At 52.4% G+C, this 115,303-nt stretch overlaps 1 protein-coding gene across 3 annotated transcripts; it reads left to right on the top strand.

Annotated features, from left to right (window-relative positions):
• The first annotated feature begins 1,571 nt into the window (after positions 1 to 1,571).
• PPARGC1B (PPARG coactivator 1 beta) lies at positions 1,572 to 112,287 on the top strand. 3 transcript variants are annotated; one of them, XM_047729266.1, is made up of 13 exons: positions 1,578 to 1,981; positions 79,770 to 79,943; positions 86,505 to 86,726; positions 90,111 to 90,227; positions 91,271 to 91,456; positions 91,997 to 92,396; positions 93,292 to 93,328; positions 93,914 to 93,978; positions 95,102 to 95,885; positions 98,915 to 98,990; positions 101,021 to 101,142; positions 103,573 to 103,727; positions 104,652 to 112,287. In XM_047729266.1, the coding sequence occupies exons 1-13, from the start codon at positions 1,904 to 1,906 to the stop codon at positions 104,750 to 104,752; spliced, it is 2,517 nt and encodes an 838-aa protein (XP_047585222.1). In that variant the 5' UTR covers positions 1,578 to 1,903; the 3' UTR covers positions 104,753 to 112,287. The 3 variants fall into 3 exon arrangements, 2 of the variants coding, with proteins under 2 accessions (XP_047585221.1, XP_047585222.1); XM_047729265.1 differs by having other exon boundaries at positions 1,577 to 1,981; positions 91,271 to 92,396; XR_007127356.1 differs by lacking the exons at positions 98,915 to 98,990; positions 104,652 to 112,287 and having other exon boundaries at positions 1,572 to 1,981; positions 91,271 to 92,396; positions 103,573 to 103,710.
• The last annotated feature ends 3,016 nt before the right edge of the window (positions 112,288 to 115,303 follow it).

Here is a 115,303-nt window from a genome sequence, read left to right on the forward strand (position 1 = left end):
CAAAGAAACAGAGGAACAGAGTGTAGCTCTTTTTTCTGTGAGGTCAGGCACTGGGCCAAGCATTTTGCATATATTACCTCTTCAATCATCATAACATCTCTATGAAGTAAGTAATTCTATGATCCTCACTGATGCAGATGAGGAAATCGAGGCCTGAAACTAGATGACTCGCAAAGGTTCAAAATTGGGCAGTTTGACCAGGGAGCCCATGCTCTTGACTTCTTGAGATGCCCAATATGGAGACAAGATATAGCAGGGCTGGCCCAGGATCCAGGAAGCATGACTCCCAGGCTAGTGGTCCAAGGCTAGATGGAGGCTCTCTGTTGGGAATCATTGTTCCTTAAAAGCCCGCTGGCCTAAAGCCCAAAGAGTGAAATCACGCCCTGCGGTTCTGGGAACCTCAGACTGGAAAAGAAGGAAGTTCTTGCTCTGGTGTTCAAGTCTGAGCAGGTGGACTGAGGACTCTCCCCGTTTCCTCCTCAGGCTGGGAGGGAGCCCACGCAGGGTGGGCCGGGTGGGGCAGCCCTCTGGAGTGCCAGAGGGGAGGAGAGCAGGAGGCAGGCGTGCCCAATGAAACAGGCCTAAATCTTCCCGCCTTTATGCCTTTATTCAGGCGGTGCCCTCATCTGCTGCCTGGCAAACAAACAGGAGAGTTCAAGGTTGCAGTCAGGAGTCTGGTCCTGGCACCACTGACTCTGGGCAGTTTTCTTATCTGTTCAGTGTGCGGTGCCAGTGGTGGGGAATCCTAATCCTCTGGGTTTTACAGTTAGCACAGTATTTATTAAGCACCTACTATGTGCCAGGAACTGGAGACACAGCAAATGCAAAGCAGATTCAGTCCCTGCTTTCATGGGTCTTAGAGTCTAGTAAGATCTAATCTTCATGGGAACAAATGTAAAATGGTATCTGTGGCCTGTGTTTAAAGGGAAAGGCCTGCAGAGCTAAGGGAGCCCATGACACCCAGGGTTGGGGGTGGGGGGAGAGAAGGAATGGGTTGACTGTCTGAGTGGCAGTAGGGAAGGATACGCTGAAGATGTGGTTACTAGGTGAATGGGCCCTGTGCAGGGGACAGAACTCTGTGTGTAAACCTGTTGTGAGATGGTTCATCAAAGGAACTGGGAGGCCAGGGGGCCTGGGGAAGCCGGCAGGAGCTTGGGCACCTCAAATTATTGTGAGCCATGGTAACAGAAGTCACTGAAGTTTGGTGGGGGGCGGGGGGGGCGGTAGGGGAGTGAAGGAAAACTTGAGGGAGACGGTCAAACTTAACAGAATATGGATCAATGCGTCCTTCTCGAGGTAAAGAAAAAAAAGGCCACCCCCTCTTTGAGCCTTCCCTGATTTCTCCACCTTTGACCTATGGTGTTCCTCCCTCTCTGGGCTTGCAGCTCAGGTAGAGAAACTGGAATCGCTGAGGCAGTCAGACCTGAGCTTTGTCTTTCTGCCACTGACATGCACCGTGGCTTCACACACAGTCTACCTTCTCGGGCCTCAGTTTCCCCAGCTGTGCAGAAGCAGGTTGTCTCAAAGGACCCGCCCAGCGCTAACGCAACGTGATTCGCTCCGGCAGGAGCAGGGGGCTGCCCGCATTGCTGCGCAGGCATCGGGCTGCTGTCTGGGGCATCGTCACCGGCTGCGGGCGCTTTCCTCCCGGCCTTGGGCTGCGGGCGAGGACAGCGGAGACAGACGTGGCGCAGGAAAGTGGGGGCGCGACCCCCGGCTCGCGCGGGCACCGCGCGGCCCCGCCCCCGCAGCCAGAGGCCCTGCGGCAGCCCGGGCCTGAGCTCCGCCCTCCGCCTCCCGCCGGCCTCTCTCCCTCCTCCCGCCTCCCTCCCTCCCTCCCTCGCTCCCTCCCCCCGGCCGGCTCGGCGCTGACTCCGCCGCACGCTGCAGCCGCGGCTGGAAGATGGCGGGGAACGACTGCGGCGCGCTGCTGGACGAAGAGCTCTCCTCTTTCTTCCTCAACTATCTCGCCGACACGCAGGTACGGCCAGCAGGGGCCGTGGGCCCGGGGCCAGGGGTGCTGAGCTGCGGGGGCTGCCGCCGCAGCCGCGGAGGCCGGGAGGCAGCGGTGGGCGCATTGGGGGGAACGGGGGTGCCCGCTGCAGAGCCCCCCTTCCATGCGCCTTGCGATGCTCTGTTACAGAGGCAGGGAGTCGGAGCCCCCCCACCCCACCCCCCCGCACCGCGCAAGCCGGAGCGTGGGGGCCGCTACGACCGCCGGGGAGGGTCTAGCCTCGCTCGCTTGGAGTCCGCTCCCCCCGCCAGCAGAGGTGGGGGGTTCCGCGTTTCCTTGGGGAGGTGGAGCAGCGCCAAGGTGTGGGGGACCCTGAGGCTGGCCCTGGGTGCCGGAGGCGCGCCCTCAGACTCCCGGCACTTGCTGCCGTACTTTCACGTGGACTTGGGGCCCGGACTCAGGAGCCTGTCCCCGTCCCCGGAGTGCCCTGGTCCTCGGGTCTCCCGTACCCCGCGTGCTGCTGCTGGCCCCCCGCGGCTCCCCGTCGGCGCCCGCAGCGCGGAGTTTCCTGCCAGTTGCCGGCTAAGGGCTTAGGGGGCTGCGGGGCACGTGGACATGCCGGCAGAGATAGCACCTTCCTGGTTTCGCTACCGGCGGAGCCCCCCGGGAGGAAAGCACGGCAGGATGGGGGTGGAAAGACTGTCTGGGGGCGCCTGGGTCCCCCTGCGGCGCGCGGCCCCGGTGCGCGCTCGGCGATGCTGGGGGAAGGGAACGCGAGGCGGCGTCCCGGGCTCTGGCTGCGCCTGGGAGCCCCACCGGCGACACGCGCGTGACAGGAGAGGGTGCTTTGGTGTGCCGTGGCGGGGGGGGGTGTGTGTGTGCGAGGGCGCTGATGTCTTAGAGACGAGGTGGGGGGCTGCTCCTGGGACAAGCCACCACCGAAAATGCCCGCGCTAGGCGTGCGCGCCCCCCACCCCTTCCTTGGTTTTCCCCACCTCATGCCTGTTGCAAGCATAAAGTTTGGCCCCATAGTTAGGGTTTTTTTCTCTGGGCGTCTGGCTGCGGGTGGCCGGGAGGCTGGGGATGCGGCGGAGGCGAAAAGGAGACCCCGGATGCGGGCGCACCGCTGGACGCGGAGAGGGCCGGCCGGGCGGAACCGGGCGCGGCTCGCGAGGGCTGGTTTGGTACCTGGAGTCGGAGCGCCGGTGCCGGCTCGTTTTGCATAACACTGGAAGGGAGGGGGAAGGCGGAGGGGGGGCGGGCGGTGGGAGGAGAGAGAGGGAAACTTTGCTTCTAGTTATAATCTGCCTGTCTTTGGGCGGCAGCAGCTGTCATGGGACCGGGTGGGCGGGGAGAGGCTTGCAAGCTGATTCCTAGCCGTGAGACGCGACTTGGAGGGGACGCCGCAAGCCGAGACGTTCAGCTTCGGGCGGCGACTCCCGGCTGGCGGCTGGGACGGCGCGGCGTGGCGGGTGTCGCCGAGAGGAAGCCCGCCACGCTCCAGAGAGGGCCGGCCCTCGTTCGCTGCAGACATCCATGCGTCAGGGAGCCGCGGGGCCTCGTGGTCGGTGGCGGGCGTGCTGGGGTGGTTTCGGGGCGGGGGCCGAAGGGCTGGTGGCGTGTGATCGCGCATTCTTCGGGCTGGGGGGGTAGTGTGTGATGAGCGGTCTGCGCGCGCGGGTGTGTGTGTTTGTGTGCACACGCCGCGCGCACCAGGCGCGTACCTTTACCTCTGACGAAACTGCAGTGGAGCTCCCGCGGCGGTCACCGGGCGCTGTCGCTAGCCCCGCGCCCACGTCTGCTCGGATGGCAGATCTCAGTCCCAGCACCACCACCGCCCTGCTGCCCGTCTCTCGTCCCGCGTCCCCTGTGCCCCCACTCTCTACCCCCGGCCGGCAGCCGGGGCTAGAGGGACTGGGTGCGGGTGGGACCGAGTTCCCCCTGCGAAAGTTCTGTCCTCAGCCCTCCCACTTGCCTGGGGTGGGGGGGCGCCAAACCTCTGGACTGAGACTCGCGTGAAGGAGGCCTGAAATAGCTGGAGACTCGTTCAGGGACCCCTAGCAGGAGCTGTCCGTTCTGGACCCTGGTTTTAACTCCATCTTTGGTGTTCTTTGGCTCACCGATAATTAACTATTTGTCCTCTTAGGCGCCCAGCGGGCTTACTCTGCAGGGATATTTCACCCAAGGAAACTAGAAAATTGGGTAATCAGGTGTCAGCAGAAGCAGCGCAGTGAAAGTTAATCTGGGACGTTTGCTTTTTTTATTTAACCACGTGACAGGCTGAGGCTCCTCCGGTGATCTTTGCCGGCCCAACTTGGGAAATGTAATTGATAGGGGAGCTTTGCAGCCACCCCTAGAAGGTTCATAGAGCCCAGCCGGAAGAGGACCTGGGCGGGCCATCACGTGCCTCCTCATTTTACAGTTGGGGATAGAGGCTGTGAGGGGTGAGCAGCTTTGTACAGGACCATGCAGCCAGCGGGTGACAGAGCCACCCAGGGCTCCTGACTCCAGGTCCTGTGTGTTACCTCGAAATAGCACTGGACTTGGAGTCAGAAGGCCTGAGTGGAGTCGCCTTCCCCACTCTCTGGCTGGGTGACCCCAGAGCAAGCCATTTTAACTCTCTGAGCCTCCTTTCCTCCATCTGTCAAATGGGGCTGGTGTTGCGGAAGAGAAGACCAGGTCGAGGTGGTGGGGGTGAGCAGTGCTTGCATGTGAGATGTCTGGGTGTTCTGGTGACTCCTCCTCCTCCTCCAGCCCCTCCCTAACCCTCCCCTCCATCTCCCCCTAGGAAGTGGTGGGGAAAGTGAATAAAAAGGTAATTTATTGTCTTTATCAGAAAGACTTGTCTTCGGTGGCTAATCCAGAGTCAGATAGAGCGAGGACTTCTGTTTAGGAGACTTAACTTTTACTCATTCAGGCCAAAGTTCAGAAATTCTGCAGACCAGGGATTGTGAAAGTTTCTTGGACAGGTTTGGGGCATGTCTCCCAGAGGACTTTGGGTTGGCTTCACCTTTGCCCAGCCTGTGCCCCTTGCCTCCAGTGCCCTCACCCCCCCCCATTCCTGCATGGCCATCTCGAGCAGGCCTTTCCAGGCTTGCCCTGCTTTCTTTTTCTTTTGGTTTTCTTAGTCTATGTTATGCAACCAAGTACTTTTTTGTATGTGAGTCCTATGGCCCAGTAGAGGAGTCTGGAACTAGAGTTGTGCCTTTTATCTCTTTGTGCCCCCATGGCACCTGCCACCATGCTGAGTTCCTTTGCTCAGCCCTTGGCTAGGCATGTGAATTACAGACAGGGGAAGAGGCCAGGGTGGCCCCTGAGACAGCTGGGCAGTGAGTATGGGTAGAGAGGAATGCAGAAAGCTATAGCTGTGGGCCATGACTTTGGCTTCAGAGGCCACACAGTAAGCCCACACTAAATATGGGTTGTTTGAAGTCACTTGGGACATCAGCCATAGATGCCCCAAATGTCAGAGTCGGCAGCAACTTTATAAATCATGTGGTCCAATCCCTTATCGCTGAAAAATACTTAATAGTAGAGTTAGAAACTACTGGCAAGCATAAAGAAAATATTGAAAATATGTAATCTTATCCAAAGGTAACCACTATTAATTTTTATATATATTTCCAGACTTTTCTTTCCTATCGATTCCTATGGATTCTGTTGGTCGCACAAAAATGAAGTCTTTCATTATATATTCATTGTAACTTGGAATCATACTGTTGTATTGCTTTTTTTCTCCTCCAGACAATATGCTGTGATTGTCTTTCCACATCAATAAATATTCTACTTCATGTCATATATCTGAATGGTTATATAGTATTTTATTGAGGGTTGAACCACAATGAATTTAATCAGCCCTTTGTTGTGAGTCATTTAATTTGTTTATAATTTTTGTTGTTATGCTTGTAAGCCACGTTAAATGAATGTCTCTGCATATGTCTTCTTTCCTTCATTGAAATTCCTAGAAGTGAAATTACTCTGTCAAAGGAACTTTGCAGGCGTTTGGTAAACACATTTCTGGATTGCCTTCTAGAAGGATTGTGCTAATTTACACACTTAACCAGCGTTGTGTGGGAATGCCTGGTTCCCCATAGCCAGATAACTCTTGATATTTTAATTGTTTTTCATTTTTGCCAGTCTGTTCATCAATAAATTCTTTGACCCTTTTGTTTTAATGTGCATTTCTTTGATCATTTGTGATGCTTCCCACCCCCCCCCCCCCGCCCCATAATTATGGGCCACTTAGGTTCTGTTCTGTGAAATGTCATGTTTGTGAATTTGGCCCATTTTTCATTTGGGATCCTGTCCCCCTATTATTCTGAAACTGGATCTGAGTACTCAGAAGGGGCCCCATCACTCAGAGAACTGGGCAGGTGGCTTGAACATCTAGTGTCCAGTTCCTGGGTCTGCAGTGCTGCTGTTCCCACAGCCCCTGAAGCCGGGGCTAACTTCTTTTCCAAGCCAAAGTTCCCGGCTCTGGAGGGGCAGGTGGAAGGGTAGCTGGCTACCCTTTGGCTGGCTGTCTTTGCCCACCCTCCACCTGTGTGAGAACAGGGGGAGTCACTTCTTCAGACCTGAGCCCAGAAGGGGACAGGTTTGCTGGCCTCTTGTACCTGAAGCAGGGGCTCTGCTCTCACTGGGGCTCCCTGGCTGGTACTGATGGTGAGGAAGAACCCAGAGAGGCGATGGCCCAGCAGCAGGGCCCTGGGGGCTCCTACTTCCCTTTCACCTTGGGGCTCTGCTCTCCCCAGCTGGTGCAGGCCAGCCAGAAGCTCCACCGCCATTGCTGGGGGATGAGTCACCCTTTTCCCTCTCTCTTTGGAATAATAGAAGGGATACTGGTTTGAGTCAGAAGCAGCCTTGCAAATGGGGGCTTGGGCTTGGAAGTGAGGTCATGACGTGAGCATTGCAGTGTTCACAGCTAGCTCCTCCTGCATGGTCCTCCACATTAGAGCTCCCTTTAGATGCCATGTGCACCGCCAAGACTTTTTGCATGGTTGCATTTTATCCTTGTACAGATTTTACAAAGTGGAGGTGCCACGACTGTTACCATTTTAGAGAGGAGGATTTGACAGTTTCAGAGAACTCATTGGCTTGCTGCACATACCCTACTTGCTACCCTGCTTTGGAGTGAGTAGAACAGCCAGGATCAGAGGCCCGGTTCCGGGACCACATGACTCCAAGCTCAGAAGGCAGGGGCTACTCTGTTTCTGTGCACTGTATTTCTAGCACCTCGAGCAAACGAAGGAACATTGCACAGAGAGAAGACAACTCATAGGCCCTCTGCTTCTTTAGGCCTCAGTGTCTCAGTCTCTGAAATGGGGATCAAAGGCACTCTTAGGGTTGAGACTTAAATGTATGTAAAACGAGGAGCAGCCAGTTGGCTGCTGAGGAAACTTGAAATTCTCTTTGAACGCCCTTTAGAAGGGCAGGATTAAGTATAATGCAAACTACCCTTCGCGCGGTCTTTTTTATGCAAAAAAGGGAAGCGTAATTCCTTGCAATCTTTTTTTTTGTAAAAACGGGAAGCATAATTCTTATTCTGTGAAGGTAACCCAGATAAAGTCATTTGGAAGAGAATGAGCTGGGCCATTTCCTATTTCTCTTCCAAGGTACTCAGGTGTCACTCATTGATGCACAATCAATTGGATTGAATGGCTTTCGGTTCCTCTCCCCTTCCTCCCATCTAGGTCCTTGTCCTTTCACGACTATGGGAGTCCTGCAGTTATTAGAGTGAGTGTCTGATGTCACTCCCTTTCTCACACATCACCCATGGCTCTCCAGCACTTTTACATTCAAGCCTAAACTTGAACCCTGATGTTCAAGGGCCTTCGGGTACTTGAAGTCCAGAGAGTTAGGCACTTTATCCTGATGGGTCTGCTTTCTCTTTGGGATGTGCCCACCCCAGGGGTGTCATCAATATTCTTCCTGGAAGTGTGAGCTTCTCTGTCTCCGTCCTTTGCGTTGGCCTCCTCACTCCCTTGGAGGGCAGCCTCTCCGGGTCTGCTCTTTGCTGGCTGTGAGACCTTTGGTGGGTCACATAACCTCTCTGCCCTTCCATTATTTAAAACTGTTGTGAGAAGTCCACGCAAACCCAATGGCGACTGGATTTAAAGCACTTAACACAGTGCGTGCCGTGTAATAAGCCCCAAATAATAGACATCTTTCCTGATAGAGGTCCCATGAAGTTTAGACATTTAGGGAATCGCTCGGGATTGTCAGGCTCCACGAGGGCAAGGGTTTTCATCTGTTTTTGTTCTCCGTTTTTCCCCCCACAGTGAATAGACAAGTGCCTGGAATTCAGTCATTCTACGTCCTCGATGAGTGAATGAGTGTGCTCCCCCCCGCCCCGCCCGAGTCCCTACAGGGCAGACACCACTCCTCCCTTTGTTATCTGTAGCCGGCTGTGTTCCTGAGACGGGGCAGTGTGATAAATGGTTGTGGAATGGCCTGGAATATGCCCCCCCCACAACTCCACCCCCACCATTTAAAGGCATTCATAGCTCACCTGCACTTGAAGCTCCGCCCCCCCTCCCCATCCCCACACCTGTCCTCTAGGGAGAGCCTAACACCAAGTGTTCTGCCTCTGACCCTCACGTGGACGGCGCTACTTCCTGTCCCTTTGGGGTCTGCGTGCTTTTCCCCTACCGCTCCGGTTGACAGCCCTGCGAGGGCAAAGAAGTAGAATTTTTATCCTGAGCTGACTCTGTGGTTACCCATTAAGTAGATGATTTTGGGGGCAGAAGAATGTTTTAGATGATTAGATGTCAGGCTCTCTGAAGAAGAGTTTTATGTGAAACACGTTCCTGTGGCAAATGCCCAGCACGTAGAGAAGGAGCGGCGGGGTGTGTGTGTGTTTTTGTGTGTGTGTGTGCAGAATGGTGTAGTGAGTCCCTGTGCTCCCATCACCCGGCTTCAGCCATTTTGGACGCATGGCCACTCTTGTTCATCCACCCACACACCGCGTCGTGTTATCCGTGACTGTCTTGGCGTGTATTTGTGGAGAGACTTTTTAATACTAGCACACGGTTTCTCCCTACAGCCAGGAGGTTGGTTCTGTTGTCCCCATTTTGTAAACGCGCAGGGATTGGATCCACACATTGGGTTTTGCAGCACGTGAGGGTCTAACCTGGGACGTTGGCCCCTGAGCTGCTCGGAGGCTGGCTGGAGAGGATCAGCTCCCCTCCTGCCTTTTCCAGAAGACGGTCACTGAGGCACAGATGGAGAAGCCATTCTAGCTGGAGGAGGCCCAGGTGCCAGGCTCTCAGATCCTTTCTGTCCTAGGATCAGGACTTGGGGGTGGTAGTGGGGTAGTCTCCGCTTTGGGGGATAGACAGGTGGATAGTCCTCAGAGAGACACTGTTGCCCAGGTGGCCCGGTTAGAAGTCTGGGTTCACAGGACCGACGGGAGGCGTCTGACCTGAAGCCCACAGCCAGGCGGGGCACAGGGTCTGTAGGCCCACGATGGCAGCTAGGTTTCCTGGGGTCCCCACCCTGCCCTTTCTTTAGTAAAAATTTCCCCCCACCCTGCCTGTTCTTCAGGGCAGACACTGATTTGCTGCCCAGGGGTAGGGTAGGAGACCAGAGAGACTTATAAATAGGAGGCTAAGGTCATTGATTAATTATCCCCAAAGGCCTGTAATTACTGCTTGGTCTTTTAGGTAAGAAAACAAACATTTGCTCTAATTATTTGTTTAGGTGGCTGAGAGGGCTTTGAGCCCTGGGGTCTGGTCTGGCTCTGCTTGAGGCAGTCCTGTGCCCTTGACACAAGGCTTCTTTGTGTCTGGAGCATCCCTCCTGGGAAATGGGACTCGGAGTTTGGAGGGCTTCAGGGCTAGTTGAGATGATGCCTTGTAAAGTGCTTAGGGATGTTCAGTCAGGAGGGGCCATTGTTAGTAAGAAAACCGACACACACCTTGTAGAGCCTGCCATTTATCTTCCCACTGAGCTGTAGGTCCTTGATCCTGTTGAGGCCCTGAGGTTTCTCGTTGAGAGTATTGTGTTTTCTCTCCCCCTGTGCTTCTGGGGGAGCTGAAGAGGAATCCCATCCAGCCTTAACAAGGACGCAATATTGACTTTTAGAAAATCAAATCCAGTTAGATGCTACTTGAAGAGAGAAGTATCAGAAAGTGGTTAAGAGCTCTCTTACCTTTGGGGCTTAACTGCCAAGGATTTAAATCCAGGCGCCTACCACTTACTGGCTGTGTGACCTTGAGCAAGTGTCTTAACCTCTCTGACCCCAATTGACAATGTAAACACCCATGTAAAATTGAGCTCTGGGGGAGCTGGGTGGGCCTTACAGACTGTCTGACTCAAGTGCCCTTACCTTGAAGTGAGGAAACAGGCTGGGAGCAGACCAGGATTGGCTTCAGATCACCTAGCCGAGGCACAGGACCGGACTTCGAGCTCCTGTCTGCGTGGGCAGGGCTGGCTCTGGATGGCAGACACTCAGCTGTCTGGGACCCACTGTCTGGGAACTCAGCCGGGCGAGCCCTGCTCGTCTGAGATGGATGTTCCCCAGCAGCTCTGCGGCCGTGTTTTTTCCCTGTGCTTGCCTGGCAGAACACAGCCATTTAGCAGAGGGAGAGCGAGGAGATGTTAGAAACCAGGCCCTGAGCAGTCGCGGCAGCCGGCCCACGAGTGGCTCCCTGAGGTTGCCATGGCAAACAGCCTTGGCAACGTGGCTGCTGGAGCCTTTATTTCTGGTCCCAACTTCCTCCCAGGAAGAGTGGTACCCAGGACACCAGGGAGGGCCCTGTCTTGGCTCCTTGACACCGAGGATGACCGGGTCTCGGTGCTGCTCGCAATCCCAGGCTGCAGCCCCGACAGCAGAAAATGTCTGTAGGCCCACCCTGCACAGCCTGCTGAGGCGAGCTCCTAGGTCTGGCATTCAAGGCCTCAAATGCCTGTCCATCTGTCAGTCTATTCCTCAGCTAGCGGGAGACCACACAACACTGTATCCCCTGCTGCAGGGACAGACCAATACCATATTCTTAACATGGGCCTGGGATCAGGGGCTGGCCTCAAGGTACTTGGTCTGGCCCTGAGCTAAGTTATTCACATAAAGTATTCATAGTCACAGGTCATCTCCAAGGAACCCCACTAGGTAGTCCCCACTCTTCTCTTCATCTCACAGTTGAGTTGGTTGAGGCTGACTTTGGAGGTCGTGCTGTTGTGCCACTCAGCAGTTCCTTCCCTGTACCAGGGGGCCACTAGGACTCCTCCCACGAGGTATCTGTCTCCTCTCCCCACCCCTTCCCAGCCCAGCGCCAGTGCTGCGGCCTCTTCTCCTTACCCCTCTTGCAGGTGTGCCTTTTCTGCTCTGCGATCCCGAAGTCTGTTAGAGACCTCTCGTGTGCCCTCCCTGTGTACTCTGTCCCCCTGCTGAGTTTAGACCTGCCCTCCCACCACTCCAAAGGGTAGACAGGGAAGCTGGCCCAAGGGGAGAGCTTTGACCATCCTGGTCAGGACTTTGCACCTGGCAGGCAGTGAGGAATCAGCTAAGGTTTTCATTAATATTGTTATTAATTGCAGTACTCATAGAAGACAGCTCACGTTCGATGACCGCTTGGTACGTGCCAGGTGCTAGGCTGCGCCCTATGGGGGCATCATCTTGTTAAGTCCTCAGGTTGAATCCATCCGGTGAGGTTGGAACTATGACAAACCAAAAATGAGTGACTTGCTCCATATCCCTCAGGCAGAGAGAGGCAAGGCTGGGACTTGAGCCTCGGGGCACTGTCTTAACCTCTCTGAGCACTCAGTCTTAACCACTGCAGTGTGGCTAATCCTGCTCGGCCCAGAGAAGGGGCTGGAATGGGGGCATGGGTGACATCTGCACTTGGCCTCAGTTGGGGCGGCTGGGCGGAAGTGATGTGGGATGTGGGAGAGATGGTACGGAGTGCAGGGGGCTCTGCGGCACCCCTACAGTTGAGGTAGGGGTGTGGAAGAGGAGTCGCTCTGGGGGAGGATTTGTGTGGGGAGTAGACATTTACTCTCAGGGCCCACTGTCCCCACCCCTGGCCTTCCCCACAGCCTTGGTAAATGTGAAACTCTGGTCCCAGCTTGCGATAACCTTTGTTTATGGGTTTATTCTTGACTGTTTCTCTTCTACCCACGAAGGACCGGAGATCGCTAAGGAAAGGAACCTTATCCATCTGGGTCGCCATCAGATCCCCCCCCCACCCTGGCTTAACGGCTGCAGGTACACCGTAGGCCCCCAGGAAATATTGGTCGACTGACTGTCTGAATGAACAAAATGCTATTTGCTCTTTCAGGAAGTTCACCAACCGTTTGCTTGGCCCCAGAGGCCTTTTCTCTGCTTGCAACAGTGCTAGGACATGTGGGTGAGGGGAGTTGGGGGAGGTTTTGTACCAGTCCCCACAAGGGGCCTACTGCCCTTGTCTCCAAGATAAGCGTTGCACACAAAGAAATCAAAGGCAAATATTTTTTGGAGCCTCCAGAACCCCCTATCAGAACATGCCTCCCGGGGACAGGTCTTTGTAGAATGTTAAACTGCTGTTAGGAATCCAGTCTGTTCCAGGGCATTGCTCTGGTTCAACTGGGGAAGGCCTCAGAGTCTTAGAATCTGCAGGGAGGTGTCTGGTCAAATTTTTCCACATCTTCCAAGGAGATTGAAACCAGCACCTTACACTGGGCCTTATGTCCCTTGCCCCTCTGCTTATTCCAGAGGGCCTGGGGTGGCTGGCCTCCACTCTGGAGGAAGAAAAGAAGAAATGCAGGGAGGTAAAGGATGGAGGGCACACTTGGGGACCAGTGACCACACTCTGTGCCCAAGAGGATTAATTAATTCGATGTCATTATCAATCTCGCCTGGCTCAGAAACCACTCAAGGACCCTATTCTATATAATATCACCCCTCACACTTCCTACTTAGGGCCAACTCACTCTTAGCTTACACACAGTTCTAACAGGCTTGGCGGTCCTGTCCACACCTCATGACTTCAGGAGCAGTAAGACGGTTCTGTTACTGTGTGTCTGGGCAGGCATGGGATGGGCAGGGGGTAGGGGGGTACAGTTCTACCAGAGGCAGAAACACGTGGACTGTAGCACTGGGGGGCAAGGAGGCCCCTTGTTGCTGAATATCCCATATGAAGTTACAAATGAGCTCGTGGGTCGTAGAGACAGGGTCATCCCCAAGGACAGGTACATTCTGTTCAGTGTTCTCTTTTGGAGGAAGCAAGGGAAAGTGAAATAGATTTTGGTGTTACCATCTATAACAGGAAGTCAGTGAAAAGCGGAAAGTTCCAGAGTTATCTACAAATTTTGCTTCCTGTGAGCATAAGTTATCCCCCCCCCCCCGAATAACGCCAGGTGAATAAGGATTTGGTCTAGCCATAACAGCTTTGAAAGTTAATGTCGTCTCTTAATGTGAGATGTTCTTTTTTGTATTTACAGGGCTGTATGGGGTAGCAGAAGTATGTAAGACTGGTTTCAAGAAATTATGTAGCCTTGGGGCACCTGGTTGGCTCAGTCGGTGCTACTCTTGATCTTGGGGTCGTGAGTTTGAGCCCTATGTTGGGTGTGGAGATCACTTAAAAATACTTAAAAATTGGGCGCCTGGGTGGCTCAGTGGGTTAAGTCTCTGCCTTTGGCCCAGGGTCCTGGGATCCAGCCCCACGCAGGATCCCCCTGGGGTCTGGCTCTGCTTGAGGCAGCCCTGTGGCCTTGGCACAAGGCTTCTTTGTGTCTGGGTTGTCCCTCCTGGGAAACGGGACTCAGGAGCGGAGTTTGGAGGGCTTCAGGGCTAGTTGAAGGCCACCCCGTCTCCCCCGCCTCTCTGCCTACTTGTGATCCCTGTCTGCCAAATAAATAAATGAAATCTTAAAAAAAATACTTAAAAATTACTTTAAAATAACATTTAAAAAAAAAGATTATATAGCTTTATGATTAATGAGAGCAAACTCTCTGCTTCAAATCTTAGCTGTGTGATCCAGGAGTTAGACGGCCTCTCTGTGTTCTAGTTAGCCAGCTCCCACATGGGAATACTAATACGTCCTACCTTCCAGGGTTGGTAGAACTAATCAGTGGTTCTCAACCATGAGTGCGTATCAGAATCAACTGTGTAATTAAAAAAAATAATAATTATACGTCTGGAGCTGTCTCAGCCTTGGTGAATGAGAATCTTCGAGAGCAGGCCCTTAAGTTTTTGTGTTTTTAGAAGGCTCCCTCTCATGACACCTCTGCTTTGGTCCTAAGCAATCAGATACTATTTGTAAAGTGTCTGGCATTTACTCTGTCATTCCCTCCCATCTCCTTTCTGCTTAGGCTTAGGCCACAGGGTAGCACTTAGGATACAAATGATCCAGAAGCAGATAGAAGCCCCTTTCTAATGACTGTATAAAGCAGGGTGGCTTCCTTATCTGGCATTTCCATTTATCTTCCCATCAAATTCTGCACAGTAGGCAAGAGGAAGAGAGTATTCCCATTTTACAGATGGGGAAATGGAGCCTCAGAAAGTGATTTGATAGGATCCTGCAACAAATCCGCTTTCACATAATTGCCTTCATCCCTGTATCTGTCTTCCTTGATCCCCAGCCACCTACCCACTCATGGGGCCAATTAGGGAGTGGGGAGTTAGGGAGCTGGAGGAAATCATGATTACTTCGAGAGGTGGGTGGGTTGAAAGAAGGAGAAAGGAAGGAGTTTGAGGGAGTGTAAACCATCTACAGACCCTCAGATTAGGGATCATTTAGTTTATCAGGATGCTTAAAGATCAGAGTGTTGTTCATGGTCCCAGACCATATGGTATTTAGGAGAAGCAGTGGGATTTGAACCCACTTCTTCTGATGCCCAGCTCGCTGTCCTCCCAGCTGTACGTGCTGCTTCTATGGAGTGGACAGGGTGTGGTTTGAGTGATAATAAAAGTAGTCTTTGAGTTAGTGTAGTGAGGTCTTCGCAAAGGCTGTTCCCTCTGTCAGGAATCTTCTTCCCAGGCATCATGGCTTGCTGTTCCCTCTCCTTCTAGATCTTCAGAGACATCATGTCCTCAAGAAAGACCTTCCCTGACTCTCCAGTCCTGTCCAGTTTCTATCCCAGCACCATGTTCTCTTTTTTTAAAGGCATACACCACTCCCAGATACTTTCATGTTTATAAATTTATACTTGTTGGTTGGTGGCTTGTCGCCCCGGTGGGAATGGAAGGCTCCATAAGGTCTGGACATCGTCTCTCTGGTTCCCACTGTATCCCTACCACCAGGACCCAGCACATGATTGGCACTCACTGAGTATTTCTTTTTTTTTTTTTTTAAGGTTTTATTTATTTATTTCACAGACAGATCACAAGTAGGCAGAGAGGCAGGCAGAGAGAGAAGGGGAAGCAGGCTCCTTGCTGAGCAGAGAGCTGGATGTGGGGCTCGATCCCAGGACCCTGGGATCATGACCTGAGCCGAAGACAGAGGCTTCAACCCACTGAGCCACCCAGGTGCCCCTCACTGAGTATTTCTTGAATAAATGAATGAATGGATGGATGGATGAATGAATTTGTACTGGCCACTGTGGTAAGCTCACTTAAGTCTCCCAGCAACCCCTGGAGATGAAGCCCCATTTTTCAGGTGAGGGACCTGAGGCTCAGAGGGTGAGTGGTGGGGCTGGGGGATAGAGCTCCTTTACTGATCAGGCCCTCCCCATCTGGGGCCAGCAGATAGGTGTGACCAGGGTCCTGTCCTGCAGGAGTCAAGCCTGGTGTTCCAGTGACCTCAGACCACTTTCTCCCTAGGGTTGGGCAACAGCCCTTCTTTGTCCCATGACTACGGGCTCAGCAGCACCCTGGGCCTCCAGCCTTCTCCAGCACTTGCTCTTTGTTCCAGTGGCTGAGGGAATGGGCTGCCTGGCTTATACTTTGTGGACCAGCCGCCAGCAGGAATGTGGCGGTCTTCCACTTCTGGAGGTGAGGGCGGGGTGTTCTGCACCCTGGGCAGTGTAGCAGGTGGGTCTAGAGGACAATGGTGGTCTCTTGCCAGAAGCTTCTCTCCCTAGAGCCACAATTGGCCCAGATTAGTGCATCAAGTCATGCGGAGAACAGAGTGGGCTCAGGGATGAAATGAAAAGCATGAGAGGGAGTAGGGAGGTTTAGAATCCACCCCAGAACCAGGAGAAAGGCCTCCTTTGCTCAGATGACCTCACAGTAAGTTTTCAGTGATCCAGTTGCGGGACAATGAGAGAAGGAGCAGTACCAGCTGGTTCCAGGGGATGGACTCAGCCTGGGGTTTGGGTTTGGGGGGTCAGCAGAAGGCAGACTTGATTAGTTAAGACTACAGTTTCGAGTCAGTCTGAGTGCAGGATCTTTAGCAGCAGAGCTACCTAGAGCATGTTACTTAATCCACCTGGGCCTCAGTTTCCTTACCTGTGCAATGGATCAAACTAAGCATTTCAGTGGGTGGTTGGAATGAGAAGGTAGTGATGTTTGAAGAGAGTGCTGGGCCTGGGTGGTAGTGGTATCAGTAGTAATGACAATCAGTGACAGATTGGTGGAGGAACCTGGAAGACCCCCTGGATTACAGACCGTAGGTTATCATTTGATGCCTCTTTCTTTTTCTATCAGCGCAGCAATCACTCCCTCTCTGTAGGAAGCTGGGATCGCAGATTTGCATAAACCCTGCTCCTTGGCCTGGGGAGAACTGATCTGCAGATGGCCAGTGCAGAGGGAGTGTCCAGACAGCCTGTGTGGCAGACGGAGTGTGGAGGGGTGAGCTGGAGCTGGCTGACACGGTGTGGAGGGGCATCCCAGGGAGAGACCAGCCTGTCATAAGGCCCAGCATGTCCTGCGGCTGGTGAATGATCAGTGAGTGACTCCGGGGAGACAGGACCTCCCTCCCCACAGGTGGAGGATTTGAGTTGGCCAGAGGACTGCTGGGAGGGTGAAGAGTATAAGGGATGGTCCAAGAGTCTGGAACCGTTAGAAGTAGGAGCTCTGAGATTTCCAGTCTGGGAAACTAGCGGGAGGCTGCTCAGGGTCAGGTGCCTAGGGCCTCCCAGGCCAGATGGATGAGCGGTCTCACCCTGTGGTCTGCAGGCGTTCAGGCCCTAGGCATGGAACGGAGACACAAGGCGGAGGCATAGCTTCTCACCTGCAGTCCTGACCAGAGGCCTTTGCCCAATAAAGCTGAGGTCCCCATCGCGGTGGGGCCAGGCCCCACATACCCACCCAGGTACTTGCTGGACAGGGAGAAGTTTGGTAACTTAACACAGTAAACCTTGCATAGATTTAATGATGATAATGATAGATACTGCCATAGTAATAAGTATTCTTATTCCTCTCATCACTATTGATTTTTTTTCAAAGATTTTATTTATTTATTTGACAGAGAGAAAGATCACAAATAGGCAGAGAGGCAGGCAGAGAGAGAGGGGGAAGCAGGCTCCCTGCTGAGCAGAGAGCCCGATGTGGGGCTTGATCCCAGGATCCTGAGATCATGACCTAAGCTGAAGACAGAGGCTTTAACCCACTGAGCCACCCAGGCGCCCCACCACTACTGTTACCCCTTTTAGCATGCATATTGCTGTGAAATTCTCAGTGCATTTCACATGCATAATCCATGTCCTCAGGAGGTTTTCGTTTCCATTTTACAGATTAAGAGCCTGAGGCCAGGGGTGTTGAAATATCTTGCCCAATAAGGTCACCGTTGCAGGAACTGGGCAGGAATGTGGGACTTGTGTCCCCCGCAAGGGGAAAGTGGACTCAGGGGACCATAAGACCCACCTGGTCAGGATGGGATAGTTTTAGAAAGGGCCTCTCAGCGCTTCCTGTCTGTGCCTTGTCTTAGACTGAGTTCCCAGGATTATTTTGAATTCCTGGAGCAGTGATCCCCGGTCTTCTCGGAGTTGCAACATCCTTCCGTGGTGTGATTTTGCAATAGTTGCAACTCCCCCAGAAAAGTGTAATTTCCATTGATTCCTCTAAGTTAGAGTTAAGGAAGAGAGTTGTTTGGAGAAGTTTGTACGGGTTCCTGGTTGGCTCAGTTGGTTAAGGGTCTGACTCCATCTCAGCTCAGGTCTTGATCTCCTGGTTGTGAGTTCAAGCCCCATGTTGGGCTCCATGCTGGGTGTGAAGCTTACTTTAAAAAAATTCTATATATATATTAAATAATTAAAAAAATTTTAAATTAAAAATTATATATATACACATATATATGGGGAGAAGTTTGTAGCTGGAGATCAAATGCCATGGTGACAGCATTGTACTTGGAAAAAGGTCTGGGTTCCATCCCTGCCCATCCCTCTTTGCTATGTGACTTGGACAAGTCTGGCCTCCTCTCCAGGCTGTGAGTTTCCCCATCTCTCCCATCTCTGCCATGCTGTGACTCATTATTTTTCTACTGTGGGGGCTGTCTTACCCATTCTGCTTGGGGTGGAACTGCCAGGTACTGAAGAGAGAGGGAGAATGTTTGTTCCTGGAGACAGATGGAGCTAGGCAACTGTCACGGTGGGCAACATGATTTCCCTACATCCAGTGAGCAAAGCCTGGTGCAGGTTCCTAACTTCCCAGGTTGTGTCCCCTTTCTGGGTGACAGGTGCTGACTTCTCTTTGAACTGCACGTTGGAAGAAATTTATCATGGGATCATGTGCCTTAAATGAGTGGGTTTGGAAGGAGGAGAAGGCGGCGGAGGAGGAACTCTAGGCAAGAGAATCCCCGATTTCCAACCTCCCCAGTGAATCATGGAACATTGGGCTAAGTCACTCATGGGGGTGGAAAGATTGGGCACAAAATTAAGGAACTTTGGGCCAGGTTTTTTTTTTTTTTTTAAGGAGCAAATTATTCAGAATCCTTTACTGATAGATTATATCTAAAATTGATTTCTTCCTTTTTTCCAGACTACTGTTTTATCCATCTTGAATGATTTTGTAGTCTATAAAATTGTCTTTTATCTCTCTTGGTTTCAGTTAAGAAATATTTTAGCAGGGGAGGGAAGGTGCCGGTGATTTCTGAGATACTGTGGGGGTCTGCAGACACGGCCGTGGGTGCTCTTTGAGGCTGAGATGGCCATCTTTGGGCCCTGAGCCCTGGTGTCTCTCATGCAAGCTCTTGCCCAGCTCTACCACGAGGTCTGTAGTTATTTAAGGAAAGCTCACATCAAGTGGAAAAAGAGCGACCACACTAACCATACCATGTGGCCAATAGGCAATTCAACACCAGAGCTACCCAACCCCCTCAGGCCCTCACCAGCTGCTGGATTTTGCAGCCGCATGGATTAGGTGACTGCTGGCCTGACGGGCAGGGCCATGTGCACACGCTGGGTGCCTGCGAGGGCAGCCTGGCCCACTTCAGCCCAGGAGACAGGATCTGCCTACATCCAGGGAGGGCTCTCTTCTGAGCCTCACAGAGCAAGTTAATGTAAAAGTTGTTTTTTTCAGGTCATAAAGGAAGCTAAAAATTATGAGACTTAAAAACAACCATTTTATATTACTATAACTCAGATTTTTGTTTAACTGCTCCATAATTTGCTGTGTGAACCTCAGAATGTTACGAAGAGCTAACTTCCTGCTTTAAAATTCCTTTTTTCATTTTATATTTTGTTTGTTGGCTCAACAGATGTTTTATATATATATTTTTAAATTATTTTAAAATATATATATTTATAATTCTTAAATAATGTATTTTAAAACATTTTTACATATCATGAATTTATAAATTATTATATTAAAATATATATTTTTCAATGAACATTAAAATTTTTTTACTTAGAACTTTTTAAAAACAATATTTAAAAAATTTCTAACATTTGGAACTAACTCATCAGAAAAAAATAAGGTTGCTGCCCTCCTGTAATCTCTTAAGAAACAACCAGTTTTAGCAATTCGGTGTGTTTAAATGCCTTTCAACCAAATATGAGATTATCTGTTTTAGTTTCATATAAATTGTATTTTCTTGTTCTGAATAAGCTGCAGGTGTTAATTTATTGAAACTTGAGAGAATACAAGTAGGCAAAAGAAAAAAAAGTAATCCCAGCACCCAGAAATAACCAGTCAAAAGCAGTGCCTTTTTTTTTTTTTTTTTCCCCTTTAAAGTAACATTGTAGGTTCCCACCTCCAGCCAAGCTGCCCTCTTTGGGCACACTTTCCCTGCCTTTCAGCTGGCGTTTGTGAGCCAGTTTCTGCCTGTGACCTTGAGAGGGGGAGAACCTCAGCTCCAGGCCTAGTGTGACTGTCGCCCACCATGTGACCTCTTTCAGCCTTTCATAAATGGGAACAGTCCCTGCATTGCTGTGAAAATGCACATATCATGGATTTCAAAGCTCTTTGCAAGTGTTGGAGGCAGGCCACAGTGACTGTCTTTGTTTTAAGTGTAGACCGTGTCAGGTTTGGACAGTATCTGATCACCTCTAAGTATTCCACAGGACCGAGAGCTCTTATCCCAGGATTTGATCACTCCTGAGGTCTGGCTCTTGGTCCACACGACGTGCGCCGCCTCTGTCTATCTGTACATTTGTTAATATGAACAGAGCACGATTAACACCCTTGCTGGTGTAATAAGGTATTCCAACCCAGCCTTCCTGACTTAGAATCTGTTACTCAGCTGGGCTGTTCGAAGTGTTAACTGATCCCCCTTGTGATTCGGGCTGCAGTTGGATCCCGGGTGAGGGGAAGGGATTGGTGGGGGTCCCTCGGAGCGGGCCCCAGGAAGATCCTGCTTCTTGACAAGTTCATTTCGTACTTGACAAGTTTCATTTTCATTTCAACATACAGCAGCAGTGTTCAGTGGGAAAGAGACAATAGATGTGCTTTTGTAGTTCTTTTGAAAAGGTAATGCTCAAGCCTCCTTGAGGAAATTGTCAAGGTTACAAATGGAAGGATCGCTCCTGTTTTGGTGTTCCTGTGCCCTGAGGAGGCCCATTACCAATTTCTAACATGTTCTTCCAGAAAGAAACCGTGCAGACACCAGTATACATAGGGTCTGGCTTCCTACCTTCATTTTTTTGCACCAGTGGTAGCAAGCTAAGTACATCGCCGTGCAGCTTGCTTGCTTCCCTTTATTTTTCTAATTTGTTATTATTTTTAAAGATTTTATTGATGGGTTTGATGAGAGAGAGACAGGGAGAGAAGGAACACAAGCAGGGGGAGTTGGAGAGGGAGAAGCAGGCTTCCCACCAAGCAGGGAGCCCGATGCGGGGCTCAACCCCAGGACCTTGGGATCATGACTGGAGCTGAAGGCAGACGTTTAACCGACCGAGCCACCCAGGAGCCCCTTTCTTCCACTTAATATTGGATCCTGATGATCATTTCATATCAGTATATTAAAAAAGATCTGCTTCATTTTTTTGCCTCGAATGTAGTTGATTTAACCAGTTCTCGGTCGAGCTTTGAAAGCATTCCTAATTGAGGCCTGCTGCTAGTCTGCGGGGAGCATCTTTGTGTGAGCGTCGTTTTGCACGTGTGTGATGGATGTGTGGGAAAAATACCTCCCCAGGGCAGTTGCTGGGTTAAAGGGTGTGTGCATTTAAAATTTGGACAGCTGCTAACGCATTCCCTTTCATGAAATTTTATCAGCTTTACATTCCCAGAGAGATGAATAAGAAATGCTTGTTTCCTCACACACCTTACAGCCTTCAACTTTTTTGATCTTTGCTAATCTTGTGTTTCTTCGGAGTTTTAACTGCCGACTTTCTCTCCTGGTTAAGAGTCACTTGTGTTTCCTCTCCCAAGAACTGCCTGTTGTGTTGCCGATTTTTTCCTTGATTTATATAGGTCCGCTTGTTTTCCCTCACTTACCCTCACAATACCCTGCGGTCTTCTTGGGCTCCAACCTCCCTCTGGCAGCCTGGTTGGAGGAGAAAGCCCACTGGAGCAGAGTTGGGATCCGGACCCTGGTCCTGCTACCTTCTCGCTGTGTGACCTTGACGGAGTCACTTAAACTCTGAGTCACGGTTTCCCACTCTGCAAGTGAGGATGTTAGTTCCACAGCGGAGTTGTTGGATGAATGAGATGATCAGTGTAAAAGTGTTTTATAAACCGTGGAAAGCCATAAAAACACAGTCCTGCATTAATATTCACTTAGTTTCAAGCAACTGATGAGTTGAGATTCCTGAGACTTTAGAGGCAAGTCGTCTGGTTAAACAGGTGGGGAAAGGAAGGCCTGGGGAGAATGGACCTGCCCGAGTCGTAAGGCCTGACCGGGAGTGGGGTCCTGGGTTGTCTTGCTGTCGTCGGAGCCACGGTTGACATGCGGTTTCTTGAAGAGCATTCTGGTTTTTATAGGAAAGGATCCCGACTTCCGTGGGAATGCAGTGTGGCTGAACCCTAAAAGGCTGCCCTTGAGAACTGAGAAATACCTAGATTGGACCCCAGTTCTGCCAGCTCTTTGCTGCAGCCCCTAACGCCGGGTGACTTCACTTTTTTGGGGCCGCCATTACCTTCTCTGCGGCGGGCGGCGGAGGGATTACTGAGACCGCAGTGGTCGAGCCCTGCCCGTCTGGCGCCTGATGGGACTTGGTAAATGGTGTCATTATCTGCTCGGCTTTGCAGGAGGCTTTGCAGGAGGCGTGGCGGCCGGGGAATCAGGGGGCCGGGCTCTGACGCTGGACACCGGGGTTCAAGGCCCTGCTCTGCCCTGCCTTGCTGTTTGGGCCGGTTACTTCACCTCTGACGTCATCACAGAGTCCTCACTGCAAAGCTTTGATTTGAAGAATTAGTGGACTTTGAATACAAAGTGCTTATCACGTAGGAGGTGTTTCTAAATCGGTTATGAAGAAAGGAGGACTTACCGAAGCACCCGGATGTGGCGGGCGGTGGCCCAGATGTTGGGGATGTGGCCGGAGAGAAGCAGGGTCGCTGGCCTGGGGAGCTTGTGTCCCAGATTCTTGTTTATGCTGATCGTTGTTCTCGGGCATGGTAACAGCAGTCTGGTCAGTGTCCGTAGATGCTGCCTGGCCTCTGTCTAGGAGATTTAGAACACATACGCTGAGGGGATCCGGGGATTTTCCCTGCTCCTATAGACTCTGTGGATGACTGACTTCCTACGAGACGCTCTTTTTCCATAACTCTAGGGAACTTGACTCAGCCTGTCCCCCTCACCCCCTTACAAGGGCTGGGGGCTGAAGCTTGTTTGACGTCCCACCAACCCTGGACCTGCCTTCCTGTCCCCTCAGCCTGGGTCTCTTTGCTTCATGCATTGTTGGGCCACAGGAAGCTCCCCTCTCATCCAGCCCCCACTGAAGTCCATTTCATGTGTGCCCGCCACTGGGCTTGGGTTTGGGACACAGCAGCGAGCTCAGTCCTGCCTGCCGGGAGCTGGCACGGGGCGGCAGGAAACAGATGAGATGATTTCAGCTCACGATGCTCCCCAAGAGAGAAGCAGTAAGGCGAGGACCTCACCCTCACCTCGATGGGGGTGTGTGAGCTCCGGCAGGAAGGGTGGTCTGAGGGCCCGTTTGGGTGACATTCATGCTAAGGCTTAGAAATCAGAAAGAGAGCAGGTTGCTGGAAAAAAAAGATGTTCTAGGCAGTGGGGACAGCAAAGGCTTGTCACTCCCAGAATGCACTCGCTGCCTGTGCAAACAGGATCCAAGGGGAGGCCATGTAAAGAGAGCTGGCGTGTTTGAGCATCTTTTCAGAGCAGGCAGTGAGGTTGGTATAAATCAGAGCAGGCCCCGCCTGAGGGCATCTCCACGTCCGCGTCCGGCTGGGTGCGGTGAGTGAGCAAATGCATTCTAGACAGTGCCTTGAGCTTCAGTATTTGGAGCCAGTAGAATCCACAAGGCCTTTGGAAGTGGCAGAATCGAGGCATTCCTGGATTCAGAGCAGCCCTGGCAGGCCCTCCTGACAGATGAGGACTTCCTTGCCTGCTCACCACCTCATGGTGTCAGCGCCCACAGCCACCGTCGGCAAAGTCAATTTCCACTTTTGGATCTGCGATTTAATGCCCCGCTCTGCAGAGAGCTGAGGTCAGGGAGCTAATTGGGGTGCTTTGTAGGAGGGAGGTTCTTAGAATTGGAATATCTGGGGCCCGGGCAGGGTCACAATGCAGAGAAACCAGCAGGGCTAGACTGGGGGCTGGGCTGGCCAGAGCCACTGGTAACAGAGCCAAAGTGACAGGGAATAACATGGAGGCTTTGCATTCTCTAGGATGCCACTGCTCTGGGAAGGCGTCCTGGTGCCCTGGGAGTTTCAGTTCTAGAAAAAGGCCAGATGGGCTGCTTGTTGTATTTTCTGTCCTGGATTATTCTCTCCCAGCAACAGCCTGGGTGGTGGGGACATCTTTCCCTTCCCGCCCCCTTAGACCATGACCCTCATCCCTCATCCTGCACACGTACTGTCTGTGGTCATCTCCAGCTGCTCTTGGGGATAGAACTACCGCATAATGGCCACGTGAAGGTACAGTTCGTGGTAAGGCTGAAGGTCACTCGGCCAACTCCTATCTGTATCTTTCTGGGAGGACTCTGTCTGGCCAGGTAATCCCGCCCTTGTTCTAGGTCAGAATTCACTTGTTCGATCCATTCATTCATCCGTTTGCTAGTCCACCTAATCAGTCATGCATTTGTTCCTTTGTTTATTTACTTTGGAGCCATAGTTCAAGTTAGGCTCTGGGTTGGGTGCTTGGGGGCACAGTCTCGACAAGGTAGACTGTCCACTGTCTCAGAGCTTAGAGTCCCTGGGCTGAGAAAGCAGCAGATCTGTGCCTTGCACACATCATCATCATCATCATCATCATCACGGTTACCCTTGTCACTGAAGCTGCATGTCAGTGACTGCTGGGAAGTGTACCTGCAGAGACTTGTAGTGAGCCCTGGCTGGAGGATCTGAATCCATGTAGGGGATCTCCCTGTGTTCCTGTGCCCCAGGCAGCTACTGCCTTTTGGGAGCTCATTGCCGTGGGATTCCAGGATGACCCCAGGCCGGTTCTGCCCATGGACTTGGGCCTACCTTCCAGTACCAACGGTGTCTTGTGTTTCTCCTACGAGTTTATATCATGCTTTAAAAAAAAATTCACCAGCTATTTAAGTATTATATATTATATATATAAGCATTATATATTAAGCAAATATATTTATTTTTTTGCATTTGACTTCCAGTTTTTACTTTAAAGCAGATATAATTAATTTGAAGAATTGGCTATTAATTTTATACCTTTTTTCACACAGTTCCTTTGGGTTCACATAAGGGTAGCTTGCCCTGCTTTGTTTTAAATTTTATTTATTTATTTAGAAAATATTTTTTATTTTGGGGCGCCTGGGTGGCTCAGTGGGTTAAAGCCTCTGCCTTCAACTCAGGTCATGATCCCAGGGTCCTGGGATCGAGCCCCACATCGGGCTCTCTGGGCAGCGGGGAGCCTGCTTCCCCTTCTCTCTCTCTCTGCCTGCCTCTCTGCCTACTTGTGATCTCTGTCTGTCAAATAAATAAATAAAATCTTAAAAAAAAAAAAAGAAAATATTTTTTATTTTAATTTTAATTTTTTAAAAGATTTTATTTATTTATTTGACAGAGAGAGAAAGATCACACAAGTAGGCAGAGAGAGAGTGGAAAGCAGACTTCCCGCCAAGCAGAGAGCCCAATATGGGGCTCAATCCCAGGACCCTGAGACCATGACCTGAGCCGAAGGCAGCGGCTTAACCCACTGAGCCACCCAGGTGCCCGAAAGAAAATATTTAATTTGTTTATTTATCAGAGAGAGAGCGAGAGCGTGCTCACACAAGCAGGGGGAGTGGCAAGCAGAGGGAGAAGCAGCCTCCCCACTGAGCAAGGAGCCCGGTTGCAGGGCTCCATCCCAGGATCCCAGGATTGTGAACTGAGCGGAAGGCAGCCCTTAACCGACTGAGCCACTCAGGCATCCCTCCTGCTTTTTAAAATATAAAATAAAAATTTATGTGAACATTTTTTATTACAAAAGAATAAAATTTTTATTGAAGAAAATAACAGAAATAGACACACCCTCCCAAAGGGAACAGAAACCCTACCTAATTTCGCTGTCTAGAAGTGACCACCATCAACATTTCTTTTTTCTTTCTTCCCTATACATTTATCCTTAAAAAAAAAAAAAAAAATTAAATCCTGTTGTCTTTGTGACTTTTTCACTTAGTGTTACATTGGATAATGTATTTTCATTAAGGTCTTACTAATCTTTATGAGGGTTTATGGAAGGTGTTTTCCATGGCCTTAAATTTTTTAACTCACCTGTTTGATGACAGCAGTGTAATTTTCCTCGTGGCTTTAGCTTGAGATTCTGTTTTGTGGTTGGTTCTGTCTTAGAGAGCCTGTTAAGTTTTACTCACAACTTCAGGCAAGTGTTTGAGTTCTGTTTGCCTCTTTATTTCTTGGTCAAAGTTGAAACAACTGTTTCTCCCCGTTGGCGTGCACGTCCTGGTCCCTGGCGTGTGCCTGGACCACCGCTGCTATGGGGGAGCGGGCGAGGAGGGAGCAGAACCTGCACTAGACTGCTGAGCCGACTTGAACTTGAGCAGCATAGAAAGGGCAGTTCAGTGTAAGGATGGAACTCCTCCTCCTCCACTTGTCCTCACAAATCAGAGGAAGTTCATTTGGTTAAGAATAACCCAATACTGGGTTGTTTTCTGTCCTGGCGTGCTTCCAGCAGCAGAGTGGAGCAGCTGCTAGGCTGCTCCTTGGGGATTGGTGAGGGGGCCTGGCCTGCAGGGGCCCCCCAAAACCTAGGGCCACCCACACCTCTCCTGCATATGGCGGCTCAGAGAGACTGAGCTCAGGCAGGAGGTTGGTGGCAGAGCTGGGATTTGAACCCAGGATTTTCCTACCATGCCTTCCATTTTAGGCTCCTTCACCCACTGGGACGGCACATGTGTTACATGCAAGGAGCTGTGGGGGGACAGAACTGGCGCACACATCATGCTGGAGATATGGTCATGGTCAAGGACCCAGTAGGGATGTCTGCTGGCTCGTTGCTTCAGCGTGAGCAGTGCCAGGCCCTGTGCTTAGCTCCGTGGACATAGCTGTGAGCACACCGACTGCTCTGACCAGTAAGCAGCAACCTGTCAGAGGGTGGAGGCTGATGAGCCCAGTGAGGGAAAGAGCGCTGTGTAGACGGCGGGAGGCTCTGGGCTGAAGGCCCTGGGAGGAATTGCTGGAGGCGGAACTTCAGCTTGGGGTACTCTAACGGCGGTGCCCCAGCAGCTAGGGGAGGACCTTGGCATTGAATGCCAGCCGGTGGTGGCTGGGTCTGAAGATTCTGTCAGCTGACATGCTGTGTCACCCTAGGCAAGTTGCTTGGCCTTTCTGAGCCTCCTACCCTGGTTTCAAAAGGGTGTAAGAATGAAATGATAATAAATGGACCCAGTGTGTTTGCAGCAGCCGTGCTCGTCATCTCCAGCTTTGTGGCCGCGGTTCCTCGTGGCCATGGCAGCAGGTATGCAGAGTGGACCTGCCACACCAATAAGAGAGGGACTGAGGCCTACACACTTGGCTGCCCCTTGCAAGATGAGGAGAAGAGGAGTCATTTTGGGAATGTGCCCTGAGGTCTAAGAGGATTCCAGAGGATTCCATTTGACCTGGTCCCACAGTGCACACTGAGCATTCCAGGAGAGGCTGGCGGTCCTTGAAGTAAAGGGCAGGGGGCGGGTAGGGAGACGCGGGAAGGCTTCCGGAGCCAGGCAGTCTTCTGCTGCTCTGGCTATTAAAGTCTGGGGTGTCTGGGTGAAATCGTTAGGGACTGATGCTGGCGGGGCGGCCAGCCCCTACCCATGCTCCACAGCGCGGCTCTGTTCTGTGGGCCCGGGAGGGACCCCTCGGGGTCCAGTCCTGCTTCTGTGGCCCACGCACTCTACAGGCTGAGGGTCCCCGCTGTCCGGTCTCCTCACACATAACCAGGGGAGTGCACAGTATTCCGGGGACAGCGGCAGACACATGCCGGTGGTTCTGTCCTCATCAGGGCATGGTGAAGCTCAGAAAGACGGAATTGCTTAAAGGACAGAGCTTAGTGCCTGCCTCCGTGAGCCTGTGGGTTTGCTCTCATGGGTAGGATTTGTGCCCGGACCCTGCTGCTGCCTCCCTAGCTCAGTCTGCTCCCCATTCTTACTCTGGCCAGGCCCTCATCCTCCCTGGGTTCCCATGAGGACTTCTGTGTCTGTGGGGGGGAGGCGGGGAGGGGGGGAAAAGAATCCAAGGAAGAATCCAAGGCTCTCAGGAATGGAAGAGATTGTTTTATTTTATTCTATTATTTATTTGAAAGAGAGAGAGAGCACAAGTGCATGAGCAGGGGTGGAGGCGGAACAAAGGGAGAGGGAGGAGCAGACTCCCCCACTGTGCAGGGAGCCGGAAATGGGGACATGGGACTCAATCCCAGGACCCCGAGATTGTGACCTGAGCCGAAGGCAGACGCTTAACGGACTGAGCCACCCAGGCGCCCCGATGGGCGAGATTTTAGAGGACATCTTACGCAACATCCTCCCAGGCAGGGCTTGGATCTTCTAGCTGCTGCTTGCGCACGTGGAAGGATGGGGTGCTCACTGTCTATGGAGGTCCCTTTTTTGTTCGGAGGACAGTGTTGGTAATGTGTGGGTGGGTGCTGAGCTGAATCTGTTTCTTTTGTCCTCTGTCTCTCTCCATGGACTCTCGCCCCAATCCCCTGGGGTCCCTTCTGAGAGGCGGATGGCCCTCTGGTCCTCCCTCCCTCTGGCCTTTGGTCCTGGTCCTGCAGTTCCCATTCTGGGTTCTTGGGGGGAGCTGAGCCCTCACTGGGGCCCCCGGTCCTGGGGTGACTCTTGAACTTTGCTACTTTTCTCCTATTAAGGATAACTCGATTTGCTTTGGCTCTTCTGTTGAATAGAAGGCCTCGAACACTTGGTGTGATTCTTTCTTTTCTTGTGGAAGGTATGTTGGTCATGGAGTTCAGGGAGAGGTGAGGGTGCTTTAAATCTCTTATTGAGGTCCCCTCTGCTCTGGGTCCTGAGTGTGAGGATTCTGAGTGTGTGAGAGAGAACCAGAAGGCTTTCAGAGACCATCTCCACCTGGGGCTTTGGCTGTTTTGGGGGCAGAGCCCCTTTCATTCTTTATATAAAAAAGTCAAAACAGAAAGGTTAGCATGTGATTTCATGGACCCCGAATGAATGCCACATACAAGCCTGAACTAAGAGCTTCCTTCCACTTTCGTTGTGCAGACAGGGAAACTGAAATTCAGAGAAGTACCCCACACTTCCACTTATTAGTCTGCTGGCAGAGGGGGCCTGGCTGGGAGGAAGCACTAGGGGCCAGAAGTGTGGGGATCAGGAGCAGAGGGGAGGTGGGGGGCTCAGCTTAGCCAGAGACAAGGGCTCGCGGGCGTGCGCACACAGGAGCAATGTTCATGGGGAGATGAATGAGGAGGACTCGGAGGGACAGAGGCCCTGCAGAGGAGGCTGGGTCAATCCTGGAGGCTGGAGAAGGGGTGGTGGGAATGGGCTAGAGATGTGGAACTGGTGAATTCATGGTGGAATCAAGATAGACTCCAGTACAAGGATGATGTGATCCTTGGCCAGTAAAGGTGCCAGACCCAGGGAGAGGCATTGGGTTGGAAGACCTCAGATGCTACCGTTCAGAATTTTCCAGGCGGTGGGGAGCTGAGGCCAGCAAGGACAGGAGGCCGGGATGTGCCTGTGAACGAGTGAACTCAGAGTCTCAAAGTGCGTGGCATGGGTGGTCTGCTTGGTAATTTGGGGTGGCAAGTAAATCATGTTACTTCATTTTTTTTTAAAAGATTTTATTTATTTATTTGACAGAGATCACAAGTAGCCAGAGAGGCAGGCAGAGAGATAGAAGGAAGCAGGCTCCCTGCTGAGCAGACCCCCCCCCCCCCCCCACCTGGGGCTCTATCCCAGGACCCTGGGGTCATGACCTGAGCCGAAGGCAGAGGCTTTAACCCATTGAGCCACCCAGGCACCCCTTTGTTATTTCATTTTTATAGCTAGGGTACTTACGTGCACGTTTGAGAAAATATAGCTAGTACATATAACATACTGCGAAGGATAGATTTAAGGAGGAAACAAATGAGTGGATGTAAAGACATACCAGGTAAGAAATAGTAGAGCGGTATGAAGACAGGGTGGGACTCAGGCAGCTGGCGTGGGAACCTAGCTCTCTAGGATGACAGATGGATTTGACTCAGGCTGACCCCTGAGCCCCGAGGATGGGCCCCTCTTAGGACAGAGGGTACAATCTAAGTAAGTACTCAATGTTCCTCCTTTCTTTCGGGGTGGGCTGCTTCCCAGGAATGGTGCTGAGAAGGAGGGACTGGGCAAATTGGAGCTACTTCGGGGCTTTCCTCCAGGACCTGAGCCTAGGCCACTTCTAGCCCGTTGTTGCACAGTGGGCTCCGACCACAGATGTGGGGGCTGGGGTCCAGTCTAGGTTGCCCCTAGTTCTGCCGCTGAGATGATGGGAAGGATGGGGCCGCACCCCCTGCTGATCTGTGCCATCTGGTGGCTGGAAGAGCTGCCTAGAGCCTGTCCAGTGATGGGCTCAGGTCGGTCTCCAGTGTCTGGGCGTGGAGGGTGCAGGCTGGCCACGTGGTAACACAGGCACCAGAGGCCGCCACCGGATAGATAGCAGGAGAAGGTGGAGGGGCTCTGCCTCGGAGGTCCGGTTGGTTCAGGGGGTCGATTAATTAATCTTTAAAAAGATTTTATTTGAGGGAGAGAGTGCACACACACAGATGCACGCAGAGGAAAAGGGAGATGCAGACTCCCCCTTTCCCCCACCCTTAGCAAGTAGCCCTGTGCCCTGCTGGGTGACCCTGAGACGGTGACCTGAGCTGAAGGCAGAAGCTTAACTAACTAAGCCACCCAGGCAGGCGCCCCCAGGGTTTTCTTAATTAAAAAAATTATTAGTATTTTTTGTTTTTGGCTTGAAAGGGGTTGGCAGAAAGAAGGAGATCAGCTGGGAAATCTAAATTCTTAGGTTACAGGGTAGCCAAGAAGGATGGACTGACGTATCTTTCCCAGGTTAACTACAGAATACCAGACCTGACAGAGACTTAATGATCCGCTGATTTGTGTACTTAAAGGTACCAGTTATTACGCTTTCTCTTAATAGGCCAGGCAGTTTGATTCCAGTTTCCTTCAGACTTGACTCTAAGGGCCCCTCAGAGAGGCCTTGCCAGGCCGTCCCCGTGCGCCCCTGACTCAGCCACATCACCCTGCGGGTCTCCTTCGTTGCTTCAGGACGATGTCTGAGTCACTTGTGCATTCCCTGCTCATCCTCTCTCCCTCCACCAGAAGGGCCGCTTCAGGGGGTGATGGGGGAGGGGGCATGAGAAAATGCGGACGGTGGGAGCTCTGAATGGTGGAATCATGGTTACTGATAGCCAGAATGCAGGGGAGGGAGTTTCCTTGTAGGATCTGATAGAAGGAAACCAAGTCGAATCTTGATTCAAGAAGTAGGGAGGTACTAAGGGCGTGCCCTGAGATAATCCAGACATTTCTTTTTCAGGCAAAGGAACCCGAGGTACAGAAAGGAGGGAAGAGCCTACTTTTCCACTTCTGTTTATTAAGTAAGAGGAGACCCCCTTTGGACTGGGAAAGGACAGACACAGGAGGCCTCACATCAGCCTGGCCTGTGTTGCTTCCCATCTGGAAGGCACTGAGGCAGCCCACCAGCATCAAACCAGGAAGGCCAGAGGATCTTGCCTGGGGCGCTTGGGATTGGAGCCACCCAGAGCTGAGGGCAGACCCTCAGGGCAGGAGGGAAGAGGCTCTCTTTTTTACCTGAGTCCTTTAAGCTATACAGGGTGTGTGGCCTTGGGCATGTCACTGAACCCCTCTGAGCCTTTAGTTCTTTATTTCCAAAAGATTTCCAGAAATGGCAATAATAATGCCAGCTTCTACAGGATTGTTTTTAGGATTAAAGGAGATTAAGCACCTGGCAGTCTCTACCAAGAAGTTGCTGGGTTTTTTTAAGGCTGTTATTTTAATAAAGATGTTTTAATGAATGCATGAAGAAATTTCATGTTGACTGATCTGTGTGATGTGAGCAGAGCTTTACCTCTGAATCATCAAGCAAAGATTGGGTCTTATAGTAGACCTGGCCATTGAGAGATCTGCCACCTTGTGGCCACTTACCCAAATTGCAGGTTCAGTGTTTTTTTTTTTTTAATTAAAAAAGCATTTTTTAAATTATTATCATTGTTATTATTGCATTTTGATTTGGGTTTGAAAGGGGTTGGCTTAAAGAAGGAGATCAGGGCAAGAATCTAAATTCATAGGGTTACAGGGTAACCGAGAAGGATGGGCTAAGGTATTTTTACCAGGTTAACTACAGAATACTGGACCTGGCAGAGACTTAATGTACCACTTATTAAGCTCTTCCTTAATAGGCCAGGCAGTTTGATTAGCACTTTGCATACATCCTTTGTAGTCCGTTCTAGATGGCAAGGATCAGCATTATTAGTACCATTTTTCAAGAAGGGAAACTGAGGCTCAGAAGTAACCGAGTAACTTGCTTGGCAGCACAAAGCCCATGTAGAGCAGAACTGTTACTGAACCAGGCAATCTGATCCCAAGCCCTTGTGTGATCTGAGCCTTCTTACTGTCTCTCAACCAAGAGCAGGCCAAATCCCAGTCGTGTTTCAGGACCCTACACAACCCTACAGTCAAGGGGTTGTGTTCTTGGTTTCTGCCCGCAGCTCACCTCAAGAAACAGTATGTCACCCCGGCACCTGGGTTTATACCCTACAGTCCTGTCCGTGTGCTTTACAGAACACCCATCAGGATTTCACTGGATCCCATGAAGGCGGATGTGAGAAGATGGAATGATCTGTTCATCTCCTCGACTCCCCCTGCAACCCCACCCCCCGCCCCCACCTCCAAGTCAGGTGGCTGGCCTCTTTGGGAAGGTGGATGTTCTGTGCAGGTTTTTTGCTTGCACTTTTGAGAACCTGAGTGTGGAATCCGCCCACCATCAGCGGGGAGGTGGCAGGAGGGTGAGGAGGAAAGAAAACCAGTGTGTTTCTTTCCAAGTCTGTTTGGCGGACGGTGCAGGCCTGGCATAGCCCACGTGGAGATGAGGACCAGTCCTGCGTTGAGTGGGTGGAGAGCTGTCCTGGCAACTCCCTGGCCCCCGGCAAGGATATCCTCCTGGGCCAGGGGAGGAAGTCTGCCCCAGCTAGGTGACAACAGGCTTCTTTCTCTAAAGTTGGACGCCTTTGCCTGTTTTCCACGCTGGCTTGGCTGGCAGGGAAGGGTGTGGGCTGGGGTGTAAAGTTCATGGCAGTGGGCTGGGACCTGAGGGGGTGTTTGTGCAGAGGTTCAAAAGCCCAAGGAGGCAACCCTGTACCTCCAGCCTTTGCGCCTGCTTTAGGAGATGTGTCTGGGTGAGGCTGGCTGGAAAGATTCCCTCGAAATAAAATAATTGTTTAGAAATGATGGTGTATTCAGAGCTCCTAGGGGAGGGGTCGTCTTCCTGCTGTTGCTCTGAGTCCATGGGATGCTAGAAAGCTCTGAGGATGTGTGGAGAGGTGGTACGGGGTCTCGGACTTTATTGAAGGGGAAAGTCAGATTTTACAACTTCAGGGGAATCTAGAGCCTTGTTGTCAAGGTAAAACACCTAGAAATCTAGACCCTCTTAAGTCATGAATTTATGGATCTCCTTTGGTCTGACATTCCTCCCAAAGTGAGAACACTTCTCTTAGCATTCCCGGAAGATGGTGTACCCACTAATCTGTGCGCCTCCGGGGACAGAACATTCACTCCCATGGGGGGGAATCCCGTCCTTTTTGGACATCTGACAGCTTAGCTCTTCCTTTCATGGAGCTGAACTCTGCTCCCTGGAACTTTCTAGCATTTGTTTCTAGCATTCTCTTACATAACAGCTCATACTCCACTTCCCCTCCCGCCACGTGGGGCAGGTGGGTTCTTACGGGGACCGGAAGCCCATCGAGGATGAGGAAATCACTGTGCTTCTCCTTGGGTCCTTGTCCACAGCTGAGTGGCCCTGGGCCTCTTCCTTCTCCCGGACTTCAGTTTCTGTACTTGCACATGGATTGGGGCTTGAATTAGCGTTCTATGCTGCTCTAACAATTTCACACCAACTTATGGCTTAATGCAATACACACACATTGTCTTCTCATTCTGGGGATCAGAAGTCCAGAAGGGGTCTCACTGGGCTAACATTGAGCTTTTGGCAGGCTGTTCTTCCTGGAGGCTGGAGGACAGAATCCACTTCCTTGCGTGTTCCAGCTTCTGAAGACTGTCCATGTTCCTTGACTTGTGGTTGCATTGCTCTTCTTGGTTAATCATACCTTCTGTGACTATGACCCTCCCCTGATTACGTGGGACCCACCAGATAATCCAGGATAATCTCCCTTCTCAAGATCCTGAGCTTCTGTCTGCAAAGCCCCTTTGGCCCTGTGAGGTAACCACATTCACAGTTTCAGAGGAGGAGGACATGGACGTCTTTGGGGGATGTTGCTTGCCATAGGGATGGACTCCGTCCATCCTCTCCAAACCCCCCTCAGCTCTGCGCCAGCTCAGTGCTCCCCCTCAGCTGCTCCTTAGCCTCCTTCCTCTCTCAGGGTTGTGGGAACCTCCTTCCTTTTGCAGAGTCTGGCTTCCTAACGAGAAATGCTACGGTCCTGCAGGTGCCTTCTCCAGCTGTCAGATTTTATTCAGTTTCTTAAGACTCAAGTCAAAAAAGGACTGCCTTCTTCCCTTCCTGCCAGGAGGCTGATTTCTGTTGTCTGGTAGCCCCTCGAGGTTCAAAGAAATACATTATCTCTGCTCTCAAAATAAGCCAATCATCCAGTTAGGAGGAGACGTAGGCCCCCATGCAAAGTCAAGGCCATTATTCGCTATGTGACCTTGGGAGGTAACTGACCATCTCTAAGTCTCAGTTTCTCCATCTGTTAACTGGGAATAGTAGCACCTCCTTTCCCCAAGGGCTGTGTTAAGATAAACATCAGAAAATATTATGGAAATAATAAGGGTTTGTTGGAATGGTGTGAGATCCTCGAGTGATATTGGAGCAGTCGTTAATGACTTAGTGATTAAATGTGATGCAGAATTCCTGTAGGGGAAGCTGGCTGTGGTTGAGGTTAATGGGACCCCTCTTGAAGATCGTCATCATTGCCAGATTTCATGTTCTTGAACCTTGAAGAAATGGGATGGCTGGTTTATTTAGGCAAAGGCGAGAGTACAAATGGAGGTCCCCCGCCTACATATTGGGGGGGGGTCTCGTGCACACACATGTGGTGCCCTTGTGTGTTCAAGCCCCCGTCTGCCTTTCTCCCCTTAGCCAAGCAGTGATTAGTCACCCCTTGGGCCTAATGCGTGCCTGCCATGCAGTTGTCCCCTGGATGGTGGACCCAGGGGAGACGCCTGCACAGGGCCTAGAAGCAGGCTCAGTGCCATTTAGGCAGGACATTTGGGGTCTGGAGGAGGGCCAAAGTGATGTCCTCTAAGCAGCAAAGCCCAGAGCAGGGCCCCTGATTGCCCTGGTCTAAAGAGCTATTCAGGGGCAGGCTGGTGGGCTGAGGCGTAGAGGCGGGCACTAGCTGGGTGTGGTCTTGGGCCTGTGAGGTTGGGATTTTGAGGGTGGGGAAGAACCCACACAAAGGCATAGAGTAACCACTCATCATGTGGCCCTGTGTGCTGCATAAATTATAGTAAGAAAAGTGTTTTCTTTTCCTCCGCCAGTTTTGCATAGAAAGACAGCAAGCTGTATTTCTTTTTCCTTGTTCTTTTTGTTTGCCTGTCTGACAGCACTGAATGGACAGCCCCGTGCTTCCTCTACCTTACATTCACGGGTCTGCTGGGAAATGGGGAGCAGCCGGCTCTGGGGCGGGATGGGGAGGCCCGAGTGTTAGGATTTGCCGTTTCTGTGATGTAAATTTCCCTACTGTGGCGGGTTTCGCGCTGCTGATATGATGCCGCTGAATGGTTCTCCCTCCACCCCGGCCCCGGCTTTCATCTGCTTTACGTGTCATTTTAATCTTTATAGCAGTCCTATGGGTAGGTGCCATTGTCCCAGATTTGCTGACAGGAAAGAGACTCAGAGAGGTGAAGGTTTCTAGCCCAGGCCTGCCAGACTCCGAACCCACGGATGCTATACCGAGCCTTACCCCTGCTGTGGGCTTCATTCCATCCCCCCCATCATTAAACTGAAGTCCTCAACCCCAGTATGACTGGGCCTTTAGTACCTCATGAAAGTGGGCTCTCTGCTGGGCTGGTTATCCTGATAAGAACAGGATGAGACGCCAGGGAAGAGGCCGTGCACAATACACAGCAAGAAGGCAGCTGCCCATAAGCCAACGCCTCCCCAGAAACCAGCCCTATGGGCACTGTGGTCTTGGACTTCTGGCTCCTAGAACTGTGAGAAAATAAACATCGGTTGTGTAAGGCCCCCAGTCTATGGCCTTTTGTTATGGCCGCCCTAGTAAGTGAATCCGTTCTAATAGTAGGGTCCTAAAGCCCTAGGGCCGTAGCCTGGTATTGTCCATTGATTCATTCTGCCAGCTTTTTCCGCAGGAGACTTGGCCTTGCAAGAGGTGCTGGGGAACATCTACGCAGCCGGGACCAACTGGGATGGGCAAGCCAGGATGGCTGTCCCCATTCTATAGTCAGGGAAACTGAGGTCACCCTTTGGGTCCCTTTCTGGGTGAGTGGTGCAGCCTCTGCCAGATGTCAGGCCTTCCCTCTCCCAGCCCACCAAGATGAGCAGGGGCTAGACCTCGCCTCAAAGGCACAGAGGGTTGTAGGGGCATTTCTCTCCCCAGTCTACCCCCTGGCTCTCAGGGAGGTGGATTTAGTGTAGGAGACCCTGGGAGGTTTTTTTTTTTTTTTTTTTTTTTTTTTAAACTCTAACCCTTCTGGTCTGCTGGCTGCTCTCTGAGGTCAGCCTGGGTGACAGACGGCTGGGTGTATCTGGAGAATGTGACTGAGTCTTGGGGTGGGGGTGGGGAGGAGAGGGGAAGGCAGGTCCCAGAGGGGCCAAGAGCAGCACTGGGGGGGGCATCCAGACTGTCTGTGGCTTCTGTGGCCACACAGAAGTGGAGTGTGTGGCCGTGGAGTGTGGTCAGCGTGGACTTCGTCCAGCGGGAGTCAGGAGCCAGCAGAGAAACAGATCGGGGGTCACGCTGGCCCCACACCCGTGATTGAACAGAGAGCCTTCTGAGGGCGGCACTCTCATCGGCTCTGGGTTGGGGTTACCACATGACCTCCGATGTGCAGGCGTGCGGTCGAGGCTCGCTGTTGGGTCCTAGTGTGTTTCAGCAGCTTTGGTGGTGAAGGCCTGTGCTGTGGGCTTGCCGGTTTGCTGAGGGTGTCCTGTCGCTCTGAGGGTGTTTGGGGGGCCCACTACCTGCCTTTTGTTAACACAAACAGACCCCAAAAGAAACACAGCTGTGCCTGCCAAGCCTGACGCCCCCCAGTGCCCTCTGCTATCCTGTCAGAGTCTCTGCCCCGGGGTCTTGGGTACGTGACTGAACCTGGCCGTTGCTGCCCACCAGAGGGAAAACTACTCTGGCTCCTTCTCTGGCTCATGGGCAGGAGTGGGGCAAGGCAGCTTCTCCTCTCCCACCAGTCTGCTCTGCTCCAGCCTGGCCCCTCCTGGTCCCCTCCCTATGAAGGGCAGCTTCCCCTCAGCGTTGGGAGATTTGAAATGACTGTTGAACTCCTACTCACTCTCCAGAGCCCAACTCCTCTTCCAGGAAACCTTCCCTAACGGATTTTCTTTCCCCACCCCTGATTGATTTCTGCCCATTTGGGTTCCTGTCTCCCAGCTCTGCATGTTGCCTCCTCAGTAGGATTTACTCCTTGCCTGAATAAGCAATATTATTGAGTCCCCAGCATCTGCCAGCGCTGGGCAAGTGAACAAGATGGCATCCCGCCTTTGTGGAAAGGGATGAGGTGGGGGGAAGACAGACAATAATCGAGTATCCAAATCAGTGTGCGTGATGCATTGAGTGAGTGCTGCAGAGCTAACAGATGTGGTGGCAGGAGGCTGAACAGCCAGGGAGGTCCGCCGAGGTGGCCCAGGCAGGGTGGCTTTTAGCCTAGTTGGAGACAAAGGCGAGGAGGTGGAGGCGGGTGGTGTGGTGGGATCTACCTTTCTGGGAGGCAGCTGGCTGTGAACTTCTAAAGGAGGAGACCTGATTGCCTGGGAGTCTCTGGGACTGGGTGATGGTGGACAGGGCCTGGTGTGCCAGACCCTCCTGCCCTTCCTGGTGTTTCTCTAGGATGCTGGTGTGCTGTCCCCAGGATCCCCCCGCAGCCCTGTGTGGGGCCCTCTGGCAGCTGGTGTGCCCAGTCCATCAGAAAGGAGGGGTCTGCAGGTGTGACTCAGGGCCCTAGCCCAAGCTCTGCCTGTTTTGGCCATTTTAGCACCAGTTAGGAGAGCAAATGAGGGCTTTGTGTTGGGTTCCCCTTTAAGCTCTAGAAACTAGCATCAGTAGGGGCATCTGAGGCCCAGTGGGAAGTCCAGGGGTGGGCGGTACATCGTAGCAGCCATGAAGTGGAGAGCCTGGTGAAGCCCCCTGCCCGTCTCTGTTGAGAGGGCACCGTAGTGTTGCTGCTGACTGACTGTGTGCACTGAGCCCCACTTTCCCCACCTACAGAGTGGGGCTAAAAATATTACATACTTGGGGCGCCTGGGTAGCTCAGTGGGTTAAAGCCTCTGCCTTCGGCTCAGGTCATGGTCTCAGAGTCCTGGGATCGAGCCCCACATTGGGCTCTGCTCCACGGGGAGCCTGCTTCCCACACAGTTGTCAGAGCTGAGCATTACGGGGTTCTGGGGGTGATCTCGCAGCTTTGACATCGAAGCATTCATTCAGCTTGCAGGCTGCGTCCCACGTAGAAACCAGGCCTTTCAGGGTGCCTGGTGTTCAGGGTTACGCATGACTGAGGGCCTGCCCCACGTGTGAGCTGATGCTGGGCAGGGTCTAAGCCTCACCCCGTGTCCCCTCTGCCTCTCCCCTGCACTGCTTGCTCCCCTCTGTAGCTAGGCCCTGTTGGCTTGCTCAGAAAATGGCTGCAGTTCTCCACTACCTGCTCAGAGAATGGGGTTGCAGGGTTGAGAGCTGAGGGCTTTGTCCCAGGGGTTGGGTTCTATGCCCAGGTCTCAGGGTCCTCTGGAGAACTGGTTTACAGTGTGGATTCCAGGTCCCCTCCCAGGTATTTCCTTGGTCTGTCATCAGGGTTGGCCTGTGTGGGTTTATAAGTCTCATGGGTGGGTTGCTTTCATGTTGCTTCTGGTTCACAGACGGGCCACGAATCTGCACTGAACAGAGAGGAAACTGAGGCCCAGCAGGGGAAGTGGGGACTTGGCCAAGGCCCCAGAGTGGAGATTGACAGAGCTAAAACTTCACTCTAAGACTTGAAGACTCCAAATCCAGTGCTCCTCGCCGTCCAGCATAGCCTTTTGAAGTGGTTCCTCCACCTTCACTCCTGACAGACCTGGGGCTGTGGCCCAGCTGAGCGACCTGTCGCTCAGCTCAGAGAGCAGGCTGAGCTGTGGCTGGTGTTTGCGGCTGCAGGGTGGGCACTGGTGATGAGCTATTTACACAGGCTTCCCCTGCCCTGGCCTCCCCTTTCTCCTTTGGTAGGGCGTGTTCATGCATAGTGAAGGGTGTGTGTGTGTAGGAGTGGCTCCCTGCCATGAGGCAGCTGAGAATGCATTTCTGTGGGGCAGGGGCAGGGGCATGGCAACAAATGGGGGACAGATGGAGTCTCAGGTTCTCGCCTCCTTTATCACCCACTGACTCAGGCAGTGTCCCTGGCCTTCATTTCCTTATCTTCAAAGCGGCTCAATCATCCGTGCCCTGCCCACTGCCCAGGTTGCTTGGAGGATAGAGTGAGGCCTGCAGAGGCTTCCTGGAAGGGAGAAAATCATGTCTGAGATGTCACACAAGGGGAAACTCCCCTTGCAGCGCCCGGGGCAGACAGAACTAATCAATCACTACTCTCTGTCCTCTGAATCTGGACAGATTCCTTTGCCAAAACAGGGCTCTAGGCAGTCTTCCCAATCAATTGGAGCTGGCACTTGAGACAAACAGTTTCTAAGAGATCTAGAAAGGGATGCTGAGTCTGCAGCTGGGCCTGTCTTGTGTTGAAGGCTTCAGCTAATGATACCACTTTTCTTCCTGTCCTAGGATGGGAGCCAGGAAGTACTCAGGGCGCTGGGTCACTGTGGCTTTCTGGTCTGCATCTGTCTTTGGACCCCTTTCTTCCCTTCCCTTGTTCCCTCCCCCGTACCTCTTTCCACAGTTGGTACAGAAGGGGGTTGTGGTGCTACGTGCACTAGACAGCCTATAAGGGAAGTAAGTCAGGTGAGATGGAGATCAGTTAATAAATAAAGATCTCCTTTCTCTCCCCCATGCCTAGCCGCCCCTTAGGGGTCTGCCAATCCAACCAAGCTGCCTGATGCCAACATTGCCCCCTAGTGGTCAGCAGTGAGCATGTGCTGACTGCATCACGTACTCTCCATCACTCCCTTTCTTTGCTATCAAGCCGTGACCCCACCACTTCCCCACCATTTCATTGTTGGCTTCCTTTTTGATGCCTTCTATGCTTCCTTAACTCTGATGGGGATCACAGAAAAGACCGCAAGAGCATAGGCGATGAAGGCCACAAAGGGGTGCTGGACGGGGGTGGGGGGGTGAGAGGAGCTGTCGGCTCATTCCCATTGCTGGCCTTCTGTGTGAACACGCCGGATCCCTCTGTGGGCCTTAGTTTCCCATCTACACTATAAAAAAGTTGGCTTATGCTCATTGTTTCCCAAAAGGGGTGTCAAAGGCTTTTTATAGGCTGGACAGTTTTTCACTGCGCAGGACTGCCCGTGCATTCGGGACATTTATCATTCCAGGGCCCCAAATCATTGTGCCAGCCATGCTTGGCCTCTGTAGACCAGGGGGTCTTGAGATATGTCTGAGGTGGACACCACAGCCTAGGATGCAGCGAATTCACTCAGGGGCCTTGCGAACGGGCCTCCCAGAGGCCAGACTGGAGAATCACAGGGAGACTGTGGCTTAGTGTTCAGATCTGTGTTCATATCTGCGCTCGGCCACTTACCAGCCCTAAGTCATCAAGCAAGTTTGAACAAGACTGTGGTTCTCAGGTGAGGATGGAAATAGCCCAGTAACCTTTTCCCTTTGGCAGCAGATAGGGGGTGAGGCACTCTGGGCTCCCTGTGCTCTTGCCTCGTTCCTGCCCCTGCCTCCTACCCCCCCCCCCCCCGCTCCCCGCTGCCCTGCCCCTCTTCCACAAGAACGACCGTGTCTGGCGTGCTGTACTTTTCACGTGGCCAAGAGGGAGGCTCTTAATCCCATGTGCAGGTGTAGGACCTGAGGCTCAGGAAGGTGATGTGACTCGTCTTAAGCAGCAAGGTCAGGGCTAAGACTTGGTCTGAATTCATTTTTGTTGTTGTCATTATTGCCAAGGCAGTTGTGGTTTGTTTTCATCTCCTAGTTATCGAGCATTGAATGTGTGCCCAGGGCTCTAGAGTACTTTCCCAGTCATCTCAAATACACACACACACTTTCTCTCTCTCTCTCTCTCTTACTCTGCCCACTTTACAGATGTGGAAGTCTCAGATGGATACCAAGGCCTCCCAGGTGGGCACAGCCAGGATCCAAGGCCACTTCCTCTGTCTCCAGAGCCCTCTCCCCTTGCCCCTCCTGCCCCCCATGTTCTTCCTACCTCCTTCCCAAAGCCCCCCACCCCCGGGGCCATTGCCAGGCCACGCTCAGTAGTAAGGCCTGGCCTGAGTGGAGCTGACAGCCAGGGGTGGGAGGGGGCGTGCTGGGCTCTGGGCCCAGGAATGTGTTGGGAAATTCCTCTGCTGTCCCACGCTACCCTCCCACGCTGGAAGGGAAGAGTTAAGAGGCTGCCTCGTCCCTCATGGATCACGGAGGCCTCTTCACTCCTTTTACAGCCTGGGTCTCCTCAGGAAACCGCCTGTGGCCCCCCCTCCCCCTCCATCCTCACTTTTTGCCTTCTTTGGTCCTCTCTCCCCGTGAGTACTGTACCGCCCCACCCTCTCCCGGGGCTCTAGCTTCCCAAGAGGGGAACACTTGGAAGTAGGGATAGAGAACTCTCTTCTGAAAACACACACGTAGCGTCCAGCTGCTCACATGCACGGACCAGCCTCCACGGGCTCCCGGCACTTGCCTCATGCTCATAAGGGGTGGCATGAGGAAGGCCCTTCCCTGGACCCAGAGTGGTTAGGAGGCCCGTGTTCCTGGCAAGAAGGCTTTCACCTCTTTCTTATCCCAGCCTACGACTTGGTGGGAGGGGAAGGCTCCACCTGGACCTCCTGGGACCAGAAAGAACCCTGACGGTAGTGGGAGGAGGCTTAGAGCTGGGCTGCAGGCTCTCGGGGTCAAGGGCATTTTCAGGGCCATCTCATTGAGCCCACCCTCCAGCCGGTGCTTGCCATCCCACCAAGCAGGCTGTGTTTGCACCCGCCCAGTCACAGAGCCCTCACTACCTCTAAGGCTGTCTGGGACCCTCTTGGGGGCAGCTCTGGCTGTCCCGGGGCTCCCTCAGGATCAATGAGCCACAGTGTCAGCTTCTACCCTGGGCCCTGGCTCAGCTTCATGGGAACTCACAGAAAGAAGCTTACCCCTCCCGCTGCAAGTCACAGCCCTTCACACCCCATTCTTCCAGGTCCCCCCACCAACACACTGAGGCCAGACATCCTGGATTGGTAACTGTCTGGCTGTGGCTGACTAATCTCAGACAAACCCTGGCATTCGTGGCCTCAGTTTCCTTGTTAGAAAAAAGGGAAGTGTGACTGTGATCTCAGAACCTTCCCTCCCCCATTTTCTAGGAGTCCATGGAAAGTGATTATCCAGAAGGTTCTAGAAACATCACATAGGGGAGATGGCTGGTGTCTGGTGTCTGTGTTTGACAGACCAGTCTTCTGGGGACTGGTCCTCACAAGACCTAGTGTTTGTCACAGATTTAAGGGCCTTCATAGGCCCCGCCTCAGAAGGGTCTTCCCTAGATTTCTGTCGGCTACTAGATAGTTTCTGGTTCCTTCTCACAACACTAAAGGCCCGTCATGATCTGATCGTTGCCAGGCTCCGAGTCTGAGTACTCTGCCGTGAGAGAGTCCTGAGTTTTGAGTCCTGGCTCTGTTGCATCTTGGCTGCACACCGCAGACAGACCGGGAAGCTTCTCTGACCTCAGAGCTCAAGTCTCCCCAACTTTTAGACGGGGCGGGGGGTGGTCAGGGTTGCTCAGATTCCATGGGATGAATGCATGTTCCTTAGGTGCCCAGAAACTGGAAAGCAGCAGGTGTTCCTGGGAGAGGGGAGCGGCCTCTTCTGCCCTCACAGTCAAATTTTGGTCCCCCCTTTCCACCAGAGTGTCGCTGAATCGCCTCACGCACAACACAGCACTCAGGGCTTTAGGTTTTATTGAGCATATGCTGCGTGCGGGGAGCTGAGGGTCCAGTGATGCGTTCACAAGCTCTCTTGAGGCCCAGAAACGAGGAAACAAATCAGGAGATCGCATGGGGGCAAGCGAGTGGTCAGGGGATACGCTGAGCCCCCTTTGTTGCGGTGTCCTGGTTCTTTGGTGCTCTGTGATGTTGCTGGAGTGTAGCAAGAGCCAGCTCCCAGGCCCTCTGCGTGGGAGCCGTCCCGTTTCCATTGGCCTTTACCAATACTCTGGTTGGCAGCACAGGAGTGACCATTTCCCTGTCCCCAGGCTGAGAGGAGATCTGGGTGAAGGGCCTTGGGTCCTAGGTGGGGTGGAGGGGAGGGACCTGCAGTGAGTGCCTGCCTGGGCCTGCAGGTGGAAAGCCTGTACCTGCGGCAGACTTTGGGGGTGGGTAGGAGTTGGGGAGCAGAGCCATGTGAGGTTGGAACGTTGACAATGCACATGTCCAAGAGGTCGAAGCCCCGAGCACAGATTCTACTACGGGAATGAGCCCTGTGCGGAGAGCAGCTGGAGCCAAGTGTGGCCTGAGGCCTGGCCCCAAGCCTACAGGGTTCACATTCGCATCCTGGCCTGTCAACAGTTCTCAGTATGACCCAGGTTCGCTCGCCTGACCTTGAGTTGGGTGCAGGATTTCAAGTCAAACATTACCCAGTGTTTGGTGGGCAGAGTCCAGGACTGGGAGGAGGATACGAGGGTTCCGGTCTGGCTCCCTTTACTGTCTTGCCATTGAAGCTGATAGGACCCTTCTCACTCATCTGTACATGAGAGGCTTAAACTAGGGATCTCTAAGCCCCTTCTTACTCTGATACCTTATAATTCTGGTTTATTCTAGTTTTGTAGGTTGTTGGCAGAGGAGAGGTTTTTGGGGGAGAGGAGTATATGTAGTATGAAGAATAATGAGTCTCTAAAACTTAGTGATAGTTCTAACATTTGGATATATTAATAGAAGTCTGGGCTCTAGAACTAGGGAGGAGATGGTTCTGTCACCACCATAGGCAAACAGATACGCTGTCAGAGGAGGAACATAAAGCAAGATGACTTTAAACTGTGTATTCTTCCAAAAGGTAGGGCCCATAGCCGTGTGCCACGCAGAGGAAACAAGAGTCCAGTAAGGGCATGAGATTCGCCTGCAAATATTTGACGTAGGAAAGGGTGGTGCTGGTGAGCGGAGGTTGTGAGAAGTTACAGCTCAGCTAAGGAGGAGCTTCCCAAACATCCAGAACTGCCCCCAGGTGGAGTGAACTGGCCTGCCTTGGATGGTAGGGTGTTTCCTGTCCTGGGAGATCCGAGAGAGCAGGTGGGACAGTCACCTGGCAGGCTGGCTGTCCTTTGTCCTTTGGAGGACTGGACTGGATGATTCCTGCCAGTTCTGGATGGCTGCCATTCGGCGAACTCTCGGTTCAGGTTCAGGTCTGAGCCGGCCAGCTCCTCCTGTAGCATGACCCTGGGATATTCCCTCAACCTTCTCATGACTCCGTTTACTCACATGACAGGAGAGAGAATACCTGTGTACCCCTCAGGCTTGTTGTCCAGATCAGTTGCAGTGTAGATAGAGTCCCTTGTGTGGGGCCACCACAGATGTGAGCAAGAGATGATTGTCATTTTTTTCCCATTTGCATTGTCTGCTTGCCACCACGCTGACATTGGGGTGGGGGGCTGGGAGGGAGGAACCCCTCTCTCACAGCTTAGGTGACTGATCTGTATAACCGAGTTTGGGCTTTAGGAATCTAGTCTTCAGGGGTGACAGAGTGAAGAGTAAACACTGAAATGGATAGTAAAAGCTGATCCGAGAGCTGACTTGGACGCTAGCTGAAACAGATATCACCAGTCAATCACCGCATTCGTCCTACTGATTTTGGGTACGGCCTCATAATCCTTACACACATGATGACAGCTAGTACTTTTAGGATAGGGCCTGTGAGCTAAACTCTATTTGCTACTTCTAAATAAAGGAAAGTAATTATTAATGCCGTTTTTGGTCAGTGCCAAGCAAGTGAGTCAGTAAATGCATTAAGGGGAGTGTGTGCTGGCAGGGAGTAGGGATTGGGACAGCTGTAAGCTAAATTAACTTAGGCTGGGATGGCTTCTTGGTGAAGGTGGTAGTGGGCTAAATTCAAGAGTGGTGAGAGTAAGAGAAGAAGAGAAACAGCAGGGGCATTCCAGGCCATTGGCACGGTGCCAGCAGAAACCCAAGTGGTGGTGGGCTGGGAGTCTGGTCAATGATCTGCCACCCTTTCCCTGTGTGGCCTTAGGTAAGGCCCATTCCTTTTGTGTAAGGTATGGAGCACGGGTTTATCTAATGTCCTTCAAGCTGTTAAGAAGCTCTCAAAAAACATTTCTGCCAAGACCAGCATCCCTGACACACACACACACCCCTCTCCCCAAGCAGTGGGTTCCTAATGAATGCCTTGTTGGTGGCAGCATATTAAAGTGTGATCCAAATGACTCAGAAATCCGGGGGCTGGAAGCAGTAAGTACACCAGGATAGTTACTGGAGAAAGAAGCACAGTGTGGGCTGAGTGGTTCTTGGGCTTGACAGATCCCTGGATTTCCAGAGGCTCGAGTATTTTCCCTGAGGTCAGCAGCAGGTTCGGGTCCGGAGCAGCTGAGCTGGGTATCTGGGCCTCGGCTTCATTTCAAGGCGCCCTTTCATTCTTGGCCAAGAGTGAGGGCAGGCTGGGTATGGGCAGGGGGGCTGACCGGTTCTCATCTATTTATAGCTGGGATTTGGGGTCACGCGGTCCTGGGTGCTGGGATGGCCTAATGCCTGGCTTTGCCAGCCAGTCACAGGGCGGCTGGCCCCAGGGTCCTGCACATTAGCAGGTGCCCTAATGTGAACCCACAGGGCTGGCCTGGGCTCTGGCCAGATGCTCAACATTCCCTCCTGACTCCCAGCAGGCCTCTGGGGGGGCTGCCAAATGCTGGCTGGGGTAGAGGTGGGGAGCAGGGCAGAACAGAGGGGAAGAAGGGCTTGTATGAAGGCAGCTGGTGGGGCTGTCCCAGCTGATGGTTCCAAGCTTGCAGGGTTGTCAGAAAGTCAGGGTGCTCAGGGCAAAGGTCCTAGAATGGGAACTAGAGCTCCTGGGTCCCAGTATGAGAGTCACCCTGGAATAAGAGAGAGAGACACACCATAGGCCTACTCAGGCCTTCCTCACCCTTAGACACATCTTTTCCCTTCCTGCAACAGTGAGCACCTCAGAGCCCAGTTAATTAATTTCTGCCAGGACGCACGGCCACCAACAGGATTGGGGAACTTGTCTTGGTGGGTCAGCACATCTAACCCCCATCTTGCCCTGTTGGAAATTCAGTTAAGTTTGTGCAGAGATTTTCATAGAGAGAGTAGCATGTCAGGGTAAAGAGGGTCGGTGACCTTAACAGTGACTGCCTGGAGCCTGGGAGACAAAAAGCATGGGCAGGAGTCGTGACCGAGGGGAACTCGTCCAACCTTTTTGGGTCATAGGCTTCTCATCTGTGAAATGGGGAGAACTCACTAGCATACTCTGAGGACCAGATAAGAGTGTGTGGATCTGCTCCGTAGCATTAGACTGGAGTATGGCTGCAGTCATAGTCCTGTGCGCACGTGCAGTCAGGGGCTGGCCTACCTGGGCAAGGTGGGGGGGAGAGACTCCCGGACGTGCCTGCCCGAGGCTGGCTGCACTGCCCTCCTGCTTTTAGGTGCCCTGCGCTGAGCATGCCCAAGCAGAGCTCCTTTTCCATTTCACTCCCTACCCCCAGCCCTGAACCCGGGAGCCCTCCTCAACTTTCTCTTCTTCCTTACTCCCCACAGCCCAGCTGTCACCAAGTCTGTTCACCAGAACATAGACCACCGTAGGTCCAGGCCATTTGCTCCTCTTCATTTTACTTCTGCCCAGAGGCCACTATGTCACATTGGCCGATAAGACAGTCCCTCATTGGGCCTCCTGCTGCCATTTTGTCCCTATCGCTATGTGGCAGCCAGAGCACAAATCTGTCTTGTCACTGTCCTGCAGAAGTCCCCCTCCACGGAGCCCCATGAGCTCAGGGCAAAGTCCAACCTTAACACAGTGGTTAGAAGTCTGGTCAGGGTCTGTCTGTGAGGACTTCTGTCTCATGCCTCTTGGTCTCCCTGGACCCTCATTGCCGCCAGGTGGCCTTCTCTCAGTTTCCTCTGCTTGTGTTCTGATCACCCAGGCCCAGGTCTGGGAGCGCCCCCATCTGACTAGATGGCGGGTACCCCATCTTTCTATCACCGCTGTATCCCCAGATGCATGGCGCAGTTAACATTAAAATAACTGTTCAGGAGAAAGAAACGTGGTTATATTATATACTCTCAGGGCAACAGGGACTTTGCCATACTGATATCCAGGGTCCGGAGGTCTGGGCAGAAGCCTCACCCGGGTAGCAGGAAGCCTGGGTCTTGTGCAGACCTCATCCTCCGAGGCCTCAGTCTCCCATCTGTACACCAAAGGATTGGATCAGGTCCCCTCATCTAAGGGCCCTTTTAGTTCTAATGGTAGGACAGAAAAAAGGCAGAGGCTGGTGTCATGGACGTTATAGCCAGAGAGACCCAGGTTCAAGTCTTAACTTTGATCACTTTTTGGCCCGGTGATCTTAGGCCTCTCTGAACCTTGGTTTCTTCATCTCTGAAGGGAATGAAGATAATCATTTCTGCTCTCTCCAGTATCAGTGCCTGACAGACACTTAGTACACACAGGGAAGGGGGTCCCTTCCTTTTTAGTTTACAATCCAACAGTGAAACGTGGCAGTTCAAATGACTCATTAAGAAAAATTCTTTTCCCTCCTTATCATGTAGCACTGAGTATTTGTAGAGAGGCTGCTGGGTTCCTGGTCTTGCCCTCTGCTCTGCCTCTCCTGAGATCCCCGTTCCCCTGCTCTGTACACAGGCAAAGACTTTTGTGGTTTCCTGGTGGGGCCATGGGAGTGGTCTGGGTGTGTCTGCGAAGGTAGTGTTGTGAATGTTGGGAGCTGGGGCCACTCCAGCCCAGATAGGCACTAAATGAAGACCAGAGAACCCTTGGCCCACATCTGTGAGGTTAGCTGCCCTAGGGTCTGGGCCAGCCTTGGCTCAGCGTGAAGGTGAGCTGAGGGAAGGCTGAGCCTGACCCCCATTCTTTTTTTTTTTTTTTTTTTTTGGTTAAGGTTTTATTTGTTTATTAGAGAACACAAGCAGGGATGACGGGCAGAGGGAGAGGGAGAAGCAGACTCCCTGCTGACAAGGGAGCCCGGCTCAGAGCTTGATCCTAGGACTTTGGAATCATGACCTGAGCCGGAGGCAGATGTTTAACCCACTGAGCCACCCAGCTGCCCCTGTGACACCCATTCTTGATGGGAAGATGCCCCAGGGGCAGGAGCGAAGACCCAGACAGAGGCCGGTGTCCGTGAAGATGCTTCCCAGACTCCCTGTCACAGGGGTGGCCTTACGTTCAACCACAGCTGCTTGCCTGCTGCGGACTGCAGAAACTGGACGTGGAGGCGGTTGGGGAGGAAAATCTTAGGTAGTAGAAAAGGTGAAGGAGAATTCAGAGGGTTGGAATGGGGACCATTAAACAGCAGTGAATGTCAGCAAAATGAATAAAGGCACAAATGAACAAATGAATGAATAAGAGTATTGTCTCCCTGCCTTTAGAAGCAGAATCCCATCCACACCTCAGAAGCACAACCTTAACCCCCTTGTCTCAAGCCTTATCAATTTTATTAGGTGCCTAGAGTAAAGAAAAAAATGAGAAGGAAGCCATAAAGTTAAGCTCAGTGATTCTCAGACTTTTTACATCCTGTCCAGCGTGCATGTTGGAAGCCCAGGCTTGCTTGCTCTGCATGCGTGCCCAGGTTACCAGTTGTGGCATGGCGAGGAGAAGCCGCAATGGCCATGAACTTGCCAGATTTCTTTCTTACATACTGAGTATTTAACCATCAGGATTGTTTTGGTTATAGGTGACAGACTGCTGACTCAAAGTCAACCCCTAAAAAAGGCATTTGTTTGGTTCCTTCCGTAAGTGAAAATGTGGGGCTCAGGTTCAGTTGGATCTAGGAGTGCCATCTTTCAACTCTACTTTCCTTTGTGGAGGGTACCACTTTCATATAGGTTCTTCCCAGTCAGTGGAAGAATGGCTCCAAGGCTTCTCAAGGATCAGAGTTGTAACCATAATAGGAAAAGAGCATTTCTTTTCCAGTAGCTTCAGCTCATTGTGGGACTGACTCTGGTTGTCTGGACTGGGGGCACATGTTCAGCTCCGAACCAGTTATGATGGCTGGGAAACAAGGGCCTCGGATTGCCCAGGATTAGGTCATGGTGCTTGTGGAGCAAGAATGTGTATGTGGGTTCAGCATCACTGACCTATGGGACGTAGAATGGGAAGGTACTGTTCTCCAGAGAAACGGTTAAGGGATTAAAAACTCCTCATGCCACTGAACGACTCCTGTTTACATTAAAAACCAAATTGTCCTCCAGACTGGGATTTTTAAAAGGATAATAACTAATCATCTGCCACACCTTTCACCGGCGCCATTTGCCACACAGAGGAGGCCTGCCGGTGTGGAATGCTGAGAGCCATCTGCTTCCCCCACCAGCTGACATGACTGCCAGTCACAAAGGCGAGGCTGTGGGGCCAACTCTAAGCAAGACGTCCATGTTGAGCAGTTTCTTGGATGTGGGGAAAGATGGATGCTGCTGGGACCCCATTCTGCCCACAGGGACACTATAATCTATGACAAGGATCTGCAGGGAGGTTGACGTGTAGTGAGTGATGTGATGGCTGTGGGAACCCCCGTCTCCCCATCATAACTAGGTTTGGAAATAACCCAAGTTTGGATAGAAGAGTATCTATACAGTAGAAGGGTTGGGTTTGATTATCCACCATCTGTGATCAATTGGTAATGACTGTCAAGAGTGCTGTGTTGGAGAGTCCGAAGATGTGCTCTGTCTCAGCAGGAAGGAGGTCGGTGATGAATTAGCATTGTCTGCCATGGGCAAAGGCATTGAAGTGGTGGTGTTCGTCATAGGATGAACATTGCTGTACTTTTTTTTTTTTTTTTTTTTTAGCTCTCTCATTTTAGACATGAATCAACAGAACAAATGAGGGCAACGTCCTTCTTCTCAAAGGAGAAACAAATGTAAATGTGGACTTGCCTTGGAAGTGACTTGAGAATTCAGAAACCTATACCATTGGCTATGTGTCCTCGTGGAAGTCATGTTCCCTGTTGAAGTTCTCTTTTCTCACCTGCAAATGGGACAAATGATCCAGTCCCGTGAACCAACTAGGGTTGTTATGAGGATCAGATGAACTGAGAAATGTGGAATCATTCCGTCTTAGAATTATAACAGCAGTTAAGTGACACTTTTAATGTTACCTGTGAGGTAGTTGCTCTCGTTAATCCTCATTTTAAAGGAGACAACACTTAAGCTCAGACATTAAATCACGTAGCCACACAGGAGGCTTCCAGCCCAGGCAGCCTGGGTCCTGGTGGCGCTGCACTGAATCCCCTCGTTATGGTGCTTCTCACTGTAAACTGTGAAGTGCTGTACCTGAAAGGGATTGCCTTCCAGGTAGAAAGGAAGAAGCAGTGCATCTAATTTCTTTCTTGCCTAGGAAATGTCCCACTAACCCACTCCCTCCTTAACACCCATGGAGGTGAAACTGGTCTGTTCTGGTCTGTTTCAGGGCTCGATGACACTTTTCCAAGACTTGGTAGGCAGGAAGGAAGGGAAAGCAGTGTAAAGGGGTTGACCCCTGATCCCCAGTCAGATCTGCTTCTAGCACTCCCTGGCTGGGTGACCTCAGGCCAGTTACCTAACCTCTCTGAGCCTTGGTTTTCTCATCGGTAAATGGAGATGATGATCGTATCTGCCATATGGGATTGTCGTGGGGGCTACACAGTGTAACAGCAGGGATATACCTGGTCACATACTAAACAGTATGGGTCATAGGGGTAGGGACTGGGAGTGTGGGTACAGAGGCTAAAGGGGACCGGAAATGGTGGGCCTGGGCTGCCCTTCCCAGGACTGGGCCAAGGACCAGGGGCTTTCTGCAGCAACATTTAGGATGCTGCCCTGGACAGCTCTGAGCAGATTCTCCCCTCCTAGATGGAAGCGAGCACCATCCACCCTCAGCCCCCAGATATGGGGCTCGCTCACCCCTCTGGAGTGTGCCTCTGCTCTCACTGGCTCTCCCCCTGCAGATGGCCATCCCACCCTTGGTCCATGCTGCGGCAGCCCCAAACCAGCCAAATCCAGAGTGAGCTAGTCTGCAGCCTGCTCTTCCTGGGGACCTTTGAGGCTTAAACAATTCTAATAAAAGGAGCATCATCAGAAGCGATTCTGATACTAGGTGAGGCGTCTGGGAGTGTACGAGTGCCCTTGTTCTTGGACCAGATATAATAAGCAAAGCAGTAATTGTCAATGCTCATTGATGATTTGCTTTCCTGTCAGTTAGTCTGGGTACTTTTCCTTCTCTTGGTGGTGGGGCTCAGCAACCCCACTGTGAAATGGGACCAGGCAGTCTAAGGGGAAGTGTGTGAAATGGACAGCCGCCTCGGCTGGGGAGGATTCCGCACAGTGGACAATAATGGTTGCTTCACCACTCCGGTGCTTGTGAAAATGGACCTTCCTGGGTTGCCCCCAGAGATAGATTCAGGGCCTTTGGCTAGGGCCCAGGAAATTGCATTTTTACCAGTTTCTCCAGGAGATTCTGCAGCAGCTGGTGAGTGAACCCAGCCTTGAAAATACTGAGTCTCTTCTCAAGAATATCCCTTTGATTCTCTTTAGGTTTCTCCTAGGCTCTTCTCTTCTGAGCCGCCCCACCTCCAACTCTCGGGCAGCTGAAACACCCTGCCAGCTGCCCGGAGCTCCTGCTTTAAGAGATTCTAGAAATGAGCCTCTGCTTGTGTGTGAGCTCCTCGTCTCTGGAGGTGTGCAAGGAGCTCCCGAGCATGCTTGCTCCAGACTGGGGCTTGGTGAGCCAGTCAAGTGCAGCCAAGCCTCCCTTGGTGCTGTGATTCTCTGGTCTCCTGGCCTGGAGAGGCTCGTCTTTTATAGCAGGAGTCTGTTTGCAGAATGGGGGGCGATGAGAGAGTGAGCGGAAGGCAGTTAGTTGTTCGCCCAAGGGCTCCTTTTCTCCCCTCTGTGGACAGAACCTTAGCTACAGGCTCGCTGAGTGGGGGAGACAAGCTCAGCTGCTAGGACACACGCCAGAATCCCCCAGCCTGGGGTTCACAGCCTCTCTGTGGGGGAAGCGATGCTAAAGGCACAGAGGGGTATAAGTAGGGCAGAGGGTGTTCTCTGGCAAAATGTGGAAGGGCAGTGCCCTGAAGACGTGGCGCAGGGAGCAAAGTGGCCTGGGGTTGGCGGGGGGAGCTGGGAGCAGGGTGGAGTGGCGGAAGGTGGAACATGATGTACGGAGGTGCAGAGGTGGAGGTGGAGGTGCGGAGGTGGGACCGTTCGGGGTGTTTGGAAAAGGTGGGGAGGGGCAGGGCGGGAGGTCTTAAAACGGCCCGAAGCAAGGAGGCCCTGCTTGGAGAGTCCTTTTGGGAGCCAGCAGGGCTCTTCCAGGTCTCCTGAGGGAGACTTCCGACCCTTCAGGGGAGAGACCTCTTTATTTTTTATTTTATTTTATTTTTTTTTAAGATTTTTATTTATTTATTTGACAGAGAGAGATCACAAGCAGGCAGAGAGGCAGGCAGAGAGAGAGGAGGAAGCAGGCTCCCTGCCAAGCAGAGAGCCCGATGCGGGGCTCGATCCCAGGACCCTGAGATCATGACCTGAGCCGAAGGCAGCGGCTTAACCCACTGAGCCACCCAGGTGCCCCGAGAGACCTCTTTAAAGATGCGGGGTCCCTCACTCATCAGAGCGGCTCCTAGAGGTGGGAGGGCTCCAAGACCAAGACACTTTCCCGAAACGAACTCCTTCCACTTTGGGGATGGGACTCGGATTCTGAGTGTCTTTTCAGGGATGTGATTTTATGGAGACCCTGGCACTAGGAAGCTGGGCTCTACTCCTGGCTGGCTGATGGCTCTGTCTCTCTGTTACAGCCTTCTGAGCCTTCAGTGTTCTATCTGCAAAATGGGATGATAGTAGTTTCTATCCTGAGGATTGTGGTGAAGTCTGAGGAATATGCTGCTAAAACAGAAAGAGAACACAGACTGGTCCCATGGTCATTGATTCATTAAGGCTGTCTGCATTCTTGGGTGTGGGAGGACCCTGTGCCATGTCCATTGACAGCCTCCGTATGAATCCCAGCACAGAGGAAGTCACCGCCTTCATTAGAACATTCTTCCTTGTATGGGAAAAAATGCGATTTCCACCCATTGGTGTCTGGGATCTGCCCTTGGGGCCCCACAAAAGAAGTTGGTGTGTCTTTTCCTTGTCACCTTCAGGGATGTGTGGCGACAGTGGCCACAGCCTTGGGACCCGACATCCTCAAATACGTTATCCAGTCAAAGACACTGAGTTTGGTTGTGGGTGTGCCGTCCATCGCTCTGGACCTCCTGCCCTCAGGACCTCCTGCCCTCAGGGTTGCTGGTCTGGTGACACCCTCACAGGCATCCTGTGAGGAGAGCTGCTGTTGCCTGCTCTTTCCCCTTTGCCTTCCTGAGAACTGGGTGGAGGCAGAGGGGAGGCTTTTCTTCGGCAAGGGAGTGCCTTTCTGCCTGCCAGGAGGAGCCCCTGACTCACGGGAGATGTTTTCCTGTGAGAAGGGAGAAGTGGTTATATCACAACTCCCAGGGGAAGACGGAAGGAAGTTGGTTCATCAGAGCATCCTCTGTCTTCCAAAAATCCAAGTGTGCTATTAATAATAGTCTGAGTGGACCCCTGTTTAAGAGAATGTGCTTGCACGGCCCCATTTGGTGTCTGTGCCACCCATGTGTGTGGGGAGGATGGGTCACACCCTGGTTTCCTCATGCCTCAGACACATGTCATCCAGCAGCCTCTGCCTTCTGGAATCTCATCCAGAGCCTGTGGAAGCCAAAACCGTTATGACAGAGGCCAGGAGCTGTCGCTTCCCAAATGATTCTCCTTCAGAGCCCACTTGTTCTAGCCTTATTATTGTTATTTTTAAAGATTTTACTTATTTATTTGAGAGGGAGAGAGCACGAGTGTAGGGGCGGAGCAGTAGGAGAGGGAGGAGCAGGCTCCCTGCTGAGCAGGGATCCTGATGCGGGGCTTGATTCCAGGACCCCAGGACCACGACCTGAGCCGAAGGCAGGCGCTGAACCGACTGAGCCACCGAGGTGCCCCTTGTTTTGATTTTAGATACAGCCTTCCGCATGGAGATCGGGTTGACCAGTCCGCCGCAGATTAGAAATGGTACCTAAGCAGGGAGGAGTGGAACTTGGCAAAGACAGCAGGTTCACAGCAGGAAAACAGGGACGCCGAGACTCCTACTGCCCATGGGAGCTGATGGTGGAGGGCAGAGGGTGGAGGGCGGAGATGGACCACCCCAAGACCCTGAGTCCTGAGGGAAGGGGCTGCACTGTGTCAAATGGCCGCTTTGAGGGGGTCATTAGTGAAGATGATGGCTCCAGGGGTCAGCAAACTAAGGCCCCCTGGAACGAGTCCAGGCAGCTTTTTGTAAATAAAGTTTTATTGGAACGCATCCACACCCATTGGTTTACGCGTTGCCTGTGGCTGCTTCTACACCCCAGCCTCGGAGCTGAGCAGTTGACTTTCAAGCCCCTAAAGGCTTGAAAGTCTCAAATAGTTCCTATCTGGCCTTTTACAGAAAATGCTTGCCAACATCTGATGATTTGAGCTATGAAGGAAGGGTTAAAGTCGGGCCTCTGTTAGAGCAAGCCCAGGAGGTGTGAAGTTTCTTGGAAAAGGCCTTCCAGACAGACGCGCTGCCGGTGGTGTCACTCACCTCTTGGTGCTTTAATGAACAGAAAAGAGCCAGATTGAGCGTTCGTATCATCTGGATTTCACAGAATTATCAAACCTGAAGGCTAAGACGGATATTAGATGGTGTCTGGTTTGACTTTCATATCCATATGGGGAAACTGAGGCCTGGGGAGGCCTGGGACTTGCCTAGGAGCATGTAGTGGCAGCTCTCAGTCTCAGATGGAGGCCAGAGCCCTTGTTCCGATGTGCTGTGTTGTGGCACACGTGTGTGCATGGATCGCACAAGCGAAAATCTCTAAATGGCAGAATGGCAGAGATGTGTCTGCTGTAGAGGGTAGCTGCTTATTTTCTCTCTCCTGCGCCCATTGCCAGAGCGTTTGGAGAAGCGGGGCCGGGATTCCTGCTTTGCCCTATATAAGGAGGCTGTTGTCCCGGCCAGGCCCATCCCATGGCAACAGGGCTAAAATGGAAACAGGGAGCTCTGTTTAAGGCAAGCTCCTGCGCCAGCCCCCTGCCTGCTGCGGGTGGAGCGTTGTCTGCGAGCACCTGCCCTTCCTGCTGGAACCAGATTGGAACGCAGGCACAGGGGGCCATGGTCCTGAAAGGGGTCCTTTGTGGGGCCGGTACCCCCAGCTATGTGCCACCTGAGTACCCTGCCCTGTGTCCAGGGCCATGGGGAATTCTGCAGAGGCAGCTCGTTCAGGCAGAGGGTCAGTCAGAGACTTTCTTTTCTCTGAGCCTCGGTTTCCCCCTGTGGAAAATACGAGTCTCAGAGGCAGTTCTGTCCAAGGATTCTTCGTGGTATGTTGCTCCCGTGGTGAGGTTCTGAAACCCAAAGGGCTTTGTTCTTATTCTAGCATAGAGGTGAGATAGCATGGCTTAGGGGTTCAGGTTTCTGGGTTCCCATCCCACCTCAATGACTGACTTAGCTGGGTGCCTCCCAGGGAAGTCAGGCAACCTCTCTGGGCCTTCACTCTAATCTGTAAAATGGGGACTCATCTGTAAACGGAATAAAAAGGAAACCTCCCCCGTGAGGTACCTGAAGCTCTTGTTTGGTTAAGGCATAGGGTGGGGGTTGGGCTAATGGCTGTCAAGGTCTTTCCTGCCTGGGGTTCTGTGGTTCTAATTCCAGCTCTGCAGCCTCTCAGGCAGGTGTCCCCCGCTTTCCCATTGAGGACTGGGGAATTTCCAAGCCGAGGACACTCCACAGCTCTGGAAACCTGATCCGGAGATTAGAGGCCCGGAAAAGGCAGTTGAGGAGAAAGGAGCCGTGGGGAGTTTCCAGGGCACTGCGGGGCAAATGTGGGTCCAGGTGTGGGTGCTACATCCCTACTACATCCCTGCCGGCCAGCGCCCCTGGGCGGAGTGGTCTAGGAAGGGCTTCTGAGCAGGACGAGATTGCAGCATTGTGAGCCCTGGGGTACCATCCCTTCAGCCCCACCCCTCTGCATTTTTCTGCACCATCATCCCTCCTTTGCCTTCTTTTTGGGGATGATTTTTGGAGGGGATACAGGAGAAGGAAGGAGTCTTTTTTTTTTTTTTTTTTTTTTTTTGAGCAGTACAATACAGTGATTAAGAACCTGGCTTTGGAGTCAGAGGCCCTCAGCCAGCTAGGGAACCTCACTGGGCCTCCTCAGCTTCCTCCTGGAAAATAGAAATAATAGCAGCTATGAGGATTAAGTGACAGAATGTGTGTCAGCTCAGCCCGTTCTCCTGCACAAGATAAGCTCAATCCGTAAAATCTGAAGAGCGCCTACTGTGCACCAAGATATAGTGGGAGATAAGTCAGACTAGTTTCTAGCGATCTGGAGCTTCCATTCTGGTGAGGGTGGGCAGATAACAAACACATGAACAGGACAGACAGGATCATTTCAGACAGTGATGTGGATCATGAGGAAAAGAAGACAGGGCTGGGTAGTGGACAGTGTGGTGAAGTGGGGGAAGAATACTTTATACTTTATAGAATGTATGGTCAGAGAAGGCCTCATCTGGTCTCAGTGTCAGGAAGGAGCCAGCCCTGCAGAAATGGCTTGTGCAAAGGCCCTGTGGCAGTGACCACCTTTTGAGTTCTAATTTATGGAAGAATGCCAAGATGTGGGGGGCATGGTGAGTGAGTCAGGAAGTGGCCAGAGAAGATGCTGGCAGTGTAGGTGAGGGCCTTATCAGCTGTGGGTGTTTGAATTCCATCCTAAGTGCAACAGGAGAGTCTTTGAAGACTTTTGAGTAGGGAGTGGGGCAACATGGTCTGATTTACATTTTCTTTTCTTTCTTTCTTTCTTTCTTTTTTTTTTTTTTTTTTTAGGATTTTATGTATTTATTTGACAGAGAGAGACACAGTGAGAGAGGGAACACAAGCCAGGGTAGCAGGGTAGCGATATACAAGCAAGGGGTGCGGGCTACGGAGAAGCAGATTTCCCGCAGAGCTGGGAGGCTGATGTAGGGCTTGATCCCAGGACCCTGGGGATCATGACCTGAGCCAAGGCAGGCCCTTAACGACTGAGCCACCCAGGCACCCCTGATTTACATTTTCTAAAGATGATTTTGGCTACTGTGGGAGAGACCTCCGCAGCCCTCTACAAGTCTAGGTGAGAGAAGTAGGTAGCATGGGCTAGCACAGTGACAGTGGAGATGGAGAGAGAATGGACCAGACGGGCCCATGGACTGAGAGTGAGGGAAGGAGAGGTGTGCCAAGTGTTGCTTCTGAGCGGTTGGGTGAGGCTTTTGCCTTACTGACATGAGGAAGGCTTGAAGGAGAAATGGGCTTGGGTGGAAATAGAACTCCATTTGAACGTAAGGTCAAGGTGCCGATAAACCAACCAAGGGGAGATGTCCAAGGGCAGGATTTGAAAGGGCTCCTTTGCTGGAGTAACTGAGGACACAGCTAATGTGGGAAAGGAACTGCTCATTTTGAGCTGAGACAGTCCATGTGCACATCTAACTGGGGCTTAACCCTCTTCCAGTCCTAAGCTTCTGGATTAGCTGTAAAGACCTCCCTTACTCACTCATAGCCTTCCATGACCCATGTCCCTCCCTGGCCATTCCTGGGCTCCGGGCTGCTCTAGCCACTCCCCGGAAGGACTCCTTATGGGCACTCAGGTAAACCTTGGGCCCTGCTGTATGTGGGGGCGGAGCCTGAGTCAGCTCCAGCCAGCCAGGCACCGTATGACAAGTTTTAGAACTGAGCGACTTGACCTTCATGTCCACCAACCCTAGGGGTTAGAATTTGGGCGGGGGGGGGGGGGGTGTCTGTGAATTTCGGTAGAAAAAAAATTATCTCTAACCTCTAAGTGAATTTTCTTTGTTATGCTAACCTCTAACTGAAATTTGGAATTTCCGGGCGCCTGGGTGGCTCAGTGGAGTCCCACATCGGGCTCTCTGCTCAGCAGGAAGCCTGCTTCCCTCTCTCTCTCTCTCTGCCTGCCTCTCCGTCTACTTGTGATCTCTCTCTGTCAAATAAATAAATAAAATCTTTAAAAAAAAAAAAAAGAAATTTGGAATTTCCATTCATTATGAACATAGATGACAAACTGTGAAGACGTCAGTGGGACCTGTGACTTTGTCGCCAATGGAAGGCACAGATATTTACATATCATATTGCAGTTATCTAGAAATATTTATGCTCATTGCAGTTTGAAATGATGGGTAATTATAGGGGCACCTGGGTGGCTCAGTTGGTTGAGTGTCTGACTCTTGATTTCAGCTGGAGTCGTGATCTCAGGGTTGTGGGATTGAGTCCCTGGCCTTGAGCTCCACGTTGGGTGTGGAGCCTGCTTTGGATTCTCTCTCTCCTTCTCCTTCTGCCCCTCTCCCCTCCTTCTTGAAAGAAAAAAAAGAGAGAGAAAGAAATTACAGGTAATTATTATACTTGCTACTAGAGATTATTATTTAAATTGTAATAAGGAAGCATGTTCTATTACCGTAGCACAAATTTATTCTTTTTAATATTTTATAAATGTATTTTGATATTACTGCTTTCTTTTATAATACTGTTTTATTTTATACATTTTGATTACATTATACTTACTTTATGCTCTCATAAACATTCTGAAAAGTTTATAGGCCTCACCAGATTGCCAGTGGGGCCCGCCGACTCAAAAGAGATAGACTCCTGCTTTACAGGCATGAGCTTATCCTCCTCATTTTACAGATGAAGAAGCTAAGTCTCAGAGAGGGTGAGTATCTTGGCCAGGGACACAGAGCTGGTTGAGTGAGCTGAAATGGATGCAGACCTTTCTGATTCCAAAGTCAGCATTCTTAACAGGCCCATTGTTGCCTCCAGAGTAGCTCTGTCAGTTAAACCGACGACTGATTTCAACAGAATCCACAGCATATAAACCATTCATATTTTATCTGAAAAGATTAATACAGCTTTTGCATTCCAGTCCCTGGTATACCTTTGTTTTTTTGTAGTAGGAGAAGGTTTTCCTTCCCAGTGAAATGGCTTAGTTTTCCATTGTGCGAGACCTTGGGGGATGGGGTGGGGGGTAGGGGTGGAGGTCTGAGAAGAGGCCCTGGGCCTGTCCTCCATGTTTGACTATTTCTCAGCCCACCACTGCATCTCCGGTGGGCGTGTGATGAGAGACAGAGATGCCCCAAGCCCCAGCTCAGTAGACTTTCATGCTGCCTGTGGGGAGCTGCCTAGCTCACTGAACAGAGGAGAAAAGTGAGGCCTCGGGCCACTGGGGGGCCTGCTTGTAGTCACAGTGCCCTAGCCCATGGAGTTTTAGTTCATGCTTTTCCCCTTGCTGCAATCTTGGTCTGGTTTCAGTATCACTAACTTAGCTGTGTGATCTCAAGCACCTTACTTACCTAGGACTCCATTTCCTCATCTGTAAAATGGACTGGCCAGTGTGTCTGCCTGCCTTTACTTGGTTATTGGACAGTATCAGTGAGATGTCTGTAAAGTGTGTTCTCAGAGATCCTCAGGCAGGGGCTGGGTACAGAGGAAGGCAGGGACCCCCTTGCTGCCCAGGAGGTGAGATGGGATCATTGCTCAGCTCCCACCAAGGCCAGGAGGCACATCTGCTGCATGAGTCCAGTCTCAGCTACTGCCCAGGGGGCTTTCTAGGTGAGCAGTCAGGAGTGGTTGACAGGGGACAGGCTCCCTGCCTCTCATCTTTGTCTCTCTATCCCTTCCTCAGAGCCCCGGCACCAGACTTGGTGGCTTTATTTCACGCGCCTCTTTATTTAATAAGCAGGACCATGACGAGATTTGGTGACCTCAGGGCCCAAATGGACTGTCTGCTGGCATTAAGCGGTGCTTGAGTCATTTCCCTGGGATGAGTGCTGGGCAGGTTTCCAGGAGCTGAATTTACCCTCCCCGATTCTCTGTTTTCCTCTTCGCCTTCCTGCCCCCAAGCTCCATTTTTGAGTTTCCAGCTTCACTGGCTTTGGGAGGCCATGGACCAAGATAGAAAATGAAAATAGTTATTCATTCACAGAGGCTCCCCAACCCCCCGCCTCAGCAGAGGCTCCGGCTCAGTGTGGGGGAGACCTCGGAGCCCAAGACACTGCTTCAGACTCTGGGGCTCCTGCCTAGCAGGGGTCTCCCCTATCTGTATGCACTGAAGGACACAGGCTCAGTGACCCATGTGCCTGAGAGATGCAGGCAGAATATGGTAGGGAATGGGAGGAGGGACAAGCTGGGATAATCAGGGCAGGCTTCACAGGGGAGGAGGCATATGACTTGGACCTTAGAGGATGGGTTTGCAGCATGTATCTGATCAAATAAAAAGAAAACCTTCAAAAAGTAAAGAAAGACTTAAAATAGAAAATAAATATTCTCGGACCTCCCCTGTCCCCAACCAGTTCCTTGTTCTCATTTCTAAACTCTTAATATTTTCTTGTGTCCTTCTAGCAACACTCTGTGAATATGTGAACTACACATGTATTTTTCCTTCCATCCATCATTTTTTATTAAAAGCACAAACAAGATCGTATAATGTTAACTTCCCCTTTTCACTTAGCAACCTGTCTTGGTCATCTTCTCACGGCAGTACACCTGGGGGCAGGTTGCTTTGACTGGTTTGTGGTCCTTGCAGGGGGCTGGGGACTCAGAGTGTGTGCAGGGAACTTTGGTGTGGGCACGCGGGAATCAGTATTGCCAAATGGTTGGGAACCGAGCCTGATGTTTGCATTTGGAAGATCCGGGGTTGCATCCCAGTTCTGGCACTTTCCAGCTGTGTGACCCCGGGCACATTTCTTCACCTCTTTGAGCTTTGATGTCCCCATCTTTCGACTGGAACTAATAATGCTTCCCTTTGGGAGCAGTAGGCACTCGCAGTGAAAACATGTACCACTTGCAGAGGCACCTGGCAAAATGGAACAGCCACCCGTTTTTATGGCTGTCGTCGTCACGTATCCTATGGGGCTGGGGCAGCCGAGCCCTAATAGGTAGGGCCAAGTGCACGTGGGGTGTTGCGGAGCGACATTGGAAGAGAGGAGGGCCAACACATCGATCCGTAGCTTAAAATAGCCTGGAAGTGCACGAACAACAATAAATAAGTGGGTTCCGGATGCTTTTAAATCTTGGCATTTCCTGATCTCAGCTCAGCTGGTCCAGACAGCTTCATCAGCGTTTACTGCCGAGGCCGGTGGCGCACGCCTCCCCTGGCCATGTCCCAAAGCTGCTTTCAAGAAAATCAGATCTAGAAATGTTCGGATCTCTGGCACTGGGCCAGTGGGTCATGGGTGCAGGTTGAAGATCAGGCAGCCTTGGGGTTTGTTCCATGTGTGTGGAAAGTTAAGGCTGAGGGCATGAGCGGGTGAGGGGGTTGCCCAGGAATGGCGTTACTCATTCACCACCCGAGTGTTTAGTAAGCACTTACTATGTTCCAGGTGCCAAGGATATAACAGTGAGCATTAATAAGATGCCCATTCAAACAAATGTTTAATTACTGACTGTGATAAGCCCTAGAGGGCTCAGGACCTCCAGAAGGCGGTGAGAGGGTGTAGTAGGTCTCCTCGGGGGGCCTTTAAGGGTCTAGGAAAGCTTCCCCTGGGAAGTGAAGAGTGAAGGACAGATGGGACAGAGCTGGGCACAGCAGGTCTATGGGTGATGGTGACGTAGCAGGCAGAGAGAACAGCACACTCAGGACCCTGTGTAGGAAAAGACCCTGGCAAGTGCTGGGGTGAAAAGAAGGCCGGTAGGGCCAAAAGTGGAGGTAGGGGTAGGTTAATACTGGGACAGGCAGGCAGGAGCCAGATCACATGGGGCCTTCCAGGCCTCAGGAAGGATTTAGGAGGATTCAGGGGCAGGCTGGGTCTCGGTGGGATCAGATCTGCATCTTGACAAGATGGCTCTAGAGACTTGTGTCCAGGAACTTGGTGGGGTCTAGAGTTGCTGCCATTCAGGTGTGAACTGATGGCAGTGTGGACTGGGTCATTGAAGGGTTAATTTAACCCAGTGACCCAGTGGTGAGGAAGCTCTAACAGCCCAGAGAGACTGTAGGAGTGCCGGCAATTGCTTCAGGATTATTGTGAAATAGTCTTCCTAATGGTCATTGTCTTTTGAGCACTTACTCTGCACCAGACACTCCACAATGCCCTTCTCCTTAAACCCTCTTAAAAATATCATCCTCTGTTTTTCTGAGGCCCAGAAAGGTTAAATCACTCTGCTAAGATCACATAGATCAGCCCCCCACTGTCAAACATGGTCCCTGGATCAGCATCCCCCAGTCATGTGTGACCCTTCTCAGGGCTCGGCCTGAACCCCTGGCTTCCATCTGGAATGCTCCAGTGACTGTTGGTGTCATGTCCACCCTGGCCACAGGACCGGTGCACAGCCTACCTGGAAAGGCACTGTTACATGCTGGCCCGAGGGGACACAGCGTGTGGCTCTTGCTCCTCTGGCCCTCCCGGCCCTGTGGTTTCTCGCAGTGCTTGAGAGCCCTGGTGCAGGACGTGAGCAGAAACGGCCGCGTCTTCGGGTTTCACATGTCCCCTGCCTCTGGGGGATTCAGATGGTCTCTGCTGCATGTTTTTTGTTTACTTTTTTTGCTTCTTTATTTCCTCTTCTGTCTTCCTTCCCCTCTGCTCCCACCCTGTCCCCATCTGTTCCCGCCCCATGGGGGTCTTCTCCTTGCCTCCCAGATGCGCAGGCAGGACTCGGAACGGATGGAGAGGCCTTCTAGGAAGGAGAGGAACCAGCAGTTTGGGCCTGTTACGTGCTGGGCACTGGGCAGGCGCCATCTTACATAACCCTCACTGCTGTCCCTTGAGGGGTGCACGTCATTATCTGTCCTCTGCAGATGGGGATGCTGGGGCTCCAAGGATGGAGGTGCTGAACCCATGACCACGTGCTACACCCTGACTCGTCATTTAAAAAATGTTTGCAATCCAACCTTGAACGTGCCTATGAATCATCTGGGGCTCTTGTTTAAATACAGATTCTGATTTGGGAGGTCTGGGATTCAGCATGACAGTCTGCAGAATCTAGTAAGCTCCAGATGAAGCCTGTGCTTCTGGTCTGTGGGCCATGCTTTGCATAGCAGAGTTTGGAACTAGCAGATCTTGTACATGCCCTCCTGTGAGGCCCACCATGAGCTCTATCCCTCTGTGGCCACCACTGTCTGCACCATTGTTCCCCCTTGTTTGCAGCTGCTGAAGGGGCATCTGAGGCTTTCCCAGCATGCCCAGCTCATCGCGGGCTGAATCTGCATGTCCCAAAGCCCCAGCTGACTGACCATGGTCTCCAGTGCTTGCCAGTGTTGGAATTTAGGGACACTGAGGCTCAGAGAAGTAGAGAGACTCATTCAAGTATTGCACGTCAATAGCACTGAGAATTTGGGGTTGTGATCTCCCGATCAGATTCTCCATTACTGCTTCAACGAGGAGTCCGCCATCTTGGGGTTGCGAGTCCTGCTCTTTTTAGCTTTCTTTTCTGGTTGTTTTTTTTTTCCCCCCTTTGAAAATTATATTTATTTGAGAGAGAAAGCCTGATTGGGGGAGGGCGAAGGAGAAACAGGCTCCCCGCTGAGCAAGAAGTCTGATGTGGGACTTGATCCCAGGACTCTGGGATCATGACCTCAGCTGAAGGCAGACACTTAACTGACTGAGCCACCCAGGTGTCCCTCTCTTCAGCTTTTTGTGTGACTTTAGGCAAATTATTTCTTCTCTCTGAATTTTAGCTTCATCTAATGGAAAAATGGCTTAACCTTCTTTTTGTTGCGAGGATCAGATGGGAGAAGGTCTAGTTTAGAGTGTAGAAGATTCTTAGGAGCCCAAGACCTGCAGTCCCAGTAGGGTGAGGGAAACTGGCCTTGCAGAAAAGCAGGGTCAGATGGCACTGACGCGTGGGGATGGCGGGCACTCTGCTCCCAGAGAGGCCTCACCATTCTGTGTTGAGAGCTCCCTGCTTTCTGCCTATTTGCCGTCAGGCTTCGGTGATAATCGAGCATCGTCAGACGGTTTCCTGTTCCTAGTTGAGGCATGTTAGTGCTTACTGCAGAAGCCCTGCTGTGGCCGTGGAGCCGCTGACGGTCCCACCTCGTGGAATGCTGGAGAAGAAGGGAATGGACATGGGGGATTTGTCCAGACCCCAAATCCGTTTTATGTTCCCAGTCAACACACTTCTATGGAAGTCAGGTCTACCTGTGGCTGGCAGGAGCCAGCACCTCAGCCATTTGGGAATGTGAGGGGGCGGGGGTCTGCCAAGCAGGGCTTCTTGGCCTCCCTCCTCCTCCGGTCCTCGCTGACCACATGATGGGGGAGGGCCTGGCGGGGCCAGAGAGAATCTGTTTCCCACCGGCTTTATCTGGGAGCCCATGGGTCTGGGTTTCTCATCATCTGACCCACTGGAAAAGGAAAGGCAGGAATTTCCATAAGGGAATAAATGGATATGGAAGGAAACCACCCGCTCCCCACCCCCAGGAGAGGCAGGGAGTGAGTGGGAGGGAGACTTTGCAGGGATCACAAGAATGTGAGGCACAGATGCCAGAATGGGAAATGGGGGCTCTAGCCCGACCCCCGGTCATCCATCCCACAGAGGTTTAGTGAGCACCCGCTCTGTGCCAGACACTAGTCCAGGCACTGGGATTCCACAGAGGCCAAGCCCAGTCCCTTAACCCTGGTGTAGTGTACATTCTGGAGGGGAGACAGACAGTCCCTGGGTTTGTGCTGTGGGTAGCAATCACTGTGAGCCGGTGAGTGTGTTGGGTGTTGGGAAAGGCCCCTCTCACTGAGACTGAATGCTGGCAATGTGGCAGGGGTCCCAGGTGGGAGGCCCAAGCAAGCCCAGAGGGTTTTGCTGCAGCGAGAAGGTGGCCACTGTGTCTATAGTGTGGGGAGGGTGGGACAGTCCAGCAGATGGTGGGGGAGGAGGCAGGCCAGGACGCACTGGGCCTCAGAGTGTAGTGAGGGCTTCCGGTATTTGTCCAGGGCAGTGAGAAGTCAGGGAAGGCTTTTAAATAGGAGAGTAAGTGACTAACCCTCCCCTCAGCTCTGCCCCCTGCTCCTCTGCTCCCTGGTGATGGTGGGAGAACCCCGGCCCCTTGGATGGGGCCTTGACTCCCTCCTCTGTGGGTCTACATCAGCGGCTTACAATCTGGCCTTCCTGAACCCAGAAAGATTCTCGAAGGTACTAGCAGGGCTTTGAGAACATTTTCCCCTCCCCATTGTTTCGAAGTCTAGTAGATGAACTTGCACAGAACGAGAAAAGTGCTCCCCCTCCCTCCACCCCTAGTGTTACTGACAGCTGTGGTCAGCCCCAGCAGAGGCAGGGGGATGCTTGCCACAGTTTGGTGGCTGGGTCTGAATTCACGTTCTGCTTAACAAAGTCCTGTTACCTCCCTGAGCCTTACTTTTTCATCTGCGAAATGGGGGAGTGCCCCCTTTGCTGGGGTCTCACATGCCCTTCGGGTGCTCTGCGTGGTGGACGCCACCTGCCTGGAGACTGGCTTTAGGCTGAGGATTTAAGTTAACCTGCGAAAGCCCTCTCGTGGCCCATAAAATAGCATGTGTGCATAATAAGTCTGCATGAGTAGTATGGGGAAGTGGAGAATTCATGTGCGAAGTATGTCACCATCTTTCTAATGCGAATGAAAGTAGTAGAAATTTGGCTTTTTATGTATTTGTGTTTTGCCAAGCTCCTCATGTTGAATTCACTCAGAGTCAATAGGAGTACGCTGGGTTGCCACTGTATGGTTTTTAGTTAATAAAAATGGGGAAAATGAACTAATTAACTGCCTCATAATCTCTCCCACTTCAAAGCCCCGGGGCCCTGGTGGGCTGTGGGAGAGGTGATGCAGGGGGTTCCCCAGGGAGCCCAGCGTGGGAACCGCAGGACCAGATGGGCTGCGAGGCCCCTCCCAGCTCCCACGCTGTGCATCAGCCCCAGCAGGGGCAGTTGCCGCTTGAGCTGCTGGAGCTGTGCTGAGTCATCTCAGCCTCAGCAGGTCCTGTGTGTTGGCAGACGAGCTGAGGCTGGTGTGCTGGGGGCTGAGCTCTGGCCTGGGCTCTTGGGGAGCTGACTTCAGCCAGGCTGGGGAGGGGGGTGGATCCTCAGCGCCCCACTACCTCTCCACCCACCCAGTAGTCCTGTGCCTGCTGGGAACCCCCAGGAGCCAGACCCCTTTGTGCTGCCCTTCCTGGTGGGAGTGCTGCCCCGAGGCTCGAGGCTCGCTGGCATGAGGTTGGGGGGTGGGGGGAGGTGCAGGGTTGTGGTCAACACTGGGCAGCACCGGCCTGGAGATGGGAGCTGGCACCTTGCTGGCCTGTTGAGCGTGACATTTCCTCAAATGCCACAAAGGGGCTGCCTGACCTTCACTCACTCCCCTGCCAGGACCCCCTTTTTGCCTCCTGGGTTATTTATAACGGTGCTAACAGGCAAAAGGCCTTGTCAGCCGAGCCCTGGCCCAGCTCTCTGCGTCTCTCCTGGCAGCCGGGGTAGGAGACACATAAATAGAACCAAAGAACACGGACACTGTGGGACCCCAGAGAATACCTCCAGACGGAGTGTGCGGCTCCATTTTTTTGGTTGTTGTTGTTTTAGATCTCTGGGACTTTTTAATACTTGTTTTTATTTTGTTGTGGTAAAATATGCATAACATAAAATTGCACATTTTTTAAGGGTCCAGTTCAGAGCCGTTCAGCACATTCACAGGGTCCTACAAACATCACTACCATCTATTTCCAGAACTTTCCTGTCATCCCAAAGCCAGGTGCTGTTTCATCCATCCCACATAGGAGGATGGCTGGTTTGTGCTAGCCACCCCTCCATCCCACTGAGGAAATTCACATTTTGAGGAAACCCCGCAAAATGTGACAAGGAAGGAGAGCGCCGGCTGGTTCAGGATGGCCACAACTTGATTAGAATGTCGGCAGTCACCCCTCTCCGCAGCACGGAGTGGGCACGTTTCCCAGGGCGAGCTGAAACCCTCTGCCTTTCTTCCCATTCTGGAAGGGGGTCAGGATGGGAGGGGATGGCCTGGTTGCAGGGAGAACCCTGAATCTGCTCTAATCTCTTTCTCCCCCCGACCCGTTCCCCCTTTTAAAAGAAGATTTATTTATTTATTTATTTATTTATTTATTTATTTATTTATTTTAGAGACAGTACATGTGCATGAGTGCCCACGGTGGGAGGGGGGGCAGGGGGAGAGGGAGAGAGTCCCAGGTACACTCTATCCCCAGCATGGAGCCCGAGGTGGGCTCCGTCTTGCAACCCTGAGATCATGACCTGAGCCGAAATCAGGAGTCCACCACTTAACCAACTGTGTCCCCGGAGAGCCCTTAATCCCTTTCTCTTCTTTTTAAAATTTTATCTATTTGTTTGTTTAATTTTGAGAGAGAGAGAGATTGAGAGAGCGTGTGCACATGCACAGGAGCAGGGCGGAGGGGCAGAGGCAGAGAGAGAAGTGGACTCCCCACTGAGCAGGGAGCCTGACGTCGGGACTCGATCCCAGGACGCCCCAGGAGGCCGGGGTGGTGGCCTGAGCCCAAGGCAGACTCTTAACCGAGTTGAGGCACCCAGGTGCCCCATCGCTTTCTCTTCTTAAGCAAAATTGATTCATTTAGCAAGCTTCACTTCTTTCATTATAAATAGGGCAAGGGTTTTGCAGCTCACTTCAATGTGGAATGCTGCTTCCCGCTCGGTTGGGCCTCTCGCTACCTTTGATAAAAATTTCATAGCAGTTCCTCACATGCAGACGGCACTTCAGAGTTTTCCCAAACACATTGCCATCTAAAACACCACACTGGACAGGCCTGGGGTAATTTCACAGCCACCAGAGGGTACAGGTCCCTTTGTAGAGATGTGGAAACGGAGGCCAGAGTGACGTGATCCCCGTGGTGATTGATCTCCCTGTGGTCACCGGCACATAACAGCAGCTCACCGTCTCTTCCAGGCTGGCGTTAGCATGAGGCGAAGGAGACACGTGGCTCCGACACCGAATTTCAGGAGATGCCCAAAAAAGTCAGTCATCAAGAGAAATCATATTTCTTTTTTAAGATTTTATTTATTTATTTGATGGAGAGAGAGCACAAGTAGGCAGAGCAGCAGACAGAGGGAGAGGGAGAAGCAGGCTGCCTGCTGAGCAGGGGGCCCCATGTGGGACTGGATCCCAGGACCTCAGGTTCACGACCTGAGCTGAAGGCAGATGCTTAACCCACTGAGCCACCCAGGCATCCCAAGAGAAATCATATTTTAATGCAGCGTTTAAAAAGAATGAGTTGGCACCTGAAGATCCATGCAGAACAGACACCAAATCTTTATTTAAAGGCAGGAACAGGAAGAGTGCCATACAGAGTCACATAGGTGCCTGAAGCAAAAGGAAAAATCAGTATGACTAGCCCATCTTTATTTAGAATTCTGATATTTTGCTTATCATGGGGTTTTTGCATTAATTTTGATTTTTTTCAGGGTGTTGCCTTAGGTACAACCTGTCTTGATGATGGAGTTTTGTTTTTTTTGGGTTTTTTTTTTTTTTTTTTTTGGTGCCCAAGGCGGGTGCCTCCCTCCCCTCATCCTAACTCTGGCTCTGATTCCACCTTCCGATTTCAGTGTACTGGCATGACAGGGGACCCACGTCCTGGCTCGCCGTGCGCCACAGCCTTTCTAGCACTACCAAGAGTGGCATTTGCTCTCCGCAGTCTATTTCTGTGCTTGCCCTTCAGGGACTGATAAAATGTTGCTCTGGGTCGAGCTGACGTGTTGACATGGTGAGTGTTCACGTCAGGTGGTTTGTGTGATCCGATAGCTTCATTCTTGACCTCACAGAGGGGCCTGAAACCAGGAAAGAAAAGGAGCTCTTGCCGGTGTTGCCCCCACAGAGTTGGACCAAACTTGAAATCGTGATCTGGTCACAGAGGTGACCGGGCATTTTGGCCTCGTCTTGGGGCTGTTTGGGAAAAAAATATATTCATGCTGTCTTCTTCTTACTTTCAGGCCTGTTTACAAAGCACGGCCACACTGATCTCATTTTGTTTATCGAACACCTACTATAGGCTGAGTATCTGCTCGATACTGCGGAAACAGCAGGGACCAAGACAGAAAGACAGACACAGGCCCTGCTCGCGGGGAGTGTCCAGTTGGGGGAGGTGACAGTGCAGGGGCCGGTCCATGAAAACTGGGGACGAGCGGTGGAGAGGGCTGGTGGCGGCGGCTTCATAACAGCGTCCATGTACTCCGCACCTCTGAACCTAACACTTAAAAATGGCTAAAATGGTAAATTTTTATTTCTGTATATTTTGCCACAATTTCTAAAAATTCTGAAGAAAAGCAGTGGGAGGATCTCAGGGAACAGAAAGCGCTCCTTGAGGGCTTGGCAGGGGGGCGACATTCCAGGAAGAGGGAGATGGGGCCACTGCTGTAGGATACTGTGGTCAGGAAGCCCCTCTGGGGAGAGACGCTTGATCTGCGGTGGGGACCTGGGGACGGGAAGAAGCAACCAGATATCAGTCGAGTGACGGTGCAAGGGAGAGGAGGGAGCCCAGGTGGAGGGAGTGGCAGGTGGTAGCGCAGAGGCCCCAGGCTGGAAACTCACGCCCTGCAACCATTCCGTGGGGGAGGCGGGTCTCAGGAGATGCAGGAGGCTAGGTGACGCCCCACAGCTAGCAAGGGACGAGCCAGAGCCAGCTCTGCCTCCACACTCTTAACAACAGATACCTGCACACGCTCTGCAGTTTACTGAGCACTTTTCCTGCCACTCGCCTTTGAATTCAAGAGCCCTTGAACTCAAGTGCATAAAATGGACTGCAATTGCAGGCAGCACAGTGCACAGATCATTCTGTCCCTGGAACACCTTTGCTCGCTCACTCAAGTGGCAGAATATCCTTCAGCCTTTTCCTGTTTTAAAATCAAACATGCCGTGCACAGCACCTCTCTGGGCTCCGGGGGGCAGCCTGTGCCTTCTGAGAGGCAGCCCTGACAGGTGCCAGAAAGGACGAGATGGTGGGGCCCAGGCGTAGCTGCCGAGGAAGAGGCACCTGGGCCCCACACGGCCACGTGCCAGGGCATCCAAGAGTGGCTCCATCCACCCCGGGTGACCTGGCCTGGGCGCAGCTCCAAGAGACTTTGCAGATCTCTGTTGGATAAGGGGCCGCTTGAAGACATCAGGGAAGAAAAAAGATGTAAGGGAGTAAGATAACACCCACCCCAGGAGACTTTCTACCTCAGTTTCCTTAGCTGCAGAATAAGAGATGGGTTTCTAGAAGTCTCTCTACAGGGTCCTCTAGCACCCTGGTTCTGTGCTGTGTCTGTAGTTCATCATAAGGACTGGCTTCCGGTGCCGTGCGGGGAGCAAACCATGTACAATAGGCATCTTTATCTGATGGGAGTGGGAGCAGGAGCTGGGGGTGGCAGGGCGTGGTGGCGGCTGGAGAGGGGAATTCTTGGGAAGAAGTCATTGAAAGTGCAAAATGATGACACGGCGTAATGGAGCCACGTGACACGCATGTTATTTCTAGTCTTTTACTCTAGGGCTGCCTGTGGTGGTGCTGATCCCGAAATCCTGGCCATCTCTTGCGTAGGCCACACCCGCAGCACCAGGATGCCGGTTTCCAGATTGGGGAGTCATTCTGTTGGATCAGGATGTATAGTAACACATGGGTTGGGGACAAAGCGTAGCTGACTCGTAGTAAGCAAGCAGCCCAGCCAGTGGGTGCCCTAGAGAGTCCCCCCTGCGTCTCAGAGGCTCTGTGGACATCGGTGGACGCTCTTGTCACAGGAGGAGATGAGATGGACAGTGTTGACGTAGCCAGTGGGTTCAGAGAGTTCCATCCTTTTGGCCTGCTTACTGAAGGTCACTGGTATCTGGTCACCCTTCCTGGTGAGCAGGGTCCAGCCTGGGCTCAGAGCCCAGTTTGGAGTCCTGGAACCCGTTTTGCTCTCCAGGCTGGAGAATGCACTCTCACTAGACCTTCTGTGGGTCGTCTTTACATGAAACCCTGAGCGGGCAGCTCAAGGCAGGGGTTGAGTGGCTTAGCCTTGACTGTGTTGGTGGGAGGCCTTTCCAGTGGCCTGATTTGTCTAAATTCTGGGTGTGTGTTCTTTTAAGATCGGCTCAGAACCCCTCAATTTTCTGGGGCACCTCGCTGGCTCAGTCGGTAAAGTGTCTGCCTTCGACTCACGTCATGATCTTAGGGTCCTGGGATTGAGCCCCACGTTGGGCTCCCTACTTGATGGGGAGCCTGCTTCTCCCACTCTCTCTGCTGTTTCCCCCGCTTGTGCTCTCTGGCTCGCTCTCTGTCAAATAAACAAAATCTTTAAAAAATTTTTTTCCCACTTACTCTTTCTGGAGCTTCACTTTGTGTCTGTGGATCCTGAGTCTTATTTCAAAGGATGCTGTAACTACTTCTGTGTGGACAAAGACCAGTTACTCTTCTTACTGTTCTCCTAGAAGCCTATTCAGGAGGTTTTTTTTTTTTTTTTTTTTTTTAAGATTTTATTTATTTATTTGACAGACAGAGATCACTAGTAGGCAGAGAGGCAGGCAGAGAGAGAGAAGGAAACAGGCTCCCTGCTGAGCAGAGAGCCCGATGTGGGGCTTGATCCCAGGACCCTGAGATCATGACTTGAGCTGAAGGCAGAGGCTTTAACCCACTCAGCCACCCAGGCGCCCCAGGAGTTTTGAACTAATTTGGAAGACAGTGGGAAGATTAGATTTTATTTTATTTTTTTAGCGTAAGAGAGGTGAATTAGTCATAACTTTTTCATTGATAGGTGATAGAAACTAGTACATAATCTGGAAAGAGAACTTTCTCACTCCTATAACTGTGGAGTAAAGAGAATAGGCTATAACTGTGGAGTAAAGAGAATAGGCTGGCTTCAGGCACAGCTGGATCCAGGTGTTTAAGTTATTTTATCAGTACTCTCTCTCGCTTCTTGGCTCTACATTCCCTGTGCTGACTTCATTCTGAGGCAGGCTCTCTTCCTAAGCAGTGGCAAAGATGGCTGCCAGCCTCTCCAGAATTAAATTCAGCCAGCTGAGCCCCTAGTTTAAATGCTTTAGCAAAGTCTTGGTGTTCACTCTGATCTATCTCTGAACCAGGTGAAGCACTTGTTGTGGTCACCGGATGAAGGCTTTTAATTAGCCAGACTGTGCTTCCTGGACCGTCTAGGCGGTACAAAGGGGCAGCTTCCCCAAGAAAAATCAGTAGGCTGCCACCATTAAGAAGGGGAATGGGTGGGAGACCAGCCATGTAACAGAGGTGGGACAGAAGAAAACATCTGTTTAATGAAATGGCTTTGCAGGGACTTCATGAACATCTACCTTACTTCCTTCTTAGAAGGAAAGTATGGGTACAGAGTCATAGGTCCAGACCAGGCCAGTTCTAATCGATTAGCAGTGGCTACTAAGGCTCCATGTTGAGCAGGCTTGGGGCTCAGCAGAAAGTACAGTGGTGTGGTGTTCGGTTAGTGGTATCCACCATGGTTAGGAAGGCAGGGAAGTTGACCCCACTGCCCACCCTAGCAGATCACATGGCTTGTCTGGACATTCCTGATGGCAATTTAAAAGGGAAAGGTTGCCTCAGACCATCAAATACAGCTTCTTGTCAGTGGAGGAGGCTCTGAGCTGGCAGTAGCGCACCACCCTAACTACCATCCTAATCTGGAGTCTCCATGATGGCGGTCAAGGGGTCTTTCAGGCCCAGTGGGGGGCCCTGCTCCCCATCATCCCAGGCAGGTCTGGAAGGAGCCAGTGTAGTTTGGCTGTCAGGGAAAGGTTATTTCTCCCACAGAAACCTTGAATGATGATAACACCGGGATCAGGGGGCTGGTGGAGGTTGAAGGAACACAGAGTTGGAAGAGCCCATAGGTTTAGGACTGAGGGGATGGGTCAGAAGACAAGGTCAAGCATTGACCTTCTGAGATCCCCTGTTTTTCCATCAGTCAAATGGGGATGCTGGCCATTGACCATTTCCTGCATCTTGGGAAGGTACCAGTGAGACCATAGCTGTGAGTGTCACTTGAAAGTCAACTCTAGGGGCTGTATCTGTGACCACCATTCACAGGTGTCTGATGTATGCTAGGCTCCCAACCTATGTTGCTTTATCTTTGTAAGAACCCTATGAGACAGGATTCTTTATATTTTTTTATTTTATTTTTAAAGATTTTATTTATTTGTGTGAGAGGGAGAATGAGAGAGAGAGAGAGCATGAAAGGGGAGAAGGTCAGAGGGAGAAGCGGACTCCCTGCTGAGCAGGAAGCCCGATGTGGGACTTGATCCTGGGACTCCAGGATCATGACCTGAGCCGAAGGCAGTTGATTAACCAACTGAGCCACCTAGGTGCCTGTGACAGGATTCTTTTTATTATCCCCCTTCTGTCTGTCAGTAGAAGCCAAGGCGGCTGAAGTTATGCCCTGACTTCAAAGGATCAACATTAAACAGCAAAGCCAGGGCCCAGACCTTTGTCTACGCCTCTTTCCAAATTTCAGGACAGCCCTTCCCTCTCCACCTTTGTCTCCCCCTCGGTAAATTCATTCATTCATTAATTTATTAGTAAAGTGCCAGGTTCTACCTAGATACTTCCCAAAGCCTGTGTGGATTTCAGAAACTAGATTAGTACGGAATTGTCCTGAATGCTTGAGCAAGAGGGGTTCACAGAGTCTGTCTGTTGGATGCTCTTTTCTAGAGGAGGCAGTGAGGACCGAGAGGGCAGGTGACATAGTGAAGTGTGCACTCGGCGAAAGACGCACAGTGAGTGTGAACAGGCCCAGAACCCAACCTCTGTCACTGCAGGCTGCCTTCTCCCCCCTCCTGCTTCCTTCCACTCAGTAACTCTGACAATGTGCTTTAGGCCAGGGACTAAGCTTGACGATTCGCTGATTGTAGTCAGGAACGTGGAGCCACCAATTTTTCCTGAAGATGCATTCTTTCTTAAGCAGGGAATCGATTTCCAACAAGATACACAGGCTTCCAGTGAAGCCACTTACGTGAATGTACAAAACACCATTAATCCACTGCTAGGGCCGTTTATCTCCCTGGCTTAGGGCAGCCGCAGCCTTTTCAGATCAGGCATGTGATGCTGCTGGAGGAATGGGTGCAGAAGGCCCAGCAACCAGAGGGGCATCCCATGGCAGGAGTGTAAGTGAACCAGTGGTGGGGACCAGAGTGGGCCATCTGCAGGAGGCCAGGGCATGGCACAGCCTGTGTATGTAGCCCTAGGCCTGTCCCTGTGCAGCCGTGAACTTGCCGTGGGACTTAGATCTTTCTCAGCCCTTGTCCAAAAGCCCCCACCTCCCCATCGGTAAACGGGAATAAATGGTCTCGAATGTTGCTTTCCATTTTCAGAAGCAGATGCCAGGCAATGGCACAGACTTGGCAGGAAGCAAAGAGACTTGGCTTTGAATCTCAGCTTCACCATTCTGGGACTCTGGGTGCCATGGGTTGAGTTGTGTCTTCCAAAAGAAGATACGTGTGAGCTCTAACCCCCAGCACCTGGGAATGTGACCTGATTTGGAGACAGGGTCTTTACAGAGATCATCAAGTTAGGCGAGGTCATTAGCATGGACCCTGATCCAGTCTGGCTGGTCTCCTTATCCAAAGGGGAAACGTGGACACAGAGGCAGGCACCCACAGAGGCAAGCCAATTGGAAAACATGCAGGGAATGCCATCCACAGGCCAACAGTAGTGGCCTTAGCAGGAGCCGCCCCTGCTAACACCTGGAGCTCAGCCTCCCAGCCTCCAGACCCGGAGGATCAAACCTTCCTGTCGTTTAGGCCCCCAGCCTCTGGTGCTTTTTATTTTTATTTTTTTTTTAAAGATTTTTATTTATTTATTTATTTGAGAGAGAGAGAGATCATGAGATGGGAGAAGGTCAGAGGGAGAGGCAGACTCCCTGTGTAGCTGGGAGCCCGATGTGGGACTCGATCCAGGGACTCCAAGATCATGACCTGAGCCGAAGGCAGTTGCTTAACCACCTGAGCCACCCAGGCGCCCCTGTGGTGCTTTGTTACAAGCAGCCTGGGCAGACGCATACAAGGGACCAGGTCCCAGAGTTTCCCAAGGAGTGACATGGGCACAGTGACACCGGCCCTGCAAGGGTCACTTTAAGAATCCCGTATTGTGGCCCCTGACATTTGGTAATAAGCTCGGTGATGGCAGTGGCTCTCATTGCCATGCTGTGCCCTCCAGTACCGCTAGGGGGCCTCCAGCGGAGCGCTGGGACCCAACAGCAAGGCTTTAAGTCAGTACCTTTCAAAGGGAGCTGGGCCACCCAAGGCACCCCTTCAGAAAGCCTCTCTAAATATGGAGAAGGCCAGAGAAATCACTATTAATGCAGTGCTTAATGGTTTCCAGCCAGAGAGTGGCCTCAGCCCTAATCGACAAGGTTGCGAAGCTGAGGTTTCTTTATTTTTATGTCCCCGGTACGCTTGGAGTATGTTGAGAAGCTGGGAATAATCAGTAAGTGCAGTAGTCATGGCCATTTTGTGGGTGTTTTGTAAAGGAGGCAGCATGGTTCTGATGAGAAGGACACTCCTGAATGACCCTGAGCAAATCCATTAGCCTCAGTTTCCCCATCTGCCAAGTGAAGGAGGTAGACCAGCCAGGTCCGGGATTCCTAAGCTGCTTTTGTGAAGGCCTGGAAGTTAGTGTAAGTTTCTGGCGCACACAGGCATTGCTTAGAGGTTATTTTATGGGCGTGATAAGAGCTATGCATAGCCCTTGTCTGATTTTTTTTTTTTTTAAGATTTTATTTATTTATTTGACAGACAGATTGCAAGTAGGCAGAGAGGCAGGCAGAGAGAGAGGAGGAAGCAGTCCCTGCTGAGCAGAGAGCCCGATGTGGGGCTCGATCCCAGGACTCTGAGATCGTGACCTGAGCCGAAGGCAGAGGCTTTAACCCACTGAGCCACCCAGGCGCCCCACCCTTGTCTGATTCTTGAAGGGGCCTTGGATGCTGAGATTGTCTGCAGTGACTCTCCAGAACAGCCACTCATGGCTGCTGGTTCCTGGCCAGTTTGGGATTCTGGGACTCCTGATTTTAAAGTCGTTTCTGAGCCTCAGGAAGCAAGTCCTACAGATGTGGCTTCTCTGAGTGATGGGATGAGAGGGATCAGGGATGTAGGAAGGGCTTCCCAGAGCGCTCATCGCTGGGGGCTTTGCTGACTAGGGAGACCCCGGCTGCCCAGAACTCCTGTGTCTCTGCTTTGGCCCTCCCTCCCACTCCACGGGCCCTCCCTGTGGCCAAGTAGTGCCTCCCAGTCCCGCCACCTGCCCCTCTCCTGGGTGCTGCACCCGCCTAACCCATCTGCCTGCTTGACGCCGGCCCCACCCCCATCACACTTGGAGTAAAACCCAAATCCCTTACAATCTCTGCCTGATCCGGCCTCCACCTGCCCCTCTAAAGGCATCTTCTCCCATCCCCCCCGCCCCCGAGCTGCAGCCTCCCCCACCAGTGGTCAGTGCATAGTGCTCTAGCCTTGGCCCACGCTCGGGTCTTTGCCTTGCTGGGCCCTCTGCCTGGAACGTTCCTCCCCACGTCTTCCACTGCCTGACTCCTCCAAGTCTCAACTCAGACGCCAGCTCTTCCAGGAAGCCTTTCCTGCCCCCCCACTAACACAGACTTCCTTTCCCTCTGTTCTACTCCCTCAGTGCACCTGGCCTGTTTCGTTCAGAGCACAAACACAACCTACAAGGAAATACTTGTGTGTTTTCTTCCCTACCAAGATGTCAGCTCATGAGGGAAGAAACGGGGTCTTCCGTTGTCTCGGTGCCTGGCTCATAGTAGCATTTAATAAATGCTGGAATGCACTCACTCGCTTGGCTAAAATTAAGATGACTGACAACCCCAGGTGCTGGGGAGGGTGTGGGACAGTTGGCACACTCAGCACAGCCGGTAAGCGTGGATCATGGTACAACAGTTCTGGAGAGCAATTTTTTTCCTTTTTACAAAGTCACATACACTTACTGTATGACCCAGCCATGCCACTCGCAGGTTTCTGCCCAAGGGAGCTGAAGACGTGTGTCAACATAAAGACTTGAACACACACATGGCAGACCTGTTCACGATAGCCGAAGACTGGAAACAGACCATCTAGAACAGGCAGGACTGCAGCATCCCCACAGCCTGAAGGGACAGAGAGGAGAAGGAAGCTGAGGAAACCCCCGTCCCCCCCGTCCCCCGGGTGTTCCCTGGGCCAGGGCGGCTGAGTGGTAGTGACCGGTGGTAGTAGGGTATGTTGGATGGGACCTGCGGTGATCCCAGGGATGTCCCCAGAGACAGAGACTCACCGGGCACCCTGCTCCCTAGTCTGAGAGCAGGGGACCAGCCACTTGAGAGAACCTGACGGTGGTGCTGCCCGTGGATACAGGATTCTTGCAAAACGCCAATTAAGACATTTGACCCAAATTCGCATAAAAGCCTTTTTCCTGTGTCAAGTTGAGCTAATAATATACATTTGTTCATAATTTATGAGGCTTAGTAAGTGGGAACAATTAAGGAAGAGGCCTGTGCAAAACCTATTTTTTTAAAGTGTCAGGCCTTTTCTTGTTCTCTAAGGCCGGTGCACGCTCTCTGCCCACCACGAAACACTGCTGTTTTTACCGGTATTAGTTCTGACTTGTTGGTTCCGTTAGCTACCGTTTACTGAACATCTTCAAGCCAGGCTGTAACGTCGCCTTATTCAGTCTGAATTCCTGGGGAGGGCATTGTCATTCTACGGATGAGGCTGCTGGGCTTCAGAGAGGAGAAGAGCTTTGCCCAAGGTTTCCCAGCTGGCGAGTGGGGACTAGGATTCAGGTCTGCCGGACCCCAAGGCCTGTGGTCTGCCATTTCTGGGTCAGCCTCCCAGCTCGGGCTATTTCTTAGTCTGCAGGGTAGCCCTTCTACTGGTCTTTGTTAGATGTGGGAGACCAGGGTCAGAAAGCCATTGCCTTCTGCTGAGTCGTTCCGGGCTTTGGCCTGAGAATCTGCATTGTTTCTAACACGGTCCCTGCTGTTCTTGACCCTGCCTGTCCCGGGACAGCACTTGGAGATAACGCTGGTTCGGTCAGTGCTGTTGCCACAGTCTTCCGTGCCTCCCTCGTCCCCCACCCACCACGGTCAGGTGCGCATAGAGCCTTGTAGACCTTTTCCTGGACATGTGCATATGTATTACTATGGGCAAAGAGTTGCGTAGTTTGATTTTTCTCTTTTACACATGTGACATCATAGTCTACTGGTTCAAGTCTATAGTTTAGTTTTTATTTCCATTTAATGTGTCTTGGAGAGCATATATACTGCTGCCTCATTCTTTTCAGAGGCACCGTAGTATTCTGTGTTTCAGGTGACTATAGTTTTATTTACCTATTGTCCTCGGATGGGTGGTCTTCCACGTTTTAGACATTACACCTGGTCCTGTGAAGTCCCTGAGAACATGGATGAGTGTTTCTCCAGAACATCGTCATTCCTCAATAATATCAGCCATTCGAGACGCCTGGGTGGCTCAGTGGGTTAAAGCCTTTGCCTTCGGCTCAGGTCACGATCCCAGGGTCCTGGGATCGAGCCCTGCATCGGGCTCTCTGCTCAGCAGGGAGTCTCCTTCTTCCTCTTTTCCGCCTGCTTCTTTGCCTACTTGTGATCTCTCTGTCCAAAAAAAAAAAAAAAAAAGTCAGCCATTCTTATTGCTGGTTTTTTTTTTTTTTTAAAGATTTTATTCATTTATTTGACAGAGATCACAAGCAGGCAGAGAGGCAGGCAGAGAGGGAGGAAGAAGCAGGCTCCCTGCTGAGCAGAGAGCCCGATGCGGGGCTCAATCCCAGGACCCTGAGATCATGACCTGAGCCAAAGGCAGCGGCTTAACCCACTGAGCCACCCAGGAGCCCCTTATTGCGGGTTTTTGTTTCATTATTGATAATTGCGTTCCAGAAATCCCCTTTCAGGTGGGGACAGTAGTGTAAATGAGGATCTATTTAGAGCTTCTAATGAAGTTTTCAACACAATAGTTTTGGTAAGAAGAAAGAGGTGCTGTGGGGGAAAAGGGCTTTGAGGGGTGTGTAGGAGAGCGAAGGAGGAGGGGAGAGAACAGCAGGCAGAATTTGTATTGCCAGGGCCCGGCTTCATTCCTGCTAGATTCGACCATTGCTAGAGGGTGGGACATCTCTTGGTCACGTGGCAAAGTCAGGCCTTAGCCTAAGAGCTGCCAGGGTTCCAGGCTGGCAGCACCATGAGTAAGAAGGGTCCATGCCTGGATCCAGCCCGGCCCAGCTCTGACTCACCTCCTTTCCTTCCTGTCTCCTCAGGGTGGGGGGTCCGGGGAGGAGCAACTCTGCGCTGACTTTCCTGAGCTTGACCTCTCCCAGCTGGATGCCAGCGACTTTGACTCAGCCACCTGCTTCGGGGAGCTGCAGTGGTGCCCAGAGAACTCGGAGACTGAACCCAGCCAGTACAGCCCTGACGACTCCGAGCTCTTCCAGGTATGTCCTCTGAGCCTCGAGGTATCTCTGCTCCTGAAAGGGTCTCCCTGCACCACCTCTTCTGCATTTGCTCTTGAGAAGAAGTCCCATCACCCCAGAGCTCCTGGGACCCTGCCTCTCATCTGGGATCTGCCGTTGATCTGGGGCGGTTCTCACCTGCTCACCAGGCCTGTTACCACCTCTGCACGGGGAGGGCTGGGAAGAGCTGCTCTTGCTATGCCCCTGCAGTCAGAAAGGAGCCCCCCAAACCCCGAGACCTCCCTTCTGTGTATTATCTCACTGACTTCTCATCCCTACCCTGTGAGGCAGGCACGATGATGAGTCCATTTTATAGATGTGGAGACTGAGGCTTGGGGAAGTTAAGTCACGTGCCTAGGGCAATTCACCTAGTCAGTAGCTGAGCTGGATGCAAACCCAGTTGGCCTCCCTCCTGAGCCAGGGCTTTATAACCACAGCGACGCCATAATGGAGATGACTCACTTGGATAGAACAACTGCGCTGTGGCAGGACTGTCCCTGTTGTGTCTATTAACCCATTGAATTCTCTTAACAACCCTTTGAGTGGGTACAGCTGTCTTCATTTTTCAGTTGGGGCCTAGAGATTCTTTGAAAAGAGGCAGAGCTAAGAACTGCTGTGCCTGTCCGTGCCTTTCCCCTTGCACACTCTGCGCCCAGTCTCGGGGGCCCGTGATGGGCAACACGTCCTTTAAGAAGTCCCCGAGTACGGGGGTACCTGGGTGGCTCAGTGGGTTAAAGCCTCTGCCTTCAGCTCAGGTCATGATCTCAGGGTCCTGGGATCGAGCCCCGCATCGCATCGGGCTCTCTGCTCAGCAGGGAGCCTGCTTCCTCCTCTCTCTCTGCCTGCCTCTCTGCCTGCTTGTGATCTCTCTCTCTCTGTCAAATAAATAAAATCTTTAAAAAAAAAAAAAAAAGAAGTCCCCGAGTACGAAATACTATGATGTCTGGGATTTGCTTCAAAATAGAGCAGGCTCTGCGCGCATTTGCGGGTGTGGGTGTGTTGGGGAGGGCAGTAGGTGAAATAAGTTGAGTGATGGGGCAGCCAGATTCATTATTCTTTCCTTGAAATCTGCTCCCCATAAAGACTGGTGGGAGGAGGCTCCTACTGCCCGTCTGGCAGTATGATCATATTGCCGTGTGTCAGGTGTCGTGCTGGGTGCGTTCTCTCAGTCCTGATGGATTGTAGTGCTCCTTCTAGAAAGGGAAGCTCCCTCCGTGTGTCAGGCACTGTGCTGTCTACAGTCTAGAGAGAAAACTGACCCTAGCTCTGCTAACGCAGAGACCACGGTCATTGTGACATGCACACAGAAGAAATGTGCCAGGTGTGAGAAGGGGCTCTAACGACTGGGTGGTCGGGAGAGGCCTCTCTGAGGATGAGACGGAGTAGCTCTGTGAAGCTCAGAGAGCAGGACAGAGCTCTCCAGGCAGAGGAAGCAGCAAGGGCAGAGCCAGGGAGCAGGAAAGCTTGCTGTGTTGGGCAACAGAAGAGCTGGTGGGTAGCAGAGGAACATGCCAGGGTAGAGTCAGAAAGCTAGGCAGGGGCCAGATGGTATGCAGGGTCTTGTGGGCCGTGATAAGGGGTCTGGATATTTCCCAAGTCTATTCTAACCTATAAAGGAAGGACTATTAATGACCATTTTACAGGTGATGAAAGTGAAACTCAGAGAGGTTACGAAACTTGGCGCCAGGTCACACAGCCGGGAAGGATCCGGTGAAGACTCGAACTGAGGAAGCCGTACCTCTTGGTACTGTACAACCTCTCTGCCAGCCCTGTGCAGAGCAGCAGGGCTGGGCTTCAGGTCCGACTATGTCCAGGGACGTGCATTCTTTATTTGAACAATAGGGATGAGACCTACGCTGTGCTGCTTTCTCCCTGAGAGGGGGCTAACTTCCAGAAAATGCTTTCAGGTCATGGAGAGCTGATGAGTGAGAGGTTTAAAGGCTCCATGGAGACCACCGCCACCTGAACTGTACAGGCCCCTACTTCTCAGGTTGTCCAGACCCACCAGCAAGCCCCTGCCAAGATTCCCACTATGTGTGTGAAATGGTCTTGGGCACAAGTGAGCCTGTGTGGCCCTGGGGCTCCCAGCCCAGTGAGGAAGGCAGACCCCTCACAGATGGACAGCATCCTGGCCGACCTCTGCTCCCCCAGCCCCTCCCCGTCACGGTCTGCACACCCCACCTGCTCTCCCTAGCCCAGGCCGGTTCTGCCCGGGCTAGCAATGCACGGGATGCACCCCTATGTGTGGGATTATGGGATCGGTGCCTGCCCCCCACTGCACATAACGTCATAAATCCCATGACTGTGGGACCACTATGGCACTGGGCACTCTTATATCCCCGGGCTCTTCACTTGTGGAGTGCAAGCCTGGCACTTGCTCCAGCCTTAATAAATAGGTATCAAGTGAGTAAATCCTTTAAGGCCCAGCTCTCTTGTCGCTCCCTTAGGCAGTTGGTGAGTTCCTCTCCTAGGCTCCCATCTGCGTGCGCACACATGGGCGTGCCTGTGTCTCTGTGTCCTTTAGACGGTGAGTTCCTTGAGGACAAACAGGATTGGCTTCATCTCTGGGGCCCTCACACGTCGTAAGGACTCGATCACTTGCGTTGAACGAAGGAATTGATGGGGATACTTTATTACCTGCCAAGGACAAGATGTGGCCCATTCCACAAGCCTCAACTTGCATCATGGTTTCTCCCTCAGCCACAAGCCTGGGTTTCTCATTTGGCCAGTGAGAATCCTGAGGCCATGCTGCCTGGGTCAGAGCCATGTTCCCCCAGTCACACAGTGCCACTGCTGTGGAAATAGACTTGGAACATGGAGGACAAGCCACCGTAACACGGTTAACAGCCCCGCAGGGGCGGGGATGGTGCCCTCCGTGTGTCTGTGTTTCCAGAATCCTCTGGCCAAGACCACAACCATCACTAAGTATTTTTGGAGGAAGCAGGCATTGGGTTGTTCTGTCAGTTTGCTCTGTGGTCTTGGGCCAGTTGGTGTTGGGCCGCTCGGTTGGGCCTCAGTTTCCCCATGTGGGGAATGAGGAAGGAATGTGGTGGATTCTTGATCTGTGTTTCTTGATCCGTGGAGGGGAGAGTCATCAGGTCCTTTTAGACTCTGATTGTGCCCACTGTTGGAAAAAAAGGAGGAAAAACTGATTACCTGGCTTTTCTGGAGCGTGGTTGAACCCCCTGGACAGGGAGGATTTCTGAGTGTTTTTCTGGCTTGCATAGCAGAAATCCTATTCCATGTCCCTCTGGAATTCAGGCCCCTCCTAGGCCTTCAAAGTAAAACATCTTCCCTGGGATCTCTTGAAGACTCCTTTACCTCCGGCTTGAGAGCTGCTCAGGAAGGCTGGGGTGGCGCCGAGGCTATTAATATCCCTTGCTTCCCTGATTAACTCTCCATTAATTTGCACTCGGCTTCCAAGCGGAGTGGGGAGAACCTGGCCAGTGGGCCCTGGGAAGAGGAGAGAGGGTGGCACGGGCCCTGTGATCCATCGTCCTGGGTGCTGACAGACTCCGCGGACACCGTGGGCAGATTGGCCTTTCTTCCCGGCAGGGTCAGGGCCTCCAACACCCCTGGCTGTTCCTGAGCCAGAGCAGCCCGGGGAGGTGGGGAGGTCTTCCATTACTCGTTACGTTTTGGCCCAGCCTGTTGGGTGCTTCCCGAGGTCTTGGCTCTTTTGTATCCATTTTTGCACAGTGCCTGGCACACAGTAAATCCTACCCCCACCCTGACTTGCTGTGTGACCTTGACAAGTGTGTTTCCTGGACCTTGCCCTCGCCCCCGCCATAAAAAAATGGCATTTTATGGCATTTTTGCCATAAAAAAATGGCAAATAGGTTTCCTCGTAAGAAAATGAGGAATGATAATGACTGCCTGGAGGGCTCTGTTAAAGATGTTGGTGTGGGGGCACCTGGGTGATGCCGGCAGCGGAGGGTCCGACTCTTGATTTTTGGCTCAGGTCATCATCTCAGGGTCATGGGATCAAGCCCCGTGTCCAGCTCTGTGCTGGGCGTGGAGCCTGCTTAAGGTTTTCTCTCTCCCTCTGCCCCTCCCCTTCCCTCTCTTAGAAAAACCCCAGAAAGACACTAGTGTGGAAAGAACAAGAGCCACAGTTGGTGAGTGATATGGGGGCAAGAGGCAGCAGCCGCCCACGGGGCCCACATTTAACAGTCCTGGCCATTACATGATCCCTGAAGGATCCAGTTCTGATGTGTGTGATAATTCGTAGTATCTCTGGGCCATTGGCTGTGGTCCCTGGGAGAAAGGGAGCTCTCATTCCGTCCAGTGCTGGTGACATCATTTCTGAAGAACTTCCCTCTAGAGTCTCTCCTTTGAGACGCTCATCTCAGTCTCTCCTGGTGGCCAGAATTCATTGTTTGGTGCGTTTGTTTGTTCTCTTCGGCAAATCTTCCTGGAAGCCACCTGCCCCCGATGCTGAGCTAGGCTTGGGAGCACCCTCTGGGGGAGCACTTCTGTGCTTCCAGCACTTCCAGACCTGGCTTTCCTGAGCAGACGGTGGTAGGGGGAGGGGAGATCACGTTTTCCCATTTTACAGAAAAACCGACAGGGCTTAGAAGAGAGAAACGATTTGCTCGCAATCACCCCATGGTGGCAGAGCCCCCTGTGGTCAGGCCCCAGAGTGATCACCGGGTCCCTGGTTCCAAGGTCTTACTTCACTGCCTGTCAGGCTGGACAGATTGCTCTGGGAATAGTGGGGACTCTGGCCTGAGGGGGGTGGTGGTGGTGGCGGCGGCTGGGGAACTGGGGGGAAGCAGTCAAATGAGCCCATCGCATTCTCGGGCCAGAGTCCGCGGGCCTGGATCTGCCCTTGTGTGTCCTGACTCTCCCCCACCCCCCACACTCCCCAGGGCCTGGGTCAGGCCCAACCAAAACCTTCTTTTGACCTTTCTTTTATTTTAGCTCTGTTCCAAAAATGATAAACGCGTTTGTTCTCTTCGCCCCACATCCCCCCTTCGAGTTACGCAGCTGCTGCTGCGGTTGTAAGGCCTGGAACGGGCTGAGTGCAGCCAGAAGGCTGTCACGAGATGCGAATTTCAGATGCACTTCCTGAAGAAAGGATAAACAGCCTGACCTGGGATGGGAAAGAGTGCCGGCGGATGCCTCGTGTGACCGCATGCGCCTCCGGCCGGAACACACCCAGTGGGCAGTGCTTGCTCAGTGAGGGGCTTGCTGCCTCACCTGGGAGCCGTGCGATCGCCACGCTCTGGGGCCTCTGGGTGGGCGGGCTGGGTACATGCTGACCCTCGTCATTTTAGATCGGAAAAGCTTAAATCTCGGCTCATCTGGGCCATCATGGGCTCGGGGGAGTCCTCCTCTGTCCTGGGTTTGCTCTGCGACCCTGGACACCTTGTTCAGCCTCCACGAGCCTCAGTTTCCCCAACTACAAAATGGAGATTGGAGAACTCCCATCATAGAGGGTCTCCCCCCCCACCCCCGCCCAGCTAGCCTGTGAATCTTCACTGCGTTCCCTCCGTAGCAGCTTCCATTTCCTTTCTCCCTAGGCTTTTGTTCTCTGAAATGCTCTTGTTTATGCCCCTGTTGGAGTCTGTTCTCCGCTGGTAAGGACGCTCCATGGGGGCAGGGGCTGCATCTGTCTGGGCGCGCAGTAGGACCAGTGCCCGACCATGCTGGGTGCAGAGTAGCCATTCAGTACGAGTGTGTGTGTGGGTGGGGGGAGGGAGGGAGGGAATGCCGCTGCCACCACTACTGTCATCCTAGGAGTAAAGGGGACAGTGGTCCGGGGTGCTTATTACACACCAGGCACCATTTGCCAGGCATCTTGATATACATTATTAGCTCAACTGAAGTTAGGTCCTCAACCATGACCTTAAGAAATAGGTACTGGGACAGATGAAGAAACTAAATCACTTGCTCGAGAACCTGTGGTTGATAAGTGTGGGATCTGAGATGCAACCTCAGCCCCAGAGCCCAAGCTCCTGACCCCTCCTGAGTGGTGAGCAAGGCCGAGGAACCCACCAGGAAGCGGCGGCTGTTTATTATTGCTCTGGTTATCACTGTCATGGCCAACCCTGCAGACTGGGCCCCAGCATCAGCGGGGCTGGGAGGCTGCCGTGGGATGCTGTTCCCAGAGGCAGAGAGCTGCAGGGGCCCAGGGCTGGGTCCCGGGAGTTAGAACAGGAGGCTGTGGTGTGGAGCCACTGTCCGTGGTAAAGGGGACAGTGGGTGTCTTTCAGGTGGACAGCCCTATGCCCACACTGATGACAGCAGAGCCAGGATTGGGGCTCCTGGGCTGAGGCTCTTTCTAGGATCACCTGCTCCCTGCGTGCAAACTTCTGTGATTCCTGGAGTCGATAACGTATTTCTCAGGCATCTGCTGGCCTGATGATACTGAGCGATCTGAGTGGGGGGAGGGACAGGAGAGGACTTGGCAGTGGGGCAATGGTGGGGCAGCTGCCTGTGCAGACCAGATTCCCACTAAGGGGACGCGAAGCCGGCCGAGCCCCGGGTGCTGACTAACCGTGTCCCTCTCTGCTCCACACTGTGCGCTCCTCACTTCAGATCATCGACAGTGAGAATGAGGCCCTCCTGGCAGCGCTCACCAGGACGCTGGACGACATCCCTGAAGATGACGTGGGTCTGGCTGCCTTCCCAGCTCTGGACGGGGAAGACGCGCCGTCCCGCACTTCGGCTTCGCCCACCCCCTCCTCTGCACCTCCCAGCCCCAGCCCCTCGCTGGAGAGGCCCCAGGCCCCGGCGCCTGAAGTGGACGAGCTCTCGCTGGTGAGCACTTGTTTCTAGCGGATGTGGTGGTGGTATCAGGTTGTAGGGGTCGTGGGTGCAGGGGAGACGGCGCCAGCCCCTTCAGGGCTGTCTGTGCGCAGCCTGGAAGGGCTGCCGGGAAGGCCTCTCCGGGCCTCACCTTTCCCACCGGTACAGCTGGGCTAACCTCGGAAACTCCCCCTGTACTCTGTAGGTCGTTCAGGATTTCATGGACTCACCTTCCTTGTGTGGTTAACCCTCAGAGTCACACGTAAACCTTTTCCTAAAGGTTACGCGTACACGCAGTAAAAATGCAAACAGGAAATGTGGATCCTTCAAAGCAAAACCTCCTTACCCATCCTGCAGTTGCGTTCTCCTTGCCTGGCGGTAACCATGGTTACTGATCTGTTTTGTGACTTTCCTCTGCTACCTTTTTTTTAAAAAATTTTTTTAACACTACAAGAGGAAGTCTGCATTACACACGGCTGTGCACCTTTTCTCAGTGAACTGTGTCTCACTCAGATGAGCCCAGATCGCTCTGCTCCGTCCTTTTTGTCAGCTGCATAATGTTCTTCCGTAAGGACGTACCGTAACTTGTTGAACGTGTCCCTGGTTGGTGGGGATTTATGTTGTTACACCTCTCACGGCTGCACTGCTGTGGTCAGTGCCCTGGCACAGCCCTTTGTCTCATCTCAGTGGAATTCTTGGGCCTACAGATACCCGATGTTTCCGTTTAGAAAGCTAGTTCCAGGTTACCCTCCACAGAGTTCAGACTGGTTGCTGCTCCCACCAGCAGAAGTTCAGTGCCGTCTGTGAGTACACGTGGAACAGGGGAATGTGCACAGGGCATTGCAGTTTTGAGGGGAGAAGCTCTCAGCTTTTATCACATCCTTAAAGGAATCCAGAGTTACTGAAAGCAGTGCCCCTAATTCTGGCCGAGGGTTCCGGAAGCTGAGAGGTCATGGGGCGTATGAAGTCCAGCTTCACTCACCTATCTTGGGCTCCCCGCCCTGGTGCTACAGCTCCTGGGGGCTGGCAAGACCCAGCTGGGAAATCAGAGCCTGTTGGGTTGGGAGGGGTCCCAGGTCATGGAAAGTTCTGAGCAGAAAGGCCTTTGGTGACTGTCAAGTGCAGCTCTGGGGAAACTGAGGCCCAGAGCAGGGAGGGATTCTTCTCTGGTCAACATAGCAAGTCGGTGTTCTGACTTTTGGTCCAGGATCCTTATCCTTCTTTTCCACTGCGTGCAAGTTCTTCGGAGTGTCGTGAGACAATTAGTAAGCACCTGCTGTGTGCTAGGCACGAGAGAATACGTTTGGTCCCACGTTGCGGCTTCTGCTGACGGGAATCCGACTGGGTTTGAATCTCAGCCCCACCAGTTAGTGCTTGTGGGTCCTTTAGACCCCTCATCTCTCTGACTCAGCTTCCTGGTCCATAAGGTGAGGTTAATCATGGGGCTTCTCTCAAAGGCTGTTAGGAGGAGTACAGAAAATGCACGGAGAGCATTTAGAACAGTGCCTGGCACATAGAAGTTGCTCAATAAACACTATCTAAGTAATAGTGCTGGCGGTAGTACTACCAAGAGGAGTTCTCTGTGTGGGTACTCTGGGAGAGGCATCAAACCCCAGAGAGGCAGAGAGCGACCCCTGCTGGCCACAGGGTATTTCTTCCACACCTCAGACTGCCTTTCCCCAATGTCTGCTGCACACGTCAGGCGCTGTGCTAGACGCACAGGAAACAGACTCACCATCTAGATTCCCAGCATACCCACAGAGTTCAGAAAGGCCCTGAGAAGGGATCCAGATGCCCAGTTCTTAATTGGGAGTCATGAATCCCAGAGAGTCCACCGGTGGACTGACCGCAACCCATCATGGACCTCTACATCTCCGTGTGTCTCTCTGAGGTCAGCAGCTTCTGTTTTACCCCATGAGAAACTCCTGAGTCAAAAAAAGGTTCATAACCAGTCATTTAGTGTTCTTGCTGCCATTATGCCCACGGAGAAACCAAGGCCTGGAGAGGGAAAGGACTCACTCAATGTCTCATAGTGAATGGGGCTGAGCTGGACCATAACCAGGTCCCTTCCCGCCAGCCCGGGGATCTTTCCCTGTCCATGTCAGAGAATCACAGAGCTGTCTGTGTTGGTTTGAGGTCTAGGTGGGGGTGGTGGGAAGCCTCAGCTCCTAAGGGAGTGAGGAGTGGCCTTTTCTCTGGTGTCTCAGCCTTTGGCGCTCCTTGCTCGGGTGATCTGGGGGGCATATCCCCACCCCTTTTTAAAAAAGATTTTATTTATTTGACAGACAGAGATCACAAGTAGGCAGAGAGGCAGGCAGAGAGAGAGGAAGCAAGTTCCCTGCCGAGCAGAGAGCCTGATGTGGGGCTTGATCCCAGGACCCTGGGATCATGACCTGAGATGAAGGCAGAGGCTTTAACCCACTGAGCCACCCAGGCGTGGTGGGGGGAGATTGGTGCTGTAGTGAAAACCCAGCATGCTTCCTGACTTGTCCTCAGTCTTGCTGGGGACGGGATCCCTGGTGGAATTTCCAGGGGGCGCTGAGCTCCCTGCTTTTTACCAGGGTGCACCGTGCCACTGCCCTCTGGGTGCAGAAGTGTAAGCATCTCAGCAGTTCTTCTAGAAAAATTAGAAAAGCTGCACAAGCTTGGGTATGTTTCCGCCTGTGTAAAAATAGTCAGGTGTGTCGGAGGTGATAGGTACATACGTTCTTGTGTGTTCGAATTCCACCTCGGGCTCGGGTCACAAGAAGGTGGTTCATAGTCATTGCCTCAGGGAAGGAGCAAGGGACACCTCAGGCAGGAGGGTGACTTGCTGCTCATCATTTACCCTTTGTATTTGTGGTGTGTGTTTTTTCACCATGGACAAGTATTACTTTTTTAAGAAATTAACTTTTAATGGTGTGGTATGAATAACCAAAAAGAGCAGTTGGAATCCCATACCAAAGAACCATTGTGTGACTTTCCAGATTGTGTGTGTGCATGTGCGCACACGTGTGTACTGCAGGTGTATACAGAGCGTCCCAATAAAGTGTTCGTGTCAGGTTTTAACAGGAGAACGGGAAAACATTCCCCGAGATCTGTGTGGATTTCTCCAAGTCACAGGTACTCCTCTTGGGTTGATAACTCCAAAAAGGATTGACCTTTTATGGGGATGCCTGTGTGTGTCTTAGATTGTTAGACAGTCTGCTTTTCTGAGCTTCACGTAATGGGAACATATTCTAGGTAGTGAAATGCCCTCCTTGTGTTCTTCCTGTGGTCCTGTGAGGACATGGGCTCGGAGCATGCTCCGTCCCAAGAAGCTAGCTGTGGGCTCCGGCTTCTCTCCGAGATGCGCATCTCTGTGGCTCCCAGCAGAGCGCAGCTCCCATGGTCCTCTCCTCTTTGCTTCTCTCGCAGCTGCAAAAACTCCTCCTCGCCACGTCCCACCCGACTTCAAGCTCTGACATGCAGAAGGAAGGGACCGCCTGGCGCCAGGCAGGCCTCAGGTCCAGGAACCAGCGGCCCTGTGTCAAGGTATTTGTGCACATGTCCCCAGTCCACCAGGCCCCCAGGTGGCCTCTGAGGGGGGCACCCTTCAGCTCTTACTAGTGGGTATTGAGTTCAGTCACCTTCCAGTTGCCCTCCTTGTGTCTCACATAGCCCTTGTAGCTGGTGTGCTGGGTAATTCTGGAGGCCAGTTTGGGGTTCTGGAAAGAGCACTGGACTTTCTTCTACACCTCAGTGTTCAAAGCATCATGTTATACATGGGGTTAGAGCAGGGACAGGAAGATGTGGCCTGCTCTCAGTGGGTTTATTCTGATGGGTGACACACGGAAACCTGAGGTCCTCGCTGGAGACCACAATGAAGAGTTTGGATTTCTTCTGGGGGGGAGCCACAGGAGAGTCCACATCTCTGTCCTGAACACCAAGGAGCGAAGCAAATCCCTTTTCCTCCATGGGCTCCATCTTCCAAGACTTTCAAAGAGGTTTCAGAGGTGATTTCCCTGCAGGCCCGTGACTCAGAGCCTGCACTTGGTCCTTCCCCTTGGGTCCCTAGACACTCCTACAGGGGACTGTTGCTCACAACCCCATGCCCTCAAGGAAGAATCAGGATTTTTTTTAAACATTTCTATGGGGGTGTCACTTAAATATCAGAAAAGGCACTGATTTTGAAAGTATAATTGGATGATTTGTAGTAAATGTACAGGGTTGTGCAGCCATAACCACAGTTTAGTTTTAGAACATTTGCCATCATCCCAGAAAGCTCCCCAGCACCGCCATGTACAGTCCTTCGCTGTCCCCACACGCAGGCAACCACTGATGTAGTTCCCGGTGCCATTACTGAAAGGCATCATGCAGGAGAGCGGGGTGGTTAGAGCAGGGCTGTGGCAGTGAAGCGGGAAGGGGAGAGATCCACGGCTGGAGGCCTGTGAGGAGGCTGCTGGTTCCTTCGCTCCTCGTCAGCCGAGCACTGCCACATGCCACATGAGCCCTGGCCAGTGGCTTACAGGTGTGGCAGAGTGGAGGGGGGCGGTGCGGGCCTCTCGCCTCACTCGGCCCTCTCTCTCTCTCCCTAGGTGGACGGCACCCAAGACAAGAGGGCCCCCACGATGCAGTCTCAGAGCCGGAGTTGTACCGAACTGCATAAGCACCTCACTTCAGTGTCGTCCTGCCCCCAGACTGCAGCCCGCTCCCCAGACAGGGGCGTGTGGCCCCCACCCACCCTGAGTCCCCAGCTTCCTGCCAAGGAGGAGGAGGAGGAAGCTGGGGAGGACTGCCCGAGCCCCCAGCCAGCTCCAGCCTCGCCCCAGGCCTCCCCAGTACTGCGTGGAGCGGGCCCGGGCGCCCAGGGCTCCCGGGATGACACGCAGGCCATGGTGCAGCTCATTCACTACATGCATACGTACTGCCTGCCCCAAAGGAAGCTGCCCCCCCAGGCCCCAGAGCCAGCCCCCCAGCCCTGCGGCAGCCCCTCCACACAGGCCAAGCCCCGGCCCCGGTCCCAGCACCCTTCCAAAGGCTCCTGGGCAGAATTCTCCATCCTGAGGGAACTTCTGGCTCAAGATGTCCTCTGTGATGTCAGCAAACCTTACCGCCTGGCCACACCTGTCTATGCCTCCCTCACGCCCCGCCCCAGGCCCAGGCCCCCCAAAGACAGCCAGGCCTCCCCTGGCCACCCGTCCCCTGTGGAGGAGGTGAGGATCACAGCTTCGCCCAGGAGCACTGGGCCCAGACCCAGCCTGCGCCCCTTGCGCCTTGCGGTAAAAGGACACACCAGCCGGTCAGCCAGACTGCGGCGGGAGGAGGAAGAGGAGGAGGACGAGGAGGAGGAAGAGGAGGAGGAGGAGTGGGGCCGGAAAAGACCGGGCCGAGGTCTGCCGTGGACCAAGCTGGGGAGGAAGCTGGAGAACGTGGTGTGCCCCGTGCGGCGCTCCAGGAGACTGAACCCGGAGCTGGGGCCCTGGCTGGCATTCTCCGATGAGTCTCTGGTCCCTGCGGAGCCCCAAGGAGCTCTGCCGTCACTGCGCCTGGCTCCGGAGGCCTACAACATGGAGGGGGCACTGGGCAGCCCCACGGATGAGGACAGTGGTCAAGACCAGCAGCTCCCACGGGGACCCCAGATCCCGGCTCTGGAGAGCCCCTGTGAGAGTGGGTGTGGGGACACGGATGAGGACCCCAGCTGCCCACGGCTCCCTTCCAGAGGTAGTGGGAGTTGGTGGTCTGCAAGAGAGGGGGCAGGGATGGGGTATGGCATACCCTACTGCACTGGGAGCCAGGAGCCCTGTGCTGGGCAAGTCCCTTCTACTCTCCGGCTCTCGACTTCCCTTCCTGTGCAATGGGCTAGTTGGGTGGATCTTCAGAAATCGCCCAGCCGTCTCTGAGTTCTGCGTCACGCATGGGCCGGGCACCACTTTAGTGGACCCAGAGCGAGATGCCTGCTTTCGTGGGGCTTTTGTGTCAGTGGGCAGACAGGCAATCAGAGAGTAAATAAAAAAGGGAGAGAATTACAAATTGTGCCACGTGCTCTAAAGGAGACATCCTCTGTGATGATGTGATGAGAGGAGTGAGTCTGTAAACACAGCTCCCTAATGACGTTGAATTTTAAATGGGAGCAGCGGTGGTGATTATAATGGGTGTCTGTTGTATATTGGCTATGTCAGGGCGCTGGTCTAAAACCTGACACACCTTAACCCCACTGACTCCTCACGGGGGGCCTGGCATAATCTCCATGGTCAGACCCAGAAACTGAGGCACAGAGGCATCGAGCGACCCGTTCAGCTCGCAAGTCCTACGTCCATCTGTCCACCCCCATGCTGTACTACACTGTTTGGCCAGAAGGGGCCACCCTCGTACCTACCTGCTCTTTCCAAACCCTCCAGTAGCCTGCCCGCAGCTAATGTTGCTGAGACCCTGGGAACACAGGTGGCATTGAGTTGTCCTGCCCTTCCCTGAAAAATGACAGAGGCCTTTGGGTCACATGCCTGCAGGGAGCCCTGCTTGGTACCAGTGGGAGTTCAGGGTTTCCTCCAGAGGGAAACGTCTGCTAGTGATGCTATGTCAGGGAATCTTATTTTTTTCTTTTTCATCTTCTTTTCAGACTCTCCCAGGTGCCTCATGCTGGCCTTGTCACAAAGGTAGATTTTTGGAAATCACTGGTATATTATTCCATGAGTTTTTGTCCTGATGGGTATGTGTATGGGGGGGGGGGGCGGGTTGGGTGGCTTATCAGCCTCTGTGCCTGCCCCTGTCCCTATGCCCCTGCCCTCTTGCCATGTGGGGCTCTCCGTAGCTGGGCTCCCTTACAAGAAAGGTCTCTGCAGACCCAGGGAAATCGGGGAATTAAGGTTTCAGGCCATTTCATCAACTGTCCTCTCCAGGACGGGGGAGGGGGAAGGAATTCTTTTCTTTGCAGGGGAAAGCTGATAATGCTGTGTGGCTTTGGGCAAGTCTCCTCCCCCGTGCGGGCCTCAGGTGCTTGTCTGTAAAATAAGGAAGGTGATGATGCTTACCATGTGTCTGTCTCCTGCGAGAGCTAGATGTGGCTTTCAGTTCCTCTAAGCCAGCATGGGGTTTTTCCAGAAAATTCTCCCCAGGATCCACCTCTGTGGGCAGCAGAACCAGGGTGTATCACAGGGTCCCCCTGCCCTCCTTGCATGCGGGGGAAGTGGAGCCTGCTGCTGATTGGCCTCTTGCCTTTCTGTCCTCCTCGCCTCCACCAGCGACCCTCCTTTTGGCAGGAAGAGCTTTGAGCAGACCTTGACGGTGGAGCTCTGTGGCACCGCAGGTGAGCCAGGGGCTTGGCTGGTAGGGTGCCCTTGGGGGAGCTGACACAACTCCTGGCGACGAATCCCCTACATGAGCGGCCCCATTGAGCGCTCCCTGCCGTGGCAGAGGGTCTGAAGGTACACAGGAGGAGTGTTGTAAGGCGGGGGGAGGTCAGCCATTTAGCTGCAAATGGTCTGCACATGAGCTGAGGGCAAGGTTAGGAGAGGAAGAGATCCATGTCTTCCCCCAAAGGAGCCCACCACCTTCTGTAGGGGACAGACTCAGGCCACGCCGGGTTCTGTTCCAGGCACACTCATTCATAAATAAGTATGTGCCCACACTCTGGGAGCATGGAGGAAGGGGCGGGGTGGGGCGGGGCAGACGTGTGGCCCTGGGGAAGATCTGCAAGGCATCCAGAGCGGGGGCTTACAAGCTGGCTTGTGGGAGGAGCAGAAGTTGGGGAGACGAAGAGGCAGGAAGGAGATCCTTGGTGGCAGGAGCAAAGGCACATGGGGTGAAATCCCAGGTGCCCCTGAGAGGCTGGTCACCTGGAGTTGCTGCTTAGCAAAAGGGGGGTGGGCAGGAGGGAGCAATCCGAGAGGCCAAGAGGAATACCAGGCTGAGGGTTTGTTCTTGATCCTGGAGGCTGCGGGAGACCCAGAAGGAAGAGATCTCGAGCGTTTATCAAGTTCCCTTGGGTGCACTGGGGAGGATGGAGGCCAAGGTTAGATGCAGGAAACACGGGTGGCACTGTGGTGGCCCTGTCCAGGTGGGAGAATTGACCTGTGTTGCCTGCCTCCTTTCCACTCTGGGAGACGGCAGAGGCAGTGGAGATGGCTTATTGAGGGATTGGATGATACCTCAAATGACCTCAAGGTTTGATCTGCTGTGGTCAGGCTCCAGAGGGACAGCAGGGGGATTTCATCACATGCCTGCTCAAGATTGACCGTGGACTGTGAGAAGTCCCCGGCCGCTCTTAGGTGCAGCCAGCAGTGCAGCGATGGATTAGCGATGCCTGCCATTCATTCCGTTGGGGAAGTGGCGGTGCCTGTGCTGCTTACTTGCCTTTCCAAACTAGAGTCTCTGTCCATTGGAGAAGTGATCTGTCTCCACCTCACAGGGTTCTCCTCTTGCTTGGCTAGGACTCACCCCACCCACCACACCTCCATATAAGCCCACAGAGGAGGACCCCTTCAAGCCAGACATCAAACACAGCCCAGGCAAAGACAGAGCTCCCAGCCTCCCCAGCCTGGAGAGTCTCCAGCTTGGGGCCACCACGGCGGCTGCCCACAAGCTGCCAAAGAAGCACCCAGAAAGGAGTGAGCTCCTGTCCCACCTGCGGCATGCTTCAGCCCAGCCAGCCTCCCAGACAGGTCAGAAGCGCCCCTTCTCCTGTTCCTTTGGAGACCACGATTACTGCCAGGTGCTCAAGCCAGAAGGCACCCTGCAGAGGAAGGTGCTGAGGTCCTGGGAGCCATCTGGGGTCCACCTTGAGGACTGGCCCCAACAGGGTGCCCCACTGGCTAAGGAGCAGGCCTCTGACAGGGAGGAAGACAGAAGCTGTGATGGCGGTGCCCCTGCCAAGGACAGTGTGCTACTGAGAGACCACGAGATCCGTGCCAGCCTCACCAAACACTTTGGGCTCTTGGAGACCGCCTTGGAGGACGAAGACCTGGCCTCCTGTAAGAGTCCCGAATACGACACGGTCTTTGAGGACAGCAGCAGCAGCAGTGGTGAGAGCAGCTTCCTCTTGGAGGAGGAGGAGGACGATGATGAAGAGGACTCGGGGGTCAGTCCCCCTCGATCTGACCACTGCCCCTACCAGAGCCCACCAAGCAAGGCCGGTCGGCAGCTCTGTTCCCGCAGCCGTTCCAGCTCTGGTTCCTCCTGCCGCTCCCGGTCACCAGCCACTCGAAGGACCTTCAGGTATGGATGGGTGGCCTCAGGGGGACAGTGGGCAGCTGAGGACCCTAGTTCCCAGGGTGCCTCAGAAGGGAGGAGCCCTGAAGCTGTGGCTGTCTCCCCGTGTGGCCCATGTCCCGGTCAGAGGTCCTGGGGGTGGTCTCCCTAGGGGGTTATGGGCAAGTCCCAGGGGCAAGCAAAGCTGGCTGTGTGATGGTCAGGAGTCCCCCAGATTTCTGGTCCCGGGAGAGAAAGAAAACCCACTTCTGGCCACTCATGGCCTTATGTCTAAATGAACTTGTCCCTTACACATTTGTGTTTTCTGCTTTTACATTTGTAAATCGAATCCAGTGTAATATCTGTGTGACATTTACACGTGAAAGGATGACCTGCAGAATTCTAATTTGTGTTAAAAAAAAAAAAAGCAGCGATAAGGTTTCATCCCATTTCTCAGTGCCATCCCCCTGGGAGCTGCCTTACCTTCCCACAGCGATGATGCCTCATGAGCCCGTGTGCTCATAACATCTTGGCTCCCTGGACTGGTCCGAAAGAAGGAGCTGGTCCAAAAGTCAGCAGGGAGCCAGGCAGAAAGAGTGGAGGTTTGGCATATGTTGGTGGAGACAGGTTGCTTCTCTCCCTGATCACAGCAGGCCCTGATTCTTCAGCTGAGGGAGTCCCCCAGGAGGGTCAGTGCAGGTCCCAAACCCTCCATCTGAGATGAACCTGAATGACCACTAGATGGTGCTCTTGGGTCTCGAGCCCTGCAGCAGCCACCTGGTCCGGAGGGCTGGACCCCACCCTTCCAGGGTCTGATTCTGTACGTCTGGGGGTGGTGGGGGAGAATCTGCATTTCTCACTAGTTCCCAGGAGATGATGATGTCCCCAGAGTGCCATACTCTGAGACCCAGAATTCAGGTAATAGAAAAATATCTTTTCTTAGAGAAACTCAGCTTTATATATCTACCCCAGCAGCTCGTATCTGTTTGAAAATCTGAATCAAGCAACTATGCATCTTCCCTTTAAAATAGACGTAGACCTCTAACTGGGCATTCAATTTTAGGGGGTTTGTAGATTCTCCAGACACTAAGGTTAAGATTCCCTGAGCTACCTGTTAACTCAAAATGAGTCCCCTCTCGATTTCTCTAAAAGCCCCTCTACGTAATAAGCCAGGGTGATTGGTCAGACCTCTCTGAGCCCTCTTTCCGGCTCCATTCTCCTTTCCCCAGGGATCACTGTGAGCTAAGTGACTTGGCATCTGCATTAGGCTGTTTCCTCTGCAACATTTAGTAGCTCAGAAGCTGCTAAGGCTGTCTTGTTTTTGAAACACATCCCCCCAAGGCTGGAGCTGGAGCTTCCTGGCCTCTGCTCCCTCCTGACCAGCTCAGGCTGTCGGAGGAAGGCCTGCATTCACGCACTCATCTGCAGAGAAATGGGAGCCTCTCTAGAAACTCCCATGGCTTCTCCTTTTCCTTCTCTAGCTTTTGGGCCAAGTTCAGGGCTGGCTTTTTCTGCTTCCTAGAGAAAATTAATGGGTTAACTCTGGTCTTGCTCAGTTGACAAAAGTTGGCGCCTGGTAAACCTGGTAAACTAGTCATCCTCCATCTTCTCGAGACCCACATTTTTTTTAAACCTGTGCTTCTAGTACTCAACATTGGTCCACAGAAGTGTTTTGAGCTGGTTTCATAACACAAACCCCACGGTACCTTCCGGTCACTCTCAGCTCTTCAGGTGGGAAACTGCCAGTCTGTTGCAAACGGATGATGGTATTTGTTATTTATAGCACTTTTTTTTTTTTTTTTTTTTTTTTTTTTAATTGGAGAGAGAGAGGTTGGGGCAGAGGGAGAGGGAGAGAGAGAATCCCAAGCGCGCTCCATGCCCAGTGTGGAGCCCTACTAGGTCTCATGACCCTGAGATTCTGACCTGAGCCAAAGTCAAGAGTCAGACGCTTTCCCGACAGAACCACTCAGGCACCCTCTGTTATTTCTAGTGCTCTGAAGATTGTGAGTCACAGCCCCTTCCGTGACCCTGTTTAGCTTCACAGATGCACTTGGAGGGCACATCTGCTTCTTATCCCCATTTTGTAGGTGAGGGAGCTAAGGCTCTAAGAGGTGCAACAGAAAGGCAAGCCAGCAGTTACTGAGCAGCTCTTGAGCTAAGCGTTTTCTGATTTGTGCCTCACAGATGGCCAAGGAGGCGGTGTAGTCAGTTCTCCCCGTCTTACCGTCCTAGAACTACAGCGAAGGGCATGTAAGTAACTAGCCCAAGGTCACCCAGCAGGGAGGCGGTAGAGCCAGGATTCAAACGCAGGCTGCCCGACTGGACGATGTGCTTATCCTGCGTGCTGAATTTCCCACAGACGCAGACGGAATGTGCAGAGCCGGGACTCCCCTCCGGCTGCGCATGCCATGCTGCTTCCACTCCCGACAGCTGGCTCCCTGGAGGAGGAGGCAGCATGCAGACAGCCCAGAGGACGCAGGCATGTGGCATCCAGGAGTGTCCTGGGACTGTGCGGGCTGACTCACCTAATGGCCAGCATGACTGTGGGGACTGCGACAGCCGGGATCGCCTCTTGGCTGGGCACGAAGTGCTAGAGAGCAGGTGTCTAGGATCAGCAGCCCTCCTTCTAGCTCTGGCTCCCTCATGTCCTAACTTTAGGCAGATGCCATATTGAACCTGAGCCTCAGGGTTTGCCTTTGGAAAACGGGGAAACATACAACCTCATAGGTTGCTTTTCCCCCATCAGAGCAAATGTAGTAATGAAGCAAAAGGGCCCTTCTACCCCTCATGGCATAAAAAGGCAGGGCCCCGAAGGGTAGGGTGCTGATGAGCAACACGGTAGTTCTCAGGGATCCAGTCCCAGAAGCGGGCCAGATTGTGCAAACCCACATGCAGCCCTGGGCTGTCGCTGCTGGTGGGGAAGCTGGGCTTCCGCCAGCGCCCTCGTGAGTGAGTTCTAAAGAAGCGTCCCTTGCTTCCTGGGGTAGCTGCCCCCCGCCTACCCTGCCGTGCCCCTCCTGAGAGTGAGTGCCTCTGCTTTGCTTGTTCACTGACAGATGTGAGAGCAGAGGGCCGTGTTCAGACGGAACGCCAAGCGTCCGGCACGCCAGGAAGCGGCGGGAAAAGGCCATTGTAAGTGATCTGGGGCCCCGGAGCCCGGAGTGAACGGGGAAGAGCAGGGGCATCAGGATGGGCCGGGGCTTCCTAGACCCGAAGCCCTTTGAGGCTGGCTGTGGCCTGCACGAGATAATTCCATTTCTCTGACTTCAAAAAGCACCAGGGTCCCCAAAGGGCATCAGAGGTGGCATTGTGCAAAGTGCGGCCACCACAGTTGGGGGTGATTTTAGGGCTGAGCACTGGCAGCTTGACAGGGCTAAGAGGGCAGGCTGTGGTGGGGGAGCGGGGGAGCAGAGCTGGGCCAACCAGGCCACAGAGCAGCCCTGCTACTACCTTCTATGTGACCTTGGGCAGGTCTCCCAGCTTCCCTGAGCCCTAGTTTACTCATCAGTACACAGGGAGTTGGGCCTTGTCCTTCCCAAGACTTCCCCAGCTTGATCAGGGCTAAGGGACCGGGAGAACCCGCTCCCTGCTTCCTACTGACCTCCCTCTTCCTCCCCCAGAGTTAGTCTGCGGGCCCAGGCTGTGCCAGGAAACTGCAGAGGAGAGCTGGAGCCAGCCCCTCCATGACACTAGAAAGAAGGGGAGGGAAGTAAGACGGGGCACAGAAAGACAAACAGACTTGCACTTGATGGCCTTGCCCCAGGACAGGGACTTCGGGGCAGAGGTGGGGGATTCTGTGAGGTGCGCGTACCCCGGAGGCACACAGGTGTCTGCCAGCAGGTGCTGACCACCACGGGCTATGCCTGGAGCATCTTCTGGAATCCGTGTGTGACCATTCGGCGGTTGTGACGTGCTTGGCATGAGCGAGACGGACGTGGTCCCCATTCCTGTGGCTGGGGCAGAACAGAGAGAAGGGCAACAGACTCATAAACAAGGAATAAACACTGTAATCAGAGATGGGGAGAGGCACGGTGGAATTAATCATGTCAGGCTGAAGCCTCTGAAATAGAGAGTCATGTTTTGACTGTTGGGGAGGGTGTGTTTATAGGGCCGTCCGGGAAAGGCATCGGCAAGGGGCTAGACGTGTTGGAGGAAAGGAGCCCCGAGGCAGTGTTAGGACCGTGGGGCAGAGGCAGCAAAGAACCTTGTCGGTGGAAGGAGCTGCCAGGAGCCTGGGTGTGGAGGAGGGCGTTCCTTCACGGAGCAGAACCCCTTCCCTGCAGCTGACAGCGTAGCCCACCCGTGGCCCCTGGGCCTTGCTTTCCCCCCTGCCTTCTGTGAGATGAGAATGGGAAGGCTCCAGAATCACTGGCCTTACCCTCTTCCCAGAGAAACCTGTCCAAGCCAGAACCTGCCCGTTTTAGCCACCAGAGCACGGCTTTCCGGGAGCGCCGCTGGAGCTGACCTAGTGGGTCAGAGGAGCTCTTCTGCCAGCAGTGGCTTGAACGGGATCCAGTCACAGATTGTAGAGGAGAGGAGGGGACATTCCAGTCTGGGTTTCTCCCCACCCCTCTCTCTGCTGGACTGTTCTAGGGGCCCACAGCATGGCACCTAGCTCACCTGAAGTGATCTTAGTCCCAGTGTCTACACGCTGTCCTGGCAAAGCCGAGGACGGTGGTGGCCCTGAGCCCAAGGGCCTGCATCCCATGGCCTTCCCTCCCTGCCCACCGTCACCCCCACAATGACCTGGTTCCCCATCCTTGCCCATTACCATCTGGCAACTTGCCTTTCAACCACAGCCTCCCCCACTGCCAAAAAAAAGTCCCAGACTCGGACCACAACTCTGGAAGTAGGCAGTTCTGTGAATGATCCTGAACGCCTCTCTTGTCTCTGTCCCTTCTCTGCTCATTGCCTTCAAGTGAGCCGTTGCTTCCTTTGGGAGCCATTCCCCACCCGACACTCAGCGGCCCCTCCTTCAACAAGGCCGGTCTTCTGGGATAAGGATCGTCATCGTCCTCCCTCTGACTCCAGCCCCAGCTGCCGTCACCTGCTCGGCCAGGTGTTATGGGCTGAGGACGAGGACTCCACAGGAGCCCACCATCAAGGGGGTCCCAGGAAGCCAGACAGTGACTGGGCCTCTCTGTGTTTTTCTTCTCGAGCAGGGCGAAGGCCGTGTGGTGTATGTTCGGAATCTCTCCAGTGACATGAGCTCCCGAGAGCTGAAGAGGCGCTTTGAAGTGTTTGGTGAGATTGTGGAGTGCCAGGTGCTGACCAGAAGCAAGAGGTGGGTCGGCTTAAGCTGTTGCAGGAGAGGAGGGAGGGGGTGGGGAGGGGCAGAGGGCCCCATCCTGGGCTGGCCAAACAGAAGACGCCTGAGAAAATAGGATGAAAATCTGATGATGGCGCAGCCTGGACCTGGAGAGTCAGGCCCCTGAGAAGGTCCGGTCACAGTCCAGCAGCAAGCCCATGGTTTGCTAAGTGCCAGGCTATTCCTGTGCGTTTTCTTCAGCCTTCTGACAAGCCTGTGCCCTGGGCACTCTATCGTTCTCCCTCTTGGGGAGCTCAGACAAGTTAAGTGAGCAGCTAGTTAGTGAGTAGCAGAGCTGAATCTGCAGCCCAGGGATCTGCTTTAGCTTCTCTACCCTGGGGCTGGTACAGGGCAGCAGGCAGTCCCTGAGGCTTAACAGCACACGTGTTCTGGAACCTCCCTGCTGCTCACATTCCTCCGTTCCTCCGGAGCAGCGAGTTTCAGACCTTTTATTCTGCTGGGAATCTTGGTTTTTCCTCACTCCCCTGGTGTCACAGTGGTCATCTGCCAAGGGCTCTGCTAGACCAGGTTGCGTGTAAATGCACAACTTCGATGTCAAAGCTTGGTCAGTTTTGAGATAATGCGGAAGTATCTCCCATTGCATTTGCCAAATAGATGATTAAGGTTTTTAAATTCTAACAACGCTATTTTTAGAAAGCTTCAATGAGAAAATAATTTCTGTGTAGGGATCATTACACACTTCATATTCATTAAGGCCGCTACGGAACATTCCGGGTGTTGACAAGGGGTGGGCAGAAATCAGAACCCTTGTGCATGTTGGCAGGAATGCAGACTGGTGTGGCAGTGCCTGAAAAAATGAAACGGAGAGTTACCGTATGACCCAGCTATCACACTGCTGGGTAAATACTTCAGAGACTGGAAAGCAGGATCTCAAAGAGATCTTTGCACGCCCATGTGAATAGAAGCTTTATTCACAATAACCAAGAAGTGGAAACACCGCAAGTGTCTGTTGACTCAGGAACGGATAAACAAAATGTAGTCTTTGCCTACCATGGAGTATTATTCAGCCTTAGAAAGGGAGGAAATCCTGTCTCATGCTGCAAGCATGGATGAACCTTGATAATCGTAACCTCCTTATGCTCCATGAAATCTGTCTTCTCAGAAAGACACGGGTTGCATGATTCCATTACATGAGGTATCTGGAGTCAGGCAGAGTCCTGGAAAAGACAAGCAGAGAGAGGGAGATCTGTTCTCAGCCGCGTGAATGTACTTAACACACTATTGAACGATCCGCTTGTTCTAGAGGTGGTGTTTTTATCACAATTAAAAATAACAAAGAAAGTCCTTGTACAAGTAGAATCTAAAGATGGTACATTTTATGTTTGGTGTTTTTATCACAATTAAAAAAAAAAGTCACTGCACAGATAGAACTGTTTGAAGTTTTGTGCAGTCCTCAGGGCATCAGATGCAAAGAGCATGAAAAACAGAGCGAGCAGTCCTGGACGTCTCAGGAGGCAGAAGGGGTCCCACTTTGGCCTGGTTCGGGAGGTGTCCGGAAATGTGATTCAGCCGAGTGTTTCTTAGGCGCCCAGTGTTGGTGAGCCTGTCCTGGGCGGCAGGGGGACTCTGCCTAGTCCCTGTCCTGAGAATTATACACAGTAGAGGGACTAGCAGCCAGGATGCTTTTTCTTGCTGTTTGTGGAACTGAACAGCTGTGGAACGAACTGACCTCAGGCCCCTCGACTCAGCATCGTCCTCGTGCAGGCCGCCCTTTGGTGGCAGAATGGCTGCCTGGAGCTCTAGGCTGACCTCCCTCCTACCAGGGAAAGGAGGGGTCTCCCTCACAGCTCCAGCCAAGAGTTGGCGTAGAGTCTTTGAAGCTGCTTTGGGCAGCAGGGTCATCCTCCGATGAGTCGCTGTGAGCACAGGGTGCCTTTGTCAGAGGAAGGGGAGTGGGTGCTGAGCAGGCAGAGTTGTGTACCCCGGAGGACGAGATGTGTACTAACACCGGCTGTATTGGGGGAGGGGGAGGTCATGTTCGCGGCCAAGGAGGTGGTGGCCAGCACTGGCTTTGAAGGAGGCAGGAGAGGCAGAGTGGGGGTAGAGATGAGGCAAATAAGCTTTCTTGGCGTGAGGCCCAAGTTTGAGTACCCTACCCTGCTACTCATCTTTGGGCAAATTCTGAACACAGAACTGGTTTCCTCATCCCTGAGGGGAAGAACGCTCCAGGAGCCACTCACAGGGCGGTCTGAAGGTGGAGGCGCCCGGTCTGTGCATCACCTGCTCTTACTGTTGCTGGGCTGTGATTGCCGTCCTCTGTATTTGGGGACCATGCGACACGGTTACTGATTCAGTGTGGGTCTCTGCTCGGCACCTCGTCATGGGTGCTCCGAGAGTGTCGACCAAGCTGACTCAGTAACGTGCTCCCCCGACCTCTCCCCACAGAGGCGAGAAGTACGGCTTCATCACCTACCGGTGTTCTGAGCACGCGGCCCTGTCTCTGAGGAAGGGCGCTGCCCTGCGGAAGCGCCATGAGCCCTCCTTCCAGCTGAGCTGCGGGGGCCTCCCGCACTTCTGCCGACCCAGACACACTGACTATGGTAAGTGCACAAGGCCCTGCCACACTCCGGGACCACCTAAAGCCCCCTGTGGACCCAGCTCCCACACTAAAGTGTGCCGATGGGTAAAAACTTCATGGGCTGGAGTTTGCCATCTTGTTTTCCTTCTGGTCTCTGGTCTGTCTTGTCATGTCTCAAGACTGGTACCAAGAGAGAGATTTGAGGCCCCTGTGGCCTCTTGGAAGGTCTGGTCTTATGTTCATAGCCGGCTGGCAGAACCAGATTAACTGTCTCTCTGACCTCCCGGGGCCTGTGGCTGCCCTGCTGCTTTTCGGGGGCATTCCACGGTGGCCCCAACAGGCAGCAGGCAGCCTTGTTGGTTCACGGGCCACAGCGAAATGATGTTGTCACCCCACCCCTCACCATTGGGGGACGAGTTAGTGAAGAAGGACAGACATGTACTATTTAGGAGAGAACGCTCTGTAGAGGGGAATCTGACACAGCCTCCATAGTATGGAGCTGAGGGTGAGGAAACGCAGAGGGCTCCTGGCCAGGCGGTGCTGCGCCTGGCTGCCCGTCCACGCACGTGGGACCTGGTTCCATCTCTGCACCATGAGGGCATCCTAGCTTCGTAGGCTGCCTTATGTGACTCGGGCAGTGGTCTCCTAGTGGGCAGGAAGCTCTTAGGGAAACAGATGTATAGGATATCGGAGCCAGGGAGGAGCCCTGGGGTGTGCTAGTTGGGGCCACCACGTTCTGGAAACAGGGCAGCCCCGAGACACTGATGACCGGGCAGAGGGGTCCCAGTTGGCTGGCAGGGGTTAATGCTTGCTGTCTGGTGCTGTCTGAGGCGTCGGCCACTCACGCTCCACGGGGCTGACCCTGGTGGCAGATCTTCTGACCGTCCGGCCTCTCTGAGTTGCTCACTGCCTTCCCCTCTCCTTGACTCCTTCACCCCCTGCCCAGATTCCAATTCAGAAGAGGCCCTCCCTGCGTCCATGAAAAACAAGTACGAAGCCATGGATTTTGACAGCTTACTGAAGGAGGCCCAGCAGAGCCTGCATTGATAACAGCCTTAACCTTCGAGGAATACCTCAATACCTCAGACAAGGCCCTTCCAATATGTTTACGTTTTCAAAGAAATTAAGTATACGAGAAGGCCAGAGCGCGAGCGCGTGAGAGAGAGAGAGAGAGAGAGACTTGAAACTGCTGTCCTTTAAAAAAAAAAACAAATCAATGTTTACATTGAACAAAGCTGCTTCTGTCTGTGAGTTTCCATGATGTTAACGTCCCACTGCCACTGTAGCGTCCTCGCTTCCGGCGGGCGGCCCTGGGCGCGCCTCCCATTGCTGGGTCAGTCCCCCACGTCCCTTATCTCCCTGACCGACTTCCCTCGTAGACGTGCAGCCGTGTTCACCCTAACATTTCTTGTCCGTAGTATGTGATGATGAAATTGTTACTCGTGAATAGAATCAGGATTATATGCTCATTTTTAATTGAAGAAAAAAAAATATATCCTTCAAATAATGTATTTATGGCTCAGACGTACTGTGCCTGGGATTATTGTATTGCTTCCTTGATTTTTTAACTATGCACTGTTGTGAGGTGTTTGCCACTGAGCTGCTCTGCTTCCTCTGCCAGAAAGCCCTAGAGGTGCTGGGTGGCTGGTGGGTTGGTCCCCAGGGCAGTGTGGCCCGCAGCCACAACTCGGAGCAGTGGAGAGAGGCTTCTGAGACTTGCCTGCCAAGCTCTGCCCTGAGTCAAACTGAGTATGCGCAGGTCCAGTTCCAGTCAGAACCCTCACTGGGCACCAGCTGGTGCTCAGAACTTGGGCCTGGCCTGGAGTGCTGGGATCCTGGTAGATCTCATAAGGCAGGCGGGGTGAGTCTCCTGATCCTTGTTTTTCCAGGTGAGGCGGGCAGTGCCCCAAGAGGTGATGGGCCTTACCTGAGGTCCCACAGCCAGTGACAAGGCAGAGCAGTGACCCAGCCTAGGCCTCCTGATTACTGATCCCATGCTGCTGCAGTAGCTTTGGGTAAAAAGGCACAGTTTCAGGTGAGGCCAGCTACGCTGGGCCACAGGCTAGAGGCCTCTGGGCTTACTTGGAGGGTTAAGTCAGCAGCTGGCTCCCCAGCATTAGGCAGGTTTAGGCTCAGCGTGCGTCTTGACCTAGAGGGTTCTGTGGTTTCCCTACACCTGTGGACATGCCACCAGAGCTTTAGTGACACACCTGGAGTGGCACAGGCAGGTGATCAGGGAACAGTCATCCTTCTGGGGCCAGCCACGAACCCATCGTCCTTCTACCAGCTCATCTTTCCCATTCCTTCACCTGTAGCGGGGTTTGGGTAGCATGGGGCAGAGGGAGCAAGGCGGGGGCATGTGGGGACTGGGGGTGGATAAAACAATCGCCAAGGTCCTTTCCAGCTTAGACAACATTCTAATTGGCCTTTACTTTAAATTTTATGTTCTTGAGTGATGTCAAACAATGTCTAGCTGGGATGCTCTGCGGGTGCCTTGGGGGCCATTTGTGAGGGCAAGTGTGGCCAGGCAGGGTATGAGCTTGTGACCGCTGCTTCAGAAAGAGCAGCTCCAACTTCATCTTGTTCAGATGTCAGGGTTCCTTGGGGAATTTTTGTATTAAAAAGAAAGAGAAAAGTTCTGCTTGCTTTAAACATGTTTGAAATTAACTCATTAAACTCAACAAGCTAATTCAGTGTGATGCTCCTGCCAGGCTTAGAACTTTGAGAATTGGTAGTTGATTATTACTGTTATTTTTAAAGTGATCAAATACCTGAGTAGTAATGCTGGGCCAGTGAGCTTGTCCTGGGAGATGAGCATACTCCAAGCCCATGGAGAGGGCTGGAGGAAACGGGCTTTAGAAGGAATAGGGAATTTGAGCTCCCATATATCCCTCCTGGGCCCCAAATTCCTTTTCTGTGAAATGGACTGAGGGGGAGAAGTGGGCAAGTTGATCCCTAAGGTCCCTGCCAGCTCTTAGCTTCTGCAAAGATGGTATCTAGTTCAAGATGGCAAATACATGATACATGTACCACTACTTCCACATCCTTGGCCAGTGGCAGGCATAACTAATCAACCACAGAACTCATGTTCTTTGAGCTTGAGAGTTCATTTAGAACTCTGAGCACAGTGCTCTGGACAGCCATTATTAATGGATCAGAGTTTATCGTTTGACATTCTGGTCTGATCTTTTGAAAGGTTTCCATCATACAGAACCAAATGGTGGCTGGGATTCATGCTGCCCATCCCTTTCTATCCTGTCCTGATCTATGAGAGAAAATTTCCCTAAAGCCATTCACTGGCAGGGACTCCCAATAATACTGTGACACATAACCCCTACTTGAGTGTGGGGCACGGGGGAGCAAGCGGAATAGCAGATATGATATGTTTGAGGGAGGTGGGGTTTATGAGGATGAACCAAACAAAGGGACTTCCACAGCACAGACCTGAACATTGTAAATTCCTTTTATAGCTATTCACTGCCTAGCACACAGTAGGCATACAATAAATGGGTATGGAATGCACTCGAGTAGAATTTAAATCTGCCTGCTGCCTCTCCCAAGTCCTAATTTGCACCGAGGAGTACACTGAGGGTTCGTCCTGTGGAAGCCAGTAGGAAGGAACTCCAGATTCAGAGTCTGGAGAGCTGCATTGAGTCTTGGCTCCACCAAGAACTTTGTGACCTTGAGTCTCGCCTAAGTCACAGAATCCCCCCCCACTCCCCTCTGCTGCAGAAGGAGTTGGGCTAGAGGTTCTCTAAGCCCCTCCTACTTGCTTGTTCCTCGGTTTGCCCTAAGTCAGAAATTCTCCCCTGGGCAGGTGGTATGGGAGGGTAAAGAAAGGCAGATTTTTAGTGGAAGACCAGTCTCTCCTCCCGTCTTCTGGGTCAGCTGAGGCTCCCCATCCACTTCAGATGAATACAGGGCACTCGAAGTTACTTAGCCCCTGCCCCTAGAGCAGAGCAGAGATCCGAGCTTGGCACCAGGTGGCACCATGCCTCAGGTCAGGGCTGGCTGCAGGGGGAGAGGGTGCCGGCCGGCCAAGAGCACGAGGCACTTTCTGCTTGCCGTCCCATCCCTGCAAGGCTACAAGTTCAAAAACTGACCGAGCCTACAGACAACCTCTATCTGGAAGACTCAATTCGGTGCTGTGTATTACAACCAAGGAGACTCCAGGGTCTCTTCAGGAGAACCAGTATACCTTGGTCTCTTGCCCACTATAGTAAGGAGGAACCCAGAGGGAGCAGCTGCCATTGGCAACCACCTCACTGTAGCTGTGTCCTAGTATTTGCTCTGGATGATGTTTACATGTGATTGCCATAAAAGCTTACTGTAGACTGTGTTGACAGCCGCCCAGGCTGTACTGTCCATCTCTGTGCTGTGCTGGTGTTTCCAGAAATGTCCGATCCAACCGCTAAGTGGAATTCTTCATCTCCTTCCTCAGTCGGTACCAGGCTGAATCAGAATCCTCACTCTTGGGGGTTCTGGTTACCGAAGGAAAATGCATCAAAGAGGTAAAGAATATGAGTGGATGGAGTGCAGAGAAGCCCCACCTCCCACCCCCCACGCCCCCCTTAGCCCATCACACCCTGCTCCCAATCCAGGAAACAGCTTTTGAGTCAAAGAGCCACGAGTCAGGTGTCTGCGTCTGCTGTGGGGCCTTGCAGTGTGGCGTGCTGACCGTGCTCGGGGGGTGGGTGGGTGGGGCTTTGGGGGCAGGAGGAGGAAGGGAGGAGAGCTCTGAGCTGCAAACACTCGGTACCCACGTCCTGGTGTAGGAAGAGATGCACTTAGAAGTCTTTTCATTGAGTAGAACCTGTGCTGATGGAAGTTTTGACAGCTCTTTCTTCCAGGCATATGCGGCCTGCCCGCTGAGGCCAGCGTGCAGGTGGTGAGAGGAGGTGGCACGGAAGGCCTTGATAATGTGGTCCTTGTGCAGGCATGGGGAGAACCTTACCCCAGGCCTTGGGTTCTGTTGAAATGTCAGCCTGAGAGAGCACAGACCCCGGACGGTGGGTTGCTCTGACTCACAGAGTCAGAAACCTGTAGTATTTTTCTTAGCATCTGGGATGCAGTGGTTATCCTCAGATAGGACTAAGGAAAGGAATGGGATGCTATACAGAAGCTAATAAAATGAACCTCATGGTTTTGTTGGCCAAAGAAGAGGGACCCCCTCACCCCTTCCCACTGAGGCAGAAAGCAAGCAGCTGGTGCTTCTGTGCGATATGTTGAAGCTGGGCCCCGAGTCCCTGGGGGGATTTGCCCACAGAGGTGGGCTCCGGGGCGGTGTGCAGAGTCCGGAGGTACAGGGTAAATGGAGGGGGAGCTCGGGGGCTGGGAAACCCACAGAAATGCCCTGGGCCCCAAACAGATGCTGGGTGGGGGGAGGATCCCCGGGAGCCGGCCGAAGGATGCCAGGAAGTAGGCAGAGGCTGACTTTGCATTGAACCAATAAAAGCACTTTGAGAAATCACAACATTTCAGCCTGGCTCCGTGTTTCTACGCTGGCAGATACGGGTTTCCTTCGGCTGTGTGAGGTACTCTCCTAGGGCTTGGGCTGGGGTTGGGAGGGGGGCCGGTCGGAGAGGGGAGCGGGATCCCTTCCTAAATAGTGGCAGAGTTGATCCTAGGGCTAGCCCGTTGCTGGCCCTTTGGGTGGAGGCCCTCGAGAAAGGGAACCATGAGTTTAGATCTCAGTACATATTTTTATGTACGTATAAAAAGCTAAAAGAGCCCAGCTGATGGAAATGGGTTTACGGAGCAAGTCTCCTAACTATAAGCCATCTCAGTGAGAAACCTGACACTTCTCACTTGCTGTGTGATCTGGGGCCTCCTGTGTTCTCTCCACTAAGGAAGGAGAGCGTTGGACGGAACGAGCACCAGGGTCACTTTCGAACTCCTGGGGTTCACACGCGGGAGCATTGGGAGTCTGTCACTTCCCTGTGAAACCGATCTCATCCTCAAGCTGCTTCCAGCTTCAGTCCCGGGCGAGAGTTCTCCCCACAAGGTCACCAACCAGCAGCAGATTCAAACCCACATGGTCCTGGCCGAGTTCCCTTGTATGAGGAGGCCAGCTCCCCAGGCCAGATCTAAGCCATAGTTTCTCATGGGGATGGTGAGAAGTTCGACCGCAGCTTGGCTAGGTGGCGGTTGCACATCTCACGTTAGCCTTGTCATCGTCCCCACCGAACAGCTTTTAATCCGAATGTTGTGACCGCTTGGCTGTTTCTCTCTCGCTCTCAGACGATACTAGCAATACACTTGTTTTTTTTTTTTTTTCACAACAGCTTCACTTAGGCACTTTTCACACATTTCCTTCAAATGATTGTAAAACCTATGGGGCAACAGGAGGCACTGATCACGCTGCATATGTTTAGGGCAGCTTTTGCTTTTCGTTTCTTTAATAATCCAGCTGTGCTGGCCGAGGCTTTGAGGTCTCAGGGGACCGATTTTCAGATATTCTGGTTCTTCCAGATGATGCCTTGCAGATTTTAGAAGCAGCATAGAAACCCAGCTCCACGAGCCGGGGGCTTGGAGAATACGTTTTTGTAGGTGGTCCATCCCTGGTCTGAGCAATGCCTCAAAGACATGTTTTTATAGCTAAACCCCCTCTGTGCTGTATGTTTTGTCAAGGGATCCTGCAAGGAACCCCAACAGAGCCTCCTTTCCCACTTGGCCAGCCTTGCCCCTGGGTGTCTTGTGAAGGGATTGGTCAGCGTCCACCTCAGCACTTTGCCTTATCAGCGTCTGGTCGCCCTCTAGTGGCCAAAGACTGTATCCACCAGCTACCCAGATGGAAGGCAAATAAATCCTTTGGCCACCTTGCTGACCAGCACCAGTTTGGGGAATTAAATGTCATGGCCTGAGTGAACCGTCTGTGTGCTTAGGATCTGGTGTAACACCAGTCAGAAGACTCCAGAAGCAACCAGTTAGTAGACTTGCATAGACTGAGAAGCACACTAATTACCCTGTGGGCAGAGGAGACAGGAGTAGACTCTGTGTCCAGGTGCCCAGGAGGGGTTTACTGTAACTGCAATACTAGCAGCCCAGCTGCTGACCTTGTTAAGTGAACCTCTGGTAGGTGGCCCACACTGTACCCTCGGGGTGAGCAAAGAGGTTAGGTGTGAGGATTCTGGGGCCAGGGATTGGGGTAGGGGCCTGGCCATGGCCTTTGATGGATCCACTGAATAGCCAAACAGGTTTTTTTTTTTTTTCTTCCTTTTGGTTTGGTTTTGTATTTTGTATTGAAAAATGTTGTCAAATGTTTTTGTGTTAGGAATAAAAAGTCATAAACTCTTCCCAACTTTGTTTCTTGAGGGCGTTCTGAGTCCGATGGAAACAGGTTGGAGATCTCAAGGGGAGTGTGGTCAGTGGAACAGGGAGGTGGACTGCCTGAATTTCCAGATGGTCTCTGGGGAAGACGACCATGCAGAAGTCCGCCTCAGTGCAGCCTGCTCTGGGAATTCACGCCCGCCTCCTCGTGCCACGGTATTAGCATTGGCTTCGAGAACCTGTGTCCTCCAGGGGCGGCTGCTAAGGTTGGAACCAACACAAGACCCCTCTCTCCAACCCCAGGTTTCTAAAGAGACGGTGTCTGTAGCTAGCCTTAATCGACTGGGCGAGGTGGTCCCTGTGGTCCCTTCCAGCATTTCCAAATCTTGGACTCAAATCCTTTTCTCTTGGTGTGACCATGCAGCCTAGAGAATTCTGAGCAATAGGAAGCCAGGGCTTTCCCCGGCTCTGGGACAGGGTCAAACCAGGGAATGGCTAAACTTGTTAGGTTTGGGCATCCCCAGGAGTACTACTGTAGGGGGCATTATTTATTGGGAAGCTCAACAAGGTAACTACAGCCTGGGGTGCGTGAGCGCAAGGCTGTGTGTGTGTATGCCTGTGTGTGGGTCTGTGTGTGTGTGCGTGCGCACGTGTGTCTGTCTGCTCGTGTGCGTGCCTGTGTTTGTGTGTATGTGTGGAATTACATTGATGCATTTCTTGAGAAAGGCGCAAGAATTTCACCTACACAGAGGGACACGTCTGCTTTGTTATTTATAATAGAAAGCTAAATTTTAATTTTTTAAAGGACACTGCTAATGATTGAGAATCGAGTTTTTAGTTTTGCTATTTTTTTTAATTGGTAGAGGATTTTTATATATTTTTTCCATTTTGTTGGGTTGTGTCCTTATTTATATAAATACTTTATCTGTAACAGGCAAGGAAGACACCTTCTTTGCTTTTAATTATTGTGGTTGTCATCGTCCCTATTTTATTTCTGGTGTGATTTATCTGTCTTACCTTCTAAATGAGAAACCGTTTTCCTGTATTTGTACATTGTCAGATTCTATAGTTTCATAGATAATTTAACCAAATTGCTCTATGTATTATTATTCTGTGAGTATAAAGTTCTATTTTAACGTCTGTAAATACTTCAGAACTGGCTTCTTTCCTCAGACTCCTACTGTGGGGTTATTGTTTACATCACAAAAACTGTAGAATCTCTATGCTCATGTACTGTAAATAGTGAAGTGATCTGCTTATAAATAAACTTAACAAATACACTATGGAGATTAAAAAAGAAAATACCACCCACAGCCCCATCCCGGTGTGTCTTTATTCGTCAACGTGTTTGCTGAGGGACACCCTGCCCACTAAGTGGGAAAAGGATTCTGATTTTGGGCTCACTTTCCGGGAGAAAAGCCTGGTCCAGGTGGGCCCTGCAGCAGCCCCCCACCCTGCCCTCTGAACTCCCTCTTCCTTCTGTCACATTGCATGGAGATCGTGAACCAGTCGGGCGGAGCAGCCGTTCGTGACCAGCTTCTTGTTATGACTTTTCAAAAATTCTTTCGCTTTCTGCACAAGGACTTCCTTGTCTGGCTACATCGCCTTTTTCACATGAGCGCACTAAATAAACATGCGGAAAGTGATATTTTGACATGTTTTCAAGCAAAAACACTCAGCAACTGACAACTGCAAAACAGTTTCTGGTCCTCCAAAAAAAAAAATAAAATAAAATAAAACCCACACACACACAAAAACGTTTCTGGCCAGAGGATTGAAGAACAGACCTGAACTGTGTGCTGCTTGTGCATGCCTTTGAGCTGTTTTCCTGTGCCCTCTTACCCCCAGAAGAGGTGAAGATGGGACTGTCCGTCTTGGACGTGGTGTCATTTCCTTGGTTTTAGGTTCTCGCGGTTTAGCCTTTATTTTGCCGTAAAGCTGCTTTAGCTTTATTTTCTAGGTGCTGTTTGAGTGCAAGAGCCCCATGGATCTCCATGTGCCCACAAAGGGTGGAAACATTGGTGAAGAAAATCATAGACACAGGAGAAGAAGTACAATAAGCCGTTCCTTTCTATGTTCTATGCAAGCTATTTTCAAGTTGTTAATTTCCTACATAAATTTGCTCTCATTTTCTGGTGATTTATTTTCCCAGTCTGGAAACGGTTTGGATTTCTGCCGTTGGAGAGGAGCCCGTCATGATATTTCCCATGCGGATGAACGGGGATGTTTCCGCTGGGCAGCAGGGTACTGTGACTTGGGTTAGTGTTTCAAGAGGTTATCCATGGGACTGATCGCACAGTTTCTGTCTCCCCCTTGCTTGATGGTAAAGTCCAGGAAAGCAAGGCTGTTTCTCTGTTCATGGCGGGCTGCCCAGCCCTATTGCTTAGGAATTCCTGAATGGACGAGTGAGTGGATCCTATTCATGGCCTGATGACTGGACACAGCTAGGGAGGCAGCCAAGCTACGGAGTCACGGAAATAATCCCTTCAAAGATGCAGTCAATGGTGTGGGAGATTTGGAGGCTCGAGACCTGCATTTGAGACCCAACTCTGCCACTTCTGTATTGTGCAAACTTGCGTTAAATCATCTCTTTGGCCCCTGGTTTCCCTGAGTATGAAACGAGATGATCTGCTTAGAGGTCCCTTATGTTCTAAAAAAGCTGGTTCTCAGAAGCAGTATGGTGCAGGGACAATGGTGACAAGCCAGGAGTCTGGTGTCAAGCTGTTTGGCTTTGAGTCTTGACTCCACCACTTACCAGCTGGGTGTCCTCAGGCAGCTTTCCTAGCCTGAGTCTCGTACGGATGTGATAAATGGGGCTAGTGGTGGTTTCAACCCCTTAGGATTGTGAGGGTTAAATTAGGTCGTGAACAGTACATAGGACATCTTGGAAAGTGCTTAATCAATGGGAGCGTCTACCCTCCTAAATGGTCTTTCTGGTGCTAACCATAGCCCCGTGAGAGGCATGGCGGGGACTGTGACTCGTGTGACAGATGGGGAAGGCTGAGGCCTGGGGAGACCAGAGAGAACCTGCTCAGGGAATGGAGCCAGGACCAGCATCTGTATGTTCCTGAGTGACATTTACCTCTCCTCTTTACTCTGCCACGTAAGCGCTATGTGTGGCAGGCTTGGGGACATGTCTCTGTTTAAAGACTCTGAGAGCATTAATTTCAGGAGGGCAGAATATCAAGAGTTAAAAGATGAGGGTTCCAGACCCAGCTTCTTAGTGACATCCCGAACTGCAAACATGGGCAGGGCTCGTGTGCCAGGAGCCAGGAGTGATGAGCTATGGCTGTCACAGGGCTGTGTGCTGGGTACACTGTGTTCTCTGTGACTTCGGCCATCTGGACGGAAGCCAGGGGACTGCGCCACGAGCTTCGCCCAGCTCATCACTTCACTGGCTGCCATTCCTCATTTATGTAGAAAGGGAGGTTAGAGGAGATCCCTGGTTTACATGGAGTTTGGAGAAAACTTTTGGTCCCCTCCTGCAAGCCAATGTTTTAACACATTAACTTCTGCTTTGATATGTTCTTTCTGGGAGGAAGAGAAGTTCTAGAACTACTGCCCACCTCGAGAAGAACTGGGGACAGAGGAGCATGTCAGACACCAGTACAAGGAGGCAGACGGGTAAATCCAGGATATGGGACAGCTGACTCTGTTTCCACAATAAGTCCTTTGCAAAGGAAAAAGAAGGGAGTGCTTTTGTAGGTTAAAAGAGGCTTAAGAGACATAACCAGTTACAGTGTGAAACTCATTTGGGTTATATCAAGCAAACCAATTAATTTGGACACTTTTGCGACTTGTGGGGGTGAGGTGATGAAGGACAGGTGTCACCAGTTGGGCTCCCCAGAAAGGAGCCTCTGTGGTGGTCTTGGTCTGCAAAGTGTTTATTAAGGAGTGGGACCAACACCCGGGGAAGGGAAGGGAGTAGGAGCGGGCAGAGGGAGAAGCTGAGCTGTGATGGAGCTCTGGTGGCAGCCTTGGTGATCACGAGGATCTAGTCCTGGGGCTAGAAGGGCCCTTTGCTGCACCGTAATACTGGGTATGGCCCTGTCGTTGTGTGTAGGCCATTCTGGGAGTGACCTTGGGCAAAGTGTCTCCCTGCAGCTGAAGTCATGTCTGAGGGCTGTGGGACAGCACCGAGAGCTGCAGGGACCGCAAATCCTTTAATCTTCAGGAAAGTGTCTGTACAGCTCATCACAGCCTCTGCCACGACTGGATGTGATGTGTTCATTTCCTGCGTGTGATAATGATGTGGTTATATTAGAAAACACCCAGATGTTTTTAAAGACATGTAATGGAGGAGTGAGAGGATAGGTCTGAAACGTGCTT

The sequence above is a fragment of the Lutra lutra genome, chromosome 5 (assembly GCF_902655055.1).
Source record: "Lutra lutra chromosome 5, mLutLut1.2, whole genome shotgun sequence".
Lineage (NCBI taxonomy): Eukaryota > Metazoa > Chordata > Mammalia > Carnivora > Mustelidae > Lutra > Lutra lutra.

Excerpts from the sequence above, each read along its gene's own strand:
- PPARGC1B (XM_047729265.1), top strand. The coding sequence starts at position 1,904 with ATGGCGGGGAACGACTGCGGCGCGCTGCTGGACGAAGAGCTCTCCTCT. Across the intron at positions 93,329-93,913 it reads ATGCTGGCCTTGTCACAAAG|CGACCCTCCTTTTGGCAGGA; the intron begins GTAGATTTTTGG and ends CGCCTCCACCAG. Across the intron at positions 95,886-98,914 it reads GCCACTCGAAGGACCTTCAG|ATGTGAGAGCAGAGGGCCGT; the intron begins GTATGGATGGGT and ends GTTCACTGACAG.